This window comes from Cololabis saira, chromosome 7 (genome assembly GCF_033807715.1).
Source record: "Cololabis saira isolate AMF1-May2022 chromosome 7, fColSai1.1, whole genome shotgun sequence".
NCBI lineage: Eukaryota > Metazoa > Chordata > Actinopteri > Beloniformes > Belonidae > Cololabis > Cololabis saira.
Window position 1 is genome coordinate 2,546,622 of NC_084593.1, and position 135,881 is coordinate 2,682,502.

Sequence of the window (135,881 nt, forward strand, 5' to 3'; positions counted from 1 at the left end):
CATTCTTGGCCAGGCTTGATTTTTCATTTTCAAAAGCTTGGGCACAGAAAAAACGTAGGATTCCATTGACTCCTTGTTTATAATGGAGCCGAGGAAATTCACAGTACCACTTCTCTTGATCTTAAGGATTGGTTGCTGAGATGCTGTTCTACAATCACTTTTGGGCTAACATGGCTCTCCTGCCTGCCTGCCTGCCTGCCTGCACTTCTTCACTTGGACCTGTCCTATGAAATATGAAAATAGATCATGTTCATTCCTTCCTTTCCTTATAAACAAACCAAAATCACCTAACCATTTACAACATATTAACCTACATGCACTACAGTGCTGCTGCTTTCCCCTGCCTCTCTCTGAGTTTGAGCCTGTGGTGTAAGTCCAACATTACAGTTAGTGAAGTAACAGCAGAGAGAAAATGTGCTTTCCATCCTCTATACAACACACATAACCAGAGGTGGGTAGTACTCAGTTACATTTGCTTGAGTAAGGTTTAAGTTTACACTTCTTCCTATTTAAGTTTACACTTCTCATGAAGTGTTGTTTCTTTTTTACATGTACAAACATAAAATACATCAAATAAAAATCAAGGTTTTGGATAAATTGTTCTTTTTAACGGTAGCTTTAATGCAAAGTACTTTGTGTGTGTGTGTGTGTGTGTGTGTGTGTGTGTGTGTGTGTGTGTGTGTGTGTGTGTGTGTGTGTGTGTGTGTGTGTGTGTGTGTGTGTGTGAGAGAGAGTGAGGGGGGGGGGGGGGGGGTTTATAGTGTTGGTTCTCTTTCTCTCACTCACTCACAGTCTACATCTTAGCTAGCTAGCAACAATAGTGTATAAAGTAACGTTGAGTAATATTTTGCTACTCATCTCTGCACAGCCTACCTGCAACACAGCAGTGCTGCTGCTTTTTTGTTCCGCTGCAAAAATGGATTTTAAACTGAGCTGCCGGCTCCTCTTCATTTTTGCGCCGCGTCCTGTCTGTCTGTGAAGGCTGATTTATGGTTCTGCGTTAAATCGACGCATCCTAAGGCGCACTGTACGTTGAGCGTCGCCGCGTACCCTACGCCGTATGCCCTGCGTCGATTTAACGCGGAACCATAAATCAGCCTTGAGCAGCACTGATGGGAGAGGGGAGGAGGGAGGGGGAGAGTGGGGCTGCGGGGCCGTCAGTACCTTCGCACAGGGTGTCTTGATGATTCGCAATTACAGGCTGAGCCTACCGTTAGTTTTTAAACTGTAAAAAGTGGGGGGGACAAAAACCTGATTTTGAAAAGTGGGGGGGACATGTCCCCCCTGTCCCCAGTGGAAATTGCGCCCATGCACACACACATGTGCAAGTGATGTTAAATTGTCATGTTGCTTTCTGTGCTGAGATACCTTTTTTTCCCTCCCCCATGTCATCCTTTCTCTGATCCGATTTAAGCGCCAGTTGACTCGTGTCTCATGTTATTTGTTTGGTCTTGTCTTAATGGGTTGTACTGGTCCAAATTTCACGGTGCTGGGACGCCAGCCCAGTGACAATAAAGGCTTTCTGATTCTGATATATATATATATATATATATTATGCTCCATACTATATGAAACGATTACAATAAGAATAGTTCTAATATTCATATACCAAAAAATGTAATGATTGGTCTTTGGTTTCCTTTTTTCACTCTTCTAGAGATGTTTCTGTTTCCTCTAACACTGATTATTTACTTTCTGTTAGAAGACGGATTTCAGAAAAACAACCGTTTGTTTTTTACTTGATTTTTCTGTCATATTTACATTTGTCTTCCTTCTTGTTTTGCATGTGTGTTTACTTTGCTGTTTTCTGTTGTTGTAAATGTTTGTCCTTGTTTTAGTATCAACTATGAAGTAAAAAAAAGTTAAAAAGGGTAAAAGGCACAATAAGCTCAGGCTTCAGCTACACCAGGGGTCGGTTTATTCTTTACTTCTTTTTTTTTTTATTATTTCTTTCCTACAAAACGAAATGAAATGCAATGTATTGTATCAATGGAAACTGATCAACCAAATAAACTACTAGTTCCTTCATGGGTTTGAAAATCCCGGATTGAGTCCGTCACGTCGTCCAGTAACAATATAAACTCTTAACTTTGGTTCATTTCCCCTTAAAGTTAGAAAATAATTATTGAACCTACACATTTGATGCTTGCATCCAATTTTACTCCCTTAAATTCAAATATGACATCTTTAATCTGCAAGTGGCTCAATGTAGATCATCTTTACAAACATTCACCTGCCAACCATCAGTGCAACAGATCATGAAAATAATAAAAAAAAAGTTAAAACAGTAAATCGTTTAATTTAGTTCTCTCATCGGCATGTGAGCTTATCTGAAACATGATGACAAATGAAGTGCGTGATGGTAAAGCCCGACAGGTTTGATACATGCTCCATTCAGACGTGAATCCACACATTACAAGCCAACATTTATTATTCAAATAAAACCACTACACTTCAGCTCTTGACCTGACAGAATAAAAAGATAAGACAGATCCATAACTAGATACAACGGTGGCAGCAATACACAGGATTGCCCAAGCAGTAAAGTACACGTTCCTTTAAGAAACAGGGAGAGAGAACGCGAAAAAGAGAGGAAAAACAAACAAAAAAAAATAACCTGTGGGTTTTAAAATCCCCGATTCAAGTAGTATTTATCCTTTTTGATGTTTTTGTGTTTCGATTTGATAAACAGCATTAAAAACAAAAGTTCCAGATAATACATGTAAAAATGAATAAAAACGTCTGTGTGGATGTTCTGACACCGAGGAGCCGTCGTCATGGGAGACGGACGATGGAGGGGGGGCAGCCGTCGTCATGGGAGACGGACGACGGGCAGCCGTCGTCATGGGAGACGGACGATGGAGGGGGGGCAGCCGCCGTCATGGGAGACGGGCGATGGAGGGGGGGCAGCCGTCGTCATGGGAGACGGACGATGGAGGGGGGGCAGCCGTCGTCATGGGAGACGGGCGATGGAGGGGGGGCAGCCGTCGTCATGGGAGACGGACGATGGAGGGGGGGCAGCCGTCGTCATGGGAGACGGACGATGGAGGGGGGGGCAGTTGTCGTCATGGGAGACGGGCGATGGAGGGGGGGCAGCCGTCGTCATGGGAGACGGAGGGGGGGGCAGCCGTCGTCATGGGAGACGGACGACGGGCAGCCGTCGTCATGGGAGACGGACGACGGGCAGCCGTTGTCATGGAGACAGATGACGGTGGAATCTCGACCAAAACCTGCGTCAGTTCCTAAGGGAAACCCGTCCAGCACGGAGGAGACAGAACCGGGAGGAGATGGGCGAGTGGAGACCCGGCTGGACCCGGCCGGACCCGGGGCCGGCGGTTCCTGCCGGTTCTCTCTCCTCCGTGCCGAGCGAAGAGCGAGGGGGCGTTTCTTTCAAATTTGGCCTCGTCCAATGGGTTCTTGTTGCAACAATATCAATATCACTCGGTTAACTTGAATCCAGACAGTAATCTAACTCGGGTTTGAGGCCCGGGGGCCCGGGGGGGGCGGGCTCACTGGCGCGGGGCGGCGTAGCGCCCCTCGTTGGGCCCGGGGCCCCGTACGGAGCCGAAGCTGGGTTTCTGGGCCAGGCCCCCGCGGGTGGGGGGCCCCCGGGGGCCTCCGCCGCCCCCCACGCGCTCACGGGGCCCGCCGGGCCCGCGGGGCCTCACGTCCCTCCGGTCGCCCTCCCGGGCCGACCGGGTCTTCTTCTCCTCCACGTTCAGACGCACGTCGCCGCGGAACTTGATGGGCTGAGCGGAGAAAAGATCCCGGTCACAAACACGTCTGTAACAGCTTTAGATACATAAATATCTAACACTTTAGAAAAATAAATATCTAACACTTTAGATAAATAAATATCTAACACTTTAGAAAAATAAATATCTAACACTTTAGATAAAATAAATATCTAACACTTTAGATAAATAAATATCTATTACTTTAGAAAAATAAATATCTAACACTTTAGATAAAATAAATATCTAACACTTTAGATAAATAAATATCTAACACTTTAGATAAAATAAATATCTAACACTTTAGATAAATAAATATCTAACACTTTAGATAAAATAAATATCTAACACTTTAGAGCAGCGGTCGGCAACACAAAATGTTTTAGAGCCATCTTGGACCAAAAACACAAAAAACTAATATGTCTGGAGCCGCAAAAAATTAAGTCTTGTATAAGCCTTAGAATGAAGACACACATGCTGCATGTTTCTATATTAGTTAGAACTAGGGGAAGATTTATTTTTCATTATGCACTGAAAAAAGTCGAAATGTCGAGAAAAAAAAGTCGAAATGTCGAGAAACAAAAGTCAAAATGTCGAGGAAAAAAAAAGTCAAAATGTCGAGAAAAAAAAAGTCAAAATGTCGAGAAAAAAAAGTCAAAATGTCGAGGAAAAAAAAAGTCAAAATGTCGAGGAAAAAAAAAGTCAAAATGTCGAGGAAAAAAAAAGTCAAAATGTCGAGGAAAAAAAAAGTCAAAATGTCGAGGAAAAAAAAAGTCAAAATGTCGAGGAAAAAAAAAGTCAAAATGTCGAGGAAAAAAAAAGTCAAAATGTCGAGAAAAAAAAAAGGTCAAAATGTCGAGAAAAAAAAAAGGTCAAAATGTCGAGAAAAAAAAAAGGTCAAAATGTCGAGAAAAAAAAAAAGGTCAAAATGTCGAGAAAAAAAGGTCAAAATGTCAAGGAAAAAAAGTCGAAATGTCAAAGTCAAAATGACGAGATTAAAAAAAAAAAGAAAAGGGAACAAAAGAGAGAGAGAAAAAAAAAAAAAAAAAGTCAAACTTTTTTGAAAAAGCTCCAGGAGCCACCAGGGCGGCGCTAAAGAGCTGCATGCAGCTCTAGAGCCGCGGGTTGCCGACACCCCCTTTTGATAGATAAATAAATAAATGAATAAAGAGCCACCGTACCTTGTTGCTGAGGATCTTCTGCACCGGTTCAGAGTCGTCAAACACCACGAAGCCGAAGTTGGGCAGTTTTCCTCCGCTGTTGATCCGCAGCTCCAGCACCGTCCCGTACTCTACACACACATTTAAAAACATAAAAACATGCACTAAAGCTGCTTTTCTTTCCTAAATACCTGACTATCTGGGGGCGCGGCCCACGGCGCCGTCACAGACGATTCAGCAAGTCAGAAATAAATACTAGAACTGACTTTTATTTTTATTTTTTTTAATTTATTTTTTTCCTTCTGGAGGACAAAAAGTCTGTTAAAGTAGGGAAAAAAAGGCAAAACACAAAACCAGCATTGCAGACTTGAGAATAAAATAAACGGGGACTAAATAATGTAGTTAACACTGAGCTTTCCTGCTCCACGTGGATGCGTTTGTCTGCTTGTATCATCCCTGATTGAGATCGGTCAGTCAAAGGAGTTACTGCCGTCTCACCCACAGTGATGACTTGGATATTTCCTTCAACGACAACTCACCGAGCCACTGAGGAGGCAAAGCAAGTGCTTTTGGAAGGAGGGAACTGACTTTTATTGATCCTGATTTTTCAGTTACCGTATTTTCCGGATTTTAAGCAGCGTTTTTTTTGTTTTTTTTTTCATAGTTTGGCCGGGGGTGTGACTTAGGCCCAATACTCCCCCTACTTTCTATCACTACCCCTAAAAAGAAGGGACAGATTTTAGGGCACTTGAAATCTTCCCAGGTCTGTCCCAATACTCCCCCTACTCCTACTTTCAGCACCACCACTAAAATCAGGAAGCTGAGAGACAAAAGCTGTTTTAATTTCAGCTGTAGCGCTGTTAATATGCCACTTTATTAAGTTTTAATATTTTTTCAGGCGTAAAAGTAACCGTTAAGATCCCCAACCTGGGCTCAGTTTATCCAAATAACGCCTGTTAAGAAATTTGACCCGATGTTTTCGGAAATAAGAGTCGCCGGTCCGGAGCAGCATCAGCAGCAGCCGGAGTACAGACGCGATCGCCGGTTCAACATGCGCCGTCGTCCCGGGGAGAAACCTGCAGCTCTGTGGAGAATTACCTCTGGCTGAAATAAATCATTTAGGAAGATAAATGTTGGTTTAATAGATGAAATCTAACAGTTGTAGCTACGCCCGTTAAGAAATTTGCTCCGAAAATTTCTAGATTTCTACCTGCCGGCTCGGGAGCTGATTTATGGTCCACGTTAAATCAACGCAGAGCCTACGGCGTAGGGTACGGCCTACGCCGTAAGATCTGCGTTGGTGTAACGCGGAACCATAAATCAGCCTTTATTCTGGCGTGATCTTCCGGCTCTCTGCGAAGGCGGACGCTTTTCTGCTCCTCTCCTTCTCTATCTGCCCTGCTGCTGCTTTTTGTCCTGTCTTGTCTTTCAGAGCGTCTCTTTTTCACTCCTCCAAAATTCTACAATCATGGAATTGATTAATAATAATAATACATTTTATTTGAAGGCGCCTTTCTAGACACTCAAGGTCGCCGTACAATGGTTAAAAACAGTGCAACACAGTAATAAAAGCTAGGGGGTAAACAAATACTCAGATTAAGTTAAAAAACCACAACAACGACACAACGACACAGTGCAAGTGGGGTCAGATGGAGAAGGCAGTTCTGAACAGGTGGGTTTTCAGTTTGGATTTGAAGTGGGGGAGTGAGGTGGTGTTCCTGAGATCCGGTGGTAGGCTGTTCCAGAGATGGGGAGCAGAGCGGCTGAATGCTCTGCTCCCCATGGTGGCAAGACGGGCAGGTGGAACAGTCAGGTGGATGGAGGAGGAGGATCTGAGGGTGCGTGAGGGCGTGGCCACGTGGAGGAGGTACGACAGGTAGGGAGGGGCAAGGTTGTGGATTGACTTTAATGTTAGGAGGAGGATTTTGAAGTCAATTCTGGATTAATCATAACAGGATTTCTGCTGATTGGAGTGGGGGGATTCCTGGTGTATCGACAAACGCGTAAGTCGTCGACAGCCGTTCTGGCCCTTTCTGAGCTGCCGGACGTGGCTGAGGGGAAAAGCTCTGGACCAACACTCAGACTTTAACGTTGGGGGAGCAAAACCGCCAGCTGGATGCGATTCTTGAACAGAATCGCAGTCTGGCGGCGTCTTTGAGCTCATTGGCAAGATGGATAAGACCTTGGAGAAGTTGGAAGCTCGGCTTGGCGGGAATTGATCACAAATTTGTCTGTTTGGAGTCGCCATTGATGAACCAGAGACTTAAGGCAGGCGGAAAATTACTGAGTCTGTCTGTTTTTGCGATACAATTGTTGATTCTATAATCTGACCTTGACAGAGCAGCTTGGTCGACCGCTCCAGTCACAATCTCCCTGGTGGAATGAAAACAACGGACTCTGCCCCCACTAACCTCCCCTCTCAGGAACATCTGTGGACCTGTTTACAGAACTGACCGAGCCGTCTGATAACATCAAGGACATTGGCTGAGGAGCAGCTCTGGGGCGAAGTTTCACGGACTTATTGCTCACACACACACACTTCCTAATAACCACTTCCCTCATCTCAACGCCTTCCCGGCCCCCCCTCTTATCAGCCCCCCCAACGCAGTCTCCGGGTTTCGAGCGCCACGAAGCCGTACGCTGTAACCTACGCCGTACCCTACGCCGTAGGCTCTGCGTCGATTTAACGCGGAACCATAAATCAGCTCCGGAGCCGGCAGGCAGAAATCCAGACATTTTCGGAGCAAATTTCTTAACAGGCGTAGCTACAACTGTTACATTTCATCTATTAAACCAACATTTATCTTCCTAAATGATTTATTTCAGCCAGCAGTAATTTTACACAGAGCTGCAGGTTTCTCCCCCGGGATGACGGCGCAGGGAGATCACGTCTGTACTCCGGCTGCTGCTGCTGCTGCGGTCTCATCTCCGAAAACATCGGGTCAAATTTCTTAACAGGCGTTATTTGGATAAACTGAGCCCAGGTTGGGGATCTTAACGGTTACTTTTACGCCTGAAAAAATATTAAAACTTCATAAAGTGGCATATTAACAGCGCTACAGCTGAAATTAAAACAGCTTTTATCTCTGGGCTTCCTGATTTTAGGGGTGGTGCTGAAAGTAGGAGTAGTGGGAGTATTGGGACAGACCTGGGAAGATTTCAAGTGCCCTTTTTTAGGGGTAGTGATAGTGAGGGAGGGCTAGTGAAAGAAAGTAGGGGATTGGGATTGGGCCTTATATTCTGGAAAATACCGTAATAAAAAAGTTTCAGTAGAAATCAACTCACGCTCGAAGAATTCCTTGAGTTCGGTTTTGTCCACGTCGTGAGGAACGTTCCCCACAAACAGCTGGTGGGCGTCGGGGTACCGGACCATCCGCCGGCCCTCAGGCTCGCCGGGCTCACCCTCTCGGGCTGGAAGGGAGAGAAGCGGAGATGAGACTAGTGTCACCAGCACAGATTCAGGGTGTCGGTGACCCGGTAGTCACATGGCTCGGTACCTGGTCTGGGCCCTCGGTGTGCTGGGGGGGGCCCCCCGGGTCTCTGGTCTCTCTGGGGTCTCTGGTCCCTCTGGGGTCTCTGTGTGGGGGGCTGGGTCTCCGACTTCACCTCCGGCCTCGGCTGCAGGAGAACACAGCTTTAGTGAACATTTATGGACCGAGCCGGCGGGCCGATTCTGTGGTTCTGACTTGAAACGAGTCAAGACTTCAGACCAGAACCTACCGGTGCTGTGGGGGTGATCTTGACGACGTGTGGGGGGATTCCTGAGACGGGGACGGCCCCGCTGGGCGGGAGGTTCTTGCTGGTGACCGACGCCCAGGAGAAGGGCTGGATAGAATAGAATATCTTTACTGTCATTTGTACAGGTACAACAAAATTGCATGCAATCTTCTTTAAGCTGCATGGTTTAAAACATAGATATATTAAAACAACTATAAAAAAAAAGAATCTCTAGAAGGATACAAACTGGAAGACAACATACAGTATTCACATTTGGCAGGTATTGCACGATTCTATGGCAGGTATTAGGTCTGGGCGATATATCGAGATTTTAATATATATTTTCAAACGCGATATGGTAAGAGACAATATCGTTAATATCGATTTAAAAAAAATATATATATGATTTTGATATAGCTTATTTTGTGACAAATTGACTTGAATGTTTTATTTGAGATTTGCACAAATGTTTTGTTATTTGCACAACTGTCAACCTCAGTGGAAAAGTCTGCCTGTTACTGTCTACATTGTATTAATTACAGTGTATTTTAATTTAATTGTTATGCAGGAAAGGGATATTTGTTTTATTTTATTCAAGAAGCATTTTTATTCTATATATGCAGGCAGTTTATTTGTATTTCATTTGTTTTATACATCTTGATATTGTGCAGACCTCTGTTAATAAAGGAACGTGTGACATTTGGCACGAGGCTTTGTATTAAAACTGACTGTTTTTTTAAGAAATGAAGCTAACAGAGATGCTAACAGAGATGCTAACAGAGATGCTAACAGAGATGCTATGCTATAATGCTTTGGGGGAAACCCCAATTATGTCACAGAAGAAATATCGATATATATCAAGTATCACCATTCAGCTAGAAAATATCGAGATATGACGTCCATATCGCCCAGCCCTAGCAGGTATTGCTCGGTTCGGTCAGTATTGCACATGGAAAAAGTCAGTTTGAGTATTTAGCAGTATTGAGTGTAGTTATGGCAGCCAATTATGTTTTTAACCAAGGCAACGAGGAGAAAGGTCAGGTTTACGGCTGAAGCTGCGGTACCAACGATGCCGGTCCCGTGGCGGGGACTCGGACCTACCCGGTTCTCCTCCGGCGCGGCCGGGGCCGGGTCGGCGGGGGCCGACGTCTGTTCTGTGGTCGGGGGGGGCGGGGGTGGCCGGGCTCTTCTCCGTCTGCTCGTCGGCCGCGTGTGTTTCCGTCTCCGGGACGGCGTCGGCCTGGACCTCCAGCTCCAGCTCCGCCTCCTTCTCCACCTCCGGTTCTGGTTCTGGACTGGCAGCGGCCTCCTCGTCGTCCCCGGGGGCCACGGGCTCCGAGCTGCAACAGACGAGAAAGAGAGGGACGTTAACGCGTCCTCCTGGGGACTCGTCATCAGGGGAAGTCTTTTATGTCCTTTTAGGACCAAATATTCATCAACTCCAACAGTTTAAACCACGGGTCGTCAACCCAACATGTTTTAGAACCAGATTGGACCAAAAACACAAAAAACAAATATGTCTGGAGCCGCAAAAAATGAAAAGTCTTGTCTCAGAATTAGAATGAAGAAACACATGCTGCATGTTTCTATATTAGTTATAACTGGGTCCTCGGCTGCAAATGTAGCTCCTAATGTCTTTCCACATTACTTTTTGTTACGCGAATCTATGGAAGAGTATTAGAGCCAGGCAGGAGAAAAATAAAAATAATATTTTAGCGGAGGAAGATTTTTTTCCATTATGCACTTGCATTATGCAATGCAGAAAAAAGTCAAAATGTCGAGAAAAAAAGTCGAAATGTCGAGAAAAAAAGTCGAAATGTCGAGAAAAAAAGTCGAAATGTCGAGAAAAAAAGTCGAAATGTCAAGAAAAAGTCGAAATGTCGAGAAAAAAAGTCGAAATGTCGAGAAAAAAAGTCGAAATGTCGAGAAAAAAAGTCGAGAAAAAAAGTCGAAATGTCGAGAAAAAAAGTTGAAATGCCGGGAAAAAAAAAAAGTTGAAATGCCGTGAAAAAAGTCGAAATGTCGAGAAGGAAGTTGAAATGTTGAGAAAAAAGGCGAAGTTTCGACTATTCTTGAAATTATATTTCAACATTAATCTCAACATTTTGACTTTTTTCTCAAAGTGCATAATGAAAAAAAAAAAATCTTCCTCCTCTCAAAAATATTTTCTCCTGCACGGCCTCTTACTTACTCTTACTCTTCCGTACAAATCTTTGTAAACAGAAATGTAATGTTTATTCTACACATTTTTACAGCATTGGAAAACGTTCAGAATGTTTGTGTCGGGTTTTTCCTCCTACAGAAACCATATTAACACAAAAAATGTATTTCCCTCCCCCGTCTATTTCCATTTTCAAACATTTTTGAAGAAGCTCCAGGAGCCACTAGGGCGGCGCTAAAGAGCCGCGGGTTGCTGATCCCTGGTTTAAAGGAACGCTGGGCCGTACCAGGTCGCCGGGTCGTAGAACGGGGCAGATTCCTCGGGCGCGTCGGGCGAGGGAACTCTCTCCAGATCCTCGACCTCGTCCTCCGACTCTGATGGAACAAACACACGAGAAAAGTTCAGGATGCTGAACATCTACATAAAACTAATTTAAAAAGGGAACAGAAGCCGTTTATTCAGCTGTCAAATTATCAAACACGTAAGGAATTAAAGTTGAATATAAGAGGACAAGAACAATGATTTTACACTTTACACTAAGTAACTTGTCTGTGTTCTGCCACTTTAACGCTTTTTATCGTCTAAATCTCGTTGAGTTTCCTCGCTGCTGAAACGAGCAGCACAAAACACTCGTATACAGACGTGGCACTTTTCCACTAGAACCTACTCAGCCCGGCTCTTTCCCACTAGGGGTCTAACGTGCCGAGTAGATACTTTTCTGTAACTATTCTGCCGAGGTTCTGAGCGGCTGAGTCGGCTGTATCTGACATCATCACACTCCAGGCCACCGATTGGTCGGGGGGTTGGAGTCAGACGTCTGAGTCAGGATGTGACATCAGAGAAAGAGACTGACGGCTTCATTTTATTGTTCATCTGTTTCATGATCCAACTCTGAGGGTCAGATGTTCATAAACCTGGTGCTGAGGAGAGAATTAAAAAGGGATGTAGACGGAGATAAGGAACGACCAGATCTACCAGGAGCTCTGTCTCCTCATAGCTGCTCACGGCTCCAGCTGACTTTTCAGAAGCACCGAGACAAACTAACAAAAATATTAAAAAGCGTCGTTGAAGCTTCTCTCTCTCTCTCTCGTTTTTTAACTTGACATCAAACACGAGTCACAGATCCAGCAGCACATCTATCATCTCCTCCAGGTTCTACATCTTTAGTGTTGTTGTCTTCTTCGTTTAGATCAGGGTTTGTCAACCTCTGGTGGTCCGTGGCGGTAATCCAATAATGTAATAAAATATCCTGACTGATATTGTAATAACATTTTTACTGATAATGTAAAACCTTATTACATTATTGGGAATTTATTACATTTTCAGGTGGGTCTTTTTTTTATTTTCCAAAACTGATAATGTAATACTTGACAAATAATGTAATATATACGTTAAGTATCTAAGAATGTTTTATACACTGGATTTGAAAGACCAGAATGACTATTGTGTTAAATTACAGACTTTGAGTTCCATGTAATAAATTCCCAATAATGTAATAAGGTATTAAAGTATTGGTAAAAATGTTATTACAATATCAGTCAGGATATTTTATTACATTATTGGTGAAGTTATTACAATATTGGTTTTTATTACATTTTCAATTGAGTTAAGTGCAAATTTTATTACATTATAGGGTGAAATTATTACATTATAGGGAATTATTACATTATGGGATATTATTACATTATAGGAGCTACAGGGTGGGAAAGTGCAGCTTTAATAAACCCGTGATCTCCTCACCTTCTGGCAGCTCCGAGTCGGAGTCTCCAAACACCTCGTCCTGGTACCGGAACACGTCGTTGTGGACGTAGAACTTGTTGGGAACGGTTCCCTGCGGGACAGAGCGAAGGCGTAAACAAACAAACCCCTGGCGTGGTAACCGTGGTAACCGTGGGAAACGCTGCACCGACCTCGGGAGCCAGGACGAAGGTCTGCATGAACTTCCTCATGGGCTGCATGTTGTTGGACAGCTCTCCCATCACCTGCACCACCACGCCCTCGTTCAGCGTGGCGTGGGCGTCCACGTGCCGGATCTTGGTGTGACAGTCCCGGAAACTCAGGGCCATCACCCTCTTGTGGATCTCCTGCAAGAGAGAGAGTATCACGTCAAAGATCTTTATCTGGAGACATTTGGATTATACCATGTGTATTTATGAGGGGAGGGTACGGTGGCCGAGACCCACCATTGCTGAAAATTAAAGAAACGCTGCAAATAAAAGAAACGCTGCAAATAAAAGAAACCCTGCAAATAAAAAGAAACCCTGCAAATAAAAAGAAACCCTGCAAATAAAAAGAAACCCTGCAAATAAAAAGAAACCCCACTGCAAATAAAATAAACGCTTTGCAAATAAAATAAACGCCACTGCAAATAAAAGAAACGCTGCAAATGTAAAGAAACCCCGCTGCAAATAAAATAAAAAAACAACGCAAATAAAAAAGCCACAACGGAAGTGAATTACCGGGGACTATTTTTGCTGATGCACCTGATGCATGTGTTTTTTACGTGAGAGGAGAAGAAGACGAAGACGTAAGTGAAAAGGAAGAAATAATAAGAGCGAGGAATAAGAACAACGAACGAGAAAATAAGTGAAAAGGTTAGTGTTCAACGTCGCTACGTGTCATTTTTTCCGTCGTCTTCTCCTCTCACATCACCGGTGCATCAGCAAAAATAGCCCCCGGTAATTCACTTCCGTTGTGGCTTTTTTATTTGCGTCGTTTTTTTTATTTGCAGTGGGGTTTCTTTTTATTTGCAGCGTTTCTTTAATTTGCAGCGGCATTTGTTTCTGTTTGCATCGTTACTTTTATTTTCAGCAATGGCGGGTCTCGGCCACCGTAGGACGGGGGCTGCAATGATTCTTCGTGCATAATATGTAAATAAATGTCAATTATTCTCATAAAAGAAACAAATTGGTTGTTTTTAATCAAGTAATCTGTCTTGTTTTTGTATTGCATATTTATAATTGGGCTTAATAAAGAAAAAAAGTATGTTTTATCCGATGACTCAATTAATCAATGTAATATTTCATATAGAATAACCAATCACCAAAATATTCACTAGCTGCAGCCCTAGAGGGTCAGATTATTAAGATTCTTCTCTCACAATCATTCAGGTATTTCAAACTACAGCGAGATTACAGACTATAAATAACCTTTTCTGAGTCCTGACTCCAACGACACGAAGACGTCGCACATTTAAGTCAGGAAAGGTTTAAAGTGCCTGTTGTGAAGCAGTTCTGGTGTTTTTCTCGTGTGTGCTGAACAGAACCGAGCAGCAGTTTGTGGAAACATCTGAGTTCCTGCGTGCACAGAAAACACTAAAAACGTGCGTTCACGACAGCGCTGCTTTATTTTCTGCCACTAAAAGGTTGTGAAACAAAGTCAAAGTGGTTAAACGTGGATGCTGAGAGTGCAGGTAGAGAATGTTGCTGCCATGCGTGATTGTGCACGTTTTAACAGGAGAGGAAGATCTAAAAGTGTCTGCGACGCAACAGGAGGTTGGGGGGCCCGAGGAGCTGCACGCAACTCTGCAGGAATAGATCGCTGAGAGGAAAGTGAGTGGGTTCAATGTTGTTGGCAGCTGATAAAAAACAAACCACCGCAGCATCAACACCGAGCAGGAAACTTTGGTTTTGACCCACGTGTGTTTATGGTTACACTAAAGCTGGTTTGGACCCGCGTGTGTCATCGTTACACTAAAGCTGGTTTTGACCCGCGTGTGTCATCGTTACACTAAAGCTGGTTTTGACCCGCGTGTGTCATCGTTACACTAAAGCTGGTTTTGACCCGCGTGTGTCATCGTTACACTAAAGCTAGTTTTGACCCGTGTGTGTCATCGTTACACTAAAGCTAGTTTTGACCCGCGTGTGTCATTGTTACACTAAAGCTGGTTTGGACCCACGTGTGTCATCGTTACACTAAAGCTGGTTTTGACCTGCGCGTGTCATCGTTACACTAAAGCTGGTTTTGACCCGCGTGTGTCATCGTTACACTAAAGCTAGTTTTGACCCGCGCGTGTCATCGTTACACTAAAGCTGGTTTTGACCCGCGTGTGTTATCGTTACACTAAAGCTGGTTTTGACCCGCGTGTGTCATCGTTACACTAAAGCGTGTTTTGACCCGCGTGTGTCATCGTTACACTAAAGCTGGTTTTGACCCGCGTGTGTCATCGTTACACTAAAGCGGGTTTTGACCCACGTGTGTCATCGTTACACTAAAGCTGGTTTTGACCCGCGTGTGTCATCGTTACACTAAAGCTGGTTTTGACCCGCGTGTGTCATCGTTACACTAAAGCTGGTTTGGACCCGCGCGTGTCATCGTTACACTAAAGCTAGTTTTGACCCGCGCGTGTCATCGTTACACTAAAGCTGGTTTTGACCCGCGTGTGTTATCGTTACACTAAAGCTGGTTTTGACCCGCGTGTGTCATCGTTACACTAAAGCGTGTTTTGACCCGCGTGTGTCATCGTTACACTAAAGCTGGTTTTGACCCGCGTGTGTCATCGTTACACTAAAGCGGGTTTTGACCCACGTGTGTCATCGTTACACTAAAGCTGGTTTTGACCCGCGTGTGTCATCGTTACACTAAAGCTGGTTTTGACCCGCGTGTGTCATCGTTACACTAAAGCTGGTTCTGACCCGCGTGTGTCATCGTTACACTAAAGCTGGTTCTGACCCGCGTGTGTTTATCGTTACACTAAAGCTGGTTTGGACCCGCGTGTGTCATCGTTACACTAAAGCTGGTTTTGACCCGCGTGTGTCATCGTTACACTAAAGCTGGTTTTGACCCGCGTGTGTCATCGCTACACTAAAGCTGGTTTTGACCCGCGCGTGTCATCGTTACACTAAAGCTGGTTTTGACCCGCGTGTGTTCATCGTTACACTAAAGCTGGTTTTGACCCGCGTGTGTCATCGTTACACTAAAGCTGGTTTTGACCCGCGTGTGTCATCGTTACACTAAAGCTGGTTTGGACCCGCGTGTGTCAGCGTTACACTAAAGCTGGTTTGGACCCGCGTGTGTCATCGTTACACTAAAGCTGGTTTTGACCCGCGTGTGTCATCGTTACACTAAAGCTGAACCATCGGGGAGGAGTCTCCACTCGGCTAGTATATATATATATATATATATATATATATATATATATATATATATATATATATATATATATATATATCTGGCTGCAGCTTTTCCTCCTCCGACGCACCTTTCTGCAAATCCGGCGTAGAAAAAGTTTTTACTTCTGGCTTAACCCTTGTGCTGTCTTTGGGTGAAGGAGGGAGGAAGGAAGGAAGGAAGGAAGGAAGGAAGGAAGGAAGGAAGGAAGGAAGGAAGGAAGGAAGGAAGGAAGGAAAGAAGGGAGAAAAGAAGGAAGGAAGGAAGGAAGGGAAAAAAAGGAAGGAAGGAAAGAAGGAAGGAAAAAAGAAAAAAGGGAGAAAAGAAGGAAGGAACGAAAGAAGAAAAAGGGAGAAAAGAAGGAAAGAAGGAAGGGAAAAAAAGGAAGGAAGGAAGGAAGGGAGGAAAGTAAGAAGGAAGGAAGGAAAGTAAGAAGGAAGGAAGGAAGGAAGGAAGGAAAAAAAGGGAGAAAAGAAGGAAGGAAGGAAAGAAGAAAAAGGGAGAAAAGGAAAGAAGGGAAAAAAGGAAGGAAGGAAGGAAAGTAAGAAGGAAGGAAGGAAGGAAGGAAGGAAGGAAGGGAGGAAGGTAAGAAGGAAGGAAGGAAGGAAGGAAGGAAGGAAGGACGGAAAAAAGAAAAAAGGGAGAAAAGAAGGAAGGAACGAAAGAAGAAAAAGGGAGAAAAGAAGGAAAGAAGGAAGGGAAAAAAAGGAAGGAAGGAAGGAAGGAAAGTAAGAAGGAAGGAAGGAAGGAAGGAAGGAAGGAAGGAAGGAAGGAAGGAAGGAAAAAAGGGAGAAAAGAAGGAAAGGAAAAAAAGGAAGAGAGGAAGGAAGGAAGGAAAGAAGGGAGAAAAGAAAGGAAGAAGGAAGGAAACAAGAATGTACGAGGGGAGAAAAGGAAGGAAGGAAAGAAAGAAAGGAGAAAAGAAGGAAGGGAGGAAAGGAAAAAAAGGAAGGAAGGAAAGAAGGGAGAAAAGAAAGAAGGAAGGAAGGAAGGAAGGAAGGAAGGAAGGAAGGGAAAGAAGGGAAAAAAGAAAGAAAGAAGGAAGGAAACAAGGAAAGAATGTACGAGGGGAGAAAAGGAAGGGAGGAAAGAAAGAAGGAAGGGAGAAAAGAAGGAAGGAAAGAAGGAAGGAAGGAAGGAAGGAAACAAGGAAAGAATGTACGAGGGGAGAAAAGAGGAAGGGAGGGAGAAAAGAGGAAGGGAGAAGGAAGGAGAGAGCAGGAGGAAAGAAGGATAAGAGAATTAGGTCATTTTGACCCAAAGACGGTACGAGGGTTAAAGGATAAAATGTTTGTTTGATCGGGACATGATCCCTCCCTCGTCCAAACTAAACGGACAACCTTTTTGTGCTGGAGCCGACGTCAGAAACACCGTCCAGCGACGGAGGCTTCAGAATAACAACCCCACACAAACAAACACTGCCTGGTTTTAACAACAATGTCTCTTAAGAATCCACTAGGATTTTATACGACATAAAAATACCATTTCAGAGCTGCTGTGTTCTTAAAATAAGCGTTTGATACGGCTGGTCCTTTGAGGAGCTGCTGGCGTCGTCAGCTGAGCTCCTGATCTCACCGCTGACAGACGAGTTATTCAACACTTTACAGCCTTTTCTCTGCACTTATTTTAGATCAGACGCTTGTTTGTGTCAGTGTTTCTTTTTAGAAAATCTAGTTTTATGTTGAGCTGCTGTTGCTTAGCAGCTCAGACCCATGTCAAACAGTCCCATTTAACCAAACGGCCTGAATCTTTCCAAAGAGACGGAGCGACTATCCTGAAGGTTGGATAATCTTAATCTCCGTTTTAAATGACTAATACAGCTTTATTTTGTACTCTGTAGTAGGAATGGGTGATATTTTACCGTTCACGATATACTGTCAAAAAAATTCCCCACGGCAAGAATTTGTAAATTTGCGGTAAAAACGATAAATTCCCGTTGATGTTTTTGTGTAACAAACATGGCGGAAGGCGAATCTGAGAGCGGGGAGCTCGTTGTTAAACGAGGCTCCAGCTCCGTTTCTGGAACTGGTTTGGATTTAAAAAGAAACAAGGAGCAAACATCATCTATTATAAAACAGAAGGAAATGGTTGTTACATTTTGATATAACATTTGACTATTATGAAAAAAAATTGCAATAGAATCTAATTTGTGGCATGTTCCAACCACAGGTTAATTTGCACATTTTATTTATATTAGAAGGTCATCACTGATTGGTTTTTATTTTCAGTGAACTTTTATTTATTTGTCCTGTTTCTTTATTTATCAGGTTGTATTTTTTTCTATTTTGTGATTTTATAAGTTAAGAAAACTTGCAGGACGATGGTACTTTTGCTGTTTGCACCGTTATCCCACTGTTTAAGCCACACAGTTTGAATACATTTTGAATCTGTTCTTACATTTCAAACTTGTTTGAGTCATTCCAGTTTTGCAGTACAGGTGTACTAATTTAATTGGTTTTTATTAATTCAATTTAATTGGTGTAGTTTAGTATTTAGTATCTTTTAGAGCAGTGATTTGGCTCCAAAGACTGAATGTGGTGATAGATTTATAGTTACAAAGATGGAGTTGAATTGGTATTTTTTTTATCGTCATAATCGTTATTGGGATAAATGCCAGAAATTATCGTGATACATTTTTTAGTCCATACCGCCCATCCCTACTCTGCAGGTATCTGGAGTGAATCCTACTTACAGATTGTCCATAAACGGCCTCTACTGGTTTGCCGTTGCTGTCCACGCCGCCGTGCACGTAGGACGAGTTCTTCCCGTAGAACCTGAGCACAGAGACGGAGAGGTTTTTACACGCTCACGTTTACAGCCTGACGTCCAGACGCAGCGCGGCGTCGTACCTGTGCAGGTAGTCGGGGGCCTGGTTCAGGAGTGTGTAGTACTGTCGGACAAACTCTCGCCCGACCAGCTGGGCACTTGGCTTCTCCATCACCATTTCTTTGGTCAGCTGGAATCTCTGCAGAAAAGAAACGGCAGGTTTAACAAACACGAAGAACGACCTCCTCTCCAACTCCCTAAAGGAGAAGAAACAGGTGACGCGGTTTCCCTGAGAAGTGCTAGAAAGATGAGACAAAATATCACAACTAGGAGGAGGATTTGTTTCATTAACAGGCCTCTTCTGTTTAAAACATTATCTAAATTGTGATTTGAAAACCTGATTTAGCATTTTTACGGCAGAGATGAGTCCGTGCAGACCGGACTTATTGTTAATCACGTAATTCTTCCCCTAAGATGGACGAGTTATTGGAAAGTACCATTGCTAAATACAAACGTATGCAAAACCCAATAGTTATGGGTAGGGCTGGGTATCGGTTCAAATTTGATTCGACCCGATATTGATGTGGGTTAGTGTTATTAAAAATGTTTTGAGCTGTTGCTTGAATTACAGAACTGTCTCAGAAAATTAGAATATTGTGATTTTCTGTAATGCAATTACAAAAACAAAAAAATGTCATACATTCTGGATTGATTACAAATTAACTGAAATATTGCAAGCCTTTTATTATTTTAATATTGCTGATCATGGCTTACAGCTTAAGAAAACTATTTAAAAAAATATTTAAAAAAAATTAGAATATTTGGGGAATCTTAATCTTAAACTGTAATCCATAATCAGCAATATTAAAATAATAAAAGGCTTGCAATATTTCAGTTGATTTGTAATGAATCCAGAATGAATTAATTTTTTTTTTTTTTTTTTTTTTTTTTTTCTTTTTAATTGCATTACAGAAAATAAAGAACTTTATCACAATATTCAAATTTTCTGAGACAGTCCTGTATATATCTGTAAAATAACTAGTGAAATAATTTCACAATTATTGTGAAATAACTAAGAAATAAATAACTCAAACAGGCCTTTCAATATCCATTTAAAGTGCAAAAAAAGAAAGAAATTGCAACAGCTCATGCAGTAACAAATCATTTTAGCTTGTCTGATTTATTCTGTCACCAGACACACAACTTGCCATGAAGCACCGGGCATTTTTCGGGTACGTCATGACAAACCCGTGTACAATAACAGAAGAACTTAAACAAGCTTCAGTAAACAGAATAGGGGTGTAACAATATATCGTGCCACGAAATTTTGCGATACAAAAACCTCACGATACGTGTCGTGGAGGTGACAAACTGTATCGTGATATTGGGTTATTAATATTAATCTATTGTGTTGACTCGTAACAACCGCGCATCGACCCGCGGACCAAAATCTTCCTCCGCTCAGAAGAAACTAGTTCCGTTTTGGTCCCGATCACGGGACTCTTGGGGGTTTTGAGCTCTGAACTTTTACTGATGTAAGGCTGGTGTAGAGTTAAGCCTTACCTTATTAAATTAAACCTTTTTGGGGTCATTTATAAAATAATGAACCCTGAATTACCAAAATAACCTTAACTAAAATTAATCTCCTCTTACACGTATAAGGTGAGCATGAATCAATCTGTTTTATGATGTAAAATTGTATGCATTTATTTACTTTTATTTATTTAATTTTAGTTAAATTTCTGGAAAAGAAAAAATTAAAATCATACATGAGAGAAACTATTCAGTTTGTGTCTAAATATTTGTACTTGTCTGAAACTGAAGATCATAATGTAAACCTGACATTTACTTTTAGTTCAGTTTGTGGAAAATGGTTGGCCTGGTTTTCTCTTTAAAACTTAAACAGTTATAAAGCATTACAAACTGTAACAATAGGGCAAACGCACAGTATTGTTTTGTATTTTGTGTCTTTTAAATAAAATACCATTTTTTCCAGTCATATGTTCCTCATTCAAGGTTGTTAAAAAAATACTGCTATAATATTGTATCGTTATCGTGAGATTAGTGTATCGTTACACCCCTAAAACAGAAACAAATCTTTGTTCCCAACATAAAGTCACTAGTTATGAAAATATTAATAGTTAATATCTTTGATGGGTCTGACTGAAGAGCTCTTGTGACCCGGGATCAATTAGAAATGTAAATCAACTTCTGATTTACAGCAGCAAACACTATCTGACTCACATTACCGGCTCATTTATCATTCATATTTTTGGCCGGCGGCAAAAGTGATTGTTTGATCTGTGAAACGACCGGCCCGACGAGCGTTTATTGATCCGTCTGGGCTCTGACGTGAAACCAGCTCGCTCAGGGGATGAAACACAAGCAGACGCTTGTTTTCCTGCAGCGTGGGATAAAAACCCGAGCTGAACAACTGCACTCCATCACCACCAGGACCGGGTCCGGCTGCTTCTCTGACAGAAACTATTTTGGCCTCCCAGCTGCGGGTATCAATAACCGCGGCTAAACCCGGACCAGTTGTGGACCTCTTCTATTTATACAACGTAACCCACCTGCCGGTGATGCATTAGACAAATACAACTCGGTATAACCCCGAAGAACTCAGCAGCTGCTGAAACTCCACAACCTCCAGAACCCAGTGCCCCTCTAGTGGCTAGTGGTGGAACTGCAACACCAGCCACACTGGCTGACTTCTTCCTAGAGGGGTAAATACTCTGCCCTGTAGGGCTGGGGATCCATTCAAAAGTCAAGAATCGATTTGATTCCGATTCTTAAGATTCAGAATCGATTATCAAGATTCGATTCGATTCCGATATTGATTTGGGTTAGTGTTATTAAAACTGTTTTTTCAGCTGTTGCATGAATTATATGACTGTAGTTCTGCAACATATTAATACTAGTATTATATTGAGATTCCACAGCAAGTATTGGCAGCTAATGATGCTGTAAGGACCAATCAGCTCCCAGAATGCTGATAGAACTGAAACAGAAACATCGTGGGTCAGAATTACCAAACAGATCCAGGGAGGAAACAGAGACGGATGAAATCGGTTTTAGTTTTTCCCACATTCCGTTTTTATTTGTTCCACTTTCGGTTATTTTGGTTTTTAATTTTTGAGCATTTGGTTTTTAGCATTTTTTGCAAATGTAACTCCAAGACAGTATATAAAGTAATGAAATATAGACAATTTATGCAATTATAACCTAACACTTTAATGTTTTCATACCTTTAAACATATTTAAAGGCAAAAACATGGTACCAGTTATTCTGGTGTCCAAGAAAACATTCCTTTTTTGGGGATAAACAAAAAAATAACCAAAAGTTGTAATGTAATGATGGGGGAAAAAAAAAAAATCAATCTTCAGACATATGAATCAATTTTTAGGAATTAATATGAGAATCGATTTAGAATTGGGAAATCGATTTTTTCAACAGGCCTACTCCCCTGACCACTGAATTTGCACCGACTGATAAATATCAGCAATATGAAGATGTCACATGTTATCGTTAAGCTTGAGTTATGGTTCTGCGTCAAAACGACGCTGTGCCTACGGCGTGTGGTACGCGTCGACACAGACTACACGCCGTCACTGACGTCACCTCCCAGAAGTTGTAACTACGTGTCGAGGCGACGCAGACCAAACGCAGACGGAGAGGGCTGTGATTGGTTCGCATTTCCGGTTTGAAGCATTTGTGAACTGTCAGCCTCTTTTCTTTGTGTATGTGGGATTTTTTTTTGTTTTGTTTTTTTGCACAATTGTTGTCCTTATCTCTTTGATTTACTGTGACCGGAAAAAGTCAGATAAACCATTCAGGAAAAGATCAGGACCTAGCGGTCACGGGGGGAACTGCACCGCGGTGAAATGGAGTGACGGAGAAGTCGGAAGGTTCACGACGGCGTCACGGTGACGGCGTGTGCTCTGCGTTGGTTTGACGCAGAACCATAATTCAGCCTTTAGTCTACTGACCCCAGGTCTGCTCACCTGTGGGATTTAACTTTAATAACTATGTTCTCCTGCTGCACTGACTCAACCTGCAGCAGGAGAGAACAAGCTGAACGGCAGATTTTCAATTAATTATTCTTTCACTTTAGCCATCTACAGGGCCTCCGTGCGGATGATGCTTCACAAACGGTTTCATCATCTGCCTCCATCCACAGCTTGAAGAGTTTGAACCAGTTAAATCTCTGGCTGCCCAACGAGGCCGACTGAATTCCCAGTGAATACTAAAAAACCCTTCACCTGTTTCACGGAGAGACCAGCCCCAAGCGAAGGCTCCAACGTGTTGACTTGCAGGACCCCAGATTGCTGCTCAACACATTTCTAACCGGCATAAAAAAAGGATGCGTGCGCTCGGCCAACATTCCTGACATTCATACGACAGCTTAACAAGCCAATTTGGTATAAAGACACATGCTTTCATCCGTCGGTGAAGAGAGACATTCCTATAAATAAGTGCCGTTTGGACTCATTTCGATAGATATTTAACAATCATCCCAGCTGGAACGTCTACTGTCGAGCTTTCCCCGTTACAAGCCGACTTAATTTTATTTATTTAACTATATCTGTGGTCAGATTGTCCGTTTTAAATGTAAACGATACCAGTTGCTTACATGTGTTTTTGAATACCACGGACTACAATCAAATTAGCACTGATTTTTTTTTTCTTTTTACATCGACTCTTGCACTTGCTCGTACTTTACGCAACACAAATTAACATTTTCATTGCCATGTGTTTTTTTTCTTCCTTTTTTTCTTTTTTTTTTTTCTTCTTTTCCTTTCCTTTTTTATCTCGACATTTCGACTTTTTTCACAAAATTTTGACTATTTCCTCGACATTTCAACTCTTTTCTCAGCATTTCGACTTTTTTCTCGAAATTGTGAGTTTTTTCTTGATATTTTGACTTTTTTCTCAACATTTCGACTTTTTTCTCGAGATTGTACTTTGACATTAATCTCAACTTTTTTCTCCAAATGCATAATGACAGAAAAAAATCTTCCCCCAGTTATAACTAATATAGAAACATGCAGCATGTGTTTCTTCATTCTAAGGCTGATACAAGACTTTTCATTTTTTGCGGCTCCAGACATATTTGTTTTTTGCGTTTTTGGTCCAATATGGCTCTTTCAACATTTTGGGTTGCCGACCCCTGCTATAGCCTGATGCGCCAACACAAATTAACATTTCCACTGCCAGGTGACATTTGAAGGCTCTGCTAGTCACCGGTGGGGCCCGACGCTTCTCAGACGGCGTTACGATGTGATAAAGATGAGACGAAACCCAGGCCTTTTCTCTCCCAGTCCACACCAGTAATCTGTCAGAGGTTTGATAGCAAACCAGGAGTTTACAGGGCGAGAGGAGCCAAGACTGGAACACATTCTTTTTACGGTGTATGTTTTTTGGTTTTAACTAAAATAGTTACATATTGAGGACGGGGGGGTAAAAAGGCTCGTGTTTATGGTAAATGAACTGGGTTTGGTTGTTAGAAAAGCTTTTGAAAACGATCAGAATAATCAGTTTTAATGATAAACTCAGTTTCCTCCCGTCTGAGGAGCTGGAAATGTGGACATTATTAAACGTAGACTAAAAACTCATCTCTTTGGTCTGGCTTTTATGTAGCATCACATTTTATAGTTTTACTCTGTTTAACGTTTTTTTTAGAGGTATTAGTTTTATTTATTTATCTATTTCTTATGATGTTTTTATTATTATATTTTATTGTTGTGGACGGATTATTTTTTAGCGTTAATCCTTGAACTTTTATCATTATTTCATCTTAATTAACTATATTCTATGTCAGTGTGCATTGGTCTCCCGGTTTTTATTTTATTTTTTATTATGCTTATTTTTCAGTCAAAAATATCAAAGCACTTTGTATTTCATGTACCTGGATGAAAGGTGCTATACAAATAACATTTGATTGGTTGATTTATCCTGGAATAAACTGGTCTGATCTGGTTTATGTGGAGGTTAAGGTTTAGTTTGCTAAGACTGGACCACATTCTTCTTTTGGTTTTAATCAAAGTAGTTAGGAAAACAACCGTTTCCATGTTGAGGATGAAGGGGGTGAATGGGGAGTGGTAGTCGAGTGGCTGCAGAGCAGGACCAGGTTCCAGACCACGCGGCCCCTGAGCAAGGCATTAACTCTAAAGGCTGAATTATGGTTCTGCGTTACACCAACGCCATGACTGCGAGGCTGTCGTGAACCTTCGGACTTCTCCAGCACTCCATTTCTCCACGTTGCAGTTCCCCCAACGGCCGCTAGGGGGTCGCCATCTTTTCCTGAATGGTTTATCTGACTTTTCCGGTCACAGTGAATCAAAGAGATAAGGACAACTATTGTGCAAAAAAACAAAAAAAAAAAAAAAAACACACATACAAAGAAAAGAGGCTGAAAGTTCACGACTGCTTCAAACCAGAAATGCGTTGCTACCAAGTGAACCAATCACAGCCCTCTCCGTCTGCGTTTGGTCTGTGTCGCCTCCACGTAGTTACAATTTTTGGGAGGAGGGCGTCGAGGAGGACGTCGGTGACGGCGTTTGGTACGCGTCGACGCGTAGGTGATAGTACTAGGTAGTACTAGTACGCGTTGATGCGTAGGTGATAGTACTAGTAGTAGTACGCGTACCACACGCCGTAGGCACGGCGTCGTTTTGACGCAGAACCAGAACTCAGCCGTTACCGCTGCCGGAACAAGTGGTGGTTGGTGGTTTAGATAGAAGTGTCTGCTCAGTGACAGCAGTAGTAGTAGTGATAGTAGTGATAATAGTAGTAGTAGTGATAGCAGTAGCACTAGTAGTGATAGTAGTAGTAGTGATAATAGTAGTACTAGTGATAGCAGTAGCACTAGTAGTGATAATAGTAGTGATAATAGTAGTACTAGTAGTGATAGTACTAGTACTAGTAGTGATAATAGTAGTACTAGTAGTGATAGTACTAGTACTAGTAGTGATAATAGTAGTACTAGTAGTGATAATAGTAGTACTAGTAGTGATAGTACTAGTAGTGATAATAGTAGTACTAGTAGTGATAGTACTAGTACTAGTAGTGATAATAGTAGTACTAGTAGTGATAGTACTAGTACTAGTAGTGATAATAGTAGTACTAGTAGTGATAATAGTAGTACTAGTAGTGATAGTACTAGTACTAGTAGTGATAATAGTAGTACTAGTAGTGATAATAGTAGTACTAGTAGTGATAATAGTAGTACTAGTAGTGATAATAGTAGTACTAGTAGTGATAATAGTAGTACTAGTAGTGATAATAGTAGTACTAGTAGTGATAGTACTAGTACTAGTAGTGATAGTACTAGTACTAGTAGTGATAATAGTAGTACTAGTAGTGATAGTACTAGTACTAGTAGTGATAATAGTAGTACTAGTAGTGATAATAGTAGTACTAGTAGTGATAATAGTAGTACTAGTAGTGATAATAGTAGTACTAGTAGTGATAGTACTAGTACTAGTAGTGATAGTACTAGTACTGATAATAGTAGTACTAGTAGTGATAATAGTAGTACTAGTAGTGATAATAGTAGTACTAGTAGTGATAATAGTAGTACTAGTAGTGATAATAGTAGTACTAGTAGTGATAATAGTAGTACTAGTAGTGATAGTACTAGTACTGATAATAGTAGTACTAGTAGTGATAATAGTAGTACTAGTAGTGATAATAGTAGTACTAGTAGTGATAATAGTAGTACTAGTAGTGATAGTACTAGTAATAGTAGTGATAGTACTAGTAATAGTAGTGATAGTACTAGTAATAGTAGTGATAGTACTAGTAGGTCCCAGGACCTTAACCTCCTGGTGGTAGTAGTACTAGTAGGTGAAGCCTGAGCTATGGTTCTGCGTTAAAACGACGCCGTAGCCTACACCGTAAGGTGCGCGTCGCCGCGTCCCGTTACGGCGCAGGCTCCGCGTCGCTGTGACGCGGGACCATAAATCAGCCCTCACCACCGCCGCATGGCCGCAGACAAAGGCCGCGCCGGCCCCACGTGTCTGGGTCCCGGCAGCAGCCGCTCAACGAGCTCCCGGACAGAAACGACCCTCACCGGCTCAGAAAACACCAGTTTTTAGGAAAAAAACGGGAATTAAATTAATTAACTCGGGAGTCACGACTAAAACCGGGCGGTGTCTAAATCCTGGAGCCGCCAAAGTGAAACTAATGCCTCGTTCCATTTACCTCGGAAATCGGAACTGGGAATGGCAGCCATCTTGGAATGGTAACTCAGTAGGAAATCCCACTTCGAGGGGCGTTCCAGTTGAAAATTCCGACAGGGAACTGGGAAATTCCGACTTCCGAGGACAAATGGAACGCGGCATAAGCCCCGAAACCGGTGGGAATAAAATCCTACAATACGGTTAAAAACCAGACCGTTTTGATATTTAAATCCACCTGCATCACTGATCTTTAAACCCGGTTTAACGGCTGCTTTTGTTTTAATTTTATTTTTAGCTACAAATGTCCAACATCTGAAACACGACAGGAAATAGACGGAGCCCGTTTGCAACCGACCCAATTATAATAAAAAAACAGCAAAAACCGGGGGGAGAAACGGAAACTTTTCACCGTTAAATGTGAGTTTTGGTTGTAATAATACAAAAACTTACCAATGGGTGAGTTGTTTAAAAGTGTTTTTGCGTTAAAAACAGTGGGATAGTTGGAATCACCGCAGCGTCTTGACAACGTGCTGAAAGTGCCCGGGTGCCGGTTTCACCTCCGCAACCGAAACGCGACGGCCCGCCCCCGCGGGGCGTCCCGGCCAATCAAATCCAGCAGGCCAATCCCGCAGACCAATCAGGTGAGAGGAACGTGATGTGACGGCGCTCGGTGACGTCACACTGTCGTGTGGGGAAGACGATGGTTTTGTAACCCGGCGTCGGCCGGCGGGGTCTGCCCGGCCGGCGGCTGCGCCGGGGCGCCTTCACCGCTGCGGGGCGACAAAAGCGTTCAGTTCGGTTAGGGATCGAGTTTAGTTGCAGTCAGAGCTGGTAGAGGAGCCAAAAACTGTACTCAAGTAAAAGTACTGTTACTTCAGAATAATATGACTCAAGTAGAAGTAAAAAGTAGTCATCCAAATAATTACTTGAGTAAAAGTAAAAAAGTACTTGGTGAAAAAACTACTCAAGTACTGAGTAACTGTTGAGTAACGTCTGATTTACTTTTTTAACACAACCATTCAAACAGACAAAATAATAAGTACAAAATAATCATCTTCAGGCAAATTAAATCATTAAAATAATAAAATAAATTAAGATTAATTAAAAAAAAATAGCTTAAATTAAAATAAGCTTAAAGTAAATTCAAGTACTTTAATAAATAATAAAATAACAGAATAAAAAAAAAAATTAAGCACAAGTAGCAAGTACAAAATAATCATCTTCAGGCAAATTAAATCAATAAAATAATAAAATAAATTAAAATTAATACAAAATAAAATATAGTTTAAATTAAAATAAGCTTAAAGTAAATTATAGTTTTTAATAAATAATAAAATAAATAAAATAACAGAATGAAAAAATAAATTAAGCACAAGTAGCACAACATTTCAAGCCTTTGTACTTTTCTTTTTTAACCAGCAGAACTAGAACAAACATGAACTCATAGAAACTCTGTGTGTGTTTGAGTCTGTGTAAATGTGACAAAACATGCAAAAACTAACATTTTTCCCAAAGAATCACCCAGTGATGTCATGAGATTGACGCGTACGTGTATAAAAGGGATAAAAGAAAAGTAACAGCTCAACGTAGCCTAATGTAGCGGAGTAAGAGGAACAGTTTCTTCTTCACAAATCTACTCAAGTAAAAGTAAAAAGTATAGTGATTCAAAACTACTCCTAAAAGCACAACATTTCCCAAAACGTACTCAAGTAAAAGTAACGGAGTAAATGTAACTCGTTACTACCAACTCTGGTTGCAGTGAGTAATTTGTTATATGTATATACAGTACTGGGGATGAGGGGGGATGGCATAAAAACAGTCCAAATCATCCCCCCTGAAATAAAAACGGTCCAAATCATCCCCCCCTGAAATAAAAACGGTCCAAATCATCCCCCCTGAAATAAAAACAGTCCAAATCATCCCCCCTGTAAAACTGCCATCCCTCCTTTCCATCCCTTATGTCATTTCATCAATGAATGTGGTTTTACTGCTATTTCAACATTTAGAGTCATCACCAGAAAAATAACACCAGAAAAATAACTTATTTGACAATTTTCACCTGTTTCAAGTAAATTTTCACTTGAAATAAGTAGAAAAATCTGCCAGTGGAACAAGATTTATCTTCTTATTACAAGCAAAAAAATCTTGTTCCACTTCCAAGTGAAAATCTACTTGAAACAGGTGAAAATTGTAGTTTTTTCCAGTGACGAGTCTTGTTTTAAGTGTAATGAGATTTTTTTTTTTTTACTAAAATGAGACATTTTAACTAGAAATAAGACAAATATTCTTGTTAAGATTGTGAGTTTTTGCAGTGATCCATTTTACTTATCCTGTGAAGGACAGAGTCATATTGATAAGTTCAGAAAACTGATATTTAGATATTTAAAGCTTACAGAAGGCTGCTATTATTTGTAATATATTATATTATTTGTAATCAGCACAAATTATCTGTCCCCATATATATATATATATATATATATATATATATATATATATATATATATATATATATATATATATATATATATATATTGCTGTAGATTATTTATATATTAGACATTTTCAGAGAAACAAACATTTGGGTTTATATTTGATTTCTGTGAATTCAAAACATAATTTCTTTGCAAAATATGTCTTTATTTATTTATTTATTTATTTTGAAAGACTTCCAACATCACTTTCACCATTTTAAGTACAATCCAACAAACATTTTTGAACATAGAAGAGATATAATATACCAACTTCTACCTTTTAATAGTTCATTTCCAAACTGCATCAACGAGAGCCTCCAGAAGTGACTGCGTCCAGGATTAGTTTAGTTTATTTATTTAGCAATTGTCTTAGCAGACGAGGCGTGTAGCTGGTCTCATCAAGACGTTTCTTCCCAGACCGTTATAATAACCGACCCCTGGCTGTCATGGCAACAACAACTGACACTTCCAGCTGGCGCTCTGCTGAAGCTACTGCGCATGTGCTAAGCACCTAGGGCATGCTGGGTAATGGAGTTCCTATACAGTAATCCATACAACACAGCAATATAGGACAAATTGAACAAAAAATGTAAAAACATTGAAATAACATGCAAGGAAAGGAAGAAGCCTGGTGGCTTCTATAGAATCCTTTCCATATATTAATAAAAAACTAAACAAAAGCTACACAAGGGGGAGTGAAAAAAGCTCAGATCAAATAATGAACACTACAAAGATGAAACAATAAGAAAGTTCTTTAAATGTTTTTTGAATATTGGCAAGGATGGTGATGATTTAAGAGATTTATTGAGTGAATTCCACAAGTGATGAAAGATTGATGTTTAATGTTCTACAAAACGTTAAGTTAAAATCATCTTTGTGCCTTGTGGCATAAGAATGAATATCAGAATTAACACAAAATAAATTATGAAAAGAAGAAGGAAGATCTTGTATATTAAATTTGAACATAAATAAACCTCTGTATACATGAATCCCTTATTAGAGGGACCGCTATGAGGAAAAAGGGCTTATATTAAATAAGCAAATGCCCCTTTGTTTGCCTTGAGAGGCAGAAAGGAGCAGATTTCCTGCCGCGGCTGCAGAGAGGAGGAGACGAGGCCGAGCTGTTGTTTCACATTCTTGACGCTGGAGTCTGGAGGAGCGGGTGGGGATGGTAACCGGGTAACTCTCCCTCTGTGGTCTCCCAGGGGACCGGGATCGGGCTTGTGTACAGGCGGCCGCAGAAACTCTAACAGCCTTACAACAAAGCTGAAGGCTGACAAACATGTGAAGAGTGCTGGAGCAAATGCACATAAAAACCCAGCCTGTCTTATTTCTGAGCAGTATATTTAGGAACAGAACTAAAAAAAGACAAACTTTTCCCACCCAATCTGAAAATAAACCAGTGGTGAACAACATTCATTCTTGCACAGCTCTCTTTAAGTCCCACTTCAGCATTTCCATCACAATGAGGCCTAGTGCTTTTACTGCACCTTTGCAGCACCTTCCTCCTTTTGAAGGTGTTGCAATGTCTTCCAGTGCAACTGTGAGAAACCTTGGTGTTGTTTTCGATCAGGATTTGTCGTTTAAACCATATGTCAATCAGGTTTGTAAAATAGCATTTTTCCATCTCCGTAATATTGCAAAGATTAGGAAAATCCTCTCGCAGAGTGATGCAGAAAAACTAGTTCATGCGTTTGTATCTTCTAGACTAGATTACTGTAATGTGTTATTAGCAGGATGTCCAAGTAATTTGCTGAATAGGCTCCAGCTGATCCAGAATGCAGCAGCACGAGTGCTGACAGGAATCAGCAGGAGAGACCACGTCTCTCCAGTGTTAGCGTCGCTCCATTGGCTACCTGTAAAATTCAGAATCCAATTTAAAATTTTATTACTTGCGTATAAAGCCCAAAACGGCTTAACTCCGCAGTATTTACAAGACCTGATAGTGCCTTATGTTCCTGTCAGAGCTCTCCGCTCTCAGAGTGCAGGTTTACTCGTAGTTCCTAGAGTATCTAAATGTAGATTTGGAGGGCGGGCGTGCTGCTATCAGGCACCACTACTTTGGAACCAACTTCCAATCTGGGTTAAGGAGGCTGACACCACCTCCACCTTTAAAACTAAACTTAAAACCTTTCTGTTTAGTAAAGCCTATAGTTAGTGTTTAGTAAACCTCTAGCTGGTGTTGGTAAATCTCTAGGTAGTGTAAACTCTAGTGTGTTAGAGTCGCTCCTGTAGTTTCTTGTGCTGGCCCCCCTTTTATTTTCTTTTTTCTCTTTTGTACATGGCGCAGCATCCTCTGCCGGTGGTGAAGAGCATCTCTGAATGCAAAACACCGGAACCTGCAGCGTTGGAGTGAGAGGGTCAGGGTAACGGCCCGGGCAGGCGGGGGAGAGGTTTGTCCCTCAAGACTCCTCTCCCTGGCCCTGCCCCTTCTCAACGTTTCCCCGACCCTGAACCCCAACCTGGGACTTGCTGATTGGGCCGGAGCTTCGGGAGCTGTGTGCTGGCCTGCGGTCCCCACCCCTGGTCATCCCGTTGCTGCTTCCACCTGCCTGCTGTGCTGTTGACGTCCCTGACCACCAGTCTGGCCCTCGGCAGGAGGGTCCCCCTTATGATCCTGGTCCAGGTTTCTTCCCTCCTAAAGGGGAGTTTTTCTTGCCACTGTTTGGCTTAAGGTTTTTCTCCCACTAGGGGAGTTTTTACCTGCCATTGTTTATGTAATAATTGCTCGGGGGTTTATGTTCATGTTTTGGATCTCTGGAAAGCGTCTAGAGACAACTTTTGTTGTATTAGACGCTATATAAATAAAATTGAATTGAATTGAATGAAATCCTTCTCTTTTTCAGCCATTCGCTGCTCTGCTTGTCCTGATCGTCCTGATGAAGAACCAGTTCTGTATACGGAGGATCTTACTGTCCACTAAACAATTGTAAGGTGTCCAACAGGGTTTTTTTTTTTCTTTTTCTTTCCCCGTGGCCACATAAAAAATCCAAATCATCAAACCTGATTTTGTCTCTGGTTTGTTCTAGTAAATGTGTACTCATTGAAGGCTCAACTTCATGCATCTCTTCTGGTTTAAATGTAATCTTGGCAGCAGATTTAGGTCAATGGTCTGTCCTTTATTCAGTAACACATGCAGAGCTGCTTTATTCAGTAACACATGCAGAGCTGCTCAGCGATCAAAGGTGAAACCGTTCGCTGAGTGGAAACGACCAGTCACAAGTGCAACGAGTGGTGTCACGGAGAAGTGCAGTTCATTTATTGTTTAAAGTTCTGTGTCTACATATCAGGGTTCTGGGGTTTAATCAATCCTTTTAGAGAGAATGTGAATGCAACGTGCACATTTTTTGTCGAGGAAGACGACACGCTCAGGAATTTGCACGGTTTTCAGCAGCTATATGTGGATATATAGGCCATAGGCTCTAAAGGTGACTGAAAAAATCCTCATGGTATCCAAAAATAGAGAAAAATAGATCAACAAAACAAATTAAAACATTTTCAAATAACAAAATAACATATTTGAACCATCTTTCAGACAATAAAATAATTGAAAAAATCTGAAAAATATTTAAAATATGTTATTTTGTTACTTGAAAATTTAAAAATATGTTTTGTTGATGAGAAAATATGTTTCTCTATTTGTCTTATTTTTGTGAGGGGGGATATATATTGTTTTTCGGCACTACCTTGTTCTCTATAGCTGCTATAACATGAATTACTCCTATGTGGAATCAATAAAGTTCTTATTTTTGCCATCTGAGAAAATTAAATATATTATATTTGGTGCCTAACTGTTTCCCAAGTATATTAGTGCGTGTGTGAATGAATAAATGAGACGTAAAACGTACATTTCTTTGTAGAAAGGCGCTTTATGAACATAAGTCCATTTACTTGTATTAGTTTACAGTGCAGTCTTGAACATCCAATATGGCGGCGACGTTGACGTACGGCTCAGCACTCGATGGGGCGTCTACGTAGATATGTCTATGAAGCAAAGCTGTAACATTGGTTTCAAAAGAGGCGCAGAACACAGAAGAAGGGGGCGGAGTCAAGTGTGTGACTGACTCCGCCCATTCTGTGAACAGAGCTTTAAAAGCATTACACGGACATTTCACGAATGCCTCAGGAAATTGCTTCAACTTTAGCAAAAATAAAGATCAAATGTCTTGTTTGATGTAAAAAGTGTCAGTTCCATATAATGTATATGTTGTTTTTCCCTGTTGTGCATTTCTGTTACTCTCAACGTCCCGTCTGTGGGAGGTTTGGTTCGGTGTGGAGAAGCAAACATGGTTTGGTTTCACGCAGGTCTTTCCCATGAAGGTTTCCATCATGTCATGTTGACATAAAACGTCTGCAGTTTGAAGACGTGGATGGAAAAGCCTGTTGCACATTTTCTCTACATGGATCTGGTGACAAATGTCGACAAAGATCTGGATTTCTCGGTGGTTTAACGTGCAGATGTCAAAGAAGACGTCGGTCCTAATGAATTGTGTTTGATGTTTTATGGTCAAACTATTACAGAGACACACTATAAAAGTTTCCTTTTCAACCAGGGGCCTCATTTATAAAAGAGTGTGTAGGATTCATACTAAAAGTGCACGTAAACCCAAAAGCCGGAAATGGCGGGCGCAAAAAAAAATGCGGATTTATAAAACCGTGTGCACGCACACTTACACGCAATGTTCTCTTTATAAATCACAGTCCAGCTGGAAGGTTGTGCAGGTGAATTCTCCTCATATCCCGCCCTCTACACGCCCACTTTTTACCATAAATGGGCAATGCAAAGTAGTTCATGACTGTATTTGCATATAAATGATCCTGCTGAGCATGCGCAGCGGCTCCTGCAGTCTGTTCCTGCTGTGCGTCAGGATGAATGAGACGTGTCGAGCCACCGTGCCACTAAATGTCACGGAGACTGAGATGGAGATGTTGTGGATGAGGTGGAGGCAGGAAAACCACATTATTTGGTGGTCACAGTAAAAGTAGAAAAAGTATATAAATAGTATAAAATAAAGCGAGTGAGTGGCAGCACGTCGTTGCTGCGCTAAACGCCGTGAGTGCCACGGACAGATGGTGCAGAAAAAATAGAAGTGGTGTGATTTGAAGGTGGAGGCCAAGAGGCACGGAGCCCTAAAGGGACACAGATTCTTTTTATATATATATAATGAGTTTTACGTGCGCGCGTGAAACCTTTAACCCTGCGTTCACACTGAAAGCGTCAAAAATCTCCTGACGACAGCATCTCGCTGCTTGGTGCGTTCACACTGAAAGCTGCATGTACAGTCGACGCCTGCAGTGGGCGGGGCTAAAGCTGCTGCAGAAGTGGAGGGAACAGCCTACACATATCTATATATAACTGCACATCTTCAGTTTCCTATTTCACCATAGATCACACTTTGGGATGCCTTCTTTATATCTTAGCGTTATTTCCGCGTAGATAAGAGTGAGTTTGATGCTCCTTAACAAGTTTGGTCCGCGGATCAACATCAACCGCCAGAGCCCTTGCTCCCGGTGAAGGCAGATTTATGGTTCCGTTCCGCGTCACACTAACGCAGAGCCGATGGCGTAGGGTTTGCGGCGACGCACACCGTATTGCGACCTTACGCCGTCGGCTACGTCGTCGATTTAACGCGGAACCATAATTCAGGCTTCGCTGCAGTCTGTCTGCGCTGATCACTGACACACCGGGTCGGTCATATTGTTTAAACTGTGTTTTGTGATTAATAAACACGGTTTTTAATACATTTTCGTTGGATCAATGTAGCAAATAAAATCGTTGGGACCATCCAGCTCCTCAACCATCAGTTACGTGTTTCACGTGAGCAGTTCAGGTAAAAACGGCAGTCAAATCAGCAAAAATGTCAGTTTGCTGGATGAAATATATTAATTCCTGATAAAATAAGTGTGTTAGTGACAGCTCTGCTCCTGTATGCATGTGAACCAGTGTACGTTTGTGTGTACATGAAAGTACAATCTGCATTGAGGCTTCTCGCTTCGGGAATCCTGGTCTGTGATTGGACGCTGGCTCAGTGTCGCCGCTGCTCATTTGCATAAAGTTCAGATTTTTCAACTTCAAATTGACACGCTGCTCCGGCCGCCCCCGCCGCTTCGCGTCGCATATTTTCATAGACAATGAATGGCAGCCGGCTGCCTATGACGCCCGTGACGCTTTCAGTGTGAACGCAGGGTAAGGCTGATTTATGGTTCCGCGTCACACCAACGCAGAGCCTACGCCGTAGGGTACGCGGCGACGCGTACCCTACGGCGTAGGCTCTGCGTCGTTTTAACGCGGAACCATAATTTAGGCTTACGCGCGCGCGTAAAGGTTTCACGCGCGTGTAAGACTCATTATATATAAAAAAGAAAATCTGAGTCCTTTAGGGGCTCCGTAGAGCGGCCCGGTGTCGTGCCAAAATGAGATTTCCTGCCAGAATCTGATTTCTCTCCTGAAAATGGGTCTTTTTACCTGCCAAAAATTGATTGAAGGCCAAATACAGTTCATGAAAAGTTGTTTCTGCCTAAATATGACTTGATCTCATTCTTGAGCTTCATAATCTGAAAATCCTACGTTTTAGCGCTGTCGCTCAACGGGCTGCTGTGCGCGCTCCCACGGCCACAAATCCGAAGAAATCAGATTCTGGCAGAGAATAACTTTTTGGCACGACACCGGCGTGTCCTGCACCGCGGCTGCAGCAGCAGCAGCAGTACCAGTACCAGTACCAGTACCAGTACCAGTACCAGTATCAGTATCAGTATCAGTACCAGCACCAGTACCAGCACCAGCAGCAGCACCAGAGTCCTGACAGGGACACGATCAGCGCTAATATATTATAAGTCTGATATGTGATGACATTATTAAGAGTATGACATGAATCTGGCTTCATTTCACCACCTCACCGTCTGCGTCGCCAGTTCCCCGTGTCTTAAGACTGTTCCTACGGGAGGGTCAGGGTTGGCGTAGGGATGCGCACATTTTTCGGTTAGTTTTTTCTTTTTAAATCCCAACCTTATGGAGCTAGAACAGTCTCATAATTCACAAATGCACACACCGTTTCACAAATGCACAGAACAATTCACACGTGCGTAGGACAAGATACACAAATGTATTTTTGATGCACACACAAATATAACCTGATTTACAAACGTTTTTTACCAACTCGAAATATTAATCACTTTTCTAAGCGAACGGCGCTAACGCAGTTCAAACAGCAGGTGTATCCGCCCCTTTAATCTGATTGGAGTAAATCGTCCCCCACGTAGGGTGCGCTCTTATGATTGGCTGAAACAAAGGAAGACATCTGATTGGTTGCAGATCCTTCAGTGTTAAAAAAAACGTATTTGTGGATCGAGTCACGTCAGGGGAGTCTCAAAAGTCACAAGCAAATCCAGCGCAGCTCACAGATAAAAAAACGTTTGTAAATCAGGTTATATTTGTGTGTGCATCAAAAATACATTTGTATATCTTGTCCTACGCACGTGTGAATTGTTCTGTGCATTTGTGAAACTTGTCCTGTGCATTTGTGAAACGGTGTGTGCATTTACGAATTATGAGACTGTTCTAGCTCCATACAACCTTTGCGTAGAAGGTGGCTTGCGCATCTTTCAAGCCCTGTTTTGTGCGCAAGCAAGCTTTATAAATGAGTCCCCAGGGGTGGCATCACATATCACAACATATATCAGACTTGATATATGTTGAGTGGGCTCGCCACCCGTCCCTTGAAATACGGAATTGTTACGTAATTGGGAATTAAAATTTATATAAAAACAGTTTATTCCGTATTTCACAATCGTCCCATGCACGTCTGTCACACACGCACACACTAGTTAAGCCTAATTATGCCTAAATAATGGTTACGCGTTAAATCGACGCAGAGCCTACGCCGTAGGTTACGCCGTAGGGTACGCGGCGACGCGCCCTGTACGGTGCGCGGGCCGTAACCTACGCCGCAACATACGCCGTACCCTACGCCGTACCCTACGCCGTAGGCTCTGCGTCGATTTAACGCGGAACCATAAATCAGCCTTGAGCAGCACTGAGGGGAGACGGGAGGGGGGGAGGCTGCGGTCCCGTCTTCGCACAGAGTGTCTTGATGATTTGCAATTACAGGCTGAGCCTACAGTTAGTTTTTAAACTGTAAAAAGTGGGGAGGACAAAATCATGAGTTTGAAAAGTGGGGGGGACATGTCCCCCCTGTTCCCAGTGGAAATTGCACCCTTGCGCCTCACAGCGTTTTATTTTCACTCGCTTTATTTTATACTATTTATATACTATTTATACTTTTACTGTGACCACCAAATAATGTGGTTTTCCTGTCCTCCACCTCATCCACAACATCTAGATCTCAGTCTCCGTGAAATTTAGTGGCACGGTGGCTCGACACGTCTCATTCATCCTGACGCCAAACAGGCTGCAGGTGGCGCTGCGCATGCTCAGTAGGCTCATTCATATGCAAATACTACTTTGCATTGTCCTTTTATGGTATGAAGTGGGCGTGTAGAGGGCGGGATATGAGGAGAATTCAGCTGCGCAACCTTCCAAGTGGACTGTGATTTATAAAGCGAACATTGCGTGCAGGTGTGCGTGCACACGGTTTTATAAATCCTTTTGGGTGTACGTGCACTTTTAGTATGAATCCTATACACTTTATAAATGAGGCCCCTGGTCTTTAGTGCTCAGTTCAGAGCAGCTGGTTTTAGGGGATGGAGTTAGCAGCTTCATTTAGTTCCACCCCCTAAACTGTGGGCGTGGCTTCTTTGCTGGACGACTGTTACAGGTTTGCGCTAGCTGCTTACAAGGTACAGGAAATGCAGTGGGATGAGAATTAGGGTGGAAATGAAAACGGGGAGGCAGGTTAATTCTGTCGTCTGGGTCTGTGATGTTACGACATCCTGAAACTCCAAACATGTCACTCATTTACCGACCAGTACGACCCCAAACAAAGGGATGCAGTGGTTTTATTTCATAGGTTTTGGCTTGATATTTTTTTGACATCCAGACATACAGGACTGTCTCAGAAAATTAGAATATTGTGATAAAGTTAGTTATTTTCTGTTTCGCAATAAAAAAAAAACAAAAATGTCATACATTCTGGATTCATTACAAATCAACTGAAATATTGCAAGCCTTTTATTATTTTAATATTGCTGATCATGGCTTACAGATTAAGAAAACTCTCATATCTCAAAAAATTAGAATATTCTGGGAATCTTAATCTTAAACTTTAAACCATAATCAGCAATATTAAAATATTAAAAGGCTTGCAATATTTTAGTTGATTTGTAATGAATCCAGAATGTATGACATTTTTGTTTTTTAATTGCATTAAAGAAAATAAAGAACTTTATCACAATATTCTAATTTTCTGAGACAGTCCTGTATGTTCTCAAGCATTTGTTGAAGCATTAGAAAAAAAGTCACTCTGAAGTAAAGATTTACTTTGTGTGCATTCAGAAATAGCCCTCTACTTATATTAGATCACGGACTAATGATAGTACAACAATAGAATTATCAAGCAAATCATTATTTCCAGGGATCCAGCCAGTTAATTATAAGACACTCAGTATACATCAGTAGAAAAATAAAAAAAACTCACTTTGGACCGTACAGAATGGAATCAGTTGAGAAAAGATCCTTCAAAATAAACGTACAGATTCAATGAAAAGTGCACCCTTTTGAGGGAGGTTTTAACCGTTTCAATAGGCAACCCTCAAGCGCCGTGAGCAAACCAGAAGATACGATTCTTATGAGGAGATTTCTCCGATTTCATCGTCCAAAAATGACAAAAATGTTGCAGTCTCTCGTGAGATCCCGTCAATAAAAATTCCTTCGCAGAGACAGAGACGTAGATATGAAGGTATGCAGAGATTTTCACATGTTTTTATAGTCTTTTATTCAAGCAAATAGATAGTTTTTTTGCTTTCAGTGTCAGCAGAAACATGTTATTGGTGAGAAAAGCTCTCAGCCTGCGAGATTTCCCTCCTCATTCAAACAATATTATATCCCCTTTAACGGTTTCAAATATGGGCCCACGGCTCCTCGTCGAGGACACGGACTCTGCTCGGACAACAAAACTGGACAGCTCGCTCTTCTAGCAGTAGTCAAAACGCTCGGAAAACAAAATACACAAAACGACAGACATCAAAAAAAGAGTCCAACACCAAAAGAGTGCAAAAACTGAACAGTTTGTTTCGTAGAAAGCAAGCAGAAGGAGTATTTATTTAGAAACTTTATTTTCAACTTTACAGTTTCATCTCCCCAAGATAATGTTTCAGACTTTATCTCCAATTAAAAGCCCTGAACACATTTTATAGCACATACAGCAAATAATATTGTCGATGACATAAATTTACATCAGAGGTCTTTAGTTTTCCTTACTCAATGTTTCTGAAGATGTGATGGTTAGTACAGACCGTGCATGTTTCTCTTTTGGAATCTTTTGTAGTGGTATATCTAAGAAAGATCATCATTTAGAAATAAAATAAAAAAATGTATTTGCAATTAGCACCTTAGCTGTGATTTTTTTTTGTTTGTTTCTTAAATGTAAGGATCAGCACCTTTTTCTGGTTAGTAACAACTCTAGTTGTCCGACACCGCGCGGCTGGAGAGCTTAGACGATGAGGCTTTTGTCCACGTCCTCTGCAAACACAAACACACAAGACATTCATCGTTACGTGGCTGTAATAACCTGATCAATGACGGTGCAGAAAAATATAACCTGATCAATGACGGTGCAGAAAAATATAACCTGATCAATGACGGTGCAGAAAAATATAACCTGATCAATGAGGAGTGTAGCACCCTATAATGTAATAATTTACTATAATGTAATAATTTCCCTATAATGTAATAATTTCACCCTAGAATGTAATAATTTCCTATAATGTAATAATTTCACCCTATAATGTAATAATTTCCTATAATGTAATAATTTCACCCTATAATGTAATAATTTACTATAATGTAATAATTTCACCCTATAATGTAATAATTTCCTATAATGTAATAATTTCCTATAATATAATCATTTCCTGAAAATTTAATAACGTCTGAAAATGTAATAAAATTTGCTTTTAACTCAATTGAAAATGTAATAAAATCCTATAATGTAATAAGATATCCTGACTGATATTGTAATAACATTTTTACCGATAATGTAATACCTTATTACATTATTGGGAATTTATTACATTTTCAGGTGGGTCTTTTTTTCCCCAAAACTGATAATGTAATACTTGACAAATAATGTAATATATTTGTTCATTTTCAGTCCAGAGTTCTACATTTTGTGTTTTAAGTGTCTAAGAATGTTATATACGCTGGATTTGAAACACCAGACTGGACTGAAAGATTCCCTGAATATTCTAATTTTTTGAGATAGGATATTTGAGTTTTCTTAAGCTGTAAATCATGATCAGCAATATTAAAATAATAAAAGGCTTTAAATATTTCAGTTGATTTGTAATGAATCCAGAATGTATGACGTTTTTGTTTTTTAATTGCATTAAAGAAAATCACAATATTCTAATTTTCTGAGACAGTCCTGTATATGGATGACATGACTGAATGTCGATACTCTGATTATTATGATTATTGCCACTCATTTATCAATGAAGAAAGCAGTATCATCGGCAAAAGTGAAGCTCGGTGTTTTCATCTGCTGGTCGATACTCACGCTCTTTGATGCCGAAGCAGTTGGCCCACTCCTCCAGGGCGATGTATTTGTCGCCGTCGGAGTCGCAGGTCTCGAAGAAGCGGGTGGTGCAATGCTCCATGGGGATGAGAGGAGCGCGCAGGGGGGCGAGCTCGGAGTGGGTCAGGTATCTGGAGATACAAGACACAAAACCAAACACAACCATAACTCACTGCTCTAACTAATGAGCAGAGCAGCTTTAGGCCCATTCCCAATCCCCCCCTAGTCCTACTTTTCAGTCCCGTGAGGGTAGTGGTGTCCCAATTCCTCTTTGCATGTAGGGCTAGTGGACATAACGAGGGCTAGTGGACATAACGAGGGCTAGTGGACATAACGAGGGCTAGTGGACATAACGAGGGCTAGTGGACATAACGAGGGCTAGTGGACATAACGAGGGCTAGTGGACATAACGAGGACTAGTGGACATAACGAAGGCTAGTGGACATAACGGGGGCTAGTGGACATAACGAGGGCTAGTGGACATAACGAGGGCTAGTGGACATAACGAGGGCTAGTGGACATAACGGGGGCTAGTGGACATAACGAGGGCTAGTGGACATAACGGGGGCTAGTGGACATAACGAGGACTAGTGGACATAACGAGGGCTAGTGGACATAACGAGGGCTAGTGGACATAACGGGGGCTAGTGGACATAACGGGGGCTAGTGGACATAACGGGGGCTAGTGGACATAACCAGGGCTAGTGGACATAACGAGGGCTAGTGTGTATGAATCTTGCCCTTCACAGGGAGGGATTTCAGATACAGACTCGCCGATGGAGGGCTAGAGAAATTTCCCAGAATGCTTTACGTCATCATTTTCAGACTGAATCAAACAAAAAAACATGGCGGACATTTCTAATTTTTAGTGAATAAAATCAATATTTTGAGTTAGTTTCTGCATAAAAATGCGTTTTGATTACATTTCTAGTGAGAAATATATATTTTACTTTCATAATATTCACTCAGTGAATGTACATAATCACTCTCTTGCTCGTTTTTTCAGATCTCGCCAGAATAAAGGCTGATATGGTTCCGCGTTAAATCGACGCAGAGCCTACGGCGTAGGTTACGCGGCACCGCGCGCCGTACGGTGCCGCGTACCCTACGCCGTAGGCTCTGCGTCCATTTAACGCAGAACCATAAATCGCCGGCGGCTCTTCTCATCCCCGAAAACATCGGAGCAAATTTCTTAACAGGCGTTATTTGGATAAACTGAGCCCAGGTTGGGGATCTTAACGGTTACTTTTACGCCTGAAAGAATATTAAAACATAATAAAGTGACATATTAACAGCCCTACAGTTTTTATCTCTGGGCTTCCTGATATGGTGTGACGTTTGTGCAAACGTAACTACGCAGTCGCTTACGTACCCGAACGTAAACCACGCAGTGACGTAGCAAGTGGTGTCCCAATCCCTAGGGAACATCACAAGGGCCCTAAAGTCTGTGGCTTCATTTTTTAGCTAGTGGTAGAAAGTAGGGGGGGATTGGGACTGGACCTTAATAAGCTTCATTGTCTTTGGTAGTAATATATGGTAGTAATATGTGGTAGTAATATGTGGATTTGTTTCCAGCACGTACCCGTCAACGGGATGCTGATCCAGCTGGCCGAACTGCCAGTGCACGGGGAAGATGTACATGTTGTAGTTCTTCTCAAAGTCCAGGGCCAGCAGGTCCAGGGTGTGCTCGCCGGCCTGCAGCCTCTTCTCGTTCTCGTAGATCTTCTTCACCTGAAACACAGACGGACGGGATTCACATCACTCAGTCTACAATCCAAAGAGACAAATCTATCTGTTAAAACCAACTCCAGAAACAGCTGCAGGTGAAGTGGAGGAGAGATACTTGTAGGGGGAATTCACACACTCCAAAAAGAAAAGGTCATGCACGAGGCGGTGTCGTACTTCTGTGCAAAAGTCTTGGAAGATTTATACGAGCTATGTGCTAAACTGGGGATTACCTTGATTGGTCGGATTCTACGTGGATTAAAGGGCCGTTCATGTGGACGTTCATGAGGACCCCCAACCTTCACGGAAAGCTTAGAGACAATTGCCCTTTGACGTTATAAACCAGGGGTCGGCAACCCAAAATGTTTTAGAGCCATATTGGACCAAAAACACAAAAAACAAATATGTCTGGAGCTGCAAAAATGAAAAGTATATTAAAAGTATAAGCCTGCTGCATGTTTCTATATTGGTTCATTGGTATATTGGGGGGAGAAAAAAGTCGAAATGTCGATAAAAAAGTCAAAATTTCTAGAAAAAAGTCGAGAAAAAAGTCGAAATGTTGAGGAAAAAGTTGAAATTTCGAGAAAAAAGTCGAAATGTCAAGATTAAAAAGGAAACGAAAAAGGAAGAAAAAAAAGGTAAAAAGAAGAAAAAAAAGAGAAAAAAAGGAAAGAAAGAGAAAAAAAGAGAAGAAAAAAAGGAAAAAAAGAAAAAAAAGAAAAAAAAAGAAGAATTAAAGCTGCAAGCAGCGATGAACGGGCCCTCGCACTCATGGCCACCGTCCCCCATAAGCATATCAGAAATGACACCACCCACGACTTCCTATGTCAAAACATTCAAAAGTTATAGCAGAAAAAAGGGAGAACCAATCAGAAGAAGGGGCGGGGCTAATTAAGGCCAATGAAGGTCAAGGATTCAATACCGAGTCCCATGACACCACCCACGACTCTTTATGTCAAACCATTCAAAAGTTATGGCAGAGAAAAGTATTCTAGGGGGCGCTGTTGAGCCGTTAGGCCACGCCCATTAATGTAAAATCATGAAATATCAAATTTATCGCCAGGCCTGGCTTCCATGCAAAATTTGGTGACTTTTGGGGAACTATCAAATATGGACCAATCAGATGAAGGGTGGGCGTGCGTTTTGGCGTCTAGCGTCGCCACGGTAACACTTTTGAAAAAGAAAAGTAATGCGCGTATTCACAGGATGGAGATGCACATTTTGATGTATAACACACCTGGGTGCACGTTACGGTTCGGGCCGTATTAACTGTCGAAGGAATGGCATAAATTGCTCCAAAATTACACGATTAATTCAGAATGTTCAAAATGGCCGACTTCCTGTTCGGTTTTGGCCATGGCGCCAAGAGACTTTTCTTTAATTTGCGACATGATACAGGTGTGTACCGATTTTCGTTCATGTACGTCAAACCGTATTGTGGGGCTTGAGGCACAAAGTTTTTTCTGTCTGAACCAACCAGATGAAGGGTGGGCGCGCTTTTTGGCGTCTAGCATCGCCACGGTAACACTTTTGAAAGAGAAAAGTAATGCGTGTTGTCGCAGGATGAAGACGCACATTTTGATGTATAACACACTTGGGGGCACGTTACGGTTCGGGCCGTTTTAACTGCCGAAGGAATGCCATAAATTGCGCCAAAATTACACAATTAATTGAAAATAGCAGACTTCCTGTTCAGTTTCGGCCATGGCGCCAAATTTGACTTTTCTTTAAGTTGCGCCATGATACAGGTGTGTACCGATTTTCGTTCATGTACGTAAAACCGTATTGTGGGGCTCGAGGCACAAAGTTTTCCGGGGGGCGCTGTTGAGCCATTTTGCCACGCCCGTTAATGCAAACCATGAAATATCAAATTTTTCGCCAGGCCTGACTTGAGTGCAAAATTTGGTGACTTTTTGGGCACGTTTAGGGGGAAAAAAGGCCCTCCTTTCGTCAGAAGAAAGAAAAAGAAAGAAAGAAAGAAAAATTCCTACAGATACAATCGGGCCTTCGCACTGTAAGTGCTCGGGCCCTAAAAAAAGGAAAAAAAAGGTCAAACATTTTTGAAAAAGCTCCAGGAGCCACTAGGGCGGCGCTAAAGAGCTGCATGCAGCTCTGGAGCCGCGGGTTGAGAACCCTGTTCTAAACTGATGACAAACCTTGTGGAGGTACGGTGGGTGTGAAGCTGATGGAGAAGAGCCCTCCGTAAGACATACGTGGCTGGAAATACCTATCTGATGTCGACTTTAAGTACATTATGTCAAGAATACTTTGCTGATTCCCTTCTGCAGCAGCAGAATCAGCAGGAACTTCCTAAACGCAGCCTCCTCTCACCCTGAGCTTCTGCTTCTCCGTCAGCAGGTTGTTCTCCTCGTCGCGCTCGTACAGAGTCACCAGAACGTTCTTCAGCCAGTCCCTCATGCGCAGGGGGAACTCGGTCAGCTCGCTGTCCAGGCACGACTCGATGACTGCAGGAAACAGTCAGAGATTAATCACTGATGCAAACGTCCAGCAGAATCGCCAGCTTCCTGCCGTCTATCAGCCGTTTCAGAAAACATTCGTTAAAACTTTCGTTTATACTTCAGATGTCGTGCAAGTACCAAGTGACACATGAATGTCAAACAAGTGATCAGTTTTAATGACCAAACTGGGGTTTTTTGGTCATTTTTAAATCCCGCATTTCGAGCCCAGGAACCGCTCCCACGAACCATGTAAGGTATTTTTTGGCACCCTCCATTTTGATGACAAGAACCTTTTCCAGGACCTTTTAGGTTTGTTTCCTGCCTTCATTTTATCCACAGGAATAACGGGCTGAAAAGACTTGGTGGAAAATTTCTGAACTGTCCTAAAACTGTCCTGGTAGAACTTTGGGATGAATCAGAAGCTGCAGGGCGGGGCTTGCACTTCCAAACATTTCAGATTGGTTGTGTACGGTCACGTTTTAATTACTTGTATTATACAACATTAATTTAGACTCAAGACAAAACATGCGGTTCTTAGTCAGACTTTAAGTTAATAGGGTTTGTTATCTGATGGCTGTGTCTCCTGTTGCCGCCACGTCTGACATAAGAGAGCACTAAAAACCTTCCCACTGTAAAATAAACTAAACTCTGTGTGTTATGACCTGATTTTGAGCTAATATAGCTGTCCGAGCTCCTGGTTTAGGTCTTTGGGCACTAATAAGAAGTGCAGGGAGGAACGAAAGTCTTCAATGAACTTATTTTCTCTCCTTTAACTTGACCTGCAGACCTTGGTGGAAAAAAACAAACAAAACACGAGTTCTGGGTGCTGTTTGTGGAAATGTACTTGTCACGTGCAGGACAGGATGCTGGTAAAGAATTGTTGAAGAATATTATCAAAACCAGTTCAGAAGTCCGCTGTGGTGTAGTGAGTTTTATCCAGTAAGCCGGCGGTGAGCAGAACTACGCAGATCAGGTCTGGGTTGGTGTGCTGACCACGAATGGCTGAAATCATGACTCTTTATACAGTAAGTTCAAAGCACAAAAGGCAGGAATCAACAAGCCAAAGGTGAGAGACAAAAAGCAATTAAAGGTATTTACAGTCAGATGTGATCTGTGGCCAAATGAGTTGGTATTAACATATCAATTAGTTAGGAACTTGGTCATATGGCATTCCCGTGGTTCAAGTCTGTGTTGAAGCCAGTTCCAAGGTGTGGCCCCTGCAGGGCGTAGGAAGCTGGCGCTTCACGTCACCAATGGGGTCACAATGTCTCAACAGAATCGACAGCACCTAAAAGTTCAGCTCCATTCAAAGCTCAGATATCCTGTTTTACACTGAACGTAACCGTGATCTCCATTTGAACCGCGGGGCCCGGACTCGTGTCCTCGGGATCTGCCGAGTGTTGCAGTCTGAACAGCACGGAAAAGAAATCCGGCATGCGTGTCTGGATGGATTCTCTCCCCGCGCTGGAGCTGGAGCTGGAGCTGGAGCGTGTGGAGCCGACACTGACCATTAGTCACGGGGAAAGCCGGCTCTCAGCGAGTAAACAGATATACTTAGATATATTATATTCATTATATTGCTTAGAATACATTTGATATGTTACTTTGTAGCTTTATTGCTGTTATTTTGTCTGTTATTCTTTTGATTGATAGATAGATATCAAAGTATTTGGTTTGATAATAGACAACATTTATTATGGATTGATGAAGTAATTATTTATGATAATTTAAAGTGATGAATTGATGCTTTATGAAAGTTTTTATGGGTTGAAGCGTAACATTATTGCTATGGTAATTGGCATGAAATGCTTCATAATGTATATTTATTATTTATTTGGGTTACGTGACACACATTAGAATGGCTTTATGGTCATAATTGTTATTTATTTTATCATCATTTCAGGTTATTACCTGGAAACATTTGCAAAATTATCTCAAAGGAAAATAAAGGAAGAAAAAGAGAGAACCCTGAGTAATATCCATGTTTTTATGCCGATTGAGAGCCCCGTTCCGTGGGGAGAGTCCAATAAAACGGAACACTGAGAAGTCCAAGTACAGAAACAAGAGCACTGACAAACCTGGTGTGGATTTGTCTTTGGCTGGTTCTCCAGCTGTAAACACTCGTGTGTGTTCGTCTCTGGCTTTAATCCTCTCCAAACCTCCCACACTGTGCTGGGTTAAAGGCGTCGTGACATGATGGAGTTGGGGGGCAAACATGCTGGACGTCTAACAAATCACCGTTTATGATTCTTAATGCCGTTCCATTCACCCTGAGCCGGGTCGAGATTTTTCAGAAATGTTAAGTTTCATAACCTTGTCAGTTCTCTGATTTCTGGGTTGTAGGGAAATGATTCTTAATTAACATGTTTAGTGCAAATTTTGGCATTTCAAATGATCCGAGGGTTCGTTTTTAATTTATTTTTTTATTCTGTTATTATTTTATTTATTTTATTATTTATTAAAGTACTTGAATTTACTTAGATTATTTTAATTTAAGCTATTTTTTATTTTTTTATTCATTTTAATTAATTTTATTATTTTATTGATTGAATTTGCCTGAAGATGATTATTTTGTACTTTTGTCTGTTTGAATGGTTGTGTTAAAAAAATAAATCAGACGTTACTCAACAGTTACTCAGTACTTGAGTAGTTTTTTCACCAAGTACTTTTTTACTTTTACTCAAGTAATTATTTGGATGACTACTTTTTACTTCTACTTGAGTCATATTATTCTGAAGTAACAGTACTTTTACTTGAGTACAGTTTTTGGCTCCTCTACCAGCTCTGCAGATCAGCTTGTCTGTTAATGAACTGCTAACTCAGGCCAGGTGTGTTGGAGCTGGAAACACCTGAGACCTGCAGGGCAATGCTGGATCAGGTATTTCATTAAGACACGTCTGCAGGGACGTACAGGTATTTCATTAAGACACGTCTGCAGGGACGTACAGGTTTCAGACGATTCCTGCAAGTGGAGGCTGCAGGTGGAACAGGAGGAGGGACTGCAGAGCCGATGTGATACTGTGAAGGAATGTCTCTGCACTCCGGATATTAAACTGTTAGCTGTGGCGTTTCCTCAACGTTGTCTCCTCTCAAAGTTCATGTGCTTCACTCGCTGGTGCTGCAGGTGGTGTCAACAGTTTAGTTGGTGCAAGGTAGAGCCCTGCAAGGGACTGTTTTCCTCATCCTGCTCCCGCCCGCACCCGCAAAACTCTGAGAATTCACGCCCGCACAATAATAGAGATGTATTCATTTTGTCTCGTCTCCCGTCCCGCAAGAGAAATGTCCTACACAAATCTATCTGATTTAATGTTAACATAATCAATGTGGAGTTTGATGGATAATTGACAGTTCATAGTCATCTGACTGAAAGTTAGATGTAAATCCATCATTGTCCTCATTGCAAGCTTTTTCGCCTTTCGCACAGCATCAATTATGTGATTGAGTTTATAGCAACGAGAGTAGCTGTGAGTGGCTCAAACACTAATAAATAACGAACGAAACAAATTAATTTAACAAATTAATCACGTGGCCATTACATTGCTGTGGAGGAAGAGAATGTTTCGGACCGACTGCTGGTTCCAGTCCCACGTCTCTCTTCCAAGATTCTCCACAGACACTAAACGCAGTTTCTCCAAATATCTGACTTGCCTTGCTTCGTCTTTGTTTTGTAAAGACCTTGTTTGAGGTTTATTTTCCACGTCATTGATTTCCACCTTGTCGCTAGATTACATCCCGATCCCGCATTGGTTTTCTTTTGGCCGCCCGCTCCTGCCCGCAGGAGAGTTCAAACCGCCGGGTCCCTGCAAGATCTGCGTTGGGTCCCACGGGACCGGCGGGACCCGATCCCAATGCAGCCCTCTAGTGCAAGGCTAGAAACATCCCAGAGCATTTATGGCCATCTCTGGAGATTTCCATTTCTGCTACACTTCTATGTTTGCAACAGCTTTTCAAAGGATTAGTTTCTTCTTAATTAATTATTACGCTTTAGGGATGAAGAAAGTATTCATCAAGTATCATCATTTGGTCGTGGGTGTTTGTACGTGTACTCAGAGGGCGCGCTCACGTTTGCAGGGTCCGATGTAGTCGAGGTGCAGCTTGTGGCCCTTCTTGGTTCCCTCCAGGGCGCACTTGGTGGCAAAGAAGTGGCAAGAAGTGTCGTAGGTGTTGTTGTTGGTGCCGCAGACCTGGAATAGAAAACATCTCAGTCAGTCACTTCTTCTGCTACTTCTCCTCTCCTCTTCCCTTCCTCTCTTCTCCATTTCCATTTGTATTTATTATAAATATCTCATAGCTTTCGTTTGTGTCCATCGCTCCTGTAGTTTCTTGTGCCGGCCCCCCTTTTTTCTCTTTTGTGCATGTTTGCAGGCCGGAGCTTCAGGAGCTGCGTGCTGGCCTGCGGTCCGTCACCCCCCCCCCCCCCCCCCCCCCCTTGCCACTGTTTGGCTTAAGGTTTTTCTCCTGCCATTGTTTATGTAATAATTGCTCGGGGGTTTATGTTCATGTTCTGGATCTCTGGAAAGCGTCTAGAGACAACTATGTTGTATTAGATGCTATACAAATAAAATTGAATTGAATTGAATTGAATTCTGCGTCTACTCCCAGCTAAAGTTAGTGTGATTTATCTCCCCGGTCAGTGAGAGACGGAGCAGGTAAAGGTGTGTAGTTGAACTCACGTGCTCGAACTCTCCCTCGGCGATGGGGCAGGTGGATGGGTCCTGGCACACACACATGGGGGTGTTGCTCTCATCGATCTCACACACTTTGCCCTTCTTGCAGTGATGGGTCAGGCATGCATCTGCAGGGGGAAGGAAAACAAACATGAATGCAGAAGCTGTTTCCGTTCAGCCGCCGTCACCGTATAGTCTGCACACTAAGGCTCTCCTTAAAGAACTTTGTAAAAGAAAATTGAATTAAAGCTGCAAGCAGCGATGAACGGGCCCTCTCACTCATGGCCACCGTCCCCCATAATCATATCAGAAATGACACCACCCACGACTTCCTATGTCAAACCATTCAAAAGTTATAGCAGAAAAAAGTATTCTAGGGGGCGCCATCTTGCCACGCCCATTAATGCAAACCATGTAATATCAAATTCATCACCAGGCCTGGCTTGGTGCAAAATTTGGTGACTTTTGGGGAACTATCAAATATGGACCAATCAGATGAAGGGGGGGGCGCGCTTTTTGGCGTCTAGCGTCGCCACGGTAACACTTTTGAAAGAGAAAAGTAATGCGCGTCGTCGCAGGATTGAGACGCATATTTTGATGTATAACACACCTGGGTGCACATTATGGTTCAGGCTCTGAAGCGGCTGAAGAAATGGCATAAATTTCGCCAAAATGACGAAGAGTCATTCAAAATGTTCAAAATGGCCGACTTACTGTTGGGTTTCGGCCATGGCGCCAAGAGACTTTTCTTTAAGTTGTGACATGATACAGGTGTGTACCGATTTTCGTTCATGTACGTCAAACCGTATTGTGGGGCTTGAGGCACAAAGTTTTCAAGGGGGCGCTGATGAGCCATTAGGCCACGCCCATTAATGCAAACCATGAAATATTACATTTTTCAGAATTTTGCAGAATTTGGTGACTTTTTGGGGGACGTTTAGGGGGAAAAAAGACCCTCATTTCATCAGAATAAAGAAACAAAAATTCCTACAGATACAATAGGGCCTTTGCACTGTAAGTGCTCGGGCCCTAATTATCAAAATGAGGAACAGTTGGATTCAGATACGGTTATGTTTAAAAACTAAATCAGAGTCTTGAAACTATGACTCATAAAAGCCAATTGCAGTCTTGGAAAAATGAAAACTGCCCCATAATATATCAAAGCAACTGTTGCTTTGGATGAGCTCCGGGGCTTAAAGAGGACATATTACTTTTTAAAAATATCCCCTTTTCTTTGGCAAGGCCATATTTTTGGGTAAATGAAGTAATCAACTAAAAAAAAAGTTTTTTGTGGCTCTGGTTCGTCAAAAACCCAAATCAAATGAAAGTTTTCCAAAACTTCAAATCCGCACGAAATGGAAAGGAGCCGTAGCTCTTGAGTCGTCCTCCAGTTTCGTGTGGGCAGCAAATTCTTACCAGCAGTTATGTACCGCGGTAAAACCTAAGTCACAAAAGAATTTAGTAAATTATACTCTTATACTCCACCAGCATTTTGTTTTGATTTTTCTCTTAAACTGGTGCAGATCTCCCACCGGCTGGCTAGGGTTAGGGTTAGGGTTGCTACATTGCTTCAGTGTTCACATCTGTGGTGGGTTTTAAACCTCAACCACATGTATGTGAGTGTATATATATACACATATACACATACCGGTGTATATATATGTATTTAACCTTTTCATTCATCTACCTCTTTAGTTTTATTTAATTTTTGTAACAGTCCATGAAGGGGTTGACCTTTCCCCGATTTTCTTCCATAATTAGAAAAATGAAGTTTTAATCGGATGAGACAATGGGTGCTATGCACCAGCGCAGTCCTTTGTTTCAGAAACTTTATATTCTCAACATTCATAACATAAATATTTATCAGACATGTGTTTTTATTTATAAGGTCTTAAAGGAGGAAAGCATTCCTGCTCACCTCAAAGACTATTTCACTACCAACTCTCAGGTCCAGACTTATGTTAGATCTGCATCCTCCAAAATGTGTAACAACCAGGGGTAAATATGCAACACGGTACAGGGGTCAAACTATGGAATACATATTCCCATTTAGCAAAAAAATGCTTCTCTGTACAAGGTTTTAAAGGATGTCTGAAACACCACTTAATTTTAGTTTTGTAAATGGAACTGCTCTGGCATAAGTATTGGATTTACTGACACATTTTATCGTCTCGTGTAATCTCCTTGAAATTATTTTTTGTTTGTCTTCATTTGGTTTGTTATTTAGTCGTTTATTTTTTGTTTGTTTCTTAATAATTAAATTGTACTCTTTATCTTTATTCAAATATCCGATTATTTTTCTTTTGTGTAAATTCTTTGTAATTTTCATTTATTTCTATCATCTATATATTTCTAATTGCTCATTTGTATATTTTGTTTTTATAAGTATGATATTAAATTTTAATGTTAACTATAGGTGGAGGCACCTGATAAGCTCTTTGAGTTTTCACCTCTTCCTGCACTTTAATTTGTAAAGTTGTTACTTTTATTTGTGTAATGTTTAACTGTGGAAATAAATTAATCTAAAAATCTGAATCTAAAGAGCACAAATGTCACTTCAGGTAAAACAAACAAAAAAAATAAAGACAACAATAAAGTCACATTGCATCAGGTCTGAGTTGGTTAAATGACCATTAACGCCTTTGTTTAGTAACTTGTTTAGTTATTGCTTCTTCCTTTCCTCTCATCAGTTCTGCAGCTGCACGGCTCGGTACCATCTGTTCTTCAGCTCTACGTCGGCTGTGGCCGAGTCTCCTCCTTAAACTGGTTGGAACATTTAATCACAGGCTTCTGCTGCCCAACCAGCCACTCTGTCATTATAACTGACGTATTTGCCAGTTTGAGGCTTCACTGGCCCAGAAACTGGTCCAGCAGCGGCTAAACCCAACGCTCTCCTGCTGCGTACCAGAGGACGTCAGCGCCGCACACGAGCCACTGGAAGGAGTTAGGGCCAGTCCCAACCCCCCCCTACTTTCTACCACTAGCCCTAAAAATGAAGCCACAGACTTTAGGGTCCTTGTAATGTTCCCTAGGGATTGGGACACCACTTGCTACATCACTGCGTGGTTTACGTTTGGGTACGTAAGCGACTGTGTAGTTACGTTTGCACAAACGTCACACCATATCAGGAAGCCCAGAGATAAAAGCTGTTTTAATTTCAGCTATAGCGCTGTTAATATGCCACTTTATTAAGTTTTAATATTTTGTCAGGCTCAAAAGTAACCGTTAAGATCCCCAACCTGGGCTCAGTTTATCCAAATAAAGCCTGTTAAGAAATTTGCTCCGATGTTTTGGGGATGAGAAGAGCCGCCGGCGATTTATGGTTCCACGTTAAATCTACGCAGAACCTACGCCGTAGGTTACGCGGCGACGCACGCTGTACGGCGTAGGCTCTGCGTTGGTAAATCAGCCTTTATTCTGGCGAGATCTGAAAAAACTTCACAACAACGAGCAAGCGAGTGATTATGTACATTCACTGAGTGAATATTATGAAAGTAAAATATATATTTCTCGCTAGAAATGTAATCAAAACGCATTTTTATGCAGAAACTAACTCAAAATATTGATTTTATTCACTACAAATGACAAATGTCCGCCATGTTTTTTCTTTTTTTTTATTCAGTCTGCAAATGATGACGTAAAGCATTCTGGGAAATTTTCTCTAGACCTCGGTTGGTGAGTCAGAATCTGAAATCCCTCGCTGTGAAGGGCTAGATTCATACACACTAGACCTTGTTAGCCCCACTAGCCCTCGTTATGTCCACTAGCCCTCGTTATGTCCACTAGCCCTACATGCAAAGAGGAATTGGGACACCACTACCCTCACGGGAACGCACAAAATTTAGGGTTAGGACTGAAAAGTAGGGGGGACTGGGACTGTCTGGGCCTAAGAGACGTTTCACTTCAGCGTGTCCTTCATTTTCCTGCATCTCACGTAGTTTACACTTCTAACTGAATCCTTTGTTCATTTATTTGTTCATTTTGCAAAGTATTTAGCAAATCTTAATTCAGGTTTCTTTTAATTGAATCGATTTAATGTTCATATTGTTTGTTTTTGTAAGTTCAGTTTCTTAACGCGGTCAATATGATGATAAAACTTCAATTTACAAACTCTGTACGCACATATTTCTTTGCTTGTTTGAACAAACGTGGGTTTCTGTCGTAGTCAGGATTTTGGTGCATTGTGAGAATATTTTGGCCAATAATCCAAATAGTTAAGTTAGCAGTAAGTTTATCTATTTACTTGGGACAAATACTTTAGAGGAGGATTTAGTGATTTTCAAAATAAATGCAAAAGGTTCAAACATATTGTAAACAAAAACAAATGCAGAACACTCAAACCAATAAAATGTATTTGTACATTTATTTGTTCATTTTGCAAAGTATTTAGAAAATCTAAATTCAGGTTTCTTTTAATTGAATCGATTTAATGTTCATATTGTTATGATATTAACATTGCTCTGTAAAATATAGCCCTTTTTTTAAATGTATTTTGTTTTTGTAAGTAAACTTTCTTAACGTGGTCAATGACTTGTATCGTGATAAAACCTGAATTTACAAACTTATATATTTCAGATTTCCATCATCATAGTCAGGATTTTGGTGCAGTGTGAGAATATTTAGTTTTACTGGTTGATTGAGATCAAGGAAGTTAGTAATGAGTTTATCTATTTACTTGGGGAAAAATACTTTGGGGGGAAGATTTAGTGATTTTTTCAAAATAAATGCAAAAGGTTCAAACAGTTTGTAAACAAAAAAACCCAATAAATCTCTGGTTAACAGCTGAGATATTAAGGGACTCAGATGTCGTGTGTTTGTGAACTTACTATCAGCAGCAGCAACAACTTCTTCTTCTTCTTCGACCTCGATGGCTTCGTCAAACTCTCCGACCTCCACCTGGACGGGGTTGGCTCCGACCTCCGTCTCCGTCTCCACCTCCTGGGAAAAAACAAGAGACGGCAACGGTGAGGAAACGGGAGGAAATACTCAACTCTCGGGTGTCATTATCCATGATCATTTACATTGGAAACATATTGATACTGTATGCATGAAATCTATGAAGATGCTTGGTATTTTGAGAAAAGTTTGTCCTTTTCTTCTTCCTTCCTCTCATTTAACTCTATTATAGTTTCATCTTCCCTCATCTTAATTACTGGAACATTGTTTGGGCTTCGACACATCCAACATATATTAATAAATTACTGATAATTCAAAAAAGGTTTCTCAGAATGAAATCACACGCAAACAGATATGAGCCTTTTCATTAAATATTCATTATTATCCGTCAATAAAATTAACATTTTTCAAACATGTTTATTTATGTTCAAATTTAAAAATTATATACAAGATCTTCCCTCTTCTTTTCATAATTTCTTTTGTGTTAATTCTGATATTCATTCTTATGCCACAAAGATGATTTTAATTTACCGTTTTGTAGAACATGGAAACATCAATCTTTCACCACTTGTGAGAAAGAACTTTCTCATTGTTTCATCTTTGTAGTGTTCATTATTTAATCTGAGTTACATTTTCTTTTGTGTTTTTTGTTTTTCTTAAACTGTAAGCCATGATCAGCAATATTAAAATAATAAAAGGCTTGCAATATTTCAGTTGATTTGTAATGAATCCAGAATGTATGACATTTTTGTTTTTTTAATTGCATTACAGAAAATAAAGAACTTTATCACAATATTCTAATTTTCTGAGACAGTCCTGTATATTGCTAAATAAATAAACTAAACTAAAAAAGAAAGAGAAGTTCTTCAGTTTCAGGCCTATTTCTGCTCTAAATCCACTTAAACCACTTAACTACCCCTGGTTTTGCTCTAAATAAAAAGCAGCAGAGACTTGTGGAGTCGTCCTGGGACACGTCGTGTCCAACAACAACAAGCAGCTGGTTCCACATGTGGTGAAGTCATGCACAAAAACAAACCCTAACGGCTTCCTGTCCAGTCGGACCAGCGGCTAAAATTAACAGCTGTGGGATCTCTGGTCCCGCTGGAACTCTGCAGCAGGAAACCATGAACGGTTCTCATGAAAACGCTTTGTTGCTGGAACTGTTCATTAGCACCTTCCACAGGAGACTATGATGACTTTGTGAATTCTGCTTTTAAATTAAAACCTCTGCAGGATCTGGGACCACTTCATCTCTGCAGTCGTTTAGGGAGGAGTTTTATTCTAAGAATCCACAAGCTGCAATAATAAACACAACCACCTTCTTATTTTTTTAACTCTGAAAGGACCTGCAAAGGGATTCCTTTTTAAATAAATACAGATAACATGTTAACAATTAAAAGTTTGTGATGGTCCTGGTAATCTTGGAGGAAGACTCTTTTCCTCTGTAATTCAAAACTGTAGACGTGGATATAAAAACATGTGAAACGAGACCGTTTTAGGCTCATGGGAAGAAACCCCTGAGCTCTACCACAGAGCAGATTTCTGCAGCTGCTTGAGTCAGAAAACATTTCAACATGACTCAGAAAACGCATCGCTGATGCCAAATCATCTCCCCAGAGAGTGAAGGCATTCGGGTTGAGTTTCCTAAAGAAGCATCATTGCAGTCTGTAGATGTTCTGGTTTACCGTGACGTTGTAAAGTTTGGATCATTAGAGTGGACTTTGCAGCAGCCCGGGTGCTGACAGGAATCAGCAGGAGAGACCACGTCTCTCCAGTGTTAGCGTCGCCACATTGGTTACCCGTAAAATTCAATATCCAATTTAAAATTTTATTACTTGCGTATTAAGCCCAAAACGGCTTAACTCCGCATTATTTGCAAGACCTGATAGTGCCTTATGTTCCTGGCAGAGCTCTCCGCTCTCGGAGTGCAGGTTTACTCGTAGTTCCGTACAGTGCGCGTCGCCGCGTAACCTCTAAATTCTGTGTCGATTTAACGCAGAACCATAAATCGTCTCCCGAGCCGGCGGCTCTTCTCATCCCCGAAAACATCGGATCAAATTTCTTAACAGGCGTTATTTGGATAAACTGAGCCCAGGTTGGGGATCTTAACGTTTACTTTTACGCCTGAAAAAATATTAAAACTTAATAAAGTGGCATATTAACAGCGCTACAGCGTAAATTAAAACAGTTTTTGGCTCTGGGCTTCCTGATATGGTGTGACGTTTGTGCAAACGTAACTACGCAGTCGCTTACGTACCCGAACGTAAACCACGCAGTGACGTAGCAAGTGGTGTCCCAATCCCTAGGGAACATTACAAGGACCCTAAAGTCTGTGGCTTCATTTTTAGGGCTAGTGGTAGAAAGTAGGGGGGGATTGGGACTGGACCTAAATACGCAGGTGAGAAGTGAAGACATTTCTGCACTGACCTCAACAACGGGCTCCTCCGTCACCAGCTCCTCCACAACGGGCTCCTCCTCAGTCTGAAACACACACACGTTAAACTCTTACAATATACTCCAGCAGGAAATGGTCTCCCGTGCGAAACACAACAGATAAACACACAGATTATCCACACCAAGTGTCTTCACTCGTCTGAATGAGCGGCTGAGCTCCACTCAGGGGAGCACTCGGCTTCAGGAAAACAAACATTTCCTCCGGACTGACAGCTAACGCTAACGCAGCCCAGTGCTCCCACGAGCAGGAACGTCCACGTGGGAGAGAGCCGGAATTAAATAGTCCAGGGGCCATCATTAGTCCAGGGGCCACCGTTAGTCCAGGGGCCACCGTTAGTCCAGGGGCCGGAGCCCAAAATTTCACTTGTCAGCACCACTCAAGGTGACGTTTTGTCACCTTGAGTGGTGCTGACAAGTGAAATTTTCCTTACTCATGATTTTTGTAAATATCCATGTCTATAGATGATATTCTGGTATAAAACCTTCCTGAGTGGCAGCTGGATCAGAGTTATCAGCTCATGAAGTTCAGAAAATTACATTTTAGATGCTGCTGCATATCCTGGTTTAGACTCACGTACAGGAAATCTGTCAATGTTTCACTATATTGTCTTTGGTATCATTTTAACCTTTTAAACATTCATTCAAGCTAAGATGTGATACATTTCCTGAATCCTTATGCTCCTGTGAGTATTCCAGTTTTTGTATTTTGTGTCTGTTGTTCCTAGATGACACAGGGATAAACGATAGTATATCATTTAGGTGAAAATGGTGTAAAAATGTTTATTGTTTTTAGTTTAAAGAGCTGCAGTGACCTCTATGTTGGTCAGAAAGATTCACATCTTAGCTTGAATGAATGTTTAAAATGATACCAAAGACAATATAGTGAAACATTGACAGATTTCCTGAACATGAGTCTAAACCAGGATATGCAGCAGCATCTAAAATGTAATTTTCTGAACTTCATGAGCTGATAACTCTGATCCAGCTGCCACTCAGGAAGGTTTTATACCAGAATATCATCTACAGACATGGATATTTTCAAAAATGATAAGCAGGTTTGGTCATCTTGAGTGGTGCTGATATCTGGTCTGGAACATGGACTATAAACTGCAGCTCAAACCTTCACACGTGGACGGTTGATCGAACGGGAAAGAAGACGGGTTTCTACAAAAACACGGAGGCCGGACGAGACCGGACGAGACCCCAAACACACACACACACAAACACACAAACACACAAACACACACACACACGTGCACACACACACACACAAACACACAAACACACAAACACACAAACACAAACACACACACACAAACAAACACACAAACAGGACGGGACTTACGGGAGCAGCCATGGCGTGGCCGGCCAGGCACACGAGGAAAACGATCCACAGCCTCATCTTCAACGTCTGCAAACACAGAGAACAACATGTTTCTGTCACTCTGTCTGTTGAATCATTATTCGTGTTCAGTTACGCAGCAGATCCTCACCGTCCACCGGTGAGGAAATACCAGCGGTCGGCAACCCAAAATGTTTTAGATCCATATTGGACCAAAAACACAAAAAACAAATATGTCTGGAGCCGCAAAAAATGAAAAGTCTTGTATAAGCCTTAGAATGAAGACAACACATGCTGCATGTTTCTATATTAGTTAGAACTGGGGGAAGATTTTTATTTTCATTATGCACTTCGAGAAAAAAGTCGAAATGTTGAGAAAAAAGTCGAAATGTCGAGATTAAAAAGGAAAGGAAAAAGGAAGAAAAAAAGGAAAAAATTATGAAAAAAGAAAAAAAGGAAAAAAGAAGAAAAAAGAGAAAAACAGAAAAAAGAAGAAAAAAAAGAAAAGGACATTTCGTCTTTTTTCTCGAAGTGCACAATTAAAAAAAAATCTTCCACTCTCAAATGTTTTTTCTCTTGCCTGGCCCTAATACTCTTACGTAATGCAGAAACCTTTATTTGTTGAGGAAAACAGAAGCATCTGGATGCAGCATGTGGTTCCGCTGTAACTACAGACTAATGAAACTCTTCCGTCTCCCAAACGAGACCATTCTGCTATCTGGTACATCGTGTTGAAGTTGTTTCTTTTCAAAAGACTCCGGTGGCCGCTCTCTCAAGGGGATTTCATGAAACGGTGCAAACGCTGTCGTTAAATGCATCAAATTACCCCTGAAAAAGCCCCGTCCTGCCGTTTGGATGGAAAACAGACGCTTTAATAGTTCCTATCTTTCTCCACACCCTGGGGCAACATGTTTCCCCTCCACATTTCTCCACATGCTCTTCTTTCCACGCAGCTTTTCCAAACGCACATTTAGATGTGAAAACCCACGACGAGGAGGTAATAATACGACCCTCACGGTTCCTGGGACCTTTTTAATCTTTTTAATGCCGCCGAGCCGAGTGTGATGATGCTGATACGAAACCATGGGGACAAATCCCTTTCCCGCAAGTTTGTAATGGTGTGTTTTCCTTTTATCCTGCACGCCTCAACTCGCTCCACGTCTACCGCAAGATTAGAGAAAGAAAAATAGACACATTTCCTGAAAACTGTGACATTATATTTGAACGTAGAGCGGGTCTTTTGTTGACATGTGGGTTGCTAGCTGTGATTTTGTCCCTCAGGTGTTGAGATACCTGCGCTGGATTGTACGGTAACCCTCGGCAACGCTGGATTGTATGGTAACCCCCGGCAACGCTGGATTGTACGGTAACCCCCGGCAACAGAGACAGAAGTTGAACCTTCATGTTCCAACAGGTTTCTGTAGCCTCGCTACTCTCCAGATGCTGAAACCTCTGAATGCTCTGGCTTCCCTGAAGCCAAACAAATTGGATACAGTTCGGGCGCTGGGGCGGTGGGGGGGTTTCCAGGACTGAGTAAGGAACCCCACTCTGACAGATTTTCCCCAAATTCACGTCTCTGATTTTTTTATCTTAAATCTTTGTTAGATTAAACAGTCATTTGGTTGTTTTTTCAGAGAATAAAGTCATGAAAGTTTGTCTTGACTTAGGTAAAATACTTAGGGCCAAATCCACAAAGAATAGACAACGCCCGCAAATAGCGCTGTGAGTTGCGCCGCATTTGCGCCCGCAATTTGCCCCGCTTTAAGGTCCTATTCACAAAAGATTTTGCTCTAATGATATGCCGGCGCAAACACGCCCATAAGGTTTTGCAGTAACTTCATTAACACGGGATCGGGATCAGATCAGGATCTGACGGTAATTCATGTTCTGTGTTTTGCTACACACACCTACAGGTCAGCTGTTAAACACACATTCTAGATTTATATGTTTATATGGTGGAATTGTTTGTAATAAAGCAGCCCCTACTGTATGGATGAATCCTGAACTCCGTCCTGTTATTTTTATTTTTAAATCCGAGATAAGTCCACAACCCCACTTGATTTGACTGTGTACAGTCATGTCTGACTGTAGATTTCACCCTTAATATCATTCAGTATCACACAGGCTTGAATGATATTGAAGAGAGAGAGAAACAGAGACAGACGGGGAGTGAGGAGTGAGTTTGCGTTGCAGTTAATACACGCTTCGAAAAGACGGTATTTGCTCCACTATTTTTGCGTGTGGCAAATAGCGCTGGCCTTTGTGAATTAGATGGTTTTTGCAATGAGGCTTATTTGCATAGAAAGGGGGCAATTTTGCGCCGAATGTATGGATATTACCTAATTTGCATGCATGCAAATGGCACCGGCGCACCATGACACTATTTGCTTGGCAGCGCAGTTTGTGGTGCAATTCGCCCTTTGCGGGTGCTTTGTGAATTAGACGCTCTCTTTTTGTCTCATTTGCACCGGTTTAGCGGCCGCAAAAGCCGCACAATCCTTTTGTGGATTTGGCCCTTAGTTCTGTATTTGGACCATCCTCTCAACATTGAATAATACTGTTATTGTCATCACGTCTGCACTGAGTTCCAGTGAAACAGAGCAAACCCTGCAGACTTTCCTCTGTTTCACAGTCCTGGGACGAAGAAGAGCGTGTAACCTTTTCCAATAGGAAGACACAAACTTCCTGTTGGTTGTAGCTACCGTGAGAGAAGTCCTTCCTGTTGGCTGTAACTACCGTGAGAGAAGTCCTTCGCAGGATCTGGTTTCCTCTCCCCCCTTCGTCTGGGAATCCATTGTTTTGAACCGTCCCCATCTCTGCTTCTCTTTGTCTTAATCTCAAAGATCAAACAGGGGTTTCTTTGTCTGGTAATGGAGCGTGGCGTTGCTTGGTCTTCCCCTCTCCTCTATTATATTATCTCCTATTTCTGTATGAAATCAGCGGTGTCTCCCAGACATCCAGTAATATCTCATTGGCATCAAGGCAAGGCAAGGCAAGTTTATTTGCATAGCACGATTCAACACAAGGTAATTCAAAGAGCTTTCCATCAAAGGAAGTATAGGTCATAGGGGCGGGTTTAAGTGCAGATCAAAGCCTGAATCTTGTCTGGAAAAGCGTCAGAACAAGTCTGTTTCTGTCCCGTCCCCCCCCGGGTCCTCATGCAGGATATTGACGATGAAGAGAGCTGACACAGTTGTAGGACACGCTGAACCAGCCAGACATCAGCGGGGGATAAGATTTACCAAACAGATCCGGGCATAGCTGGAATTCCTGCTCATGGATAAGAGACGGCAGGACCCGATTCTTCTATCCTTCTTTCCTCCTGCCATGCTCCCTCCTTCCTTCTTCCTTTCCTCTTTTCTTTACTTTTTTACCCTCCTTTACTCCTTTTTCTTCCTACCTCCCTTTCGTCATTCGTTCCTTTATTACCTTCTTTGCTTTTCCTTCCTTCTTTCCTTATTTTCTCCATTCCTTCCATGTTTTCTCCCTCCTTTCCTCCCGTCCATCTTTTCTCCCTTCCTTACTCCCTTTCCTACTTCCTTACTTCTTTCCTTATTTTCTCCATTCCTTCCATCTTTTCTCCCTTCCTTCCTTCCTTCCTTCCTTCCTTCCTTCCTTCCTTCCTTCCTTCCTTCCTTCCTTCCTTCCTTCCTTCCTTCCTTCCTTCCTTCCTTCCTTCCTTCCATCTTTCCTTCTTTCCATCTTTTCTCCTTTCCTTCCATCTTTTCTCCCTTCCTTCCTTCCTTCCATCTTTCCTTCTTTCCATCTTTTCTCCCTTCCTTACTCTCTTTCCTATTTCATTCCTTCCTTCCATCTTTCCTTCCTTCCTTCCTTCCTTCCTTCCTTCCTTCCTTCCTTCCTTCCTTCCTTCCTTCCTTCCTTCCTTCCTTCCTTCCTTCCTTCCTTCCTTCCTTCCTTCCTTCCTTCCTTCCCTTCACCCTCCCTTGACCCAAAAACAGCACAAGGTTTAAAGCAATGAGAAGTGAATAAAAGCTGACGATGGTTTTATTAGTTGGAGAACTAAAGCCGGTAAGTTTCCTCTAGCGAGGAGACGAGGGCGGAGGATTCCTAAGTCTCCTTTATGGGCGGAGGATTCCTAAGTCTCCTCTATGGGCGGAGGATTCCTGGAGGAGAGGATTCCTGCTGCAAAGCTTCTGAATAGAGCGACATGTGCAGACACAAACTCTGCATCCAACATGTCTCATTTCATCAGCCCTTGAGCTACATAAAAGAAGGCTGACATTTGCATGAGAAGGATTGGTATGTGGGGTTTTTATGAATGACTGACATGTTTGTACTCAATGTACTCAATGTACAATGTACTCAATATATATATAATCAATAGCTTTTTCCCTAAAGCCATAACCGCCCTGAACAAAATGTGAATGTCTTCATGTGCAATTACGGTTTTTCCCGGACTATCTGTGCAATATTCCACCACATGTGTAACTATATGTTATTATCTGTAAATAGGATCTCAGGTCTTCACTTTTCAAATGCACCTTAACCTTTTTTATATTTTTATATTATTTATATTTCTTATATTTCTTATATTTCTTATTGTTTGCACTGTCTTGCACTGGAGAGGTGATGCTGCTTTATCTCACTGTACCAGGTATATTGACAATAAAGTATTCTATTCTATTCTATTCAATTCTATTATATTATATTCTATTCTATTCTATATACAGTACTTTTCCTCTGACTTACAGCCAGATCTGGAACCTTTAGCGTCCCGTCCAGTGATCAGACGAGACAACACAGGTAAAAACACAATATTCACGGTAGACGAAACCCCGGATCTAATGAAATGTCACATAAAGTGGCACCAGGTCTAAAAACCGATACTGACACAAACGACAACAAAAGCAGTTTTTATTTTCCAGCCTCAACTCGGCAAAAAGGTCAACGATCATCTCTGTTTCCTGAATTAAACACTGATGATAAATGTACTTTAGCAGTACATGAATTATTTGCTTTTACTTACATTTATAAACATAACTAAGTCAGTTCTGTTCAAAATTATCCTGCTGCATGCTTTTTCTACCATCATTAGATGTTACAAGTTGTTGTTTTAAATGTATTATTGAAGCCAATTAATGGAAATGATTTCTGGCTTTTGGGGTTGATAGTTATGACAGTAATCAGCAAAAAGGCAGTAATGGACAAGAGATGATCCAATAAAAGTGAGCTGTTTTTCTAGAAACGGTCTTCCACAAATATAGAAAGGATTATTAAAACTTATGGTTTGAATTCTGACTTGAATCTTACACCTTAATTATGTGTAATCATCACGCAGAAACCTTTATTTGTGGAGGAAAACAGAAGCATCTGGATGCAGCTCATTTAAAACAGTAAAACCTGCAAACGACACAGTATTTCACCACGTAGCTTGGATTTTAAACAGCGGTTCCCTCGTGTTTTATCCCAGATGTGAAATATAGAAACCACGATGAACCTGTGTTTTCAGACTGGCTGGTTTTACAGTGAACGCTTGCCGTCCTGCAGGATTTGTCCCGGATCTTTACGCGCTGCAGTCCAGGGCTTTTACAGTAGCGTCTACTGTTCGCGAGGGTACGAAATGTCCGGCTACGAAGCCAAGAGTGGGATCAGAGGTGGAAAATTACAGAAACTCTGGCCGGGGACGCAGACGGTGACGTCTTCTGGGAAACATCTCTCCGCCTTTGAAAACGCCGAATGAAAAAAAAAAGGAAAAGGAAAAAAAAGTGGCTTCTATTGACGGGAAATTTCATAAGATCCTCGCACGTTTACCCTAAGTAGTGTGAAAAGACGGAGAGGAAAAGGAGGATAAAATAACCGGTCTCGTCCCCCTGAAAGTGTCGGGTCAGTGTTTGATTTGGAGGGACACGGTGTTCCCATCGTGCACGCTTTAATATATTCCTATTTGCAGGAAGGAGGAGGCCGTGCACACTGACGCAACAGCAAAACAAATTATTTTATTTGGAAAGCTGCTCTCATAATCAAACAGGGCCCGGCTAAAAGGGAAACTTCAGTCTCATAAAGGGGCCCTTTCTCCCCGCAAATGTATTTAATTTGGGTTAGTTAGGTAAGCAAGTGCAGGCTCGCATCGGAGGAAAACAACCTGCTGGAACTGTCGTTGATTCAGATATATCAGATATGTGTTATATCTCTCTGCTGCCGCTGCTCTTTCCAGCCGGGGCTTGAAAAGCAGATGAAGAGGAATTCTTTCTTCTCCTCCTCGGTGACATAACGGGCTCGGAGTTCTGGATAAACAACTTGTTTCAGCCCCGTCTGACAGCAAACAGTCCAGGCAAACAACACCGTGCACAGTCAAAACCTGTGATTTACTCTACGTGTTTGTCATATTTAAATGCAGTAAAATGTCCAAAAATATCTGCTGCAAATTTGCACTCATGAGGCTTGTAGCTCCTATAATGTAATAACTTCCTATAATGTAATAATTTCCTATAATGTAATAATATCCTATAATGTAATAATTTCCTATAATGTAATAATTTCCTATAATGTAATAACTTCCTATAATGTAATAATGTCACTCTATAATGTAATAATTTCACCCTATAATGTAATAATTTCACCCTATAATGTAATAATTTCACCTTATAATGTAATAATTACCTATAATGTAATAATTTCACCTTATAATGTAATAATTTCCTATAATGTAATAATTCCCTATAATGTAATAATTTCACCTTATAATGTAATAATTTCCTATAATGTAATAATTTCCTGAAAATGTAATAAAATTTGCACTTAACTCAATCGAAAATGTAATAAAACCCAATAATGTAATAACCTCACCAATAATGTAATAAAATATCCTGACTGATATTGTAATAACATTTTTACCAAAAATATAATACCTTATTACATTATTGGGAATTTATTACATTTTTAGGTGGGTCTTTTTTTTTCCAAAACTGATAATGTAATACTTGACAAATAATGTAATATATATGTTCATTTTCAGTCCAGAGTTCTACATTTTGTTTTTTAAGTATCGAGGAATGTTTTATACGCTGGATTTGAAACACCAGAATGATTATTGGGTTAAATTGCAGACTTTGAGTAGCATGTAATACATTCCCAATAATATAATAAGCTAATAATGTAGTTGTTGGTAAAAAGTGTTATTGCAATATCCATCAGGATATTTTATTACATTATTGCTGAAGTTATTACATTATTGGGTTTTATTACATTTTCGATTGAGTTAAGTGCAAATTTTATTACATTTTCAGGAAATTATTACATTATAGGAAATTATTACATTATAGGGAATTATTACATTATAGGGTGAAATTATTACATTATAGGGAATTACATTATAGGGTGAAATTATTACATTATAGGAGCTACAAGGCTCATATATCCGTCTCAGGTTGTTGCCGGCTCTATAACTTTAAAGTCTTTGTTTTTAGCTCTAAAAAAATGCATTTTAATCAACAACTTCTTCAAACATCCAACCATGTGACCAAAACAGGCGGTTTTTTGGGGACAAATGGCGACCAAACAGCCGTAAAAGGTCAAACAGGTGTGAAGACGTCTGAGAATGGCAGCAAAGTCTCGTTAAGTCCTCTGTGGTTAATTACGAAGCGCAAAACAGAATACAAACCGCTATAAATAAAGAACCAGTCAATCTGCTCCCGGGACGGAGAATTGGCTCACTTGATGTATTTTCTCTCGCTATAACTTGATATTCCCATCAAATCTACTTTGTTTTGTCCGTCACTGTTGATTAATTACTTTCTGCTGCCACTTTTCTCTTGGGAACCTGGGTAGTGGCGTTCAACATCCGTCTCATTTCTTGGTTTTTAACACACCGTCAACGTTTTTCCCACTCCACAAATATTCCAGTTGGTAGTGGGCTTTTATTTTGAAGTATCGGAGAGCTAACATGTCTGGCTCTTTATGTCGTGTTATAAGTGCAGTTAGATTTTCTTGTGACATTTTTGGTATTTAAAAAAGAACCCCCCCCCCCAAAAAAAACAGCATTTAGATATGATGCTCTCGTGTGTTAAAATATTGACATATTAGCAGTAAAATTAGGGTTCAATAAATTCAAATGTATTTGCAAATGGGAGGTTGTACACTTTAAGATTCAAAAGTTGTGGAGACGTGGTGACATTAGCTGCGGGTTGAAGAATATTATCAAAACCAGTTCAGAAGTCCGCTGTGGTGTAGTGAGTTTTATCCAGTAAGCCGGCGGTGAGCAGAACTACGCAGATCGTGTCTGGGTCGGTGTGCCGACCACGAATGGTTGGAAATCTTGACTTTTATACAGTAAGTTCAAAGCACAAAAGGCAAGAATCAACAAGCCAAAGGTGAGAGACAAAAAGCAATTAAAGGGTATTTACAGTCAGATGTGATCTGTGGCCAAATGCCGTCCTCGGGCAATCGGCATGAATAAAATTCAGTTGCAAACTACCCCATAGGATGTTCTCGTGATTCAAGTCTGTGGCCAAATGAGTTAGTCAGTCATGGTGTCACAATGCCTCATCGCGCGTTACACCAACGCAGAGCCTACGCCGTAGGTTCTGCGTTGATTTAACGCGGAACCATAAATCAGCTCCCGAGCCGGCGGCTCTTCTCATCCCGAAAACATCGGATCAAATTTCTTAACAGGCGTTATTTCGATAAACTGAACCCAGATTGGGGATCTTAACGGTTACTTTTACGCCTGAAAAAATATTAAAACTTAATAAAGTGGCATATTAACGGCGCTACAGCGGAAATTAAAACAGCTTTTATCTCTGGGCTTCCTGATATGGTGTGACGTATGTGCAAACGTAACTACGCAGTCGCTTATGTACCCGAACGTAAACCACGCAGTGACGTAGCAAGTGGTGTCCCAATCCCTAGGGAACATTACAAGGACCCTAAAGTCTGTGGCTTCATTTTTAGGACTAGTGGTAGAAAGTAGGGGGGGATTGGGATTGGCCCTAAGTACACAGCGTCCCGACCCCCGGGGACTATTTTAGGGGAACTAGCTGTGTAGCCACAATCTGATTGGCCGATGTTGTTCCCTCTGAGGTGTCGAAAGATGGAAATCCCCAAACCCTTTAACAGAAACCTCCCCCCCTCGCCCCCTCGTCCCCTCACCCCCTCACCCCCTCACCCCCTCGTCCCCTCGCCCCCTCACCCCCTCGTCCCCTCGTCCCCTCGCCCCCTCGTCCCCTCGCTACAAGCAACACTCTCTAAATCTCTATCAATAACGTGCATTTTCTTCTTTCAAACGGCTGCAGACTCTGACAGGACGTGTTAAGACGCCCGACCCTGCTCTGAATAAACCTCCAGAGTCCCAAACTCACAACTTCCCATTTTATTGATACTTTATTAAAGAGTTTGATGTTTTAAACGACCAGTTTTTCCTGTTTTTTTCCCACCCGCCGGATCTGGTTTCAGTCCAGAGCCCGGCGGGACCAGCTTTGTAAAGCTGCACAAAGAGCAGTTTTCAGAAAGAGCACCGGTCACCTGAACCACCTGCTTTTCCGAGCACAAAGAGCACAAACAGGGAAAAGAAAAGATGAATGAGGCAAAGGATCTTTGTAAGCCAAAATACTGGTCACCTGACTCCCCCCGCCCCCCGGGCACTAATCCGATCACACCCGGCTCCTCAAGAATTCTTGTTTGATTGCTTCTTTAACTCTGATCATCTTTGCTGTTACTTTTAAAACCATTTCAGTTTCCTGCAGGGAACTGAGCCTTCAAAATAAAAGCCTTATTCGAGTTGTACTGTACGGCTTTGAGCATATTGTGTGATTGAATTTCGTTAAACTACTACAGAAAATCATTATAATGATCTCAAAATGTTTTAGAGCCATATTGGACCAAAAACACAAAAAACAAATATGTCTGGAGCCGCAAAAAATTAAAAGTCTTGTATAAGCCTTAGAATGAAGTCAACACACACTGCATGTTTCTATATTAGTTATAACTGGGGGAAGATTAGTTTTTTAATTACGCACTTCGAGAAAAAAGTCAAAATGTCGAGAAAAAAGTCGAAATTTCGAGAAAAAAGTTGAAATGTCGAGGAAAAAGTAAAAATTTTGAGAAAAAAGTCAAAATGTCCAGATTAAAAAGGAAAGGAAAAAGGAAGAAAAAAAAGAAAAAAAAGAGAAAAAATGGAAAAAAAAGAAGTAAAAAAAAGAAAAAGAAGAAGAAAAAAAAGAAAAAAGGAAAAAAAGAGAAAAAAAATAAGAAAAAATGGAAAAAAAAAGGTCAAACATTGTTAAAAAGCTCCAGGAGCCACTAGGGCGGCGCTAAAGAGCCGCGGGTTGCCGACCCCTGATTTAGACTTTCAGTCGGATAGATTCACAACTATCTTTTCCCTATTTAGTTTTTTTTCTTCATCACTGAATTGTCTGTCCTTTTCTCATCATTCTTTCACATTGATTCCCCAGTGTCTCATCTCAGCGTCGTCCCTCCCTCTCCATCTTCCCCTCCTCCTCCTCCTCCTCCTCTGGGACACTAAACTCCGGACTTTTCTTCTCAGCGTTGAACCCGGAGAGCAGCACAATCCCCTCCTTCCTCTCGGGGGATTAGTGCTCGTCTCAAGATTGCCAAGCTGGCCCCGATTTCCAACAGCATCCTCGGCTCCAACACCAACAACTCCCGCCTCCGTTTCCGCCTCCTCCCAGTCCGGTCCAGACCTGCCACCTCCTCCCAGTCCGGTCCAGACCTGCCACCTCCTCCCAGTCCGGTCCAGACCTGCCACCTCCTCCCAGTCCGGTCCAGACCTGCCACCTCCTCCCAGTCCGGTCCAGACCTGCCACCTCCTCCCAGTCCGGTCCAGACCTGCCACCTCCTCCCAGTCCAGTCCAGACCTGCCACCTCCTCCCAGTCCCAGTCCGGTCCAGACCTGCCACCTCCTCCCAGTCCGGTCCAGACCAGTCCGGTCCAGACCTGCCACCTCCTCCCAGTCTGGCCCAGACCTGCCACCTCCTCCCAGTCCGGTCCAGACCTGCCACCTCCTCCCAGTCCGGTCCAGACCTGCCACCTCCTCCCAGTCCGGTCCAGACCTGCCACCTCCTCCCAGTCCGGTCCAGACCTGTCCGGTCCAGACCTGCCACCTCCTCCCAGTCCGGTCCAGACCTGCCACCTCCTCCCAGTCCGGTCCGGCCCAGACCTGCCACCTCCTCCCAGTCCGGTCCGGTCCAGACCTGCCACCTCCCCCCAGTCCGGTCCAGACCTGCCACCTCCTCCCAGTCCGGTCCAGACCTGCCACCTCCTCCCAGTCCGGTCCAGACCTGCCACCTCAACAATAAAACACCAGAGAGAGACGACTCCTCACACTAACGCCGGCACATTTGCGCTCCCGTCTCTCCAACGGTGTGACCAACACGCAGAACAAGAACTCTCTTGTGGGGACGACGTCTGTGTTTTCGGAACTCTTTCCTCCAGACAAATCGAACGTGCAGGAAGAGGAAGAGGTTTGGGAGACGTGAGAGAGAAAAGCATCCACTTAAAACACTGGACGAGCTCCAAACCTCTCCCCAGACAACAACACGTCCGGAACAGTCGGTGCTGGGATGCAGTTAAAGCCACTTAAGCGTGAACAAAGGTTGATATGCACAAAAAAGGAAAAGGGTTATCAATTCATGAATGGCAGGGATTGCACACAGACTGTAATAAAACATCTATTTATTTTAACCCTTGTACTGTCTTTGGGTCAAAATGACCCAATCCTTCTATCCTTCTTTCCTCCTGCTCTCTCCTTCCTTCTTCCTTTCCTCTTTTCCTCCTTTTTTACTCTCCTTTACTCCATTTTCTTCCTACCTCCCTTTCGTCATTCGTTGCTTCTTTGCTTTTCCTTCCATCTTTCCTTATTTTCTCCATTCCTTCCTTCCTTCCTCCCTCCCTTCTTTCCTTTTCTCGCTTCTTTTTCTCCTTTCTCCCTTCCTTCCATCTTTCCTCCCTTCCTTACTCCCTTTCCTACTTCCTTCCTTCTTTCCTTCTTTTCTCTTTTCTTCCTTACTTCCTACTTTCCTTCCTTCCATCTTTTCTCCCTTCCTTCATTCCATCTTTTCTCCCTTCACCCTCCCTTGACCCAAAGACAACACAAGGGTTAAGCTTTTTTCGGTCAATTATTTTCATAAATATGCCTAGAAAAAGTGCATTTTCTGCAAACCGGCATTTCCTAAATCCTTTTAATCCGTTGTCTAAAGTATTAAAACCTCCTGCTCCGGCTTTACAGCCTCGTTTTATAACTAGTGGAGCCACAAATGCCTGATGATGAAGAGCCCAAAGTCTTCAACACCTGAATGTGAAAAGCAAGTTTTTGACCTCGTACTGAGCCGGAGTTTAGTTTTTACGCAGAGGGACGAGGGTTAGGGTTAGGGTTAGGGTTAGGGTTAGGGTTAGGGTTAGGGTTAGGAGGGACGGGGGACGAGGGATGAGGGACGGGCTTTCCCTCCAGACTGGAGGGAACAGAGAGAGTTTTATGTTTCTGAATTAGTGGAGATAAATGTTTTCTGCAAATCACGGCTCTTGAAAGCATCTGCACTAACTCACGGGAACAGCTGGTCACCGGTCGCCACGGCAACCCACATTCCTTTACACGGGAGTAATCAGAGAGTGGGAGTCGCGGAGAGGGGACAGAGTGGACTTTTGTGGAAGAAAAACGCTCCCATTACTCTGTCTGGCTTTTGTTGAACTTTCATCCACTCCTCCTCTCATTCCCTACGTTCTTTCTCTCTCTGCTCTTCCCTTTTTCTTTGCCCAGAAAGTGTGTTTTTTTGCAACGAAGAGCAAAGGACTTTCTGCTCTGTTTCTGCTCCCAAAGTCTGACCAAAGCTTCAATCCGACTGAAAGTGAATAATAAATGTGAAAGAAAACAAGTAAAAGAAAGTTCAGGGAAGCCTGTGGGCATCCCCTCCTCATCCAGACCCGGACCCGTTTTTTTCCCCTTTTCTTTGCAAGAAAGTGTGTTTTTGCAACGAAGAGCAAAGGACTTTCTGCTCCGTTTCTGCTCCCAAAGTCTGACCAAAGCTTCAATCCGGCTGAAAGTGAATAATAAATGTGAAAGAAAACAAGTAAAAGAGAGTTCAGGGAAGCCTGTAGGCATCCCCCTCCTCCTCCCCCTCCTCTTGTTGTCGATGTGGCACACAATGTCAGACTGTTTACCTGCAGGCGCTGATTTTTCTCACTGAGATTACAGAGAAGACCTGATGCCAGAAACTTTAGAGTCGGTTTAGGAGTAAATTAGGACGACGGATCAGAGACAGAGAGGTGAAACCTGAGGCCGAGGCAGGTGGAGACTAGGAGACTTTACAAACTTTACAAACTTGGGTTATCTTGCAGGAAGAGGTCATGCACATTTTCAACACCTCAAAGCCTCAGTATTCACTAAACGGCTTCTTCTAAGTGTAGTTTTAGCAGCTATAGTTGCTCACTAAAGTGCAGACCTGAGAGTCTGGATCTCTGGTCAAAGTGCAGGAGCTTTAACTTGTGAACGGACTTACCTTTAACTTCGCAGAGCGGGTACACCAACCAGGAGAGAAGTCAGCTGTGAGTGGGGACGAGACGATCTAACAGGATCAGCAGTTCACACACAAGACATTTCCAGTGGGACGTCCCACCCTGGACACACACCCCACCAGTAGGAGGGACTAAATGTTATCTCCCTGCTCCCACAGGCAGGAGTTGTGGACTCCAGTTTGAGGAGACGGCTTTTTCCTCCACGGTATAATTTAACACACAGATTCAAAGCAGCTGAACAGACAGTATGAGGTCATCCTTCCTCTGACATGAGACGTAAAAGCTGCATTGCCGTGTGTCTAGTTAGGGCCCGAGCACTTACACTTACTACAGATACCCTATTGTATCTGTAGGAATTTTTCTCGTTTTTTTTTTCCCGACGAAATTAGGGCCTTTTTTCCCCCTAAACGTGCCCCAAAAGTCACCAAATTTTGCACCAAGTCAGGCCTGGTGATAAATTTGATATTTAATGGTTTGCATTAATATGCGTGGCCTAATGGCTCAACAGCGCCCCCTAGAAAACTTTGTGCCTCAAGCCCCACGATACGGTTTGTGCATCTCCATCCTGCGACAACGCACATTACTTTTCTCTTTTAAAAGCGTTGCCGTGGCGACGCTAGACTCCAAAAAGCGCGCCCACCCTTCATCTGATTCGTTCAGACAGAAAAAACTTTGTGCCTCAAGCCCCACAATACGGTGTGACGTACATGAACGAAAATCGGTACACACCTGTATCATGTCGCAAAAAGTCTCTTGGCGCCATGGCCGAAACCCAACAGGAAGTCGGCCATTTTGAACATTTTGAATTAATTGTGTAATTTTGGTGAAATTTATACCATTCCTTCGGCAGTTAATACCAGAGTGCGAAATACGGGGGGTTTCGGGGGGGTCGGACCCCCCCGGTTAACCCTTGAGTCCCCCTGAAGGACTCAAAAGCCAAATTTAGGGGGGGTCTCAATGTTGTCAAAAAAATAAATAAATTAGGCTATATAATATAATATGATAATTTGATTGTCACTAATGGTCAATTAAATATGTTTAAGAGATCGCCATATCAAGTATTCACAATTCAAAACTTTCATTGGTTTAACACAAGTCCTGCACCTTTATGAATGCAAATTAGCCATGTGTGCCAGCACAGCGCAATGACCGGCTAGCTGAGATGCCACAATAACATGGCTAAGCGGAAGCTAACTCAGAGTGTGTCACTTGCACACTTTGGGTTCACATCAAAAAAGGTGTCAGTGGCAGCCAGAGATGAGGAGAGAGACGATGTCACAACAGAGGGTCCCGTTCCTCTCCCACCCTCTGGTGAAGGAAATGAAGCTGAGGCCGAGCGCTCCGGGGCCAGTGCTACTGCGCCCCCGCTGCAGCAGTGACAGCTTTAACTTAAGGTAAGAGGCCAGCCTGCTTAATATGGCCTGAACCCACCTGAGAGATAATGTTTTTTTTTAATTTTTGTTATTTTGCATTATGGCCTGTTATGAGTGTGATTTATGTGTAAGCTGCGTGAACCCACCTGTTGAGAGCCATCATGTTTTAGTTTTTTTTTATTTTGCGTGATCACCTGTTATGAGTGGAGTTTGTGAACGTGTTCACACAGCTGTGTTAAAACATAATTTCCTGGATGGTTACATAACGTTAAATAATCAGTCATCATTGTGCAGGCTGAGGATCTGTTTAAGTGCACTGATTGCACGTCTCCGATAGTGGCATTTGTTGTTATTACTGTTATTTGAATGCACAATTCATTTTCATTGTATTTTTTTTATTTATCTAAAAAAATACAAAAATACAAAAAAAAAGTTAAAAAAAAGAGTTAGGGACCCCCCCGAATATGGATGGGTATTTCGCACACTGGTTAATACGGCCCGAACCGTAACGTGCACCCAGGTGTGTTATACATCAAAATGTGCGTCTCCATCCTGCGACGACGCGCATTCGTTTTCTCTTTCAAAAGCGTTACCGTGGCGACGCTAGACGCCAAAAAGCGCGCCCCCCTTCATCTGATTGGTCCATATTTGATAGTTCCCCAAAAGTCACCAAATTTTGCACGCAAGCCAGGCCTGGTGATAAATTTGATATTTCATGGTTTGCATTAATGGGCGTGGCCTAACGGCTCAACAGCGCCCCCTAGAAAACTTTTCTCTGTCATAACTCTTGAATGGTTTGACATAAAGAGTCGTGGGTGGTGTCATCGGACTCTGTAGTGAGTCCTTGACAATAATTGGTGCAAATTAGCCCCGCCCCTTCTTCTGATTGGTCGAGATTTCATAGTTCCTATTTTCTGCTTTAACTTTTGAATGGTTTAACATAGGAAGTCGTGGGTGGTGTCATTTCTGATATGCTTGTGGGGGGCGGTGGCCATGAGTGCGAGGGCCCGTTCATCGCTGCTTGCAGCTTTAATTGAAGGAAATTCCTCCGAGGCTGACGCAGCATCTTCTGCACATCCGTATCTCCACTCACCCGTCGACCTCAGGGGCGTCAGAGGTCAAAGGTCAGAGGTGAAGCTCAGGCTCATGGCAGCAGGCTCTGGAGTGGGAGGGGATTCAGAAAGAGACGGTTTCTTCCATGAATCATGGAAAAGTACATGCTCCCAGTCTGACTCAGCAATACGACAGGTCACAGGCCTGGAGGAAGAGAGGAGGTTCTTAAGAGGTTTTTGACTTGGAATAAGAAGGTTTTCCGCAAATAAAAGTTAATTAGATAAATATTTTCCTCCCATTCACCAATAAATCATTGTTTATGCAGCCGGATCTTGTTTGAGAGCGTTGTGATTTCTGCTCGTACTGATGTGACTCGGCAGGTTTTCTCTGCAGAAACAACTAAGTCTCCATCGCTTGATCATTTCTAGATTTGATCCCAAACATTTGCACAAGGTCGAGCAGACTTGGAGCACTGATGAAGCTGCAGCTCCTGGAACGACACATCGTCTTTCCTGCCCCCTATATATATATATATATATATATATATATATATATATATATATATATATATATATATATATATATATATATGTATATATATATATATATATATATATATATATATCCTCCTGATCCTCCTGAATTCATGAAAATCTTCCCAGATCCTGAACGTAGCTTTGTTTTAAATTAAAGTTTATTTTAACGGGAGGATCAGGACAGACGTTAGCTCAATAAAATAATAGTCTTTCTTTGCAAGAAAAACTTTAAAAATTAGAGTTTATTCTTTCCACCAATCGAACCAGCTGCTTAATTAACTAACTGGTTAGTTAAGTAACTGGTTAGTTGGTTATAAGGCAGAGCTGGACAGCAGCAAGGGTTCTGAGAAGCTGGGTGAAGGTGCTGATGTGCTTGGGCACGTGTGTGTTGGTGAAACTTAAATAAAAAAGGGTCTGCACAAAACTCCGTGTCTCTCCATCCTGTCGGTCGGGCCCCCGTAGCACTCGCACTGCTACAGACGGTAATGGCGCCATGACGTTCTCCGTACGTCGCTGGTTTGATCCAGATATCCTGAATGATTAATCACCATGTAAACGGAATATTCCCAATGTTTCAGTTAGCAATAACCCGAATTTTGACTGCATGTAAACGTAGTCATTGCAGCCTCTTAACAAGGCTAACAAGCAGATTCTTCTTTTGTACAGTAACGTTGTAAGTTCACACAGCACAAAGGATTTCCTACCATGTTAAAATATCACATTTAATCTCATCAGAAGGAGCATTTGACAATTTCTAGGAAGTACAATCGAGCTCTTCTTGTTGATTGTCAACTCCTGTGTCCTGCTGGAGTTTCGGTCTGTCGTCACTTTCACACGGTCGACTAGTGACTCCCTCTCCATTCTATCAGATTATCAGGGCCAGGCAGGAGAAAAAATATTTGTGAGGGGAAGAATTTTTTTTATTGTGCACTTCGAGAAAAAAGTCGAAATGTCGAGAATAATGTTGAAATACAGTTTTGAGAAAAAAGTCAAAATATTGGATAAATGTTGAAATACAATTTTGGAAAAAAAGTTGAAATGTCGAGATTAATGTTGAAATACAATTTCAAGAATAAAGTTGAAATTTCGCCTTTTTTCTCAACATTTCAAGTTTACTCACGAAATTTAAACTTTTTTCTCGACATTTCGACTTTTTTCTTGAAATTGTATTTCAACATTATTCTCGACATTTCAACTTTTTTCTCGACATTTCGACTTTTTTCTTGAAATTGTATTTCAACATTATTCTCGACATTTTGACTTTTTTCTCGACATTTCAACTTTTTTCTTGAAGTGCATAATTAAAAAAATCTCTCTCCGCTGCGCGCTTTCAAGAAACTACTTCCCCAGGTGTGATTCACACTGCAGAATTAAGGAGCGACAGAGGAGGAACAAACCGGCTGTTGGAAGAGGATTTGTGTTTGTTCGTTTGTGCTCGTTTCTCCTTACGCTCCTTGTCCTTGCTCCTGTTTTTCCTTTTTCCTTTAGCTTCCTGCCCCGTCGTCCTGCTAACCGACCGCTCTCGTTTTAGACTTTAGGTTGTTGGATAACCTGCTCTGTGTAGCGTATTCGGTTATAAATAATAAATATAAAGGACCTTGTTTATAACTTGCACGTCCTGATCTCCTGCCCTCAGGTCTTCTACGTCTGAGGCTTATATATATATAAATAAATATAGATACAATATAGATAAAATGCCCCAGTAACATGTTTTTGAATTGTGTTGCAGACCTAAAATGCATATCAGAAAAAAAGTACAGGTGATGACGAAAAAACAAAACATTTCTCGGGTTTGATTGATTGATTTTGAGTTTTTATTTCGGTCCATTTGGATACAACATAATACAACATAAAAGTAGTCAAATATTTTAAGTGGCACCGAAAAGGTATAGGCTGAAGTCAAGGCTTATTATTACACTTTTATGAACCTCGACTCAGGAAGTTTTATACAAAACAAAACTAGTAATTTAGATTCAAACATTGAAAAAGAATGGATATATCGGACAAGTAACAGAGGAATCTAGACAAGAAGCAAAGACAAAAAAACAAAGACAAAACGAAACAAAAAACATACTATAAATTACAAGGAGTGATAAATTAAGTGGTTTTTGGCTAGAGACTGTGCAGCGCAGAGAGCAGAGGTTTATGGCGTCTGCAGAGGAATAAAAATCAATTGCACTTTACTTTTCCTTTCTACTTTTTCCCAATTTGGGAGATGCATTCAAGTTAGTGAAAGAGGGCCTCAGATTTAACTCTGCGTGCCTTTAGTGCTTAATCTTTATGATGATGTTGGATGACGTGTTTCTGCTCTGCGTTTTCAGCTCTGGTTCCTGTAAAGCATCTGCAGCGACTGCTCGGTCCTCCGGGAGTTCCGAGCAAACATCCAGCTTGTGGAACATTCAGTTCACCGCAGCTCAGATTCATGAATCGCTGCTCAAACACCTGCCGTGCACAGACGGACAGAAGCGGCCCAGATGCTCGGTTAGTTTTCTTGTTTGTCAGGGTTTTTTTTGGCTTATTTTCTGGGTTTGGCGTTGGCTTCTGTCTGCTTCCAAATGCAGCCCGGGCTCTGATGTGAACAACAGCTGTACGGGCGGGAGGGCCGGGGGGGGAGCGGGGGCGTCTGTGCAACGTGGCGTTTTCCATTCTGCCGGTGAGACCAGCTGATGATGGAGAGAAAAGGAGGAGCTGTTGTTCCAGCGTGAGACTCTTCTTCCTCCTCCCACATCATTTTTTATAACTCACTTTACATTTGAACAGCTTTTTCCTTTCATCTCCCCCTCCCTCCCTCACACACACACCCTGCTCCCTCCCCCTTCCTCACCCTCTCGCTGCAAACGTGGCAGTTGTTTCTCTGGATGTGACAAGAGCTGCAAAAGCTGCAATTATAATTTTTCTCTTACAGTTAAATTGTTCATTTGCATTCCTGCAGGTTTAAACAAGTTAAGACCCAAGAACACAGTAATATCCCTGTACTTGGGGATGGAAATGAGCTCCCAGACGGCTCGGCGTGCCCGCCCTGACACTAATGTGTGGCTGCTCTCACACATGAAGACACACACACTTTTCCTGTGCCACGTCGTGGAGAGTTCCACATCCACACCACAACTGCAGACATTTTTTGTGCTGTTTTCAGCGTTTTAACTTCTAGACCCAGGTGCCGACTGGCCGGTAGCTGCTTTTTTTTTTTTTTTTAATCTTTTTTTATTGAATTTTTGGCACGACAAACATTAACAGTATAAATGCACATATGAATTATAATGCTTAAAGCAGCACTATGTAAGTTTTCCAGGTTAATCTAATATTTCATCATCATCATTGTGATGGAACATCAACTTCCAACAGGTTTAATGAACCTCTGTCATGGTCTGAGGGGTCTGTATCGCCTTCACTGGCACTATGTAACTTTGATGTGCATGGTAGGAACCCTTCCACACTAAAAAACTACACATTTTTACAGCTTTGACTGCTTTACGGCATACGTCACATCACCCTCCTTCCCGATTCGTAGTCGAGACGAAAGCTGGGCGGGGCGTGGAGTGCAGAGCTCAGCAGAAGCTGGTGTCATGGCCGAAGCAGCAAAAAAACCCAAGAAAATAAAAGTTTTATCGGAGGAGGCGAAAAAAAGAAAGCGGGAGAGTAACAAGCTAAATGCCCGGACAAAAAAATAAAAAATAAAATGCCCGGACAAGAATAAACATTGGCCCGGTGTCGTGCCAAAAAGTGATTGTGTGCCAGAATCTGATTTGTGGCCGCGGGAGCGCGCACAGCAGCCCGTTGAGGGATAGCGCTTAAACGTCAGATTTTCAGATTATGAAGCTCAAGAATGAGATCAAATCATATTTAGGCAGAAACAACCTTTCATTAACTGTAGCTGGCCTTCAATCCATTTTTGGCAGGTAAAAAGACCCATTTTCGGGGGAGAAATCAGAGTCTGGCAGGCAATCACTGCGTTCACTCGCTGGCGTGAGCTGAAAGACGAGGAGGGATGTCCGACAAGAGAGACAGAATTGTTATGATACAAATGTAAATGTAGAGTTCTATGTTCAATAAGAATAAAAATTAGAATGTTTTCACATTCGTCTTGGGTTTTGGTAATTCTAAAATTACTGACAATATCAACAACAGACACAGAATAATAATAGTGATCATAAAATTGTGTAATTGGCAATGAGGAAGCTTTATAAAATAATAATACAATTGAATAGAATTACAGCACTAGAGGAAAGAATGCAATGCAAAGAAAATGTATAGAACATTTCTACTATTTTTCCTGAGAACTGTAAAATTGTGCAGGGCTGATCTGCAAAACATTCAGTTATTCACAGGTTATAAAGTATTTTTTTATTTTGTCAGTAAGTATGTTGGACTACTAATTTATGACGAAGTCCCTCTAAAAAACGTGACAGGAAAAAGGTGCAGTAGAAAAAAACCAGAGCGCATTATCAAATGGCAGTACGCGCTAGTGCTCATGGGAAATGTAGTGTTCTTTCTGGTAAAGCACTACCGCTTTTGTCCAAAGAAGCCGCCAAACTCAACAAAAGCAGAAAGTTACATTGTGCTGCTTTAAGTAAAGGACATTAACAAAAACAGTCCTAAAAAAAAACACACATACACAAAAAAAACCAACACATCAACAATACGCCTTGACTAAGTTACCTACAGTTGGACCAGATAATACAACGGAATCCTCCTAACACTATTCACCATATAGATGCACATCATGGTACTTACTAGACTGTCTAATCTTAACATCCATCCGGCAGAGTGAAAACAAGTAAAACATATACATATGTAAATAAAAAACAAGATATACTAATTTTTTCCCTCTATAACGCCGCACCTGGTGAACCTTTGGAGGGCGGGGAACTGCAATCACTTTTATTTTGCTAGGCAGCTGGTTAGAGTTGCCAATTACATCATGTTATCCTATAGTTTTAGAGTCGCCAATTACATAATGCAATCCTACAGTTTTGTTGGCAGGCGTTGGTCCTCGAGAAGCAGCAGAGAAGTGTGTTAAACTACAGCTCTGCATACTGGCCTGGACCCTGCGTTGTCAAGGAGAGGGTATAATAAAACAGGCCAAATTACTAGAGACGAGAGCAGCACCAACCCGGGTGGGATGAATGCCGTCTCTTCTAATCAGACCGGGCTTTCCCCAGAACGTCTCCCAATTGTCAATAAAGGCCACGTCATTTTCTGAACACCACTGAGACAACCAGCGACGGAGCGAGAGCATGCGACTAAACATGTGATCACTGGTCAGATTGGGGAGGGGACCAGAGAAACCTACGGAGTCCAACATGGTTTTGGCGTAGTTACACACCGAGACAATATTCATTTTGGTCACTTCCGACTGGCAAAGACGGGAGTCATTAGCTCTGACATGGATGATAACTTTACCATATTTACGATTACCCTTTGCCAGTAGCTTCAAATTTGCTTCTATGTCGCCCGCTCTGGCCCCCGGGATACACCTAACTATGGTCGCCGGAGCCGGCCTCACATGCCTGACTATCGAGTCGCCAATCACCAGGGTCGGTTTCTCAACGGGTGTGTCGCTGAGTGGGGAAAAACGGTTAGACACATGAAGCGAGTGGTGGTGTTCCGTGAGCCCTTTAGGCCCACGCTTCCTCCGAACCGTCACCCACCGGTCCTGACTGGCCGGCTGCTCGGGAGCTGCAGGGGAGCGACTACCCTCAGCTGCTACAGGCCGGTCTGCCGCTAGCTTAGCCTGGTTAGCTGAGGAGGCTATCGGACTATGGTCAAATTGGCAGAACCGGACCTCTAACTGAAGACGGAGAGGCCATGCTAAGATGCTAACAGAGGCTAACGGACAGAAAATCTATCGGTGATTGGTGACAGTGAAAGTTACGGAAGAGAAAGTGAGCTAGTGTTGAAATAAAGACAGAAATGTACCAGATATAGTGCTATTTTACCAGAAAACAATCTAAGTTTAGACAAAAAAGTCGGGAGAGATCTGAGCCTGCACGCCGTTCAGCAGCAACAGACCGCAACACCAGGAAGTGACGCGATGTGTGACGCAATACGTTACCCAATCAGCAAGCCAGCAACAGCAGTAATAACTGCTCGGGGATCATGTTCTGGGTATGGGTTTCTGGAAAGCGTCTAGAGACAACTTTTGTTGTATTAGACGCTATATAAATAAAATTGAATTGAATTGAATTGTACTTCAACATTAATCTCGACATTTGGACTTTTATCTTGAAATTTTGACTTTTTTCTCGACATTTCGACTTTTTTCTCAACATTTCGATTTTTTTCTCCACAATTCGACTTTTTTCTCCACATTTCGACTTTTTTCTCCACATTTCGACTTTTTTCTCCACATTTCGACTTTTTTCTCAAGGTTGTACATTATTCTTGGCATTTCGATTTTTTTCTCGAAATCTTTCAATTTTTTCTCGACATTTCAACTTTTTTCTCGGCATTTTGACTTTTTTCTCAAAGTGCATAATGAAAAAAAAAAAATATCTCAACCAGTTCTAACTAATATACAGTAGAAACATGCAGCATGTGTTGCCTTCATTCTAAGGCTGATACAAGACTTTTCATTGTTTGCGGCTCCAGACTTATGTGTTTTTTGTGTTTTTGGTCCAATATGGCTCTAAAACATTTAGACCCCTGGACCCCTGGTTTAGACCCCTGGTCTAGCTGTATCCTGGGACTGCTCCCCTCGTATCTCTGTGAGATCATGGCTCGTAATCAAAGCTAAACCCTTCCCTCGCAAAGTTCCCCCATGATGCAGATCCAAAGAGTGAAACAGAGGTTGGGGTAAAAGCTTTGAGAATGCCAGAACCGATCCCCTTGCGGGGAGTTTAGATCATTTTGAAGGGAAAGAGGAACACGGTCTCTTCGATGCGAGTCAGCTGAGGCTAAATCCTGTGTTCTGTGTTTTATGTATTTGTGATGTAACGTTTATGTGTTTTTGCAGAAAGTTGTGTCTTGTAAGAGAGATTTGAATCTCAGTGAGAGATACAGGTAACACGGGTGAACTGCGATTAGATAAACTTCTGTCTGCATGTCTGAAGTCTTATGTCCACCTGTGTTGTCCAAAACCCATGTAGAGCGAGTCCACGATGTGATCGTATCAATCCTAAAAGGACCTCCTGTAGAGGTCTGGAGGATTTGTAGAGGTCTGAAGGATCTCCTGTAGAGGTCTGAAGGATCTGTAGAGGTCTGAAGGATCTCCTGTAGAGATCTGAAGGATCTGTAGAGGTCTGAAGGATCTGTAGAGGTCTGAAGGATCTCCTGTAGAGGTCTGAAGGATCTGTAGAGGTCTCAAGGATCTGTAGAGGTCTGAAGGATTTGTAGAGGTCTCGAGGATCTGTAGAGGTCTGAAGGATCTGTAGAGGTCTCGAGGATCTGTAGAGGTCTGAAGGATCTGTAGAGGTCTGAAGGATCTGTAGAGGTCTGAAGGATCTGTAGAGGTCTGAAGGATCTCCTGTAGAGGTCTGAAGGATCTGTAGAGGTCTGAAGGATCTGTAGAGGTCTGAAGGATCTCCTTTTTCTGACCTTTAGCCTCTCTGGAGAACTCTATGTTAATGAAATGAAGCTTCTGCTCCTCATCCCATCCATGGAGGACGTACAGCTGAGCTGTGTTTCCTCTTGATGTGGATAATAAACTAAACACGAGTGATGCTTTTATTCCCCGTTATAAACTCACCTGAGGATAAATATATACGTGCAGTCACAAACACTGTTAAAGTGCATTTGATGGAAGTCATAAAATAAAGAGAATAAGATATGGCTGTGCCACAAAACGACTCATAAAACACATTTACATAAACATCATTTGAACTTATTTCACTTGAACCAGTTTTATGAATTATGGTTCTCATTTAATCGGCGAGTGGTTGAGGATTCAAATCAATGTTAACTCCCTTTAACCTTTAACTTATGTGTGTCTGAAGTGGCAGGTTGAAGCAGAGTATCCACACACAGAGCTGGGTAGTAACGAGTTACATTTACTCCGTTCCATTTACTGGAGTAAGTTTTGGGAAATGTTGTACTTTTAGGAGTAGTTTTGAATCACTATACTTTGTACTTTTACTTGAGTAGATTTGTGAAGAAGAAACTGTTCCTCTTACTCCGCTACATTAGGCTACGTTGAGCTGTTACTTTTCTTTTATCCCTTTTATCCGCGTACGCGTCAATCTCATGACATCACTGGTGATTCTTTGGGAAAAATGTTTGTTTTTGCATGTTTTGTCACATTTACACAGACTCAAACACACACAGAGTTTCTATGAGTTCATGTTTGTTCTAGTTCTGCTGGTTAAAAAAGAAAAGTACAAAGGCTGGAAATTTTGTGCTACTTGTGCTTAATTTATTTTTTTATTCTGTTATTATTTTATTATTTATTAAAGTACTTGAATTTACTGTAAGATTATTTTAATTTAAGCTATTTTAATTTTTTTATTAATTTTAATTTATTTTATTATTTTATTGATTTAATTTGCCTGAAGATGATTATTTTGTCTGTTTGAATGGTTGTGTTAAAAAAATAAATCAGACGTTACTCAACAGTTACTCAGTACTTGAGTAGTTTTTTCACCAAGTACTTTTTTACTTTTACTCAAGTCATTATTTGGATGACTACTTTTTACTTCTACTTGAGTCACATTATTCTGAAGTAACAGTACTTTTACTTGAGTACAATTTTTGGCTCCTCTACCAGCTCTGTCCACGCCCAACAACAACCATCAAAGCTGCAGAACGCCAGCAGACACGAGCCCTTCTGCCTCCGATTGATGTTTTGCCTTCATTAAAAACTCTTTTTTCTCCTCCTCCTCCTCCTCCTCCTCCTCCTCCTCCTCCTCCTCCTCCTCCTCCTCCTCCTCCTCTTCCTCGTTCTCCTGCTGCAGCTGCAAACCAAACAAAATTATACGGGTCAGTTTTAGGAGCTTTTCATTTCTTTTTTCCTCACTGGGACATTTGAAGGTGAAAATGAAATGTTTGAAACATTTAGAGTTGTGTTAAAAAAAAATTCCCATCGACCTCAAGAATGAAGCAAAGATTAAATTTGAACTTTTATAGCTGCATTTTTTTCAGTTGATTGTTGTTTGTCGTTGTTTCTTTTCCTGGTTTACTTTCAAATTTTCAGAGTAAAGGCCACAACACAAACTGCAGCACTTGGGAGGAGAATGGAGGCGCACGGTGACACTGTTTTTCTGCAGCCTGGTCCAACGCTGTAAATGCAACAGAGCATTTGAGCGCTGCAAGGAGCTCTGTGATTTAGACTTTCCTCAAAACAGTCTGGTTAAACCGCCACACACACACACACACACAGCAGGGTAGTGGCTGTAATTACACCGACTCAGAGGACAGCAGATGAGCTCACCAGGGAGAAGCTCCAGGTTTATAAAGATGTGTAAAGGACACCGTGTCGCCCGCAGGAGGATCCAGCGTCAGAAACACAACTATCTGAAGAGACTCAAGGTTATCGTGTTCAGGATGTGTGTGGTTTCATGGACTTAAGCGTGGTAATATCCTCCCCAGGCCTGGAAAAACAGGCATATTCTGCTGTTTTTTTCCAAGGCTGACGCCACTTCCTAAGGTCTTATATCGGCTCTGTTTGGGCCAACGTGTATTTATCTATTTCCCTCTTCGTAGGAGTCGCTGCGGCCGATCGTTGCGTTCCACGTGTTGATTTAGGAGTAGGTGTTGCATCTTCCTGACACAAACCTCTACATTTTCAGGGCGTGGCACCAGTACCGGCACCGGCGTGGCTGAGGCGATGGCAGGGGTCGGCAACCCGCGGCTCTTTAGCGCCGCCCTAGTGGCTCCTGGAGCTTTTTCAAATATGTTTGACTTTTTTTTTCCTTTTTTTTCCTCCTTTTTTTCTTGTTTTTTCTTCTTTTTCTTTTTTTCTTTTTTTTCTCTTTTTCTTTTTTTCTTAATTTTTTCTTCTTTTTTTCCTTTTTTGTCTTTTTCTGTTTTTTTTCCTCCTTTTTTTCTTGTTTTTTCTTCTTTTTCTTTTTTTCCTTTTTTTCTCTTTTTTTCCTTTTTTCTCTTTTTTCTTCCTTTTCCCCTTATTTTTAATCTCGACATTTTGACTTTTTCTCAAAATCTTGACTTTTTTTCTCAACATTTTAACTTTTTTCTCGAGATTGTACTTCAACATTAATCTCGACATTTCGAATTTTTTCTCGAGATTTCAACTTTCTTCTCAAAATTTTGACTTTATTCTCGACATTTCAACTTTTTTCACGAAATTCTGACTATTTCCTCGACATTTCGACTTTTTTCTCAACATTTCGACTTTTTTCTCAACATTTTGACTTTTTTCTCGACATTTCGACTTTTTTCTTGACATTTCGCCTTTTTTCTTGACATTTCGCCATTTGCCTTCATTCTAAGGCTTATCCATTAAAGACTTTTCATTTTTTGCTGCTCCAGACATTTGTTTTTTGTGCTTTTGGTCCAATCTGGCTCTAAAACATGTTGTGTTGTTGACCCCTGGGCTAAGGGAACCGTCTGGGGTTTGATGCTTTTTGATTTTCCAGGGAGACTTTGGCACACGAGGCTGGGAATCGAGCCTACAGGTCGGGGAGAAACTGAACTGACTCCACCAACTTTTTACCAACCTCCATTTCAGCCAACTACAGTCATAAAAAAAAGGAGAAAGAAAATGTGATTTTCAACCAGGTCTTTACTGGTTTGAAGGGTCAGCATCTCTAACCCACTCCCCTCAGCTGTCTGTGGCGTGTGTTTTTAAAAAGTTGGGACTCGTTCACCGAGTCCTTCACTGGGACATTCTCTAAAAGGACTGATTGATCCTTGTCTGGAAATGAAAAGGTTGAAGCTATGGAGGAGCTCAGGAAAGCTGCAGCTCCCATGAGTGGCCACTAGGAGTTGATTTTCATTGACCTCCATGTTAAAATATCAAACTTTACGTATTTACAACATGGTACTAAAAATGGTTGACTGGGGATGGGGGGGGGTCCGGGACCGCAGGCCAGAACGCAGCTCCTGCAGCTCCGGCCTGCAAACATACACAAAAGAGAGAAAAAGGGGGGCCGGCACAAGAAACTACAGGAACGATGGACAAAAATGTTAGCTATGAGATATTTATAATAAATAAAAATAGAAATGGAGAAGAGAGGAAGGGAAGAGGAGAGGAGAAGAAGGGTGAGAGGCACCGCCCAGCGGATCATGTCGGTGCCCCCTGCAGCATAAGCCTATAGCAGCATATCTACCACCAAGCTATATTTGAGACTAACTATTATAGTCTTGTTCTATAGCTGCAACTATGACTACTGACTCTAACACACTAGAGTTTACACTACCTAGAGATTTACCAACACCAGCTAGAGGTTTACTAAACACTAACTATAAGCTTTACTAAACAGAAAGGTTTTAAGTTTAGTTTTAAAGGTGGAGGTGGTGTCAGCCTCCTTAACCCAGATTGGAAGTTGGTTCCATAGTAGTGGTGCCTGATAGCAGAACGCCCGCCCTCCAAATCTACATTTAGATACTCTAGGAACTACAAGTAAACTTGCACTCCGAGAACGGAGACCTCTGCCAGGAACATAAAGCTCTATCAGGTCTTGCAAATAATGCAGAGCTAAGCCGTTTTGGGCTTTATACGCAAGTAATAAAATTTTAAATTGAATTCTGAATTTTACAGGTAGCCAATGGAGCGACGCTAACACTGGAGAGACGTGGTCTCTCCTGCTGATTCCTGTCAGCACTCGTGCTGCTGCATTCTGGATCAGCTGGAGCTTATTCAGCAAATTACTTGGACATCCTGCTAACAACACATTACAGTAATCCAGTCTAGAAGATACAAACGCATGAACTAGTTTTTCTGCATCACTCTGCGAGAGGATTTTCCTAATCTTTGCAATATTAAGGAGATGGAATGTTTTTCATCAGATAAAATCATGTAAAGCAACAAACTTATGACTCATTTGGGGCTTAGATTGATGGTCAGCGCAGCCAAACACTAGCTGTCATTACGTTTGTTACTGAGCTTTAATCACTGTTTTGACTTCAATGCTTCAAATAAAAACCTAACAACCCCCATTTATAGATTTTTAAAAGCTACTTTGTTAATTGAACTAACAGACCACTGTGGTTGTGGGTTGTTATCAGGTTGATCGGCGGATGGATTCCCTCCCAGGGATGTGTAAAAGAAAACTACGCAGTCGTCTGAACTCTGATCCGGTTGAAAAGTGAAAGGTGAACGGTTGTTTGGACTGAGTCGAGTCCGGCCGTGACGGGCCGGACACGTTTAGCCCAGAGAAAAGGCTGCAGCACCGTTTGGTGTTCTGGTCCTCTTCGTCTTCCTTTTCGTCTTCCTCTCCCTCACCACAGTCGTCCTACACACTTCCATCCCACGATGTTTCATTTCATTTTCATTTCATTTTCATTTTATTCTTTATTTCATTCAAAAAATAAAACAAACAATTCAATACAAATACAAACACAAATGTTCATAAATTGTGAATGAAAAGGGAGCAGAAAGAAGAAGAATCTTATCTAATCTGCCCCTTTTTCCAATAAATAAATTCACAAATAACATAAATTAAAGATTTAAAAAACAACAACTAAGTAAATAAAAAAATTAAATAAAATAAAATTACCGCCGTCTATGGGTATGTCAAACTTAACTAACATATTTCATTATATTTACTTAACATACTGGCTTTAATTGTTCTTTTGAATGTAATGTTTGATTTGATTCTTTGTTTTCTTTATTCAGATTGTTCCATAAACTGATTCCTTTCACAGAAACACAACGTTCCATCAATTTAGTCCTGAATCTTGGTTTTTTAAAGATGTTCCTTTTAAGTTATACTTGCTTTCTCTTTTTTCAAATCTTTTCTGAATGTTGATTGGTAAAGTTTTTTTATGAGCTTTAAACATAATTTGCAGAATACTATAGTCTACTAATTCAGGAAATTTCAACAATTGTAACTGAAGGAATAATGGATTTGTTGGATCTCTATATCGTTTTCTACTGATTATTCTTATGGCTCTTTTTTGCAAAATGAAAATTGACTGAATATAAATGTTTTACAGGCATTTCCTTCAACAACTTCAACCCAGTAGGTCAGATATTTCCTGTCACTTTGAGTCTGGAACCTGGTTCAGATGATTTTTCCTCCGTTTCCCTCTCACACGGCTCTTCCTTCGCTCTGAAACATTTGTTCCTGACGTGTCTGCACTCGAGATTCTTTGTTTATTTTGGCACATAAGTAACTGTGGCATGTCGAGCAAATATGCAAAGTTAAGCTTCAACAAAGATTTGTAAGAAATAAAAGTAGCTTTTTTTATTTTTTACCAAATAATCGACTTTTATTTGCTCAGCTTTAAAGAAAACTTTAGTAAGAAATACAGTTTATATGCTACTGTACCTAAATCATGTTTTAGTTTAAACTGCAGCCACTCTTTTACACTGTCAGAACTTGCTGCCATATTTGCTTGTACAGTGCACTTTTAATTGCAGCTTTATTCTTAGCTGTTTAATTTGCTGCTATACTTGTCTTTGCACATTGCACTTTTAAATGGATTTGTATTCTTTTTTCTTTTATCTCCCTTTTTTTGGGGGGTCATTTTCTGGTTATTTTACTGTTCTATTGATCCACCGCTGTCCCTGGTGGAGACATGTTAATGTGTGTTGTTGATTGTCTTATGTTGCATTGTTGTGGCCATGGTGGCAATGAAGTTTCCCCTTTGGGGATTATTAGGGCCCAAGCACTTACAGTGCGAAGGCCCTAATGTATCTGTAGGAATTTTTATTCTTTCTTTCTTCTGACGAAATGAGGGCCTTTTTTCCCCCTAAACGTGCCCCAAAAGTCACCAAATTTTGCATGCAAGTCAGGCCTGGCGAAAAATTTGGAGCAATATATGCCATTCCTTCGAGAGTTAATTCAGCCCGAACCGTATTGTGAACCCAGATGTGTTATACATCAAAATGTGCGTCTCCATCCTGCGACTACACGCATTACTTTTCTCTTTCAAAAGCGTTACCGTGGCGATGCTAGACGCCAAAAAGCGTGGCCACCCTTCATCTGGTTGGTTCAGACAGAAAAAACTTTGCGCCTCAAGCCCCACAATACGGTTCGACGTACATGCACGAAAATCGGTACACACCTGTATCATGTCGCAACTTAAAGAAAAGTCTCTTGGCGCCATGGCCGAAACCGAACAGGAAGTCGGCCATTTTGAACATTTTGGATTAATCGTGTAATTTTGGCGCAATTTATGCCATTCCTTCGGTAGTTAATACGGCCCGAACCGTAACGTGCACCCAGGTGTGTTATACCTCAAAATGTGCGTCTCCATCCTGCGACTACGCGCATTACTTTTCTCTTTCAAAAGCGTTACCGTGGCGACGCTAGACGCCAAAAAGCGCGCCCCCCTTCATCTGATTGGTCCATATTTGATAGTTCCCCAAAAGTCACCAAATTTTGCATGCAATCCAGGCCTGGAGAAAAATTTGATATTTCATGGTTTGCATTAATGGGCGTGGCCTAACGGCTCAACAGCGCCCCCTAGAATACTTTTATCTGCTATAACTTTTGAATGGTTTAACATAAAGAGTCGTGGGTGGTGTCATCGGACTCGGTATTGACCATAATTGGTGAAAATTAGCCCCGCCCCTTCTTCTGATTGGTCAATATTAATAGTCCCTATTTTCTGCCATAACTTTTGAATGGTTTGACATAAAGACTCGTGGGTGGTGTCATTTCTGATATGCTTATGGGGGCGGTGGCCGTGAGTGCGAGGGCCCGTTCATCGCTGCTTGCAGCTTTAATTAAAGTTGAATCCTATCCTATGTGGGTACAGATTATACAGCGAGTACCAGCCTGGATAGATAGAAAGTTCCCACCAGACTGCACATTTCCTCCTCCAGATACGAGTTAAAGCAGCTTCTGTGTCGATATGAAGCAGCCGGATCGTTATTAAAACCCCCAGAACTGGGCGATTCCGTCCAAACGAGTGGATGAAGAGCAAAGTGAGGGTTTGAGAGCCGAGACTCTGAGTCAGAGCAGCTGCAGACGTCACTCTGTAACGTGTAAACCGACGAGCTGAACCACTTGGACACGATGTTCCGACGCGCTGGGACTTTCTCCCTCTTCTTCCTGATTCAGCTCTCATTAAAGCGGCCGAGCCCCGTCCCCCAAACACAACTCTGTCTGGGCACAGACGGCTCTGAAACTCCAGCCCCGTCCCCCAAACACAACTCTGTCTGGGCACATACGGCTCTGAAACTCCAGGCTCTGCAGTAAAAAAGTGAAGTGCTTTCACGTCTCAGCCCATAAAACATACGATTCTTTTTTATGATGCAGGGACGGATGAAGGGATGAATTACCCCGGGATCACATTAATGTCCGGCAAGACAGAAAAGGCCAGTGAGCTGAGAGGACAAGACATTTGATTTAGTGGTAAAGGAGGGGATAAAACAGAAAACACTATCTCTCCTTTTTAATAGCAGAACAATAGTTAGAAGAAAATATTTCATTCTGAGACGTTTAGCTTCCCTTGGAGTAAAAATCTAGAAAGATCCTCAATGCAGATGTGTTGCAGTTTCATTTGGATTATCATAAATGTGATCATGTGTCTTTTATTCGCTGTCGTCTTAGTGAGTGGTCAAATATATTTGACAGGAAGGTTCTCAGACCAGATTTTATTGCTTTAGTACAGGGTTTAGCAACCCGCGGCTCTTTAGCGCCACCCTAGTGGCTCCTGGAGCTTTTTCAAAAATGTTGGACCTTTTTTTTCCTTTTTTTCTTTTTTTTGTTTTTTTTTTTGCCTTTTTTTCTTCTTTTTTTCTCTTTTTTCCTTTTTTTCTCATTTTTTCTTACTTTTTCCATTCCTTTTTAATCTCGACATTTCGTCTTTTTTCTCGTCATTTCCACTTTTTTCTTGAAGTGCATAATAAAAAAAAAATCTTCCCCCAGTTTATTTTTTTTTCCTTTCTTTTTTTTTATCCCCGATTTTTTACCCATTTCATCACCCAGTGCTCCCTAAGTAACAGCCCTGGGCATTGCTCTCCTCTACCAACCCCGGGAGGGCCCTGCAGTGAGCTTAGGTCTCCTTCTAAGACCCCGTCCACACGTAGCCAGGTATCTGCTAAACCGAAGATATTTTCCTACGTTTGGACCTGTCATCCACATGAAAACGCAAATAAACGAATGTTTAAAAAAACTCTGGGCAAAGTGAAGATTTTTGAAAACTCCGTTTATGTAGATGCGTGTAAACGGAGACAACCGGAGTTTTGCGTTTTCGAACGTCACATTATGCGCCAAAACAACAACAAACTTTGTTTACTACAGAACTACAGATGATCCAGCATCTGTTCTCCAGGCTATTTATTAAATAAATGGTCTCTGCTCTTGACCACCGTTTACTGCGTTACACCGACGCAGAGCCTACACCGTAGGGTATGCGGCGATAACGCGGCAGCTCCGTGGCGGGACACGGGGGGACTCGGGCTCGTTACCGAGAGACGCGGGTTTCCAACCCCTGGTCTAGTAGATTAAATGTTGAGATCTGAACCATCTACATGTTCTCCCATTGTTTCTGGCCCTAACCTGACTTTTAAATTAAATCTAAATCATATTTGATTCCTAAAAATGCTGCTTCAGACAATATAAAAGGGATGAATACATTTAACAGAAAGATATGCAGCACCACAATCTGAGTCCTGAATAATGTCTGGATGTTATTACATGGGTGGATTTAGCAGTTGCAGCGTTCAAACCTTTCCTGTGAAGTTAATATCTGTATATCTATAGGTTTATACCTGCAGCCTCTCTCTCACATAACGATGACAAGGTGCAACCCTTTGAAATACAATAAGATGCATCGACAGATATAAAAACAGCGCTAAAATCTTTCTTTGAAAAAAGAATGAGCTGCTTTTTGAGGTGGAGGATGAAAAAATAGAAGCTAAAATATAATTAAAGCTGCAAGCAGCGATGAACGGTCCTCCACCCTTGTGCAGGTTCAGGCTGCAGTGGAAGCTTGTATGACTTGATGTAGATTCTTCAGACCTGGACATTTAGTGGATGACACCACCCACGACTCTCTATGTCAAACCATTCAAAAGTTATGGCAGAAAGTAGGAACTATCAGATATCGACCAATCATCGCCACTTTTCTTTAAGTAGCGACATGATACAGGTGTGTACCGATTTTCGTTCATGTACGTCAAACCGTATTATGGGGCTTGAGGCACAAAGTTTTATCTGTCTGAACCAACCAGATGAAGGGTGGGCGCGCTTTTTGGCGTCTAGCGTCGCCACGGTAACGCTTTTGACTGAGAAAAGTAATGTGCGCAGGATGGAGACGCAAATTTTGATGTATAACACACCTGGGTGCACGTTACGGTTCGGGCCGTATTAACGGCCGAAGGAATGGCATAAATTGCGCCAAAATTACACGATGGCCGCCAAAATTACAAAATGGCCGACTTCCTGTTGGGTTTCGGCCATGGCTCCAAGAGACTTTTCTTTAAGTTGTGACATGATACAGGTGTGTAGCAATTTTCGTGCATGTACGTCAAACCGTATTGTGGGGCTTGAGGCACAAAGTTTTCTAGGGGGCGCTGTTGAGCCGTTAGGCCACGCCCATTAATGCAAACCATGAAATATCACATTTTTCGCCAGGCCTGGCTTGGTGCAAAATTTGGTGACTTTTGGGGCACGTTTAGGGGGAAAAAAACGCCCTCATTTCGTCTGAAAAATAAAAAGAAAGAAAAAAGAAAAATTCCTACAGATACAATAAAAGAAAGGGACCCAAATCAGAACCCTGGGGGACCTCACAGGACAGGATTGTTGAACCTGAGCCTTGCCAGAGCCCCTGATGTATGAACTGAGAATTAAAATGAATCATTAGCAGGTACTAAAACCCTCACAGCAGCAAACAGGGACTACAAACCGAAGCTTTCGGGTCTTAGAAGGTTAATTAAACCCTCAGATATCATCATGCGCCGAGCCGATCTGACTGAAAAATGACCCCTGAGGTTATTCTTTGGATGAATTATGAGATAAAAGTAGTCTTTTTCTTCTAAGAATGTTACTTCACAAGCAGCTGGCAGGTCGGTACATGTTGTTCAGTGTTTTCAACAGAAACTGCAGCCTCAGGTTATTCCTGCAGAAACACACAAGCCGGGGCCGCTGCTAAATGTCAACAAGCTGCTAAATGTCACAGCGTTTTAGCGTCGGTGTGAAGAGACTAAAAATGAAGCTTTAAACCGTTGAGACAGAGGAGTCTCGTCCACGCCGCTGATTTGAGGGAGTTTTCATCGATCAGGACGGGATAATTCAGCCCGGGGCGACACCTGACATTACAAGCTCCTTTTAGGACTCATTAGCGTAATTAATCTCTATCTAAATTAAACTTTCCAGCCGTCACAAACACAGTCCTGCAGCACAATCCTGCACAATTCCAGCAGAGTTTATCTGGTCGATCAGTTTCAATTGATACAATACATTGCATTTCATTTCCTTTTATGTATATAGTTTTGTATCACACTAATGTTCTGTATCTTTCGATTATATTGGATTTATACATCGTTTTAAATGTATTTATTGAACTACAGTTTTTTAATTCATTATTTAGGCTGTTCCATATTTTAACTCCTGTAACCGATATGCATCTTTCTTTAGTATTTATCCTAGTTTTGGTTCTATTACCGGTATATTAATCTTTCTTTAGTATTTATCCTAGTTTTGGTTCTATTATATGCATCTTTCTTTAGTATTAATCCTAGTTTTGGTTCTATTATATATGGCATCTCTCTAGCTGGAACAGACTCTGGATAAGGATGGAAGGAGATGCTTGTGTGTTTTATACATTAGGAGTGCAGTGTTTAATTCAACTATATCACGGGTCGTCAACCCGCGGCTCTTTAGCGCCGCCCTAGTGGCTCCTGGAGCTTTTCAAAAATGTTTCCCCTTTTTTTTCTTTTTTCTTTTTTTTCTTTTTTCCTTTTTTCTCTTTTTTTTCTTCTTTTTTCCTTTTTTTTCTTCTTTTTTTCCCTTTTTTTCAAATGTTTTCTCCCTTTTTCCTTTCCTTTTTAATCTCGAAATTTTGACTTTTTTCTCGAAATTTTGACTTTTTTCTCGAAATTTTGACTTTTTTCTCGAAATTTCGACTTTTTTCTCGAGATTTCGACTTTTTTCTCAAGATTGTACTTCAACATTAATCTTGACATTTTTACTTTTTTTTTTTTTTTCGAAATTTTGACTTTTTTCTCAACAATTCGACTTTTTTCTCAACATTTCGACTTTTTTCTCAAAGTGCATAATGAAAAAACAAATCTCCCCCCAGTTCTAACTAATATAGAAACATGCAGCATGTGTTGTCTTCATTCTAAGGCTGATACAAGACTTTTCATTTTTTGCGGCTCCAGACATATTAGTTATTTGTGTTTTTGGTCCAATACGGCTTTAAAACAATTTGGGTTGCCGACCCCTGATCTATATCAATTAATTTTAAGGATTTGAGGTCAATAAACAGTGGGTTTGTAGGCGAATAATAATCAGACTTGCTAACAGTTCTAATGGCTTTCTTCTGAAGTAAATAAATTGGGTTTATTACCGTTTTATAGTTAGTTTAATAGCTGATGTGTGTGAGTACGAGGGAACGGTCTAGCAGAGAGATGAAGCGTTGAGCTCCTGCATGTGAGCTCACGCGTTCACCTGATTCTGCACTGATTTCTCCGTGTTTGTGTTCTCATGCTTGTGTTCACTACATGCAACTTTGCAGATAAACGACAGAGGACAAGATTTTATTCACTAGATAAACACCTTATCACTCTCTAATCTGCATCCTTGTCCTCCTGCTCAGGACTCTCTGATCCAGATTAGCAAGACTCTTTCAATATTGGAATGGAGCTAAAAAGCTGGTGCTTTATCTTCGTCTCCAATCCTTCAGTACGAGTCAGAACACGAGCGACGAGCGAATGAAACGGCCAGACTTTGGGTTGTTTTTCTTCAACCGTGGCGGGTTTGTGGAAGGCAGGAGAACATTCACCGCCCCGGGATGACGGCACAGGTGTTATTTGGACGTTACTCGGCTTTATCGGGAGTGTGGGAGCCTCCGGCCTGCTCACTCTCACGCTGGCTTTCTCTATTAGCACCTGTTTGGTTTTTTATCATGAGTTAGTATGAAGAAACGGAAAAACACTGCGGGTATCTCTCCTCCTCCGAACTGACTCTAAAAACTTGACATACTCTAAAAACAGCATGAATTAAAGCTGCAAGCAGCGATGAACGGTCCTCCACCGTTGTGCACGTTCAGGCTGCAGTGGAAGCTTGTATGACTTCATGTAGATTCTTCAGACCTGGACATTTAGAGGATGAAACCACCCACGACTCTCTATATCAAACCATTCAAAAGTTATGGTAGAAAGTAGGAACTATCAGATATGGACCAATCAGATGAAGGGGGGGCGCGCTTTTTTGCGTCTAGCGTCGCCACGGTAACACTTTTGACTGAGAAAAGTAATGCACGTAGTCACAGGATGGAGACGCACATCTTGATGTATAACATACCTGGGTGCACGTTACGGTTCGGGCGAAGAAGTGGCTGAAGAAATGGCAAAAATTTTGCCAAAATGACGACAATTCATTCAAAATGTTCAAAATGGCCGACTTCCTGTTGGGTTTGGGCCATGGCGCCAAGAGACTTTTCTTTAAGTTGCGACATGATACAGGTGTGTAGCGATTTTCGTGCATGTACGTCAAACCGTATTATGGGGCTTGAGGCACAAAGTTTTTTCTGTCTGAACCAATCAGATGAAGGGTGGGCGCGCTTTTGGGCGTCTAGCGTCGCCACGGTAATGCTTTTGACTGAGAAAAGTAATGCGCGTAGTCCCAGGATGGAGACGCACATTTTGATGTATAACACACCTGGGTGCACGTTACGGTTCGGGCCGTATTAACGGCCGAAGGAATGGCATAAATTGCGCCAAAATTACACGATTAATTCAAAATGGCCGACTTCCTGTTGGGTTTCGGCCATGACGCCAAGAGACTTTTCTTTAAGTTGTGCCATGATACAGGTGTGTAGCGATTTTCGTGCATGTACGTCAAACCGTATTGTGGGGCTTGAGGCACAAAGTTTTCTAGGGGGCGCTGTTGAGCCGTTAGGCCACGCCCATTAATGCAAACCATTTTGGCTTGCATGCAAAATTTGGTGACTTTTTGGGCACGTTTAGGGGGGGCAAAAAGACCCTCATTTCGTCAGAAGAAAAACTTCCTACAGATACAATAGGGCCTTCGCGCTGTCAGTGCTCGGGTCCTAATTACTAACATTTCTTTGGAGAATTAAAGCATTCAAGGTCCAGAAATTGACGTCCTTGTTGCTGTGAATCTGTAAGAACCAACAAAAAAAACAACCTTCGGGCTCAAATTTGAGACTCTAGAGTCCTGAATTAGCAGATTAAATGTTAAAGCTCATGCAATGATTGATGAAATTGCCTGGAGAAACATTTTTTCTCTCTAAAAAGCAAACGTTGGCATTTTCGGCTTACACTTGCATGCGAACAAACCCCCCGGCCTCTGGAGGAATGTTTTCTGACAGACGAGAGGGACGTGGACGTGTCTGAACATAATGTACAGCTCAGGCCGGGGGAGACGCAGCAAACAGAACAGTAGTGGCAGGTGAAGCGTGGGGTCAATCAGGAATTATTATCTCTACAAGTATTTAACTCTGAGGTGTCCAAATAAAATTATTATTAGGGGCCGACCACTGACAGTGCGAAGGCTCTATTGTATCTGTAGGAATTTTTCTCGTTTTTTTTTTTTTTTTTTTTTCCCGACGAAATGATGTCCTTTTTCCCCCTAAACGTGCCCCAAAAGTCACCAAATTTTGCACCAAGCCAGGCCTGGTGATAAATGTGATGTTTAATGTTTTGCAATAATGGGCGTGGCAAAATGGCTCAACAGCGCCCCCTAGAAAACTTTGTGCCTCAAGCCCCACAATACGGTTTGACGTACATGCACGAAAATCGGTACACACCTGTATCATGTCACAACTTAAAGTAAAGTCTCTTGGCGCCATGGCCGAAACCCAACAGGAAGTCGGCCATTTTGAATTAATTGTGTAATTTTGGCGGAATTTATGCCATTCCTTCAGCCGCTTCAGAGCCCGAACCGTAATGTGCACCCAGGTGTGTTATACATCTCCATCCTGTGACGAACCGTATTACTTTTTTCTTTCAAAAGCGTTACCGTGGCGACGCTAGACGTTCCTGCTTTCTACCATAACTTTTGAATGGTTTGACATAAAGACTCGTGGGTGGTGTCATCGGACTCGGTTTTGAGTCCTTGACCTTCATTGGCAGGAATTAGCCCCGCCCCTTCATCTGATTGGTCGATATGTGATACTTCCGATTTTCTGCCATAACTTTTGAATGGTTTGACATACGGGAGTTGTGGGTGGTGTCATCCGCTAAATGTCCAGGGGCCTCATTTATAAAAGAGTGCGTAGGATTCATACTAAAAGTGCACGTAAACCCAAAAGCCGAAAATAGCAGGCGCAAAAAAAAATCTGGATTTATAAAACCGGATTTATAAATTCACGCAATGTTCTCTAAATCACAGTCCAGCTGTAAGGTTGCGCAGCTGAATTCTCCTCATATCCCGCCCTCTACACGCCCACTTCATACCATAAATGGGCAATGCAAAGTAGTATTTGCATATGAATGAGCGTGCTGAGCATGCGCAGCGGCCTCCTGCAGTCTGTTTGTGCGTCAGGATGAATGAGACGTGTCGAGCCACCAGACATATTCGTTTTTTGTGTTTTTGGTCCAATACGGCTCTAAAACATGTTGTGTTGCCGACCCCTGGACTAGAGGATAGTGTGGTTTGGATCCCTTTGGACAAACTGAGGTCATTTTAGTTTTTTATGTGCAGAAAGTACCGGCTTCTCCTCAGGTTGCAGGGAGACGCCACTCCAGCTCTCATGTTTACTTAAACCTGATAAAAAAAAGTTATATAGAGATATAAATCTCACCCGCTACACTAAATATGTTCCTATTTACCCAAATTTAGTGTCATGTCTGAATATCTCTCAGGGTTTTTTCTGCAAAGTTGAACAAGCATCAAGATATAGAGATATGTATCTCATATAAATATGGAAGTATAGAAATATGGAATAAGGAACAATAAAGTTTAAATAATAAAGGAACAGATATAAATCTGAGATATTCAGACATGACATTTAGTGTCACGTCTGAATATATCTGAGGGTTTTTTCTGCAACTCTCTGTTTCAAGCAGACAACTGGGAATAGAAAATAAATACATGGATAAATAAATGTCTGAATGTCTGAGGTCGGTTCATTCGTAATATAAACATATTTGAGATGCTACAGCTGCAGCGGTGGATGTTTGGAATACGTTGGAGAGGGATTTGAAATTATGTAGAACCTTAACCTTATTTAAAAAAACATTGAAAAGAAGGATGATTTCTCTATATCAAAGTAATGAGCGGTGATGCTGCTATGTTGATTTAGGTATTCATTTAATTGGTGATTTGATTTGATTATTTAAGGATGAGGGAAACATGTAGACTGCACCTTTTATTTTTATTTTTTTTCTTTCTTTTTTATTTTTTTTTACCTTGTCTGCACACATATTAATGATTGATACCATGCAGGTAAAAACCAAAGGCATATATATGTGCATTATTGCTATATTTAATATATATATATATATATATATATATATATATATATATATATATATATATATATATATATATATATATATATATATATATATATATATATATATATATATATATGTATATATATACGCCTACATACGCATACACATACATACATAAATATATACATACAAACCCAGTGATTTTTTTTTGGGGGGGGGGGGGGGGGGTGACGACATCCACTGCCAATCCAGGACGCAGGAACACACGGAGGCCTCACGTCAAGCACTGGAAATCTGCAACAAAAACCACAAACAAAACACAAAACCAACACAGAGCCGACCAAAACACGAACAGCAATCGACCCAAGTCTTGAGATCTGATCACAGTCTGAGCTAAGCTACCGCTACCGCTAACTAACCCTAAAAACTACAGAGCAAGCATGCAGGTGAACAAGCCAGTGTGTATGTTTATGTGCGTGTGTGTGCGTGTATACATGTCTTTGTGGCTATGTGTGTCAGTGTGTGTGTGTGTGTGTATGTGTGTGTATGCATATGTGTGGCTATGTGTGTGTATGTATGTGTGCATGCATGAATGTATGAATATGTATACGACACGTGTACGTGAGTGTGTATATGTGTATGTGGGTATGTGTGTGTGTGTGTGTGTATGTATGTGTGTGTGTGTGTGTGTGTGTGTGTGTGTGTGTGTGTGTGTGTGTGTGTGTGTGTGTGTGTGTGTGTGTGTGTGTGTGTGTGTGTGCGTGTATGTGTATGTGTGTGTGTGTGTGTGTGTGTGTGTGTGTATGTGTATGTGTATGTGTATGTGTATGTGTATGTGTATGTGTATGTGTATGTGTGTGTGTGTGTGTGTGTGTGTGTGTGTGTGTGTGTGTGTGTGTGTGTAAGCTCCAAAGCTCCACCTGAAGTGTATCTATAGTGGGGGACGGGGGGGGAGCAATCCCGCCACCCGCGAGACCAGAGGCGGACGAGGAAGAACCCGGAATCCAGGCCACCAGCAACCCCACAGAGGGGAGAAGGGGAGCCCCCTCTTTTTTTTTGTGATGTCATGACCGAAATAAACTAAACTAAACTAAAATAAACTAAACTAAACTAAAATAAACTAAACTAAACTAAACTAAACTAAACTAAACTAAACTATTCCAACAAATAAATGCACTGCAGCTTTAAGTCGTCCCAGAAAGGGCCAGCAAGGACAGAAACCTGTCCATTCCCATTAGCAAATGTCGCGTTTTCTTCCGTTATGCAGTAAAACATGAAGATGTAGCTCTGTGGGAATAATATTTACTTTACTTCTCCCTCCATAAATGTACACAGACAGGATGAAAAATTTCCAGGCCCGGGAGGGGAAGCATGGCAGCCTCCCAGGCAGATGTGAGGCCGCGGGGACGGCTCAATGTTTGCTCTCGTCAGTCAAACTGCACGTTTCCCCGCCGGCTCTGACCTCGCGGTGATGAGGGAGTTTGCTTTGGCGGGCGGGACGGGACGTGACAGCCGTAAACCTGACGCCGTAAACCCCGACGCCGTAGCCCCACGCCGGCCACGGGACGTGCAGCCACATACGTTAACGTATACAGTATTTTGATATTGTAGTACGGGTTAGACGAGGACAGAGCGCATGTGTGTTGGCATCCAAATAAACCCCAGTTAGCACGAGTAAACACAGGCCGAGGCCAAATCTAACAGTGACGAGCTGAACCTGCTGAATCTGAAGTTACCGGAAGTTTTACGGCCAAATGTACGTTCTCCATCATGACATGGGTCTAATAACAGCCGTTTCCACCAGTCTAGATTACACCAAACCAGTCTGGAGAGCAGGGATCTAAAACCACAGCTCTAGAGCCGCAGGCGGCTCTTTAGCGCCGCCCTGGTGGCTCCTGGAGCTTTTAAAAAGATGTGGGTTTTTTTCCTTTTTTTTCTTCTTTCCTCTTTTTTCTTTTTTTCTTCTTCTTTTTTTCCTTTTTTTCCCTTTTTTTTCTTCTTTTTTTCTTCTTTTCTCTTTTTTTCTTGTTTTCTTCTTCTTTTTTCCTTTTTTCTTTTTTTCTTCTTTTCTCTTTTTTTCTTTTTTTTTCTTTTTTTCTTTTTTTCCCTTTTTTTCTTCTTTTTTCTTTTTTTCTTCTTTCCTCTTCTTTTTTTCTTCTTTTTTTTCCCTTTTTTCCCTTTTTTTCTTCTTTTTTTCTTCTTTTCTCTTTTTTTCTTCTTCTTTTTTTCCTTTTTTTCCCTTTTTTTCTTCTTTTTCCTTTTTTTCTTCTTTTCTCTTTTTTTCTTCTTTTTTTCTTCTTTTTTTCCTTTTTTTCTTCTTTCTTTTTTTTCTTCTTTTCTCTTTTTTCTTCTTTTTTTTCTTTTTCTTTTTTTCCTTTTTTCTTTTTTTCTTCTTTTTTCCTTTTTTGCTTCTTTTTCCTTTCCTTTTTAGTCTCGACATTTCGACTTTTTTCCTTGAAATTTTGACATTTTTCTCGACATTTCCAGTTTTTCTCGAATTGCATAATGAAAATAAAAATCTCCCCCCAGTTCTAACTAATATAGAAACATGCAGCATGTGTTTTCTTCATTCTAAGGCTGATACAAGACTTTTCATTTTTTGCGGCTCCAGACATATTTGTTTTTTTGTGTTTTTGGTCCAATACCGCTCTTTCAACATGTTGGGTTGCCGACCTCTGATCTAGAGGATCGGGACGGGTTTCCCACACGAGCATCAAAGAGCCCAGGATGCAGGATTGCTGATAAAACCTTAAATCAACAAGTTTTTTGTTGCAAAACCCAACAACACTTTGGACGTCTCTGGCTGACGGCTTTGTCGTCGTGTGCTTATATATATATATATATATATATATATATATATATATATATATATATATATATATGGTTGCAAAGATATCCAGTGGCGTCCAGATGCAGCTTCTTCTACTTCTGTTGATACGAGCAGAAAAAAAACCTCTCCCGGCTCCAACAAGCCTTTTTATTCCAGTCTATGTCATTACGTCCTACACTTACGTCCTACGCTTCATTTAAGGACATTTATTATTCTCCCCTTCTCTGGAGTAGCGATGCCTGGATCAGTAATGTGGGCAGTACTGGAGTTGTAAATTTTTATTATATTATATTTTATCATATGGGAACAGATAATTTGTGCTGATTACAAATAATATAATATATTACAAATAATAGCAGTGACCAAAACAGCTGCAGAAATACTGCAGGAATGACATAGCAGCAGTTAAATGCAGCCTTCTGTAAGCTTTAAATATCCACTGGGCTTACATCAAATACATCAAAACACAACAATAAAAAACACTTTTCTGAACTTATCAATATGACTCTGTCCTTCACAGGATAAGTAACATGGATCACTGCAAAAACTCACAATCTTAACAAGAATATGTGTCTTATTTCTAGTTAAAATGTCTCATTTTAGTAAAATAAATCTCATTACACTTAAAACAAGACTCATCACTGGAAAAAACAACAATTTTCACCTGTTTCAAGTAGATTTTCACTTGAAATAAGTAGAAAAATCTGCCAGTGGAACAAGATTTTTTTGCTTGTAATAAGAAGATAAATCTTGTCCCACTGGCAGATTTTTCTACTTATTTCAAGTGAAAATTTACTTGAAACAGGTGAAAATTGTCAAATAAGTTATTTTTCTGGTGTTATTTTTCTGGTGATGACTCTAAATGTTGAAATAGCAGTAAAACCACATTCATTGATGAAATGACATAAGGGATGGAAAGGAGGGATGGCAGTTTTACAGGGGGGATGATTTGGACCGTTTTTATTTCAGGGGGGGATGATTTGGACCGTTTTTATTTCAGGGGGGGATGATTTGGACCGTTTTTATTTCAGGGGGGATGATTTGGACCGTTTTTATTTCAGGGGGGATGATTTGGACCGTTTTTATTTCAGGGGGGATGATTTGGACCGTTTTTATTTTATTTTTATTATAACTCGAGTACTGCTCACAAGTAGCTTGGATGTTTGATTCAGCGTGGTGGACTTGGTTACCCAGCATGCAGCTGGGTAAGGAAACATGAACCTCTGGTTGAAGCTGCAGCTGCAGCTCGTGTTTCCTCCTCTTGTTCTGCGGTAAACGTGTTTTTCAAGACGCTGAAACAAACACACGGTATAATGGGAACGGTTTTCACGGCCGTGTTACTGAACATGCGTGGTTGCGTGAATATTTTCTGTTACTCAGACCTGGATCAAAGCTTGTTGAGGAGATGGTTGATGCTGCTTCAGGTCACATTTAAAGGGTTTAAACCAGGGGTCGGCAACCCGCGGCTCCAGAGCTCTTTAGCGCTGCCCTAGTGGCTCATGGAGCGTTTTCAAAAATGTTTGACTTTTTTTTCCTTTTTTTTCTTTTCCTTTTTTCTCTTTTTTTTCTTCATTTTTTTTAACTTTTTTTCTCTTTTTTTCTTTTTCCTTTTTCTTCTTTTTTTCTCTTTTTCTCTTTCTTTTCTTCATTTTTTTTGTTCTTTTTTACTTATTTTCTTTTTTCTCCTTTTTTTCCTCTTTCCTTTCCTTTTTATCTCGACATTTCGACTTTTTTCTCGAAATTTTTACTTTTTTCTCAACATTTCGACTTTCGCCATTTGTCTTCATTCTAAGGCTGATACAAGACTTTTCATTTTTTGCGGCTCCAGACATATTAGTTTTTTGTGTTTTTGGTCCGATATAGCTCTAAAACATGTTGGGTTGCTGACCGCTGGTTTAAAGGCTTCATCGAGGCTCAGCTGTAATTATCAATATTTTCTCTTTTAGTTAGTGGAAAACCGTTCATTTCATCTCAAATTTAAACTCTAGAGAGTTATCGGAGAAGATGAAATGCTCTTTTCTACTTTGTAACTTTAGTCTGAATAGAAAACTATAGTATTTAGGTTTACTGAAGCTGCCAGATATGGTTATTCTCCCTGTGAAGGTTAAAACTCAGCCCTAAAGTCCGTGTTACGGGTTCCTGTTGAATGTTTTAGTGAACATGTCTACATTGGTCTCATCCATCCAGTGGACAACGTGTGATTTGTTCACATGCGAGACTGCAGAGGCCGGAGCTCGTCTCCTAGCAACACATCTCAACACGCCGCACATGCTGTTTTTCTCACCGCCGTGAACTTCCACTTTTATGACGCCAAACGAAGTGAAGATGTAGCTCGTTTTTCTTCCAACAACACACAGTCTGATCTTAGAGGGGCTGTATTTGTGAAAATATGGTAATTATATTGAATGTTTTCCACTCATGAATGTCCTTTTTCCTTTTCAGAATGAAGGACCCCAAATAGTTTGGAAATGACCTTATAATCCTCCCAAGATGGACGGGCAGCAACAAGTGCTCGTCTAATATCACTGCTGATGTCCATCCTTATTGACGTTGTGTTAATGCTCCAGACCAGCGGTCGGCAACCCAAAATGTTTTAGATCCATATTGGACCAAAAACACAAAAAACAAATATGTCTGGAGCCGCAAAAAATGAAAAGTCTTGTATAATCCTCAGAATGAAGGCAAATGGCGAAAGTTGAAATGTCGAGAAAAAAGTCAAAATGTCGCGAAAAAAGTCGAAATGTTCAGAAAAAAGTCGCGAAAAAAGTCGAAATGTCACAAAAAAAGTCAACATTTCGAGAAAAAAGTCGAAACGTCGAGATTAATGTTGAAGTACAATCTCGAGAAAAAAGTTGAAATATTGAGAAAAAAAGTCGAAATGTTGAGATTAAAAAGGAAAGGAAAAAGGAAGAAAAAAAGGAAAAAAAAGGAAAAAGAAAAAAAGAGAAAAAAAGGAAAAAAGAAGAAAAAAAATTAAGAAAAGAAAGAGAAAAAGAGAAAAAAAAAGAAAAAAGGAAAAAGAAAAAAAAGAGAAAAAAGGAAAAAATCAAGAAAAAAAGAGAAAAGGAGAAAAGAAGAAGAAAAAAAGGAAAAAAAAAAAAAAGCCAAAATAACCGGTGATGAGCTGCTCCTCTCTTCCTGTCTGCAGACGGCTGCTTGTGCTTCTCAGAGGAACAGATCTCACAGAATTCAATTCAATTTTATTTTATTTGTATAGCGTCTAATAATTCAATTCAATTTAATTTTATTTATATAGCGTCTACTACAACAGATGTTGTCTCTAGGTAGGTAGGGGGACCGCAGGCCAGCACGCAGCTCCTGAAGCTCCGGCCTGCAAACATGCACAAAAGAGAAAAAAGGGGGGGCCGGCACAAGAAACTACAGGAGCGATGGACAAAAATGATAACTATGAGATACTTATAATAAATAAAAATGGTAATGGAGAAGAGAGGAAGGGAAAAGGAGAGGAGAAGAAGGGTGAGAGGCACCGCCCAGCGGATCATGTCCCCCCTGCAGCATAAGCCTATAGCAGCATATCTACCACCAAGCTATATTTGAGACTAACTATTATAGTTTTGTTCTATAGCTGCAACTATGACTACTGACTCTAACACACTAGAGTTTACACTACCTAGAGACAGAGAAACTTCCATCCACTCAGACGGAGATTCACCCCCCGATCAAACTCTTATCGATCCCTCACGACCGCAGCTTCTTCTGCAGGAGCCGGAGAACCGACTAACGGAGGTGGTGAAGGAAGGGAAGGGGAGGCCGACACGAGGGACGTTTATCTGTGGAGCTGCTGCTGAAAACAATGATCCTCTGTTCAGACCGGCCCCGGCCGGATCTCTGGGCACCAGCATCCTCCGTTTGTGCTTTCATTCAGTTGTAAAACAGATAATCAGTGATCTATAATCGTACGAGTGTTACATGCAGGATTAAATCCATCCTGTAGGATTGGATATGGTTGCAAGGAGTCCAGAAAAAAGTGAATGAATGTTCATATTCATATATTTCATTATGCATTACTTTTCAGAGAAACAACGATGGCCAGATCCTGCTGATATTAGTGATTAAAGAATAGAATAGAATAGAATAGAATAGAATAGAATAGAATACAATAGAATACAATAGAATACAATGGAATAGAATGTCTTTATTGTCATTTGTACAGGTACAACGAAATTGGATGCAATCTTCTTTAAGGTGCATGGTTTAAAAAAATATATATATTAAAACAACAACATACAGTATTCACATGTGGCAGGTATTAAACGATTCTGTGGCAGGTATTGCTCGATTCTATGGCAGGTATTGCTCGATTCTATGGCAGGTATTGCACGATTCTATGGCAGGTATTAAATGATTCTATGGCAGGTATTGCTCGATTCTATGGCAGGTATTGCACGGTTCTACGGCAGGTATTGCACGGTTCTACGGCAGGTATTGCTGGATTCTATGGCAGGTATTAAATGATTCTATGGCAGGTATTGCTCGATTCTACGGCAGGTATTGCACGGTTCTACGGCAGGTATTGCTGGATTCTATGGCAGGTATTGCTGGATTCTATGGCAGGTATTGCTCGATTCTATGGCAGGTATTGCTGGATTCTATGGCAGGTATTTCACGATTCTATGGCAGGTATTGCTCCATTCTATGGCAGGTATTTCACGATTCTATGGCAGGTATTGCATGATTCTATGGCAGGTATTGCACGGTTCTATGGCAGGTATTGCACGATTCTATGGCAGGTATTAAACGGTTCTATGGCAGTTATTGCTCGATTCTATGGCAGGTATTGCTGGTTCTATGGCAGGTATTAAAAGATTCTATGGCAGGTATTGCACGATTCTACGGCAGGTATTGCACGGTTCTATGGCAGGTATTGCTCAGTTCGGTCAATATTGCACATGGAAAGAGACAGTTTGAGTATTTAGCAGTATTGAGTGTAGTTATGGCTCTGGCATAGAAACTGTTCTTGAGTGTGTTTGTGCGTGATTTCAGTCCTGAAACGTCTGCCTGACGGCAACAGTTCAGAGAGTGAGTGAGTGAGTGATTATGTGACTTTAGATGTTCATGAAAACATGAAAAACCCTCAGGGAATATGAACATTGAGGTTTTCGGGCCCTCGTTTCCTCAGAAAAGGCCGTGGCTGATGACGTGTCGATGTTTGAAGCTTCAGCTCGGGAAGGATTTCAACATTTCTGCATGTTCCAAACATTGTTTTTATTCTCACACATTAAAAAAAGGGAACACTGGATGATGAAAAACATTTAAAATGTGATTCCTATTAGCCCCCTCTCCCTAAAATTAGACCTAGTGATCCTCAGAGGGGAAATAAATCAGTGAAGCCAGGAAGAAGAGATAGAAGAGATAAATGCTGCATTTTTCTAATTAGGACTAAGTTGAGGAACTCTTGATGACACAGCGCCCCCTGGCGGCCGAAGCCATGCAGCTTTTATAACTGGATAGTTTTCACCTCTTCAGTTCACGATGTACCATCACAAATAGTTGCTTAATAGATGCACTTTTTCAGTTTTTTTCATCTTTATTGTATTATCTTAAGCCCTGGAGAGATTATAGATGTATTTTTATACAGGATGATACTCAGAAAGTATCGCTGCGTCAACGCCCAAAAAACTACACAAACTGTTGTTAAGGGATCAAGGTCAACGTCATCTTGGTTATTTAAAGTCAGATAATGTGAACATGATGTTTACTAATGGATCTGATACCTTTTTTAAATGATTTACATGTTATTTTTATACAAAAAAAGGGGCAAACCTCATCTTGCGCCAAGTTGACACTGATTCAGTTTAAGGTCGTACTCAGAACTCACATGTCCAAAGTCAAGCTTAATAGACTGTTTAAAGGTGATAAATGTGACAGATGCTCTTTATCTTTATCTTTACCTGCTAACCAGACACACATGTTCTTTTCCTGCCCAACGCTGTGTTCATTCTGCTCATCTTTCTATAATACTCTCTCTAAAGCCCTTAATAAACCGCTGGTTTCTCGCCCTTTAATCTCTATTATTGGTGTACCTGAAGATTTTAATAGTTTTACTAAGAAGGAGATTAATATAATTGCTTTTTCCTCGCTTGTAGCTCATATTTTACTTCAATGGAAGGACCAAAAACCTCCATCTCCCAATTCTTGGTTGAAAGACCTGATTCCTTTTTATATTTAGTTAATATAATATAATTATATATATATTAATATAATTAAATACGGTATTAGGGGTTGCTCTGATAAGTTTTCTCTTATTTGGGAACCTATTCTTTCTCTTGATAATTCTCTGGCATCTTTGGAAAATTAATTTAATTTGATTTAATTTAATTATAGGGAAGTATGATATTGCTAACCATTTCTATTTTATTTTTATTTAGGGTTCCTCTTATGTCTGATTATTTTATTTTTTATTATTTTCTATTTATTTCATTTCATTTTATTATTATTTTGTTGTCGTTTTGTGTGTCCTGTATTTTATTTTTTTACTTTATTTTTCCTATTATTATTGTCTTCACTCAGAGTTTGTTTGGTAATTGGTTCTTACTTTGGGACCTTTTTATAATTATGTATTTTATATTGCATGTGTTTAGGGGCGTTTGTTATGTTAAGTTTTGTGTCTTTATTTATTTACTTTTGTGTGTGTGCGTGTGTGTGTGTGTGTGTGTGTCGAATCCTTTTAAAAATGTTTATTGTGTAATATGCATTACTTCCTCAAGTCAGCCACATTCCCACCAGACACGGCCCTGGGGGCCAGGCTTGGCCCTCGAGACTCTTCCTGCATCGCAGCTCAACACCAGCTCAGTCCGGGCCACATCTCTGCAGAAACACGTCCCAGGACCAGATTCTGGTCCAGTTCTTGGGCTCTGGGACACGGCCGGCCCACACGGCACTGCATCCGGGCACTGCCACCCGGTAACTGAGCAATACGGGTCAAAAGCAGCTCCGCTCAGCTCAACTGGGATGCACATGGTTCTTTTCAATTCAGGAGACTCCGTATAATCTTAGAGGTGTCTGCAATTTTACTGTACAAAAAGCTAAAAAAGGTATGAAAAGGAGACGTGTCTCCATCACTGGAGTTAAACTCTGGAATGATGAAAACATACATTTAAAAACATGTCATTCTCTTTTGGTTTTAAGAAAATGGTTTGTAAAGCTATTTTTGAAGCTTATAAGTGCAATTGACTATCTGTTAATGTTTCTTTGCTTTTCTGTTGTTTCTTTGCCTTTTGTTGTTTCTTTACTTTTCTGGAGGTCGGTAGCCACAAAAAGAAAGTTAGTAATATAGGACCGGCTTTTATAAGCAGTTTGCTTCAGCCTTTTTAGTCATTGTTCAGCACATGATTATTGGTTTTGTAAGAAATGTTAATGCTGTGCACAAGTTTTTAGGTGTTGTGTTTTGTTGTCATGACTGAATAAACTTAATTCATTCATTCATGTTGCTCATGCTGAGACTGTAATCACTTTACCTGCACACCCTCCATGCCGTCCCCTGGTTTTACCAGCTGGAACTGTTAATATGATGTTTGGGTGTGGGTGCAGCCCGGTGTGGGCAGGAGATGTTTCCCCAGAACGATGCAGGTGGAGACGACACCGCTCTTTCCTGGACATGGAGATTCTGCCCTCACGAGGGTTTGTAGATCCTGTAATGTAATAATTTCCTGAAAATGTAATAACGCCTGAAAATGTAATAAAATTTGCACTTAACTCAATCGAAAATGTAATAAAAGCCAATAATGTAATAACTTCCCCAATAATGTAATAAAATATCCTGACGGATATTGAAATAACATTTTTACCAATAATGTAATACCTTATTACATTATTGGGAATTTATTACATGCAACTCAAAGTCTGCAATTTAACCCAATATTCATTCTGGTGTTTCAAATCCAGCGTATAAAACATTCTTAGATACTTAAAACACAAAATGTAGAACTCTGGACTGAAAATGAACATATATATTACATTATTTGTCAAGTATTACATTATCAGTTTTGAAAAAAAAAAAACCCACCTGAAAATGTAATAAATTCCCAATAATGTAATAAGGTATTACATTATCGGTAAAAATGTTATTACAATATCTGTCAGGATATTTAATAACATTATTGGATTTTATTACATTTAAGTGCAAGTTTTATTACATTTTCAGGCGTTATTACATTTTCATGAAATTATTACTTTATAGGAAATTATTACATTATAGGAATTTTTTACATTATAGGGTGAACTTATTGCAATATAGGAAATTATTACATTATAGGAAATTATTACATTATAGGAGCTACAGGGCTGTTTGAGGGAACAAGACCAGAGAAATCTCTAACGGCTGAACTCATTTGGAAAAGGAAAACTTTATTTTAATCATGTCTTTTACTCTGTTTCATGAAACGAATGTTGGCAAAGTAGTTTGCTTGAAGGATTATTAGGAATTTTATGAAATATTGTTGTTTCTAACAATTGCTCATTTTCCAATGACTTAATGTAAGATTTATCTACATCTCATTCTCTTCTATGAACTGGAGTCGACATGAGGAAATGTTTTCATCACATCCACTCACAACTGTGGTGGAATCAGATAAACCAGCGTTCTGCAGCAGCGGCTCCAAACGCCAACACATCTGCAGCTTCCACAACTTTTAATTAAAATAGTTCAACGCAAATGAAACAACTGAGTCATTAATACGCACAAGAAGAACGATTGTTGCAGAAACATGAAAAAAAGGTTTTTTTCTTCTTTTTGCTTTGAATGTGGTGATTTTTCAACAGATTGGTAAGACTTTGTAGAAGAGTTTTTATTCGTGTTGTGGGTTAGCAACATGATGACAGAGCGATCTGTTTTTACTTCACATTAAAGTAACATCAAAACCAAGATTACAAAAGTAAGAAATCAAAGATGCATCTCTATAAACTCGAGTTTAGTGTAGTGTAAACTATGACGAAGCAAAGAAGACTGTTCTCTCTTTAAGTCCAGCAGGTTTGTAGATGCCGACATTTATAAAGGAGGACTTTATAACTCAATAATAATCCTGATCCCAGATTAAGGCGAAAGCACTCAGTTGTTATGTTTTCTTAGCTAAAGGTCCAGGAACTGTACAGAGGTCGTGAGAGAGGAGGTGAAACCGAGCCGGTTTGGGATCTTTTAGTTGGGCATTTTCACGTTTTAAACTTCTGGCCGAACATTTAGTGAGTTCGCTGATCTTCAAATCAAACAACGGTGCAAAGACCTTCTTCGTCCACATCGTCAGTAACGGAGGAAAAAGAAATAAGAAATAAGATCAGACAGAAAGGAAGACGTGACTTCTAAAACAATTACAAGCACCCTGATCATCCAGGCACATTAATCATGACTAGAGAAGGACAGGACCTGCTGAAGAAGAACTTCTATCAGCCAAGAGGGATAAGATTCATAAAACCATTTTCATGTGGGAGGTGGGTGCTGTTTTTGTGCGTGTGAGCTGGGGGGAAACGCTGGGGGGAAACGCTGGGGGGAAACGCTGGGGGGAAACGCTGGGGGGAAACGCTGGGGGGAAACGCTGGGGGGAAACGCTGGGGGGAAACGCTGGGGGGAAACGCTTGAGGACTCCAGGAAGGTTCCAGTATCATCTTCACTTTGCAGCAGCAGCAGAGAGGAATTCCTGTAACACAATCAGAGGAAGACGTGAGACAACTGTGACGGATGATGAGTCGCATGAATCATGAACATTAATCTATGAATTAAAGGGGACCTATTATGCTATTATACCAGGGGTCGGCAACCCGCGGCTCTTTAGCGCCGCCCTAGTGGCTCCTAGAGCTTTTTCAAAAATGTTTGACCTTTTTTTTCCTTTTTTCTTCTTTCTTTTCTTCATTTTTTTTCTTCTTTTCCTTTTTTTCTTCCTTTTTCCTTTCCTTTTTAATCTCGACATTTCGACTTTCCTCGACATTTCAACTTTTTTCTCGTGATTGTACTTCAACATTAATCTCGACATTTCGACTTTTTTCTCAACATTTTGACTTTTTTCTTGACATTTCGACTTTTGCCATTTGTCTTCATTCTAAGGCTTATCCAAGATTTTTAATTTTTTGCGGCTCCAGATATATTTGTTTTTTGTGTTTTTGGTCCAATATGGATCTAAAACATGTTGTGTTGCCGATCGCTGATCTAATGGAATGTAAAAGGCAATTCAACATTATGTGTGAAATGGAAATGGGAAGAAGAATTGAATGTGGAAATGTCATCAGAAGAAGGTATGACATGTGTATATTCCAACAAACCTCCACAAGCTCACACTAATGGAGAGTGTTTAATTGGAAACATTTTATTTTGTATTTTATAACACCTAAGATCCACAGTAAAAAATCATCAACATCTCATCCTTGCTGGACACAATGTGGTTCTTTAAATGCACATCATGCACACATTTTTTGGAATTGTGAAAAAGTGAAATCTTTCTGGAAAGATGTACATTCAGTTCTGACAAAAGTACTTGGGTATGAGATTCCATTAACATGTACTGTCTTATACTTGTGTCACATTACAGCGATAGTGCAGGCAGAGGAAGCTGGTTGGTTAAGACAGCGGTTCCCAACCTTTATTCCTTGTTCCCCCCCTACTTGTGTCTAAGATAACGCTTTTAAATACCTTAAAATGTGTAGATCTAGTTGAACTAAGGACTTCTCTTATAATGTATAAGGAACAACAACCTACTTCCTTACTGCATTCAGGAAATGTTTTCAGCAGAGAAAGTCGCTATGAACTCAGGGGAACTTGTATGTTTAAAAAAAATAAAGGTAAGGACAAACTTTAGAAGTAGATGTTTCTGTTAAAGGGTAAACTTGTGGAAGAGTCTCTGTGATGAGCTAAAAATGTATAGTTCTATCTGAAAATTCAAACAAATGTTTAAACTTAGGGCAATTGATAAATATAAACTATGACCAAGAGCAGCTTCTCCTGTAAATCCTCTATATCACGTGCTTTTGTTGTAATTGATCTCTGTAATACTTTTTATTTTGATTTGTTGTGATGTGATGTAAAAAAGGGTAGGCATTATATAAGCTACGGCTTCATTTATTTATATATCCAGCTTTAGTGTGGTGCATGTTTTGATTAATGGACCAAAATAAAACTAACTAACTAACTAACTAACTAATAAGACCAGCCAGCCCCCCCCAAAAGAGTAAAGTGATTCGTTACAAATCTTTAATTGAAAAAATGAACATTAATTATGTTTTTTTGATACATTTCTCTTTGGTTTACCCTGTATACATGTACATATGACTTTGTTTTTCCTCACTTCATTTTGTGTCACCAATGTCTAAAATACACACACAAAAAAAATTTCAAGGACATAAAAATATTTCTGAAAAATGTCTCTTAATATTAGAGCAAACATTTTTAACATTTTCCCTTTAACAACCTGTCGGAGTAGAAGTATGATTAAATGTTGAATAATTATATAATAATATGTTTTTAAGTTTTTATCCTGCTAAATAACTTATAGTATTTTAAAATGACAGAAATATATTTCTAAGTGGGTTTATACAGACCTAGTTTACTGTATTCCATTAGGTGTGTTATTATGAGTTTTTATATATATAACATGCGCAAATATAATTATTACAACTACATATACTCAAAGCAGACAAAGTTTTGCGCCCGCCTGAATAAAGATAAAGTGACAAAAAAAAAAATTAAAATAAAAAAGAGACAGAAGCAAAAAATAATGTATTTGAAGAAATTATATATATGCCAATGTCGCCTTCTAGTGGTTAAAAAGAGGGAAAGCAGAATGGAATATTATGTTCAAGGTCTATATAAAATGCCTTCTAAAAAAAAAAAAAGGGGGGGACCTATTCTGAAAACCAGGTTTTCTCTTGCTTTAACATATATAAAGTGTTTTTTTCTTGCTTTAACATTTATAAAGTGTTTTTTTCTTGCTTTAACATATATAAAGTCATTTTTTTCTTGCTTTAACATATATAAAGTGTTTTTCTCTTGCTTTAACATATATAGTGTTTTTTTCTTGCTTTAACATTTATAAAGTGTTTTTTCCTGCTTTAACATATATAAAGTGGTCTCCCCTCAGCCTGCCAACTCAGAGAAGGAGGAAACAACCAGATTCTGCAGAGTCTGTACAGCCGCCCGGATGATCGTCCAGTGTGATGTGGATCTACGAGCCAATAAGATTCTGCTCCACAAAGTTACGGAACCACGGAGCGATGGTGAAACCACTAACAACTAACTCTGGCCGGAACAACAACAACAAGTCAAAATGTCGAGAAAAAAGTCAAAATGTTGAGAAAAAAGTGAAATTTCAAAAAAAAAAAGTAGAAATGTAGAGGAAAAAAGTAGAAATGTAGAGAAAAAAAGTAGAAATGTCGAGAAAAAAAGTTGAAATGTCGAGAAAAAAAAGTTGAAATGTCGAGAAAAAGTCGAAATCGAGAAAAAAAGTCGAAATGTGGAGAAAAAAAGTCGAAATGTGGAGAAAAAAAGTCTAAATGTGGACAAAAAAAGTTGAAATGTGGAGATTAAAAGGGGACCTATTCTGAAAACAGGTTTTTTCTTGCTTTAACATTTATAAAGTGTTTTTTTCTTACTTTAACATTTATAAAGTGGTCTCCCCTCAGCAACTCAGAGAAGGAGGAAAGAACCAGATTCTGCAGTGTCTGTACAGCCGCCCGGATGATCGTCCAGTGTGATGTGGATCTACGAGCCAATAACATTCTGCTCCACAAAGTTACGGAACCAAAATGTGATTTCCATAGTTTGGCCTCTGATACGTGAAACCACTAACAACTAACTCCACCGGCCGGAGCTTCCTCCATTTTTCCGTAGCGGTGTATCGTGTCATTCAGACAGCCAATCAGCACAGAGCCTCATTATCATAGCCCCGCCCACTCAGAATCCTGCATAGATAATGAGGTTAGAGCAGCGGTCTTCAACCTCCGGCTCTTTAGCGCCGCCCTAGTGGCTCCTGGAGCTATTTCAAACATGTTTGACCTTTTTTTTCCTTTTTTTTCTCCCTTTTTACTTTTTTCTCGACATTTCAACTTTTTTTTCGACATTTTAACTTTTTTCTCGAGATTGTACTTCAACATTAATCCAGAGATTTCGACTTTTTAATCTAAATTTAAACTTTTTCTCGACATTTCGACTTTTTTCTCGACATTTTTACTTTTTTCTCATCATTTTTACTTTTTTCTCGAGATTGTATTTCAACATTAATCTTGACATTTCGACTTTTTTCTCTAAATTTTGACTTTTTTCTCGACATTTTTACTTTTTTCTCAACATTTCGCCTTTTGCCATTTGCCTTCATTCTAAGGCTGATACAAGACTTTTCATTTTTTGCGGCTCCAGACATATTAGTTTTTTGTGTTTTTGGTCCTGGTTTAGAGAATGGGAAGATAAAGACCTGGCCCAGAGGGTGCATTTCTAATTTATTTAGCAAAAACAATCAAAAGCTTGTTTTTAAGACATCCAAGGCCTGTTTAAAATAGGTATTAGACGCGATAATAGGTCACCTTTAAACTAGCAGGAAAACTGGACTTTAACACTCATAAACTCGTCACCTGAGGAGGAATCCTTCATTTAGTGCCGTTGTATTTCACCTCCTTCCCACATTTCTTCAGCGTCTCCAGCAGAACGTCCACGTCTTTGTCGGACTCGATCCAAACCAGCTTCTTCGGCAGGTCGATCTCAAATTTCACATCTAGGAGACGAGAGGACAGAGAAACACGTGGTCTGATTCCTGGAGAAACACCGCAGGATTAGAACAAATACATGTGTTTAACGACAGAGCTGTGACGGGACCGTCAGAGAGGATCTGAAATGATGCATTTCTATTTTCACGTCCTCTGGGACGGTTTCGGCCGGGAGGTGAAAAGCAGAAAGAGAACTTAAGACACTCCACATTTTAATGAGAGTAAAAGTAAAGTGCAGCGGCGTCAGGTGACTCGCCGGCTGACTCCACACTCGAGTCACGGGTTCCTGTGATGCAAGAGGCCTCGAAACATCCTTAAAGTCCTTAAAGTCCTCTGTTTCACTGGACTCTCTAAACATCCTTAAAGTCCTTAAAGTCCTCTGTTTCACTGGACTTATAAGAATAATGCTGAAATGTCACAAGCTGAGCAACGCTTGTAGCTCCTATAATGTAATAATTTCCCTATAATGTAATAATTTCACCCTATAATGTAATAATTTCCTGAAAATGTAATAAAATTTGCACTTAACTCATTCAAAAATGTAATAAAATCCAATAATGTAGTAACTTCACCAATAATGTAATAAAATATCCTGACGGATATTGTAATAACATTTTTACCAATAATGTAATACCTTATTACATTACTGGGAATTTATTACATGCTACTCAAAGTCTGGAATTTAACCCAAAAGTCATTCTGGTGTTTCAAATCCAGCGTATATAACTAATAATGTAGAACTCTGGACTGAAAATGAACATATATATTACATTATTTGTCAAGTATTACATTATCAGTTTTGGAGAAAAAAAAAAAAGACCCACCTGAAAATTTAATAAATTCCCAATAATGTAATAAGGTATTACATTATCAGTAAAAATGTTATTACAAAATCAGTCAGGATATTTTATTACATTATTGGTGAAGTTATTATAGGAAATTATTACATTACAGGGTGAAATTATTACATTATAGGGTGGATATTATTACATTATAGGAAATTATTACATTATAGGAGCTACAACGCTCAACACCAAGAGGAGCTGGGAGGCTGTTTATGTGTCAATGACGTGACGCCTATATTTTCTGAAAAACAGATTTTTTTTTTTTCCAATTCAAAAAAGGTTTAAATGGATAAAAAAAAATACCATATACAGGACTGTCTCAGAAAATTAGAATATTGTGATAAAGTTCTTTATTTTCTGTAATGCAATTAAAAAAACAAAAATGTCATACATTCTGGATTCATTACAAATCAACTGAAATATTGCAAGCCTTTTATTATTTTAATATTGCTGATCATGGCTTACAGTTTAAGAAATCTCAAATATCCTATCTCAAAAAATTAGAATATTCTGGGAATCTTAATTTTAAACTGTAAGCCATAATCAGTAATAATAAAATAATAAAAGGCTTGTAATATTTCAGTTGATTTGTAATGAATCCAGAATGTATGACATTTTTGTTTTTTTTAAATTGCATTACAGAAAATAAAGAACTTTATCACAATATTCTAATGTTCTGAGACAGTCCTGTATAAGAATAATGCTGAAATGTCACAAGCTGAGCAACGCTGAACACCAAGAGGAGCTGGGAGGCCGTTTATTCATGTGATCCCAGTTAAACCACTAACTGGTCTAAGTTGCTCTCAGAATCACCGGTGACAAAATCCCGTCCTTGAACTTAAGTTCTAGGGAACTATATGTCCCTTAAAACACATTTATTGCATTTAAACTGGTATTCACAAAGGGAGAGTGGGGTCTGAGTGGGACTTTAGGTGGAGCTCAACAGCTAAACTTTCCAACATGACGCCTGCGTGATTAAAACTATATTTGGCCTACGTGGGTTTCCCACGGTGATGAAACCGTCAGGACTCTCATAAAACGTTCCCACTTCAAGCTCAAAGCCGCTCTGCACCCAAACAGCCCACGTTAAACCCAGGGGAGGTAGGAATAGGCGATATTTTACCATTCACGAGCCAGAAAGAAAGAAAGAAAGAAAGAAAGAAAGAAAGAAAGAAAGAAAGAAAGAAAGAAAGAAAGAAAGAAAGAAAGAAAGAAAGAAAGAAAGAAAGAAAGAAAGAAAGAAAGAAAGATTTATAGTTAAAAAGGTGGAGTTGAATTGTTTTTTTTTTTTTTTTTTTTTTTAAATCGTCATTTTTTATCGTTATCGGGATAAACGCCAAAAATTCCATACCGCCCATCCCTAATGTGAGGTGACATGGATGAGCTGGCTGTCGGTGTTTGTTCACCAGCTACAGCTGGAGCAGCCGCTGCTCCTCTTGTACCCTCGGATGTCTTTTTGGATTTAGATTTTTGGTTTTTGAAACATTAAACATACTCCAACTGTCAGCTCCTTTAAAACAGCTTGTGCTTTTTATTATTTTACTTCTTTTCTTATCATTTTATTTCATTTATTCGTTATTTAAGCGTACTCTTAAATTAGCAACCTGTGCTTTTTCTTATTTTACCTTCTTTTCTCATAATTTTATTTCATTTTATTTGCCATTTACTGTCTAATTATGTCTTGCCGCTTTTAATGTCGATGTAAAGCACTTTGAATCACCTTGTGTTGAATTGTGCTAGATAAATAAACTTGCCTTTCTCCATGAAATCCTGATTACACACAATCAGCTAATGAAGATACAAATCATGGTTCATTTCGAGTAGTTACACGACCTGAAATAATCAAAGATAGTTTTTACTTTATAAAAAGTGGATGACAGTTTTAATTATTATTTTTTCCAATATTATGAAGACTATACCAACATCTGAGAGCAGGAAAACGCTCTCAGATGCTCATTTAAGAGCTTAAAAGGGCTGTTTCAATAGTCCATATTGTTATAAAGACATGTAATAGTCATAAATCACTGTCCTGCAGTCTGTGGTTTCAGGTTCCACCACACACTAGACCGGGATAGACAGCTGCGTCTCCAACAGAGCTGTCCAGACCTTGATGACAAGCTGATGCCGACTATTAATGTGAATCATGGGTCTGTCTCCATACGCATATATTATAATCTTAACTATATCATCAATACATTGCTATTTTTTTCTCTTTCAATTTTTTTTAAACTGAAATATGTTTATACAGCCCTTTAAATCATCATGTAATGAATTCCATAACTTAATTCCAACAACAGAAACACTCGTCTGGTTTAAAGTTGTTCGGGCAAATAGATGTTTAAAATTAAATTTTCTTCGACTATCTTCATTATTTGAACTAAAAGTAAGTAAACATGTATTGTAAGTTTTCTGGTAATGCTTTACATTTAGCTGTTACATGATTGTGTCTGTAACTTCACCAAATCATGGAGTTTCAGTTAATCTTGATTCAATAAATAATCTGTTGGAGTTTTCTCTGTAATGCGTATTGTAAATAACTAAGTCTTTTCTGTAGTAAAAATAAAGGATTCATATTAGTTGGATATGTGTTGCCCCAGACTGCAACGCAATAAGTTAAATAAGGCAAAATTAATGAACAATATAAAATTCTCATTATTAACACAAACTTAGCCTTATTCAAAACAAAAATATTTTTGCACACTTTTGATTTTACATGAGCTTTCCATGTCAATATCTCATCTATAATAACCCCTAAAAACCTAAATTGTGATACTCTATCAATTAAAACTCCTTCTAAAGTACGTGATATATTTGTGTCACTTCTTGAATGGCCAAAAATTATAAATTTAGTTTCAGAATTTTGAATCAGCTTTAAAACTGAAAGACTGTCAGAAGCAAGAAACTTCAAGAAACCTAAAAAAGAAAAGAACAGTAAGAAGATCTGACCTCCCAGCTTGTTGAGGACTCTGGTCACGGCTCCCGAGCATCCCTCACAGGTCATGGCCACTTCAAACTCGTGTTTCTGGTGGAAAACAGTCAGAATTGATGACCTAAACTGAGATCAGTGGTGATTAAGAACTGATGACACACAGTACTGGAGTTGAGGGGGGATGAGGGGGATGGCATCCCCCCCTGAAATAAAAACGGTCCAAATCATCCCCCCCTGAAATAAAAACGGTCCAAATCATCCCCCCTGAAATAAAAACGGTCCAAATCATCCCCCCCTGAAATAAAAACGGTCCAAATCATCCCCATGTAAAACTGCCATCCCTCCTTTCCATCCCTTATGTCATTTCATCAATGAATGTGGTTTTACTGCTATTTCAACATTTAGAGTCATCACCAGAAAAATAACACTAGAAAAATAACTTATTTGACTATTTTCACCTGTTTCAAGTACATTTTCACTTGAAATAAGTAGAAAAATCTGCCAGTGGGACAAGATTTATCTTCTCATTACAAGCAAAAAAATCTTGTTCCACTGGCAGGTTTTTCTACTTATTTTAAATGAAAATCTACTTGAAAAAGGTGAAAATTGTTGTTTTTTCCAGTGATGAGTCTTGTTTTAAGTGTAATGAGATTTTTCTCTGCACATTTCGGCTTTTTTCACAAAATCTTGACTTTTTTTCTTGACATTTCGACTTTTTTCACAAAATTTTGACTTTTTTTCCTCAACATTTCGACTTTTTTTCTCGATATTTCGACTTTTTTCACAAAATTTTGACTTTTTTTCTTTATATTTTGACCTGTTTCAAGTAAATTTTCACTTGAAATAAGTAGGAAAATCTGGCAGTGGGACAAGATTTATCTTCTCATTACAAACAAAAAAATCTTGTTCCACTGGCAGATTTTTCCACTTATTTCAAGTGAAAATCTACTTGAAACAGGTGAAAATAGTTGTTTTTTTCAGTGATGAGTCTTGTTTTAAGTGTAATGAGATTTTTTTACTAAAATGAGACATTTTAACTAGAAATAAGACAAATATTCTTGTTAAGATTGTGAGTTTTTGCAGTGATCCATGTTACTTATCCTGTGAAGGACAGAGTCATATTGATAAGTTCAGAAAAGTGTTTTTTATTGTTGTGTTTTGATGTATTTGATGTAAGCCCAGTGGATATTTAAAGCTTACAGAAGGCTGCATTTAACTGCTGCTATGTCATTCCTGCAGTATTTCTGCAGCTGTTTTGGTCACTGCTATTATTTGTAATATATTATATTATTTGTAGTCAGCACAAATTATCTGTCCCCATATGATAAAATCCACCATCCCCCCTGATTGTTTTTTTTACAACTCCAGTACTGGAAACACGTGACACAAACGTGTAAATCACTAGATTTACGATCTGTTCAATCATATCCACTAACAGAATCGATGCTTTCATACGTGTCAATAATACTGACTTTTAAATAAGACATTTGACGCAACTCTGACAGAAAATAACCAACATTGCTGCGTTTTAAAGCTGAACTTTTCTCATAAACGAGTTAACACTGGTCTGTAAATACTCACAGTCATGTTTTTAGGTGACCGGGGCAGCCGTGGACTTTTTCCTGTGACTGAGCTGAAACACTGAACTGCGAATGCTGCAAAAAAGAAAAAAAAAGTAACTAAACGGTCAGTGTTTCCGGCTGCTAATGCTAACTAGCTTCACTAAACAAACAGGACTTCCGGGTTGAAAAATAGTTCCAGACTTTTTTTCTTTTTTTTGATTACATAGAAATAATTTTAAGTTGGAAACTTTCACTATAAAGCCATAAAATGTATCCTATTCAAATGTATAAACCGCGAGATAAATAAAAAAAATAAAAAACTTTTAAACCATTCATTTATCGAGCCAGCGTGACGTCAGGAGCTGACCGGAAGTTGTTCTACTAAAGTAGATTTATTTTCTTACTAGTGGATTTTCTTAATAAAAACCGTATTAATTTACTCATATTAATACCTGATTGGTTAAATCCACCATTTTGAAAGAGAACAGAAATTATGTAAGAATAACTTAAAATTACAATATTTATAAAATAATTAATTTTCATACAAAGCAACTACTTTAAAAACTAATTAAGTTTACTTTGTGTTCAGAAACATCTTTTAAGAGGAAAATAAAAAAAAATGCAAGTGTGAGAAACGATTGCAGTTTTTATCTATTTTTCAAAATAAAAGCCTAGTCAATAGTTAAGGCTGATTTATGGTTCCGCGTTACACCAACGCAGAGCTTACGGCGTAGGGTACGCGGGGGACCCGGCTAGTCCATATGTGTACGTGTGTGGGAAACACTTAATCACAGGTACGTTAAATTATCATGTTAACATTAGATAATGTCACTCGTCAAAGTTGTCACTTAGTTAGATCTTATGTATGTATTAGATCCTCTCTGCCCTCCCTGTCTGACATCTACAGCTCCCGCTGCCTCAACAGGGCCAGGAACATTTTAAAGGACAACACCCACCCCGGTTTCTACTTCTTTGACCTGTTGCCCTCTGGTAGGCGCTTCAGGTCCTTACGATCCCGAACCAACAGACTCAGGGACAGCTTCTTCCCCAAAGCTGTGAACTTTTTGAACTCATAAGCTACCTCACACTGTGCAATATTTTCTATTTCCTGTCCATAATGTCCCAATATTCCTTACCTATGTATGTGCAATATTCTTCCATCCTTTCAGTGCAATATTCTTCCACCCATCCAAGTGCAATATTCCTCCACCCATTCATGTACATTTTTATTTTATTCTCCCATTCACTCTTTTCTTTTAGTGTATATGTTTACTTTTTTTTGTTCATTTTTGTTGTGTACAGTTTACTTGATTATATAGTCTTGCATTTGTTTTGCACTTTGACGGAGCTGCTGCCTAATTCCATTGTAGAAATATAATGATAATAAAGGCTTTCTATTTCTATTTCTATTTCTATGTATGCAAAAATCAGCTTCTTCATCCACTGGCCTGACAGAGATGCATCAGAGAGACCACCAGTGATGATGGACAACTTTGCTGCCTCACAGCAATTATTGATTGATTTGAAATTAGAATTGAAAATCCAAAGGGCCTTAAAGCTAGGTAATGGTGACAAAAATGTGTAAATTGTGACTACTTAGCCAGGTGGCTCTTAATAGGGTTCCTGCCCAGGTCTTGAAAAGTATTACAAATGAAACTGATTATTAACAATCTTAATCGTTTTGAACACCAGACTAAGTCTCCAAAATAATTCTAGCACCAGAAAAAGTAAGGCATTTTTAATTGGAAAATGTGTAGGAAACATGTTTTGTTAACAGTTATTTTTGTTTTTGTTTACCCCCACAGAGCTAAATCATACTTCAACTATGAGAAGTGACTACGGTGAAATATCTGATTGCGTGTAGTCCTTCAGGCAGCATCACCTTCTTGTCCCATGCCTGGGGGGGCAGGTGTCTGGGGGGCAGGTGTCTGGGGGGGCAGGTGTCTGGGGGGGCAGGTGTCTGGGGGGGCAGGTGTCTGGGGGGGCAGGTGTCTGGGGGGGCAGGTGTCTGGGGGGGCAGGTGCCTGGGGGGGCAGGGCATCACATGTTAAGATAACAAAGGAATCAGGCTTCATTTCACCTGCTACCACATCGTGGGGACCAGGTCATTCAGTACCTGCACCCTACATGTTTGCTAGTGCATACATAATCTAAGATGAGATAAGTTAAGTTACTCCTGTACCTTAACAGAACAATAATGTAAACAATTTATACGCTAATGTAACTGTAGCCTACATCACATTCAGCTTTTGTTGTATTTTTGTAGTCATTGTGGACAAGTGCTGTAAATTAGTGTTTCACCACAAACATTAAAAGCAATATATATACATCTAATGTATTACCGTACTTGTTTCAGATTTTGGCTGATCGGGGCTTTACCCTGAAGGATGACTTTTCCGTGCTAGGTGTCGGTCTCATAACCGCAGCCTTCACTCGTGGCAAGAAGCAGCTCACAGGCAAAGACGATGAAGAATCCAGAATTAAATCAAAAATTCAGATTCATGTTGGCAAGTACATTTATTTTCCACAGACTGGCAATCTATTCCATCTGATGGCACTTAGAATCGGTTTACAATTTCATTGAAACTCATACATTAATATCCAACAACACAACTCAAAGATTAATAAGGAATAGGTATTGAGAACCTTCTGAACCAGTGGAGAGCAGCGCAGCAGCGCAGCAGTGCAGCAGTGCAGCAGTGCAGCAGTGCAGCAGTGCAGCAGTGCAGCAGTGCAGCAGTGCAGCAGTGCAGCAGTGCAGCAGTGCAGCCAGACCTGTTAAACAACTATGAGCCCTGCCCCTTAGCAGATATAAAATAGCACAAAACATTTAAAATACCAGTATGAACTTCTATGCTGAAAAAGACTCTAAAACCTCTTTGTTTTATTTAACAGAACGGGTGATAGGTGTGCTGAAGCAGAGATTCCCCATCCTGGATGGGCCACTCCCTCGCTGCTTCGTCAAGACCCTGTGGGATGAGGTGAAGGAAAGGGATGTGGTTACCATTGACAATAGATAGATAGTACATGTCTGTGCTGCCTTGGTAAACGTGTCAGGTAGCGTTGTGTTCAATAAAAGCAGAGAGGGGGACGTGTAGGTCAAAATACTCTGACAGTCTTACTCTATTCTGTGTTAAAATGAGTGACGTAGCAACTTTCCATTTCCACAATCTACCTTACTGCACTGCGCTTCACCCTGAGCTGACAGTAGAGGTCTCCTGTAAATATAAATAAACTGTCTTATGAATCTTCTTGACATAAACCTAATTGTCATTTCTATTATACATTTTCATTCTAACATCATTTCAAATCTAATTTGATGTTTAAGAAAGATAGAACCCTGAATATAGTAAATTAATTTTCCACATAACTGTTAAGCAGTGTTTTGAACATTCAGTAGCCATTTGGTGCCCAAATATTAATTCTTGACCCTGTAATGGAGTGTTTTATATATTTTGTGTTTTTGCCTGAAGCTCCTGTTCTGTAGCACTGTCTGTGGACTCCTGATATCACAAATAAATGATTTGTTATTAATTAGAATTATGTTTCCCTTTATTACAGTGGAATATATTTAGTACATATAAAATGACTGTTATTACTGAGGAGTTGGATGCACCTTCCCAAAAATAAATACGCTTTCATCACAATCACCTCCAATTCTTCATCAGGGTCTCTGTGTAAATCCCTAAATTAGAGTGTGAGATATTTGTTTTCTTCATAAATGTGTTCAGTGGACATAACTTATGCATTTATTAATTAATTTAATTGTGTGTGTGGGTGTGTGCGTGCGTGCGTGCGTGCGTGCGTGTGTGTATATATATATATATATATACATACAGTACATACACACACACACACACACACACACATATATATATATACATACATACACACACATACATATACACGGTTGCCCATAAAGTTGGAATAATTTTGCTTTCAGACACATTCCTCTTCTTATTTATACACACAAATTAGTCACTTTTGACCAGGTGCAATGAGATTGATCAATACAATTTTTAGAATATATCTTTATCAAGAATAAAATATTGTTTTCCAACTTTACACACACACACCCATATATATATATATATATATATATATATATATATATATATATATATATATATATATATACATATATATATATATATATATATATACATATATATATAATATATTGATATATTGATAGAGAAAGTGATAGATGTCAAACATTACCTGGAGATTCAATGAGGTATTAATAAATATCTGGATATGACTCTCTGGCCACTGAGTGGGGTCGTTTACCCACCTCTCCTCCGGTAGGCTGTATGGACATACATCTCCTATTTCCTTTATTTTTTCCATGTAATGTCGCAGATCTACGGAGCCCCTCTGGTGACATTTGAAAAAAATAAAATAATGCGTGGCCACGCATTAATAACTCGTGGCCACGATATAATAATGCGTGGCCACGAGATAATCAATGCGTGGCCACGAGATAATTAATGCGTGGCCACGAGATAATTAATGCGTGGCCACGAGTTATTAATGCGTGGCCACGCATTAATTATCTCGTGGCCACGCATTATGTATCTCGTGGCCACGAGATACATAATGCGTGGCCACGAGATACTTATTATTGTCATTTCCATGAACGTTAGTGAGGGTTAAAGTGTGATTGCTGCTGTGGCTGCGTAATAATGGAACACTTTGAGTTGATTTCATTTTATTTTCACACTGGAATGAATTACAACGACATGCTCAAGGCACTTGCGGCAAGACACGGAGTAGTTCTCAGCAAGAGGCATTTAATTCGACTACTCAAATTGCATCATCTCAATAGAAAGCAATATGCTGATCTCGGCGATGTCGTGGACTTCATAGTTCACCAGCTGGGTGGACCTGGGAGACTACATGGATACAGATGGATGTACAGCAAGTGCTTGAAAAATGGCATTCGTGCAAAAAAGGAAGATGTCCGTTTGATTCTTTCAGCTTTGGACCCAACAGCCTCAGCCATGCGTCGTTCCAGGCGACTAAACCGTAGGCAATATTTTGCCCAAGGACCCAACTATATCTGGCATGTAGATTCTTATGACAAGCTAAAGCCATATGGGATCTGCATAAACGGTTGCATTGATGGGTTTTCCCGCAAAATAATTTGGTTGAAAGCTGCATATACAAGCAGCGACCCACGCGTCATAGGAGGCTACTTTATACAGGCTGTGGAGGAGTTTGGTGGCTGCCCCCGCATCGTCCGAACAGATCAGGGAACGGAGAATGTGGTTGTCCGAGACATCCAAATCTACCTCCGCCGCAATGATGTCGACAGCAGATCTGGTGAACAAAGCTACATCGCAGGAGCAAGCACTTCAAACCAGAGGATTGAAAGTTGGTGGGGTTTGTTGCGCAAAGAAGGGATGGAGTACTGGATACAGCTTCTGGGCGAAATGAAAGATGAGGGCCTCTTTGCTGGGGACTACGTGGACAAAGCACTTGTGCAGCTATGCTTTCGAAACATTATCCAGGTGAGATCGAAAGACTCGCTGTTGTGAACTGCTCTTGCGCCATTTCGCTCTGTGTTTCAGCACTGTAGAGAGCTGCACATTGCGATAAACCAACCCCCAGTCGCACTGCAGTAGGCTACGCTAAGGATAGCGCTGTCCATGGTACTGAAACAGCGATAGCCGATAATGTATTTCTGTCAACAAATTAATGAGCAGTAGGCTCACTCAAAACCTCTTGTGCCATGTCAATGTTGTTAGTTGTTGTATATGTGTATATTGTTAATAAAACACCAGAGAAAGGTAACTAGTTTCTTACTTCTTTAATCGTTGCCATGGTAACTTAACAACAACAGATATAGATTAATGCGCGTGAAATACCACCTGTATCAACATGTTACTACAACATAAAGTAGTCCCTTATTATATTATAAGCTATATGGTACACTGGTAAAATCTATTCCACACCTGTCCTGTGTCCTCTCTTTGCATCTTCTCTTGTTGTATTTTGCGCTCTGGGGTTACAGCGCCATATATTCGTTGAGCAAATTGATTGATTGATTGAAGATGAAGAATTTATTAGAAGAATTGCATAGGATCAGGTACAGTTTCATGACAGTACAGATTCGCTGACAAAGTCAACTAAAAGGCATTATTCCAAGAAAGCATTACACTTGTTTACATTGGAGACCTTTTTTTAACTCATATAACTAAATGGACAGCACGTAGCCTATTTGCAGTTGAAATGAAAGTTCCAGTGCGCTGTTCGTCTGCTTGCACATTTGCAAACACATAATGTCGTTTGCATACGTTTTTACAGACACACGCACGCACGCACGCACGCACGCACGCACGCACGCACGCACGCACGCACGCACGCACGCACGCACGCACGCACGCACACACACACACACACACACACACACACACACACACACACACACACACACACACACACACACACACACACACATCCTTTATCAGATCAGGCCCTAGTGTTTAGTGACTCCAAACAATTAATTGGTAACGATATCAAACCTGAACTTGTCGCAGGTACATAATTTGCTATTTTGTTGCATTTAGCCTATTGCACGTGTAGCTGAAAATTGTGAAAATTATATGTAGGTATTTTGTTCATTAGTAGTATATTGTGTTTGCAAATACATACCTACCACAATATTGTGGTGATATTGGCTTTTGACTAAACTGTGGCATGCATCATTAAGCGTTTCAGCACCACAGATGGCATAGCCCTTTTATTAATTTCAGATAAAGCAGTAGGTTAAATGGTCAAGTATAGACAATTATTTAGAGCAGTAACAAGAGTTTCAGATCCCAGGTTTAAATGAATTCTCATTTCAAAATATATTTTCTTGAAGGCATTAAGGGATACAAATTCAAACTAGAAAAGCACTCAGAGAGTGCAGACCTCCGTGATGTGATGTGATACTCAGTATTAAGCCTATGAACTGTAAAACATTACCTGAAGTATGAAGCTTATATTAATTTCTCAACAAATATGAATTTTCTTCTTTCTTGTGTCATCTTGGTCTGGTAGGAAGAGTTAGACGACATCAAGGCAGTCTGGAACAGCCACCGCATTCGGCCAACAAGGAATGACAAAGTACCCAGTGGGATTCCTGACGTGATGTTCACTGTGCCTCAACTCTGGGGTTCTGAGGACTTAATTCTTCCACATGATGAACTTGATGTCTGCAAAGACGCATGCAAATTCCTCTCAGCTGTCTCATGTGATGAAGATATCTTTGACATGTGTAACATGATCATGTCAGAAAGTAATCTTATTTTTCCCCAAAACACATCACAAGCTCAAGAGTTTTACTTAAGAATTCGTGAAGCTCTGCGCTCCCTTCTCTTTAACTGAGTAGCCGAGCAAACTGCATAAGTTGTTTCATTGTTTTCCACCAAATTGTGTTTTTATTAATGCTTTATATGACCCAAAGTGGAAAATCTTGAATAAACATTTCATTCAAAGTATTTGCATTGTTGCTTGTGCTTTATTATCATTATTATGATTATTAACAACTACAAACATAGGTAACTGTTTACAAAAATGCAAAATTTGCATCCTGGACCAGTAAAAGGTACAGTAAAAGAGTACAGACAGTAAAGGATGAACTTTGAAAAATTGTAACACCGATATGAAAATGCAGTGCTTATCTTAAGTAGGTCAAGAGTGAACTGATAGACTTGCAAATTAGTTTTCAGACTCAGAATTAAAGTGCACTTGTTGCTTAAAGAAGTGAACATTACTAACTAGGCTAACTAATAAATATACGTATGTCAGCATTTTCCATATTGATTATTTCAAAAATTTTAAGGGTAGTTGGAAATTTTGTGGAATCCTCCAAAATGGCAGATCACCATTCAAACAATGCAACACAATTTCTGAAACTGGATATCTGATAACCTTAATAACTGTGAAGCCATTATTGTTGCAATATTATTTGCAAATGTGTATCTCAATCTTTGTGTGTGTAATCAGATCTGTGTGTGTGTGTGTGTTCAGATCTGTGTGTGTGTGTGTGTGTGTGTTCAGATCTGTGAGTACGTATTCAGATCCTTGTGTGTGTAAAAAAATCTCTGTGTCTGTATTCAGATTTGCAAGCGAAGACAAATCGGCAAATGCGTGCAAAGATCTGTGAATGCGTACACAGATCTGTAAGTGTACATAAATCTGTAAATGTATAAACAGATCTGTAAATGTGGCAGATCTGTGGATCACAGATGTGTTTCTACACAGATGTGTTTCTACACATTTAAGGATCACAGATCTGGCTCGGCAGAAGTGTTGCAAAAGTCACATGTAAAAACACAGCCAATCGAGAACTCCTGCCTGAGTTGTAAGTGATGACAGACATTTACAGATCTGTTTACACATTTACAGATTTATGTACACTTACAGATCTGTGTACGCATTCACAGATCTTTGCACGCATTTGCCGATTTGTCTTCACTTGCAAATCTGAATGCAGACACAGATTTTTTTACACACACACAGATCTGAATACGTACTCACAGATCTGAACATGCAAACACAGATCTGATTACACACACACAGATTGAGATACACATTTGCGAATAATATTGCAACAATAATAGCTCCATAAATATCCTAACAATAACAGTGTTTGCACAATTTAATCTGCCTTTGTTTGCTTTCTTTAACTAGATTATGTCCATAACCCAGATGGAGCTTCTTAGCACAAGATCAAAGTCATTACGGAGATCTGGGTAGTTTTGGTAGTTGGTTGGTAACATCAAATAGCACCCACATGTATGTGCCTGAGGTCGACACTGGAACGTAGACATCTCTATGAATTGAACACTGATGGGGTGTCCAAACAGGATATCTGCCCCTGTGCAGAAGCGGAGGAATGCTTTCAAAGTGGTGTTGTCTGATTCTCCTATGTACCTCTTCAAATGTCTTGCCACAGTGTTCTGAAGAGAAGTCATCTGTTCTGGGAATTTTAGAAGTTCCTTCACTCGTTTTGGTGTTGGTACACGTTCCTCCACTATCTCAACAAGCAACTGTGGATACAACGTGTCTGATAAAGTTTTCAGGATGGGCTTCCAGCATTCAATAACGAACATTGGTGTCTGGATTAGGGTTTTGTGTGCCAACTGGGATATTAATCCAGCAATTGTGTCTTCAGAGGCAAGGTAGTGGCAGTCATGTGCATCCAGCACATCATTCAGGTCATCTTTGTCAACAGACTCGAATGATTCCAGTGCAGACTCAATAATTTTCCTCTCTTCTTTTGAGACATATTGCAAGAAGCTTTCGGTCAAACTGCTGTAACTTCTACCATAGAGAATTTCTTCCAAAAATGGAAGAGGGAGAAGCAGTGGAAAATACCTGACGGTTGTCCAACCCATCACAAGGATTCTTGCAACTGCCTGCCATTCCTGGAGTTGATATTCATGCCGAAGGTACGGCGTCTTCACTTCAGTACCTAATGTGCATTTGCTGTAGAATTCTCCCCAGAATTCTGAGAGGCAGTCACGTAGAACACCTGAGCCTTCCCCCTGTTCCATTTGCCCATTGGGAAGTTTTCTTCGGATCTGTACAGTTTTGTTCAACATATCTGGATCAATAAATGCTGTCAAGAGGTCGGCAAGGCAGTTACCCCTTTGCACGGCAATAATGACCGTTGGTTTTGATTCCTCCCAAGGCAAAGTGTCATCCAGATTAAAAGGATCACCAGCTGATGCTCCAACTATCACTTCCTGATCACTGGAATTGTTAAACTGCATCTCTACAGCTTGGGCGTCAGGAATAATATTTGTTCCATATGCACTGGTGTCTTCTTGTCTCATAATAGTAGACTCCAGTCTCATTTCTGAAGTTCCAAGGTCTCTTCTTTGTTCCACATGAAACATCTCTTCATCTAATAGAATGACATCAGCTTGATCTAGTAGATCTATAGATAAGTCAACATGTACATCCTGAACTTGGATGTCTTCCTGAGCAACATTTTCTGTCACTTCTGAAGTTGTTGCTGGGGGTGTATCAGCAGAGTTGTCTTGAGCATGTGTCTTGGCGTATTTGGTGTAGAGGTACAATCTCAGTATTTTTACTTTGTTTTTCTCATACAGGTCCTCCACTGTGCAGTCTTGGTCAATCTCCTTTTGTGAAAAGTCACACATGAAACACATATGATTCTCCAGCTTCAGTGACTTGGAGGCCCCATCTGGGAAAAAGAGTGATTCTGCCATTTTTTGGACCTCTCGAACTGTAGTGTGTCTGTCAATAGAGACATGCCTGGTTCCACCTCCCTTTACAGCTCGTACCTGTCTGAATTCATTTTCTTTTTCACTGAAGTTCATCCATCCAATTTCCAGCCTCCTGTCCTTTTTTTTGGCATTTTTATTTCCTTTGAATTTATCTGATAGCTGCACTCTTTTAACAGCCCTGCTATCTGGAACACAGACCTTTGCCCGTATTCTCTCAAGCAGATGATCTCTCCTGGATGTTCCTGGATCTGCATGATGATGGTTGCGACAGAAGGCAACAGCTGCCAATCTGTCTCCATGAAGTGGAATGTACTTTGACAGATCCACTTCGGACATCAGTGGAATTACTGAAGAATCAATCTGCAAAAGAGACACCAATATTTTTGTTTTATATTAAAGAGAACTTGGAAGAAAGCAGAATGTAGCGATTATCAAAAAAAAAAACAATGCAGCCGCTGAGAAGCTGAGTCTAGGGTGTTGCTTCTTGTCTGACATGCTGTACAAACAAAATATCCACTGAGATGAAAAAATAAGTTTAAGGGTTTTATTAAAGAAATAGAAAAACGTATTATAACGTGCACAAAGTATGAAAAATTCAAACACAGCGATCCAAAGCAAAAAATCTATCTCTTTGTTACCTGTCTTAGCTGTAAAATGACTAGTTCTAGATAGCTGTGAAATTAAAACTCTGAAACTGTTAACCATGAAATGAGGAACTGTAGCCATTCATAGTGTAATAACAGCTCAAACTGTAATAATGGCTCATAATGTGATAATTGAAATGTGATAAAAGTTCATAATGTAATAATAGGCCTATATATATAATTTTCCGATGACAATTCTATTGCATGACATTTTGGCTTGTATAGTTTCAATATTTGGGGGATGAATAGCTCACCTTGTCATTTTTTAGTTTTATAATGATTTCTTCTTGAATTCCACGACCCCGCAGAAACTGCAGGAGGGCATCTTCCTCTCTCTCCATATGTAGCCTTTAGAAACATCAAAATTCAGATTCAAATTTGCAGATTATAAGACAGAAACACTATTCTGTAATAATTTTAAAAAATCATAAAATTTGATATAAACATGAAGGAATCACAATGTGGTCAGGTCAAAATATAGGTGATTGACTATTAGCCAAGATCCAGCTATTAACATTCTAGATTATGTGTCTGTGATAACACTCTGAAATAAACTTCCTTTGGGTCATGTATTGACTAAATGACAGGGGTAACCACATACATCACTGTACAGTATACATTAAAACATTAAGCATAATATTTAAAATGCAGAGTTAAACTAGTAGGCTAATTTAATTTTAATTTGGTAGCACTCTCCTTAATGTTATGCCAGCAATAAATAATGAGCACGTTCACATTAACCTAACACACCTACATTTTAACTATTGTTATGAGGGGCTTGTAGCCTACCTGAAACAGGTTTTTTTTCAATGAAAGACGGAATAAGACAACTTCATTCAATCGGTCAGGCTAATGAATTAAATGAGGGTGTCCTTTATTGTTGCTCAAAGCAATGCGCCCTCTGCTGGATCCTTGCTACTAATGCTGGTGCATAAAAAACGTAAGAAAACACAAAATACTATTGTCTTTTGACTGAAACTGACCACCATAACTGCTCATATGTTAGCATATGAGATATTACTATGAAAAACCTGTTGCCATTATTCTTATATAATGTCACATAGCCTATGCTCTGTGCAGCCTATTTTTCATTGAGCGTTATACTATCATATAATGTTATTACTACACTCGCCATGACAATACTCTTGCTCTTTAATATAAATAGACTATAATTACCGTTATTAATGAATAATGAATGAATTAATGAATAACCATCCTACCAAGGAAGTTGCATCCACGAAGTCCAGACAGTAATGCCATCCACGAGTAAAATAATGCGAGGGCACGAGATACATAATGCGTGGCCACGCATTAATAACTCGTGGCCACGCATTAATTATATCGTGGCCACGCATTATTATATCGTGGCCACGCATTGATTATCTCGTGGCCACGCATTGATTATCTCGTGGCCACGCATTGATTATCTCGTGGCCACGCATTATTATATCGTGGCCACGAGTTATTAATGCGTGGCCACGCATTATTTTATTTTTTTCAAATGTCACCAGAGGGGCTCCGTACAGATCATCGGTCTGCAACGACATAATGCCTTACGAACGTCAGCCATTGTTTTCCAGGCTGGTTAACGTTGTTTAGGCAAAATAAAGACTGACTACGGCGGGATTTGTATTGACGGCGAGTTGTTTGTTTTACCCAAATGTGGGCGTGACCTAATTTGCTACGGTCTATGGCTCCAATGCACTGCCCCCTAGTGGACACATAAATAACTGAATTTAAATGCATTTATTTGCCCTCTAGTGCAGGGGTTCTTAACCTTTCTGACCTTGGGGCCCAATTTTTTCAGTACAGAGTGGCCCGAGGCCCATTAAATATTAACACTGTATAGCAGCAAAGGTCCAGAACATCATAATAAATATATATATATATATATATATATATATATATATATATATATATATATATATATATATATATATATATATATATATATATATATATATATATATATATATATATATTCAAGTAGCCTCATAGTTGTATCAACATCTGCATCTGACTGTTATATTAAAAAAGTACATATTTGCCCATTAACATGTGTAACTTCAATTACACATTTTTTTCTCTTAAAAATAAAATAAATAAATAAGATTTTATTTTATTTTTCAAATGCTATCTTATTTTATTTCTTTACCAGCAGTTGGAATTTCCCCTTTTCTTTGTTAATTGTCTCAACACATTTTTATAATAAATTAATATAAACACATCTTAACAATTTAAAAGTTTTGCAGTTTTTCTTTCTTCCCCTTAATCTTATGCCCCCACTTTCTGTCGTTCAGTGAGAGAACTGAGCTCTAATTTCTCCTGCCAGGACTTTAAATCTGGGCTGGATGGTGTCAGGTTCTCATGCACATGAGAAGGTGCTCATTGATGAACCTGGAACGATATTTAGTTTTAATTATGTTCATTGTGGAGAAAGCTGCTTCACAGCTGTATGTGGACCCAAACATGTTTAAGATGGTCAGCTTATTTTCTGTGACTTCAGTTCAGACTTGAGTGAAAATGTTTGATGAAAAACTTTGTGTTTTGTTTCAGTGGCGTTTTACTTTCGCACTTTGAACGCCACGGTCTCTGAACACATGAGACACTGGTTTTGTCCCAGTGGGAAGACTGAACCAGGATTAATCTGTCCATTCTGGGTTGAACTTCCCTTTCCACCTGTTAGGCTTCTCATCTCTGTAAGAGTCAAGCTAATTACTTACTAAGTAACTTACTAAGTTTTATTTACATTGATAAGTTGTCAGGACTGCGCGTGTCGGATTTCATCCGAGCCTGATCATCTGAGACGGGCAGATGCCGCAGCTCTCTGGCCGCTGCAGCAGAGTCACTTTCCGATGCTTTTGCGAGCCCGAACAACAGTCCAGTCCAGCAGACACATCTACATGTACAATCCTTCAGCAGTAACGACGGAGCCCACCGCCCGAGCGGCACCGACCTCCCCGGCCGCGCGGACGAGTCAGGATAAATGATCCCGCCGCGCTCGCTCGCTCTGGGCGCAGACCCAAGTAATCGATCCCTGATCCTGGCGGATCTAAACCTACTCTGTGCAAAATGAAGGATTTCCTCTATAAATACACACCATTTCTCTTACTATTACACCTAGAGCTAGCTGAGGGTCTTCTTCTCCTCATTTGGTCGGGAGTTGCTATGCAGTCCCGCGGCCCCCGCGGCCCACATGTACAAAACTGATTTCTTTTCGCGGCCCACTAGATGGCGCTCGCGGCCCAAGTGTGGGCCGCGGCCCTATGGTTAAGAATCACTGCTCTAGTGGACATAAAAGTTACTGCATTTACATGCATTTATTTGCCCTCTAGTAGACACATAAATTACTGCATTAAAATTACTTATTTGCCTTCTAGTGCAGGGGTTCCCAACCTTTTTTGTGCCAAGGACCAGCAGTATAAACAAAAAGCTCATGGACCGGTTGACAATTTATGTCAATTTTAATAAACATTTTAGAAAAAAACTACGCATTTTAAATAGGGCTGCAACTAACGACTATTTTAATAGTCAACTATTATCACCGATTATTGAAACGATTAGTCGACTAATCGGATAATTAGTAATTTTTTCTTAAATTTAGCATGAAGTTGCTTTAATTATGTGGTAAATGATAATAAACACGAGAAAGATGGGTACTTCAATGAAAAATAGATATTTTATTCAACTTTGCTGCTGTTCATACAAAAAGTAAATAAAAAAAACCAAGGACAGGCAAATAGATCAGTCAGTATAGACATAAATCCATAAATAAATAAACCTCTGTCCATTATTTTTCATTTTTTTAAGGACAGGCAATTGTGTTATATAAAAAATAAATGATAAAATAAAATAAAACGTCTCATTTTTTCTTCATCAAGTGGGTGAAATGGGTTCTGGATGGCAGGACGTTCTCTGGGTTGAACTGTATCATTTGTTGAAACCCGTCACCATCAACCGTGGAGAGCCTCATATCACAGATCTGCATCTGCAGTATTGATCAGTGAGGGCAGTCGTCCTGTTGCAGGAACACGTATGCTTCTTTTGCAGAAAGGGGTCCATGGTGGCTCTGCATGCATTTAATTTAAAATACTTGTGTCAGGCACAGTCAGGCATAACGTTAAAGCTCTCTTTTAAAGCCAAAATACGCTTAATATCTTACCAAGACGAGTCCGTTTCGTTCAACTGTCCGACTATGGAGTAAGATAACTTCCAAAAAGATGTGTCCATGTTATAACTATTCGTATTCGTAATGATAAACATTTGTATGTAAATAAAAAAGTTGTACCCCAAATTCTGCTGTCACACACATGAGTCTGATAAATTATTAGGGTTAGGATTGTTTTTATGTGAGTAAGAAATTAGGTAAGAAATTTACCTTTTACGTTTCATTTATTCATTCACACACGCACTAATATACTTGGGAAACAGTTAGGCACCAAATATAATATATATATATCGATTATTGATCGTTGCAGCCCTAATTAT

At 40.6% G+C, this 135,881-nt stretch overlaps 3 protein-coding genes across 3 annotated transcripts; all 3 read right to left on the reverse strand.

Moving 5' to 3' along the window:
- Positions 1–2,413: 2,413 nt before the first annotated feature.
- Positions 2,414–27,390, reverse strand: g3bp1 (GTPase activating protein (SH3 domain) binding protein 1). Its single transcript, XM_061724732.1, is given in 13 exon segments — positions 2,414–3,749; positions 4,916–5,025; positions 8,180–8,305; positions 8,392–8,512; positions 8,615–8,719; positions 9,713–9,779; positions 9,781–9,951; positions 11,059–11,146; positions 12,513–12,603; positions 12,683–12,856; positions 18,574–18,655; positions 18,731–18,846; positions 27,282–27,390. Coding segments are annotated over 12 exon segments (1,470 nt in total). The 5' UTR covers positions 18,826–18,846; positions 27,282–27,390; the 3' UTR covers positions 2,414–3,509.
- Positions 27,391–39,513: 12,123 nt separating this feature from the next.
- Positions 39,514–72,131, reverse strand: sparc (secreted protein, acidic, cysteine-rich (osteonectin)). Its single transcript, XM_061724734.1, has 10 exons — positions 72,005–72,131; positions 58,539–58,604; positions 57,167–57,220; positions 54,670–54,781; positions 49,850–49,971; positions 49,240–49,360; positions 45,049–45,182; positions 42,575–42,723; positions 40,975–41,123; positions 39,514–39,938 (listed from the first exon to the last, which is right to left on the reverse strand). The coding sequence occupies exons 2-10, from the start codon at positions 58,593–58,595 to the stop codon at positions 39,910–39,912; spliced, it is 927 nt and encodes a 308-aa protein (XP_061580718.1). The 5' UTR covers positions 58,596–58,604; positions 72,005–72,131; the 3' UTR covers positions 39,514–39,909.
- Positions 72,132–110,260: 38,129 nt separating this feature from the next.
- atox1 (antioxidant 1 copper chaperone) lies at positions 110,261–120,672 on the reverse strand. Its single transcript, XM_061724740.1, has 4 exons — positions 120,522–120,672; positions 118,958–119,033; positions 115,035–115,174; positions 110,261–111,118 (listed from the first exon to the last, which is right to left on the reverse strand). Exons 1-3 carry the CDS (start codon positions 120,525–120,527, stop codon positions 115,050–115,052), a joined length of 207 nt encoding a protein of 68 aa, XP_061580724.1. The 5' UTR covers positions 120,528–120,672; the 3' UTR covers positions 110,261–111,118; positions 115,035–115,049.
- Positions 120,673–135,881: the final 15,209 nt, after the last annotated feature.

What these genes read in the sequence shown, in the direction of transcription:
- sparc (XM_061724734.1), bottom strand. Translation starts at nt 58,595, where the DNA reads ATGAGGCTGTGGATCGTTTTCCTCGTGTGCCTGGCCGGCCACGCCATG. An exon ending in CCGAGGGAGAGTTCGAGCAC is followed by an intron (nt 49,361 to 49,849) that starts GTGAGTTCAACT and finishes TTTCTATTCCAG; the next exon opens with GTCTGCGGCACCAACAACAA. An exon ending in CTGCTTCGGCATCAAAGAGC is followed by an intron (nt 39,939 to 40,974) that starts GTGAGTATCGAC and finishes TTGTGTTTGCAG; the next exon opens with AGGACGTGGACAAAAGCCTC.
- atox1 (XM_061724740.1), bottom strand. An exon ending in AGTCCTCAACAAGCTGGGAG is followed by an intron (nt 115,175 to 118,957) that starts GTCAGATCTTCT and finishes CTCGTCTCCTAG; the next exon opens with ATGTGAAATTTGAGATCGAC.